Raw genomic sequence first — 116,867 nt, forward strand, 5'->3', positions numbered from 1 at the left:
AATAAGTCGATCTCTTAGGTAGGAAATCAGCAATATTTTTTTGTGATGTTAGGAATCCCGATACCTCCTCCATAATTTTTGTGAATATTCTGGGGGCTGAGCAAAGACCAAATGGTAGGACCCTTAGGCAGACTGCTGGTCGCAATTTTTTTTAATTTATATTCTGCGTGTATGGGTAGATGATAGTACGCATCTGTCAGATTTAGTTACCGTAAAGCAATTTTCTGAAAGAAGATTGAAAGTGGATTTTACCATCTCCGTTTTGCATTTTTGTACCGTATATACACTTACCTAAAGAATTATTAGGAACACCATACTAATACGGTGTTGGACCACCTTTTGCCTTCAGAACTGCCTTAATTCTACGTGGCATTGATTCAAACAAACAAGGTGATGATAGCATTCTTTAGAAATGTTGGCCCATATTGATAGGATAGCATCTTGCAGTTGATGGAGATTTGAGGGATGCACATCCAGGGCACGAAGCTCCCGTTCCACCACATCCCAAAGATGCTCTATTGGGTTGAGATCTGGTGAGTGTGGGGGCCATTTTAGTACAGTGAACTCATTGTCATGTTCAAGAAACCAATTTGAAATGATTCAAGCTTTGAGACATGGTGCATTATCCTCAACAGTCCAATTTTGGTGAGCTCGTGCAAATTGTAGCCTCTTTTTCCTATTTGTAGTGGAGATGAGTGGTACCCGGTGGGGTCTTCTGCTGTTGTAGCCCATCCGCCTGTCACGGCGGACGTGCACTCAGTATAACAGATAACGCACCAACCAGGCTCTGGACGAGAGACAGGGGAAGGGTCACCTCCTCGCTAATCCCTGACCTCTTTCCCTGCACTGCTCAGCCCACATGCAGACCTTGAAGGTAGGTGTGATGTGTCCTCCAGCCTGGGCTGACAAAACCCTGAATTCCCTGAGATGGTGAAGTGGGGAAATATGAGCAGCCTGCTCGCACAGAACCTGGATGGGATAGCTGACACAAACAACCAAACTAGAAATGACACTTATCTTCCAGAGCAGGAACAGACAGCCAACCTTCCCTCCAAGCTTCCCAGACCACAATGATTAGTATAATCCGCTCAGAACACTTGGCTGGAGGCCATTTAAACTAATGACTCCACCCAGTGCACCTGATGAGAGGCGGATCCAGCACGGCACCAACACAAACACTAAACTCGTGCTGCTATCCTGGCTGACCTCCACACATCATCAGAGTGGGGCATGACACCGCCTCAAGGTTGTGCGTCTTCTGGCTTCACAAATGCTTTGCTGCATACCTCGGTTGTATTGAGTGGTTATTTCAGTCAACGTTGCTCTTCTATCAGCTTGAATCAGTCGGCCCATTCTCCTCTGACCTCTAGCATTGACAAGGCATTTTCGCCCACAGGACTGCCACATACTGGATGTTTTTCCCTTTTCACACCATTCTTTGTAAACCCTAGAAATGGTTGTGCGTGAAAATCCCTTTAACTGAGCAGATTGTGAAATACTCAGACCGGCCCGCCTGGCACCAACAACCATGCCACGCTCAAAATTGCTTAAATCACCTTTCTTTCCCATTCTGACATTCAGTTTGGAGTTCAGGAGATTGTCTTGACCAGGACCACAACCCTACATGCATTGAAGCAACTGCCATGTGATTGGTTGACTAGATAATCGCATTAATGAAAAATAGAACAGGTGTTCCTAATAATTTTTTAGGTGAGTGTATTTGTTTAAGCCTTTTAGGTTGATGATGGCCCTGAAGAATCCATATTATTATTTTCTTGCTAAAAAGGTACTGAGATTATTGCTGCTTTTTGTAAGATTAGAGAAATTTGATCTTCCAAGGCATTCTGATCTACTCCTACCAATTTTTTGTTTCCAAGAAATCTTTTTTTTTGTAAATTCTAACTGGTATCCTAAGTTGATTACAGTCATTATCCAGGGAGATTTTTTTCCCAGGCTGGGGCAAAGTTTTTTAATCTCCCTCCCCAAGGGAAATCGGGCGTCATTGGGAACAATGACGGGAAGATTTTTCAGGGTTAAATATGTACCCTCTGCCTTTAGAAGACTGCCAGGAAGAGGAGGATCCTTTTTGCTTCTGGTCAAGCTTATTACAGAAAAAGTATGTGAACCCTTTGGAATTATATGGATTTCTGCACAAATTGGTCATAAAATGTGATATGATCTTCATCTAAGTCACAACAATAGACAATCACAGTGTCACAGACTAATGGCATCTCCAAGAGCTAATTGGAGTGAGGTGTCAGGCAACTGGAGTCCAACTAATGAGATGAGATAAGAGGTGTTTTTTACAGGGCAGGGCAGCTGTAACAAACACACACCAGTTCTGGGTTTGCTTTTCACAAGACGCATTGCATGATGTGAATGATGCCTCGCACAAAAAAAGCTCTCAGAAGACTTACGATTAAGAATTGTTTACTTGCATAAAGCTGAAAAGGGTTATAAAAGTATCTCCAAAAGCCTTGCTGTTCATCAGTCCACGGTAAGACAAATTGTCTATAAATGGAGAAAGTTCAGCACTGCTGCTACTTTCCCTAGGAGTGGCGGTCCTGTAAAGATGACTGCAAGAGCACAACGCAGACTGCTCAATGAGGTGAAGAAGAATCCTAGAGTATCAGGTAAAGACTTACAAAAGTCTCTGGCATATGCTAACATCCCTGTTAGCGAATCTACAATACGTAAAACACTAAACAAGAATGGATTTCATGGGAGGATACCACAGAGGAAGCCACTGCTATCCAAAAAAAAACATTGCTGCATGTTTACAGTTTGCACAAGAGCACTTAGATGTTCCACAGCAGTACTGGCAAAATATTCTGTGGACAGATGAAACCAAAGTTGAGTTGTTTGGAAGAAACACACAACACTATGTGTGGAGAAAAAGAGGCACAGCACACCAACATCAAAACCTCATCCCAACTGTGAAGTATGGTGGTGGGGGCATCATGTTTGGGGCTGGTTTGCTGCGTCAGAGCCTGGACGGATTGATATCATCGAAGGAAAAATGAATTCCCAAGTTTATCAAGACATTTTGCAGGAGAACTTAAGGCCATCTGTCCACCAGCTGAAGCTGAACAGAAGATGGGTGTTGCAACAGGACAACAACCCAAAGCAGTAAGAAGTAAATCAACAACAGAATGGCTTAAATAGAAGAAAACACGCCATCTGGAGTGACCCAGTCAGAGTCCTGACCTCAACCCGATTGAGATGCTGTGGCATGACCTCAAGAAAGTGATTCACACCAGACATCCCAAGAATATTGCTGAACTGAAACAGTTATGTAAAGAGGAATGGTCAAGAATTACTCCTGACCGTTGTGCACGTCTGATCTGCAACTACAGGAAACGTTTGGTTGAAGTTATTGCTGCCAAAGGAGGTTCAACCAGTTATTAAATCCAAGGGTTCACATACTTTTTCCACCTGCACTGTGAATGTTTACAAGGGTTCACATACTTTTTCTTGCAACTGTATCTCTTTGCGAACGAAAAGATCTTCTCTGATGACAATTTTTTTATTCTGTTGGAAAGCCTTTCTTTTTATCTGAAGCTTTCTCTCTGATGTCATCTAATAATGAACAAAAAACTCTGTCACCTTCACACTGGATTAAAGCTGCATGCCCTGACCAAAATCTAAGCCAGACTGCCCTACGGGAGGGCATTTGCTAAAGCAGAAGATCTTGCTGACAGTTTAACAATATCTGTTGAGGCATCTGCTAGGAAATTTGCTGCTTGTTTAAGAATGGGAATCAAAACCATCCCTGGGAGTACCTGAATCAATATGTTCCTCAAGCTGCGATAACCATAAGGATAGGGTTTGGGCTGTATTAGTGGCGGAGATACCGGGTCTGAATGTGGCTGTAGGACTCCCAAGTCTTTTTAAGAAGGGACTCACACTTTGCGCAGCCCCAAGTATTCAAAGGGTAGCAAAGATTTATTTCACTACAGGAGCATCAGCCTTAAAGGGGTATTACCATCTTAGACAATGGGGGCATGCCCATGCCCCCGTTAATTTCTATGGGGCAGACGGCAATAGCTGAGCCAGCGCTCGGCTATTTTCGGCAGCCCCATAGAAATGAATGGAGGGTGGCTGCGCATGCGCAGTGTGCTCTCCTTCACTTTCGGGGCTCCGCTCTCGATATAGGTGCAGGTCCCAGCGGTGGGACCCGCACCTATAAGACAATGGGGGCATATCCTAGCGATATGCCCCCATTGCCTGAGATGAGAAAACCTCCTCTTCTGTAAGTGGATATTTTCTTTTGAACATCCTAGACGTGACTTGTCTTTTTTCTGGGTCTCTCCATTCATTTTGTATTCTCTTTTTAATATTATTTTGTACTGGAAAAACTCATTTTTCCCATCACCCAATCCCAGAAACATTTGATCCTGGACTGAAAGTTTTTTTTTAATTCTCTTCCAAATTAATGGTTGCTCTATTGTTTTTCAACTGATTGTATTTCTTCAATAGAACATAACTGGCGACCAGAGGTATTATCAGAAGTAGGGATGAGTGAATCAACTTCGGATGCTTCATCCAAAGTGGATTTGCATAAAACTTAATTGTAATACTGTATGGAGCGGGAGCTCTGTACAGTATTAGAATGTATTGGCTCTGATGAGCTGAAGTTATTACTTCCTGAAGTCTCGCGAGACTTAGTGTAATAACCGTGAATTATTACTGTAAAAAACCTTGCTACCAAACTCGAGGGCCTGGGGGGATCTGAAAATTTCCAGTCAGCATCGCTTTCTGCGACTAGAGACATACCACAATCCAGATCGGAGGATTACTACGATATAACAGGCAGGGAACGCATCTTTCAGCTGTTCCCTTCCTGTTTTATGCGGGTATGTCGCTTACGTCCTGACGTCATCACTCTGCAATCTGCCTTCCAGCGTGATGACGTCCCAATGCCCCATCATTGCTGTACATGTGGTGCCAGAAATAACGTTCCCACAGTTCCCGGTTTTAGGAAATGCCCCCATCCAACAACACCATACTCTGCTCCCCTGAGTAGGGAATACAACAGCCCGGGGTTGCCGACACCCACCGGACTTATACCAAGAGGTAGGAGGAACAGCCGTAATCCCGAGCCCCTATCTCCTGCAACAGCCCTTCGGTTCTCAAACTAACAAACCCAAAGGCTGTGCAATCCTCTTCTGAACTGAATCGATCCTGCACTCCTAAAGGACGGGAAACAACTGGAGCAGGTGAAGGGGCTTTTATGCACTGATCTAATTGTTTCCTGTCCCTAAGGAGAAAGAGTAACCTCCAGGTGGTGCTGTTGGGGAGGCGAGGGGAAAAACTAACAGCTTGGAGAAGTCATAGACATTCTCCCATGATGGCCCTGCATGGCCTGGTTCCTGTTTCTGTGGACACTCATAAAGGACAGTTACTGGAGTCTGCCAGGTTGTTAAAGAAGCTCTGTCACCAGGATAAACTCATTTAAACCAGGTAGGGTTCATCATGCTGATTAAGACTATAGCTTTCTTTTTTCTGTACACTAAACAGCTGCAGAGAAATCTGTGTTTTATTCATATGCAAATAAGAAGTTGGAGAACAAGGAAGCTGGCCTGAATCCTTTGAGCACTACTTTGTAACATCCCCTATGCTATGCACACTCCCCACTCCCCTTGATTAACAGGGCTAGATCAGCACGTGGAGGGCAGAGTAGTGTCCTACCATCTACATATTATGTACTATAGCTTTACCACATTGAGATCTGCTCAGAAAGCTAATCTACATATTACTGCTTTATTCACAAGCAAAATATAATATGATTATAAAGACACCAGTAATATGTGTTATTTTATAAGCATGGAAAAAACATCTCTATGTGAAAATGCTATCGCTTCAGTGATAAGTGCATAGTTTTGCATGTAGAACAGGGCTCCAGATGGCGACCAAAATGGTCGCCAATGCGACTTAGAATTTACAAATGGCGACAAGACTTTTTAGTCTTGTCGCCATTTGCGACTAGATCCGCCGCCGCAGCTCTGCCATTAAATACAGCGGCGGGGCACAGGAAATCATAGTTCTCTGCCCCGCCGCCAAGGTTCTTCTCAGCAGCGCAGTGGAGAAGCCGCCAATAAGCAGAGAGACAGGAGGAGGGGGGGGGGGGGAGGGGCTGTGGCCACTGCGCCTCCAAAGAAGATAACTGACCTGTTAATACAAATACAGGAATCAAATAGCCGGCACCCGACCTCTATGACAGGGAGCTGCGATCCGCTGCAGTTAACCCGTCATAGAGGTCGGGTGACAACTATTTGATTCCGGCACCTGCCTCCTGTATTTGTATTAACAGGTCAGTTATCTTCATTGCGGCACAGTGCGCTCCCGGATTGCAGCCTCACCATCAAGTCTGCTGACAAAGGTGGTGGGGTTGTGGTCATGCACACAGACCGCTATGTGCAAGAAATTCTATCCCAGTTGGCAGATAGAAATGTGTATCTCTAATGACCCTAAGTTTGTATTATTGAGAGACCTCAGAGATATGTTACTGCAGGCTAAATCTGGTGGCATCATAGATGAGAAATTGTTCAATTATCAGCCTGTATTACACCGCTGGATCCCCCTAGTATGAATGAGTAACCAGGAAATGACCAGTGTAATCGGTCCGTTACTATGTATGACTGTCAGGTGACCAGTCACTTTTTTCTATGCCTGTCTGATCATGCCTGCCCTTTCCTGGAAACAAGCATGCCCAGTTCGTGTGTGGTGCCGAGTCGCCATCCTGACTGTGGGCCATTGGCTGCTGTACATTATGGGTAGTCTTGCGGGATGTAACATTCCCCGCGCCTGCGCAATATCGAGTTCCGGACGCCGACTGAATCCTGCAGTCTCCAGCAACATGTGAGAATTCCATATCAAATGAATTACTTTTTTAATTAACACAATCATGTACACCTGTAGGAGAATATTAATTGATGATGTTAGTGCACTATAATCGTATGTATTGATACGGTGTATTGTTATTGGTCAATATTTGTGGCACATAGCACTTTTTTTATATTTGATTCTGCCTTTTATAATATAATCAGGTACAATTGAGATTCACAGTTTTTATTAATGCTTTTTGTATTAATTGAGATATAATTATGCAATCACTTTTGTTAATTATGTATGCTTTATAAGCACTTGAATTTGCACTTTGTATTATGGCTTGACAAAGGCTCCATAGAGTGAGCGGAAACGTTGCGGTCTACACATGGGTGAATAAATACCCTTTTTTTCACGGATATCTGTGTGCTGCCTTGGACTCTTTTGTGTATATATATATATTTTTAATGTATTTATTTTTTTCATTCACACCAACACACTCCACCTATATGTGTATCTCTATATACATACATATACACTTTTTTGGGGGGTGGGAAATCCATGCCATCATGGAGGATTCATGAAAAGGGAATTTCCGGTAAGTAATTTGGTTTTTCCCTTTCATCCTCCGTGACGGCATACCATGAGATATAACAGATTAATACTCCTATTTAGGGAGGGACTATGGCCTGAAGCACCTTTCTGCCAAAAGCGAGCTCCTGACTAGCCCTAGTATCCACGCTATAATGTTTAATAAATGTATGAGGACTTGACCATGTTGCTGCCCTGCATATCTGTTCTAATGTGGCACTCGCCCTCTCAGCCCAGGATGCTGCAACAGCTCTTGTGGAATGTGCTGTAAAAGATTTTGGTGGAGGAATACCTAACGACTTATACGATTCTAAGATCGCCATTTTTATCCATCTGGATAATGAGTTTTTTTGTGGCTTTAGGCCCTTTATGTGCTCCACTGAACTGGACGAATAAATAGTCTGTCTTTCTGAACGTTCTTGTAGTTTCGAGATAGAGTAACACGGCCCTACGTACATCCAGCTTGTGAAAATTCTCTTCCCCTCTGTTTTTGGGTTCGAGCAAAACGATGGGACAATAATTTCTTCTTGTCTGTAGAAATTTGATACCACTTTGGCAAGAAAGGAATTGTCTAATCTGAACACAATTCTGTCTGAAAACACGATGCAGAAGGGTTTCACTATCTTTAGAGCTTGAATTTCACTTACTCTACGCGCTGACGTAATTGCCACCAAAAATAAAGTCTTTAGTGACATATCTCAAGGAGGTTTCTGACAGGGGTTTAAAGGGGGCATTTGTCAGACCTGATAGTACTAAATTGAGGGCCCAAGGGGAAACCGTAGTTCTTACAAATGGTCTTAACCTATCTGCCCCTCTCAAAAAACGGATAACCCATGGGTGCTCCGCAATTTTTTCTCCAAATACAGCACTTAATGCTGATATGTGCACCCTTCATGTATTTGGATGTAATCCCTTTTCAAAGACTGACTGCAGGAAGCCTAGAACTGCTTGTACCAAAAACTTCTGGGAAGAAGTATTTTCTTGAATACACCAACTGCAGAACTTTCTCCAAACTTTGCGGTAACTTTTTGAAGTTACATCTTTTCTGCTTGCTGACATGGTATCGATAATGCCTTCTGACCGACCCTTTGACCTCAATATCATCCTTTCAGGTCCCAGGCTGTCAGATGTAAGCTTTCTATTTTGGGATGGTAGATCGGACCTCAAGACAATAGATCTTGTTTCCAAGGAAGAATCAATGGGCTCTGGACTGACAAGGTATTCAGCAATGGAAACCAAGGTTTTTTTCTGCCATAGAGGGGCTATTAGAATCACATGGGCCCTGTCTAGCCAAATCTTTTTTTAAACCCTGGGGATTAGCTGAAAAGGCCAGTTCAAAATCCCATCCAGTCAACTCCCTTTGGTTTGAAGAAAGATTTCTGACTGTCGGACCATTTTCCTTGGGAATAGAGATGAGAACAGTGCGCTCCCCATCCCCAAAGGCTTGCATCTGTTGTGATAATAATCAGATGTTCGGGATTCCATGGAACTCCTTTTAACAGATGCTCTGACTATTTCAGTCCACTGCAAGGACTGAATTACTAGCAAAGGGATTTGAATTTTCCCCTCTAGTGATTCCTGACTTCTGTCCCAACACCCTAACATTCACTGTTGTAGGATCAGAGTGTGGAACTGTGCCCATTTTACAGCTGGGATGCATGAGGTCAGGGAACCCAGTAGCTTCATTGCTTCCCTGATTGTACATACAGATTGGTTTTGAAATCTTGTCACTATTTTGCTTATCCCCATTACTTTCTGGGTTGTAAGAACGGTCTCTTGACAAGGAGAATCTAGACGGACCACTAAAAGTTAAATTCTGAGATGCGCAAGGATTTGACTTTTTCCAGTTTATTAACCAACCTGTCTGATACAGTGTCTGACAAGTTAAAAACAGATTGTTTTCGAGTGCTTGTTTTGAGTTGCCTATGATCAACAGATCATCCAGGTAGGGTATAATTAGATGATGGCCTTCTTAAATGAGCCACTACCTCTAGCACAGGGGTAGGCAACCTCCGGCACTCCAGCTGTTGTGAAACTACAACTCCCAGCACGCCTACTTGCCCTTTTCTTCTTAAAACTCCCATATAAATGAATGGAGCATGCTGGGAATTGTAGTTTCACAACAGCTGGAGTGCCGAAGGTTGCTAATCCCTGCTCTAGCATTACTTTGGTAAACACTCTTGGGGCGGAGGTGATTCCAAAAGGGAAGTACTTGGAACTGGAAATTACAATTCCTGCATGTTTTTGTGGACCGGAAATACTCTCTTTTGTTCCAGTCCGCTATACATTTGGTCCTGGATGGACCTCTGCACTCTCATCCGAAAGCCCCATAGTTTCCCCGATAGGTTTTACTAACTCTTGTGTCCTCCGAGGAGAAGAGGAAATTTTCATATTCTGAATCAGACCCAGATGAATCCTCGGAGTCTGATTCCTGCTCTGAGTCAGAGGATGATGAGCCAGAGATGCTCATTTTTGTATCTCTATGTTTTGAGCTAGAAAAAAAAAAAAAAAAAAAGAGCCTGCGCCCTGCAAGATGCAACATAAGGCAAGGGAGAGCATCGGAGCATGAAATGCACTGATGGACATATCCCCTTCTTCACCCAGGCAGCCCCTCTGAGATGAGCGAGTTCAGAGCTCGGACAAAACTATTAGGTGGTGACCAAGAAGTCCAAAACAAATTTCCTTTCAACATACAAATCTGGAGGACAAAAAAAAAAAAAAAAAAAAAAAAAAAAAAATATCACGTAGGACCACACTGTTTACATGTTACGGGCAAGGAGAGCTAAAGCAGTTCTACAGTATGAGGAACCCAATTTAACAGTTCCCTGAGGGGAGTGGGATATCTGGCCTACCTTATATGTGACAACACAAACATAACCCTAATATTCCCATTAGAAAACAGAATATTTTAAAGATAACTTAGAGTTGTTAGGGTAATCTTGACCACGCATGCCCATTTTAATAATTTCTCTACTCAAGGGAAACGATCAGAGAGGCACCAGACATCATCAAATTTCCAGGAACTGACAGTAATCAGACTCATCATGCTCTTGCCATTTTCTCAATTTGGGGAAGACACATATACACACACAAAATGGAAGTCTGGCAAACTGTTAACTTGAAATTGGTAATATATTTGAATGATATTTTTCCATTTTAAAATATGGCATGAGGATTATAGCAAATTGATCACTTGTATTACAGAGTATTTCCAACATGGCATCATGTATACGTGGACATAAAATATGCCTGGAATATTCACTGTATATTGCCATAGAAAAAAAAACAAACAGTCACAAAAACAAAAAGTACAAACTACTGTCATCTAATCAGTCTCTTTCAATGGTTTTAACCATTATGGTTTCCAGAGTTTAAGAAGGCCATCTTCACTGTAGGTACCAATCAAATTCTGGTGAGGATGATGGGCAATTCCAATGACATCTTTCTCGTGCACCTAGACAAGTAAAGAAGAAGTTAAATGCCAAAATATACTTCTCATCTCAATGCTCCTCAGGTCCCCCCATCTGGTCTTTCATGACATGCAGAAAATGACTGTGCAGACCATTACTGGCCGAGGTGGATCACCTCTGCAGCCAGAGATTGGTAAATGGTCATTTCCTTTGTGCTGACAGGGACCAGGAAGGAGACCGAGTTGAGACCTGGGGAGCGCCTGTATCAATTCAGTGATTATTGCTTGCTTTATTTTATATCACTTAGAGCCTTTTTGTAAGGCATTTACATCTGCCGAGCAACCCCTTTAACTGTCACCCATGCATGTTTTAACGTCAGGCATTTAGAAGCTTCTATGCATCACATTTTAATGAAACATGCAGCTACATGTAAGGATCCCAACAACCACAGACTCTAGAGCGGGGGGAAGGGGGGGGGGGGGGGGGCCACAACCTTTTTTTATCTGGGGGCCGCATTCTCACGTCGCTGTATTTCAAGGGGCCTCAAATCAAAATGTCGATTGGCGCTCATTTGCATCAGCCTATTACACAAGCCAATGCAAAGTGACTGGGGAGGAATGATCAGTCATTCCGCCTTCATTGTTATATTGATTATCGGTAGCACATTCCTGATTACAACGCAAGACCCTGATAAAATATCAGCCGACAAACGAGCGATCCCTTGTTCATTGACTGACCAGCGGCACTATTATACCGGCCAGATATAATATATGAGCGCTCCTATGTGGAGCAGTAATTGTCCTGAATATTGTGCTGCAGCATAGCCCCTGAAACCGAAGACATACACTTACCTGCTCCCTGCCGCTCTGGTCCTCTGCACTGCCTCCATCTTCTGGGCCCCGGCAGTTTTCACCTGGCAGTGTATGACCATGGTCACATGCACCTCTCCAGCCAATGACTGGCTTCAGGGGTCATGTGGCCACAAGCAGCATGTCACTGCAGAAGCCAGTCATTGGCTGGAGAGGTGCATGTGACCATGGCTAGGCGTGCACAGGTGTAAACAGAGCGGGGACCAGAAGATGGAGGCAGTGGGGGCAGCGCAGAAGACCGGAGCATCGGGGAGCAGGTAAATATGAACCTTTTGTTTCAGGGCCATGCTGCAGGAACTGGTTAAAAATAATTTTTACCAGAAAGGTGGCGAGATTTCCTTCCATCCTGCCCCCTATTCATCAATCAGTGTTTTATTCACTGCAGAGGCCGGCGCTCACTGGTTATTACTGCCTCCTGCCCCCCAGTTATAGGGGCCCTGCAATAACCAGTAAGCACCTTCCTTCACTGCAGAGGCCAGCACTTACTGGTTATTACCACCCCCTACTATTATTACTTTAACTTACTAGTGGGGAAGGAGCTCATTGGTTAACACTTTAATGACCAGGCTTGAAAAGTCCTTAAAGGGGTTGTCTCAGTAAGTAGAGGAAGTTAATACAAGTCACTTACTAATGTATTGTTATTATCCATATTGCTTCCTTTGCTAGCTGGATTCATTTTTGCATCACATTATGTACTGCTCTTTTCCATGGTTAGAGACCACCCTGCAATCCATCAGTGGTGGTCGTGCTTACACACTATAGGAAAAAGCATTAGCCTCTCTGGTGGCCAGGACCATGGAGCGCACATAGGCTGGTGCTTTTTACTATATTGTGCAAGCCTGACCATCACTGATAGATTGCAGAGTGGTCTGTAACCATGGAAACGAGCAGTGTATAATGTGATGGAAAAATGAATCCAGCCAAAGGAGACAATATGGATAATAATACATTAGTAAGTGGCTTGTATTAATTTTCTCTTTGTGATAAATGCCACTTACTAAAGTAAGACAACCCCTTTAATAACCAGACACTTTGTTGTGATTTAGCACAAGTGGTTCAAACGGCTGTAACTATCTTATTTGTTGAACTACCAAATAACTTTTGCAACAATTTTTTACATGACACATAGGGCTTTATAATTAATTTTTTAGTATTTTTGAGGGAAACTGTACAAGGCATTTTTAAAAAGTATATTTTTTTCAAACTATAGCTCTTTATTCTTTAAATATTCTGACACCAAAATAAATTATTATAAAGTAGTTCCCTATATGTACAGACGTGGACAAAATTGTTGGTACCCTTTGGTCAATGAAAGAAAAAGTCACAATGGTCACAGAAATAACTTTAATCTGACAAAAGTAATAATAAATTAAAATTCTATAAATGTTAACCAATGAAAGTCAGACATTGTTTTTCAACCATGCTTCAACAGAATTATGTAAAAAAATAAACTCATGAAACAGGCATGGACAAAAATGATGGTACCCCTAACTTAATATTTTGTTGCGCAACCTTTTGAGGCAATCACTGCAATCAAACGCTTCCTGTAACTGTCAATGAGACATCTGCACCTCTCAGCAGGTATTTTGGCCCACTCCTCATGAGCAAACTGCTCCAGTTGTGTCCGGTTTGAAGGGTGCCTTTTCCAGACTGCATGTTTCAGCTCCTTCCAAAGATGCTCAATAGGATTGAGGTCAGGGCTCATAGAAGGCCACTTTAGAATAGTCCAATTTTTTCCTCTTAGCCATTCTTGGGTGTTTTTAGCGGTGTGTTTTGGGTCATTGTCCTGTTGCAAGACCCATGACCTGCGACTGAGACCAAGCTTTCTGACACTGGCTAGTACATTTCTCTCTAGAATTCCTTGATAGTCTTGAGATTTCATTGTACCCTGCACAGATTCAAGACACCCTGTGCCAGACGCAGCAAAGCAGCCCCAGAACATAACAGAGCCTCCTCCATGTTTCACAGTAGGGACAGTGTTCTTTTCTTGATATGCTTCATTTTTTCGTCTGTGAACATACAGCTGATGTGCCTTGGCAAAAACTTCGATTTTTGTCTCATCTGTCCACAGGACATTCTCCCAGAAGCTTTGTGGCTTGTCAACATGTAGTTTGGCATATTCCAGTCTTGCTTTTTTATGATTCGTTTTCAACAATGGTGTCCTCCTTGGTCGTCTCCCATGTAGTCCACTTTGGCTCAAACAACGACGGATGGTGCGATCTGACACTGATGTTCCTTGAGCATGAAGTTCACCTTGAATCTCTTTAGAAGTCTTTCTAGGCTCTTTTGTTACCATTCGGATTATCCGTCTCTTAGATTTGTCATCAATTTTCCTCCTGCGGCCACGTCCAGGGAGGTTGGCTACAGTCCCATGGATCTTAAACTTATGAATAATATGTGCAACTGTACTCACAGGAACATCTAGTTGCTTGGAGATGGTCTTATAGCCTTTACCTTTAACATGCTTGTCTATAATTTTCTTTCTGATCTCTTGAGACAGCTCTTTCCTTTGCTTCCTCTGGTCCATGTCGAGTGTGGTACACACCATATCACCAAACAACACAGTGATTACCTGGAGCCATATATATAGGCCCAATGGCTGATTACAAGGTTGTAGACACCTGTGATGCTAATTAGTGGACACACCTTGAATTAACATGTCCCTTTGGTCACATTATGTTCTGTGTTTTCTAGGGGTACCATCATTTTTGTCCATGCCTGTTTCATGAGTTTATTTTTTTACATAATTCTGTTGAAGCATGGTTGAAAAACAATGTCTGACTTTCATTGGTTAACATTTATAGAATTTTAATTTATTATTACTTTTGTCAGATTAAAGTTATTTCTGTGACCATTGTGACTTTTTCTTTCATTGACCAAAGGGTACCAACAATTTTGTCCACGTCTGTATATAGTTTCACATGAATGGGGCGTTAATGGTGACTGTTTTGGTTGGTGTGGGTGTTTTTTCTTTTATTAATTTTATTTTTTTTTATCTTTTTTTTAACTTAATTTTTAATATATTTCTGCTACATGATATATCCCCCAATAGGTCATAAAAAGTCTATTGGGGGACAATGAACACTATTTTGCACTTTTTCCTTTTAAGTTTTTTCTTTTATTTGTATTTTATTTAATTTTTTTAATTTATTTTTATATATTTGTTTTTTGTTTGTTTTTTAGAACTTTATTGTTTTTTTTAAAGGGAACCTGTAACCAGGATTTTGTGTACAGCGCTGAGGACATGGGCTGCTAGATGGCCGCTAGCACATCCGCAATACCCAGTCCCCATAGCTCTGTGTGCTTTTATTGTGTAAAAAAACCTGATTTGATACATATGAAAATTACCCTGAGATGAGTCCTGTCCCTGACTCATCTCACATACAGGACTCATCTCAGGGTAATTTGCATATGTATCAAATCTGTTTTTTTTTTTTACACAATAAAAGCACACACACACAGCTATGGGGACTGGGTATTGCGGATGTGCTAGCGGCCTCAGCTCTATACACAAAATCCTGATGACAAGTTCCCTTTAAATATACCGTACTTTTGCCACATGATATGTTCCCCAATTGTTCATAAAAAGACTGTTGGGGGACAGTGAACACTCTAATTTTGCACTATTTTTTATAATATTCATTTTTTTTGCCACATAATATTTAATTTTTTAATTGTATTTTATCATATATTTTTTTATTTAGTTTTAAAAAGGTTTTTGATTTTTTAAAATAATTTTTTTAAATATATTTTCTTTACCTAATTTGTCTCTGAGAGGCCACTGAAAGACCTTTGGAAGACAACAATGACGGCCTTTTTTTTTTTTTTTTTTCACTGCAACTGAGGGAATAGCAGCAAGGCCCCCTGCAGACGAGCATGTCCGGATGCATTGCGTCTGCAATCAGGGAAAATCGTGCGCGTAGTTACGCAATTGCAGTCAGTTTTGACTGAGATTGCATTCCGATGTTCAGTTTTTATTGCGCGGTTGCAATGCATTTTGTACGCGCGTGATAAAGAACTGATTGTGGTACCCAGACCCGAACTTCACTAAAGTTCAGGTTTGATATCAGTGTTCTGTATATTTTACTATTTTCCATTATAACATGGTTATGGAAAATAATAGCCTTCTTTAATTCAGAATGCTAAGTAAAAGGTCCATTGTGGGGTTAAAAGAATGAATAAATGTAACTCACCTCATCCACTTGATCGCGCAGCCGGGCTCGTCGTCTTTAATCTTCTTCTTGCAGGACCTGGCTGGAAAAAGGACCTGTGCTGACGTCGCCACAGGTCCTGCTGAATGAAAATATGAAGATAGAATAACCTATCTTCATTCAGCAGGAATTGTGCCGACGTCACCGCGCTCACCATGTCACCAAAGGTCGTTTTCCACCCAGGTCCTACAAGAAGAAAAAGCCTGGCTGCGCGATCAAGTGGATGAGGCGAGTCACATTTCATTTCTTTTATTTTTTTAACCCCACAATGGACCTTTTACTTAGCATTCTGAATTAAGAATGCTATTATTTTGCATTATAACCATGTTATAATGGAAAATAAGTAAATGGGGTCCCAGGTAACTCATCCCTCATCTCCTATAGCAACTATGCATGAAAATTGCATTGCATCCGCACTTGCTTGCATTCATTTCTATGGGGCCTGCGTTGCGTGAAAAACGCAGAATATAGAACATGCTGCGATTTTCATGCAACGCACAAGTAATGCGTGCAAATCACCGCTCATCTGAACAGCCCCACTGAAGTGAATGGGTCCAGATTCAGTGTGGATGCAATGCGTTCACCTCACGCATTGCACCTGCGTGGAATTCTCGTCCGTGTGGAAGGGGAAGTGTACAGTATCTACCTTCTCAATAATGTTCTACATACTGCGATAGTACTGCACCCAGAGAGCAAAATAGCTAAAATGTGCTTGGGTGGTGGCTCATGAGAATATTTGTGTCTATGAAGTCAGTGACACTTGACATAAAACACATTTTATCAGAATAACTCTGTTCTAAAACATTAGGGAGTTAAAGTGGCCGTAAGATGCAAATATAAATATATATATATATATATATATATATATATATATATATACACACACACACACATACACATACACACCGTACAGACCAAAAGTTTGGACACCTTCTCATTCAAAGAGTTTTCTTTATTTTCATGACTATGAAAATTGTAGATTCACACTGAAGGCATCAAAACTAAGAATTAACACATGTGGAATTATATACATAACAAAAAAGTGTGAAACAACTGAAAATATGTCATATTCTAGGTTCTTCAAAGAAGCCACCTTTTGCTTTGATTACTGCTTTGCACACTCTTGGCATTCTCTTGATGAGCAAGAGTGTGCAAAGCAGTAATCAAAGCAAAAAGGTGGCTACTTTGAAGAACCTAGAATATGACATTTTCTGTTGTTTCATACTTTTTTGATAAGTATATAATTCCACATGTGTTAATTCATAGTTTTGATGCCTTCAGTGTGAATCTACAATTTTCATAGTCATGAAAATAAAGATAGATATCTCTCTCTCTATATAATATATCTATCTATCTCTCTATCTCTCCAGAAAAAGGACGGCACTCCGGCAAAATTAAGGTGAAGTTAATCTTTAATCAACCATACGGTGCAACGTTTCGGCTCCAGAACTGAGCCTCTCTCAAGCGAAAGGCTCAGTTCTGGAGCCGAAACGTTGCACCGTATGGTTGATTAAAGATTAACTTCACCTTAATTTTGCCAGAGTGCCGTCCTTTTTCTGGCTATACTGGTTGGGGTAAGGAGTCCATTCCCCTGGAACGTGCACCCATTTTCTTCTATTTGTAGTCAGTGCCGCATATATATATATATATATATATATATATATATATATATATATATATATATATATATATATTCGCTCTGGTAGTTAGGATTAGTGGATGCAGCAGAGAGTACAAGTACAAGTTCTTGCTTCAAAACATCAGTGTTTATTCACACGTGAAAGCAAAACAAAAACGCCAGTTGCTTGGTGATTGTTCACACACATGAAAAGTTTATATACAAAAGAGTCACCTTTTCTCCTGGATGTTACTTCACACCCTGTTGGAAGTTCTGCTTTGTCAAGTCCACAAGCAGGCGTTAGGCGGCCTGTTCGCCCTCACAGGGTTTTAGCCCTCCAGACCAGCTCAAGCCACGGATCCCAACACAGCCCTCAGATCACAGCACACAGACCTCCTGAGCTCCACTGTCAGACGGAGGTAATCCTCCCCACCTGGCAATGCAGGCTGGTCTTTATGCTTGCCAAAACCCGGCCTGGAACATGGGGAGCAGTCACCCACCCAGCACTTTGACTACTCCCAGTAAGAGCCGTTCCGGATCAGCTATTACAGCCATACTAAGTATCAAGGTGTCAAACACATAAAAACTGGCTCTTACTCCACCGAGGCCAGAAACCTCAATAACACGTACCCATCATCCACGATGATTCCTTGTACCTTCTCACAATATATACAAAAAAAAGCTCCTAGATACAAGGTGATTACACCACAACTCAAAAGTAATTATTTAGGATTTTCCCTATCTTGCCCAGCTCTGTGCAGTTCAGCTTTCATGCTGCCAAGGCTTGCTGGCTTATGGGTGGCATTCCCAATGTAAAAGGCTTGCAATCCCCATAACGCCTTTTCCCTGTCAGACATTGCATGCATGCCACTCTACTACAAGGTACAGTGGTGCTGCAATTACTGTCTTTATGGACAACTTAGATCTACTAATGACTGACCCTACACAGCCAGTTATCTGCTGCTCAGCATGTGAAACACATCCCCAAAATAACGCAGCACATTTGCATTGTATGGCAAAAATGGCAGAAACCAGGAATATGGCATTACAATCAATGGGGTCCATCAAGCACTGTTGGTGTCTGTCAATGGTGGCACTACCACCATTTTTTTTCTGTTCCTATAACGGAACAGAAAACAGACTTTACAGTACAACTGTGAATGTAGTCAGGCTTACATTTCCTGCTTCTCAGTCAGAAAATTAGAGGGTTTCTCGCTCTAGTGAGCTCTTCTAAGCCAGTGATGTCACGACCATTAGTCACATGGCCTAGGTACAGCACATCCCTATTGAACTGAATGGGCCTGGGCTACAATACCAAGCACAACTGCTAAACAATAAACAGCATAGCGTTTGGCTGCTGCGCTCACTCATTGGTAAGAAATTGATGACCTGTCCTGAGTATAGGTCATCAACATCTTACTCCTGGAAAACCCCCTTTAAATAAAAGATTCAGGAGAGCAAGTCATTTCAAATTTGCGATAAACATATTATGGCAAAAGTGCACAGAATTAGTATAATTGCACAAGGTGTGAAATTCCCTGAATTTCGTGACAGGAACTGGAGACTTTGCTAAGAAAAAGATAAAAGTAAAAGAAATGCCCCGGGTTTAAATAAATGCTCAGTGTCAGACAGTACATATAAACAGGAAGGATTCCCTCTTAGGCGTTCACATAACCCATAAGGTATGGTCACGAAAGTTACTTACAGTTAGAGTTCTCTCCAGTTTGCCGGTGACTGTGCTGAAACAGTAGAGCACAAAATCCTCTCCAACACAGTAGATCCACTCTCCTCTGGGCGATAACGTGCAGCACACAAAGTCACCACCTTCTCTCTTACCAGAGCTGAAGCTTCTTACAATCTGGACAGTATTAATTATGCAAGTCAGTATTGAGATACACACAAGATTCACATTATAACATACATCCAGTATGACAACTTAGAGAACATAACTCGCTCTTCCCAGTGCTTAGCTGGTAGTCAAGTATCTTGGTTGCTCATACTTAACCTGAAGGCAACTCCCCAATGATACAAGTGCAATTTAGGGAAAACGCCATGTTTCAGCACATCGACTCTCCTTACCTGTCCTTGCATGTTCATAATGACCACTGTGTTCGATCTGTTACACACAACGAAGTGCTCTGGATTCTTTGGCAGCAGGTTAACACTGTTTACTGTGATGTCTGTTCCAGCACTGCTGCCGAGGGACTTGAACGTGTTGGCACATTCAGTGGTCTTTACATTCCAAACCTTGATGAACAAAACACAAGTCGTGAAACACTGAAAAAAATATGTCAGGCTGCAAAAGTAGCAGCATAAAAAGGTTTGAGTAGGCTACACTGACCTTCAAAGTGTATTAATAATCCACAAGTGGCTAATATTGTGCTACTAAATAACTGAATAAAAACAATCTACAGCGGTCCCTCAAGTTACAATATTCATTTGTTCTGGGATGACCATTGTAAGTTGAAACCATTGTAACCCAAGTCCATAACTCTATGGAAAACTAGTAATTGGTTCTAAAGCACAAAAACGTCATCTTAACCCCTTAAGGACACAGCCTTTTTACACCTTAGGACCAGGCCATTTTTTGCAAATCTGACCAGAGTCACTTTAAGTGCTGATAACTTTAAAACGCTTTGACTTATCCAGGCCATTCTGAGATTGAGATTGTTTTTTCGTCACATATTGTACTTCATGACACTGGTAAAATGAAGTTAAAAAAAATATTTTTTTTGCACCAAAAAATACCTAATTTAACAAAAATGTTGAAAAATTTGCAAATTTCAAAGTTTCAGTTTCTCTACTTCTGTAATACATAGTAATACCCCTAAAAATTGTGATGCCTTTACATTCCCCATATGTCTACTTCATGTTTGAATTATTTTGGGAATGATATTTTATTTTTTGGGGATGTTACAAGGCTTAGAAGTTTAGAAGCAAATCTAGAAATGTTTCAGAAATTTGAAAAAATCCACTTTTTAGGGACCAGTTCAGGTTTGAAGTCACTTTGTGAGGCTTACATAATAGAAACCACCCAAAAATGACCCCATTCTATAAACTACACCCCTCAAGGTATTCAAAACTGATTTTACAAACTTCGTTAACCCTTTAGGTGTTGCACAAGAGTTATTGGCAAATGGGGATGAAATTTGAGAATTTCATTTTTTTGGCTAATTTTCCATTTTAACCCATTTTTTCCACTAACAAAGCAAGGGTTAACAGCCAAACAAGACTATCTTTATTGCCCTGACTCTGCCGTTTACAGAAACACCCCATATGTGGCCGTAAACTACTGTACAGCCACACAGCGGGGCGTAGAGTGAAAGGTGCGCCATATGGTTTTTGAAAGGCAGGTTTTGCTGGACAGTTTTTTTTTGACACCATGTCCCATTTGAAGCCCCCCTGATGCAACCCTAGAGTAGAAACTCCATAAAAGTGACCCCATCTAAGAAACTACACCCCTCAAGGTATTCAAAACTGATTTTACAAAGTTTGTTAACCCTTTAGGTGTTGCACAAGATTTAATGGAAAAGAGATACAATTTCAAAATTTCACTTTTTTGGCAGATTTTCCATTTTAATATTTTTTTTCCAGTTACAAAGCAAGGGTTAACAGCCAAACAAAACTCATTATTTATGGCCCTGATTCTGTAGTTTACAGAAACACCCCATATGTGGTTGTAAACTGCTGTACGGGCACACGGCAGGGCGCAGAAGGAAAGGAATGCCATACGGTTTTTGGAAGGCAGATTTTGCTGGACTGGTTTTATTGACACCATGTCCCATTTGAAGCCCCCCTGATGCACCCCTAGAGTAGAAACTCCAAAAAAGTGACCCCATTTTAGAAACTACGGGATAAGGTGGCAGTTTTGTTGGTACTAGTTTAGGGTACATATGATTTTTGGTTGCTCTATATTACACTTTGTGCGGCAAGGTAACAAGAAATAGCTTTTTTGGCACCGTTTTTTTTTTGTTATTTACAACATTCATCTGACAGGTTAGATCATGTGGTAATTTTATAGAGCAGGTTGTCACGGACGCGGCGATACCTAATATGTATACAATTTCTTTTATTTATGTAAGTTTTACACAATGAATAAATTTTTAAAACAAAAAAAAGTTTTAGTGTCTCCATAGTCTAAGAGCCATCGTTTTTTCAGTTTTTGGGCGATTATCTCAAGTAGGGTCTCATTTTTTGCGGGATGAGATTACGGTTTTATTGGCACTATTTTGGGGTGCATATGACTTTTTGATCGCTTGCTGTTACACTTTTTGTGAAGTAAGATGACAAAAAATGGCTTTTTTTACACCGTTTCTTTTTTTTTTTTTACGGTGGTCACCTGAGGGGTTAGGTCATGTGATATTTTTATAGAGCCGGTCGATACGGACGCGGCGATACCTAATATGTATACTTTTTTTTATTTATGTAAGTTTTACACAATGATTTCATTTTTGAAACAAAAAAAAATCATGTTTTAGTGTTTCCATAGTCTAAGAGCCATAGTTTTTTCAGTTTTGAGGCGATTATCTTGGGTAGGGTATGATTTTTGCGGGATGAGATGACGGTTTGATTGTTACAATTTTGGAGTACATACAACTTTTTTGATCACTTTTATAAACTTTTTTGGGAAGTAAGGTGGGCAAAATTTCAATTTCATCATAGTTTTTAATTTTTAATTTTTATGGCGTTCACCGTTTGGGTAAAGTAACATGACCGTTTTATAGATCAGGTCGTTACGGACGCGGCGATACCAAATATGTGTAGGGAATTTCATTTTTTTTATTTTTAATCAGTGATAAATGTGTTTTTTGATTTTTACTTTATTTTCCCTTTTTTCACTTTCTTTTTGACCCAGACCCACTTGGTTCTTGAAGATCCAGTGGGTCTGATGTCTGTATAATACAGTACAGTACAATATATAGTACTGTACTGTATTTTACACTTTGTCTGAACAGATCTATGCCTTTCAGCACAGATCTGTTCAGCACCATGGACAGCAGGACGCCTGAGAAGGCGTCCTGTTGCCATGGGAACCTTCCCCGTCTGCTCAGTTATGGTCAGAACTGCGCAGACGGGGAAGGGTAAGGACGGGGCTTGGGGGGCTGCCTGGGAGCTCTCTCCCTCTCCATTCGGAGGGGCTGCAAAGGCACAGCAGCCCCCCGATGGGAGAGAGCTCCCTGCGCTGTTAACCTTTTCCATACAGCGGTCCGTACGGACCGCGGTATGGAAAGGGTTAAACGGCTGACATCGCAGCACAGATGTCAGCCGTTTTATACCAGGGTGCCAGCAATGTGCTGGCACCCTGGTATACCCACTAGACGCCAACGATTACGCAATGGGAGGCGGGCGGGGGATCGCGATCCCACCTGCCGCACCGCCCGCCTCCCGCAACCCTCCCCCTGCACCTCCCACCGGGCAAAAATCACTAAGGGGTGCAGGGGGAAGGGGGGGGGGGGATACAGATGCATTTTAGGAATACTAAAGTTTCTGATCCCCGCGGAATTGACCTGCGGTTTGCCGCGATCGCCGACATGGGGGGGTCACGGGACCCCCCCGCGCATTTAGCCTAGGTGCCTACTCAATGATTTGAGCAGGCACCGGGTTCCGATCACTGCCTGCCGCACGGCAGTGATCAGAAATACACAGGGCGTACAGGTACGCCCTATGTCCTTAAGAGGTTAAAATAAGTCCTGGGCCCATTCTTGGTTTAGCATTTTCATTTTTTTCTCCCCACATTCCAAGCCATAACTTTTTAAATGTCCTGTTCATTTAACCATATGAGGGCTTATTCTTTGCTCCATTTCATTTACCATACCTGTTATTGGGAAAAAAATAAATCAAAATTTTCTTTGTATCACCATTTTCTTATAACCATAACTTTTTTAGAATTCCATCCACAGAGCTAAATCAGGGCTTGTTTTTTTTGCGGGTCAAATTTTTTATCACTGTTATTTAACTTTTTTGGAGGGGGAAAAGGTGAGTAAAAAACAGCAAATCATGTGTATTCATTTTTCACCGCCCAGGATTTTTTTTTGTATTTCAATAGTTCTGACATTTTCAGATACATTCCGATATGTTTATTTTGTTTTATTGTTTAAGAATTTTTATATGTACCGTATTTTTCGCTCTATAAGATGCACCCCCCCCCCCCAAAGTGGGCAGAAAATAGCAGTGCGTCTTATAAAGCGAATGATGCAATTTTTACATTGCTGACACTTATACATCGTCGGCCGCTATGTTGCACAGTGTGGCCTGCGATGTATCAGTTACAATTTACTTCTATCACGCGGAGTAGGAGGAGGGGCTGGAGGCCAGCAACTGCTGTTGCACTCGCGGCGGAGCCCGATGCAGTCACTGTACTCCAATACACTGGGCTCCACTCACAGCAGTCTTCATATGTAAAGTCCATTCATGTAATCCTCAAGCAGTGGCTCTGGTTTGTTAAACTAGCGTAATCATCTGTAGTAGTACTCACTATCAAAGTGGCAGGCAGCGTAATGTCACTCACTCAGTCATGCACCTCCCACTTCATTAATGAAGCTGGCAGAGCAGGAGCGCAAATAAGTGAGTGACGTTACGCTGCTGGCCTGCCCACCGCTTTGATAGCGAGTACTACTACAGACAATTACGCTAGTTTAACAAACCAGAGCCACTGCTTGAGCATTAAATAAACAGACTTTACATGTAAAAACTGCTGTGAGCGCAGCCTGGTGTAATGGGGTCACTATTTACACAGGGACATGAGAAGACAAAGCATAACATGTTATATGTGTGTCCTCCACAGAGCCCCCATAATAGTGTCCTCCACAGAGCCCCCATAATAGTGTCCTCCACAGAGCCCCCATAATAGTGTCCTCCACAAATCCCCCATTAGTTCAAAACTCACCAAAAGCACACATTTTGTTTCGAAACATTTTTCTTCCTCAAAAACCTAGGGGCGTCTTATAAAGCGAAAAATGCGGTAAATTAGAGAAAAAAGGGGAGGGAATTAAACTTCCAATATTTTAATGTTTTTTGAGGTTTTTTTTTTTGTTAATTTTATAATAGTAACTTTTAAACCCCTTAGGGGGCTACAACCTGAGATCCTTTGATCCCTTGTCCCATTCACCCTAATAGAGATTCTATTAGGGTGAATGGGATTTTGACACGTTCCCTGTTGAGCTGTGATTCGTGCTTAGCAGGAAGCTTACCATGGCAGGCCTGGGAAGCTTCAGAAGGATGCCATAATAACCGATCGGAGCCCTGCAGGGGCTCAGATCGGAAGGCAGAGGGAGCCGCCTCCCTCTGCCTTACCTCACAGATGCCGCGACTGGAGTTGATTGTAGCACCTGAGGAGTTAAATGATGGCGATCGGCATGATTGCCATTCCCCATCATTGTGGCTGGGTGCTGTATGATACAGCCGGCACCCGCCACTTATAGAGTGGGCTCACTGCATCCATACATTACTTCAGCCAGTACCAGTATGTCACAGTGGCTGAAGGGGTTAAGAAAAATTGGCAGGATAACCAGGACAGATAAAGCATGTCCTTACATAAAAAGACAGGAATAGATGCTGGAAGCTGTAAATCATTTTCTACGGTGAGGGCAGGAGGCTCTTCGGGGTCTTGCATTGTACATATATACATATTTACCAGAAAAAAAGGATGCCACAGCGCACCTAGTGTCCAAAAGAGCTACTCATTTTGGCACAGATGAGGCAGTACAGAACATATAGTACAGCAGAGGAGCTACTAGACAACCAATAACCGTGTTTTACTACTGTAATGGCCAGGTTGACTTGTTTCTATACGAGTCTGGGGCATTGTGTTGCGTCTAGTTTCAAAATGTCCCAGGAAAGACCATCGTATGCTGGAAATATTGTATCCTAAGGCCAATGTATCTTGAGAGACTACTGTACATACATAACCAATAAACCCCACTATGTTTATCCACTCTTTTCAACTCTGTACCTTCCATTGATTTATTACTATACCTTCACAGTGCCATCAGAAGATGCACTAATAATGTAGTGACCATCTTGTGTGAAAGTGGCCTCATTCACGAATGAGGAATGCCCTCTGAATTCCTTCAGGGTTTTACCAGACTTCAATCCATGGATTCTAAAAAGAACGTTTCAAAATACACCAGCATTAAAATAATGGAGCAGTGCATAACCTGTGAATGAAGTCATTCAGATTGAAGAGATGACATTGCTAGCTCTGGCTATGATGGAAAAAATGTAAGTCAAGTAAATAAAAAACAAAAGAAAAAAGTAGACAGAAGCATGCGCTCTATCTCCATGTAGTACATTTATAAATGGTCTGGCAGTACAAGGGTACCTTTGATGTGAATTGTAAAGTTCCTATCTGTAGTTCTTTAAGGAGTTTTCTAGGACTTAACTATTGATGACTTTTTCTAAGGATCAGCGGGGACCTGTTTTCAGAGGCTCCTACAGATCAGTTGTGTTCACTAGCTACAACGCAGGAACCAGGCTAGGCACCAGAAATACACAGCTCTATTCGCTGTGTACTGAAGTGCACCTGGTTACTGCAGCGCTGCTCCCGTTCACCATGTATTTTTCTTCTTTTGAGTGAATTCACACAGTTTCTTGTACGGTTTCTCAGCACTTATATTTTTTGTAGCGGTTTTTGCAAAGGCAAAAAAAAAAAAAAAAAACACCAGCTCCAGACGTTAGTGGAAAATCTTTGGGAAATATGAAATGCAGGACTTACAAAGCTCCCCCCCTTACTGTCATTTTTTAAGAAAACAGCAAACGGAAGCAACTGTGTTTTTACGGCATTCTTTCCATTTGCCAAACCAAAATACTGTGCGAAGGAAGCATTTAAATGAATGTAATTATAATTACACTTGCTCACCACTGCGATTGCGTCGGCGAGCAGGTAAACAATGAAGCTTCAAACAGCTGATTGGCGAGGGTGTCAGCAGTTGCCCCTGTCGATCTGATATTGATCATCTATCCAGAGGATCAGTCATCAATATTAAAAATGCGAACAACTCCTTAAAATGCTTCTGATCCAGTCATGGGTTTGCCTGTCTGGTTCTGACCTCTTTCTGGTCGACCAATCTTTTACCCCACAAGGGTTAGGTCCCTGCACTTAGTCAAGTTAGGGACCATCGCCAAGTTGGTGGCCACCATTTAGGGCAGCTCATCCAAGTAGGTGCAGGTGGAGTAGAGAGCTGCATTGTTCCTTACACTACATGGACTTGCCTTGCTGTTACTCCAGTTTTTATAATGATCATCTTTTAATAGTGTGGTTGTGGAATAAAAGCTGGAAGACAGTAGCTCACCTGATAGTCTGGTCAAATGAAGCACTGAGGATTTGACTGCTGTCTTTTGAGAAGCTGAGGCATGTGACACCTTTACTGTGAGCACGTTCAAACCTCCTCAAACATTGTCCACTCTGAATTTTCCACACCTAAAGATGAAAAATAAAATTAAACCTCCACATACTATTTGTGTGAATATTTTAATATTGTAGGGGGAGGAGGGTGCAACCTTGATTAAATCATACCTTAATTTTCCCATCTTGTGCTCCTGTTGCTAGCATTTCTGTATCCCTACTAAAGCACATGCACAACACAGCATCATCCATCATCATAAAGTTATCTTGTGCTTGGTACTTCAAGTCCTAAAAAGAGACAACATAAAAAGTCTAAGGGTCCATTCACACGTCCACAAAATGGGTCCGCATCCGTTCCGCAATTTTGCGGAAGGGGTGCGGACCAATTCATTTTCAATGGGGCCGCAAAACAGTCGCGGACGTGTGAATGGACCCTAAGGGTTACATGATCACCTTTAACATTCTTGGAAGTCACAATTTAAAAACATTTATTCTCTGCAACACTGTATCCCATTAAAATTAAAGGGGTATTTCAGGAGAAAATGTTTAATTCAAAACTGGGTCCAGACAGTAATAAATAATCATTAGTCATCTTACTGATCAGTCGTCCCTGCACCAGTCCCCACTCCTCTCCACATCCTGATCTTGAGATGCTGGAAATGGCTTGGACTGTCCTGTCAGCCAATCAGTGGCAATTATATTTTTTTTTTAACACAAATTCCATTGGAATTCTGCCACAATTTGATTAGGTACTCTTCCCCACTGATTGTGGCGAGCAAAGTGCAGTCTCAATGCCTCCCCAACATGTTTCACTGAGATCTGGAGTGATCAGCCCCAACCCCTGATAATGCAGGATCTCTGCAAAACATGTAGGGTTATTCGGTACAATTAATGTGCCCCTGTAGTTTAATAAGCCACAATTTTCAATGCATGTACAAAGTGTCTGCTTGCTAGTAAGCCAGCACAACTAGAAGTCATTACATTCAGATGACATCAGTCTACAGTAAAGATACATTTTATAGACTGACACAACAATGATGTACATACAGGATAATTATTCACTGATATAGTTATTAAAACCAATTTACTCCAAGTTCCTATAGCATCTATAAGCAACTTATATGCAAATGAGCAAGTATGAGCACCAGGAGGCCGGACAGAGATCATGGAGCACTGCTTTTGTAATGCTCTTCTTGCAGTGCTTCAAGAGCTATCACCAGCCCCTGGTGCTCGAACTTGCACATTGGTATAGAACTAAAAACAAAAGATAATTCTACAGCAGTTCAACATACAGACAAAATAAAGGTCTCGTTTTAATCAGCAGGCTCAACCCTACCATGGTACCATATGCTGACAAATGCTCCATAAAGTGTGAAGCCTAACTCTTTTTTTAACATTGTTATGTTGAGACCTTTTGCAAAAATAAGATATTTCCCCATCTCTCTGTGCTGATTAAAAAGTAGCCTGCCTCCAATATCTCCAAATCAAACTGCCTAATAGTAAATCTGTCTTAGTTATCCATAGGAACCAATCAGCGCTCAGCTTTCATTTTTTTTCAAAGCCCTGTAGAAACTGAAAGCTAAGCTTCGATTGGTTGCTATGGGCAACTAAGACTGATTTATTATTTAATTTGACTTTGAGATATTGGAGGTGGGCTACTTTTTCGTGGCCCACCCTGTAGATTGTTTGAAATCTTTGCAAATTTATTGAAAAACCTAAATATTGACATAAGAATTCAGATTCTTTACTTAAGACTTAGTTGATGCACCTTTGGGACACATTACAACCTCTAGTCTTCTTGGGTATGCCATAAGGTTTGCACACCTGGATCGGGGGGGGGGGGTTCTGCAATTCTCCTCAGATCCTCTCAGGCTCTGTCAGGGTGGATAAGGACCATTGGTGGATAGCCATTTTCAGGTCTCTCTAGATGTTATAGAAGTCAGGGCTCTGGCTGGGCCACTAATGGATATTTACAGAGATGGCCATTAGCCACTCCTGTCTTGTCTGTGTGCTTAGGGTCATTGTCTTGTTAGAAGGTGAACCTTCAGCCCAGTCTGAAGTCCAGAGCACACTAGATCAGGTTTTGATAATATCTCCAATGAAAAACACCCTCATACCGTGATGCTGCCAAAACCATGCACCACAGTAAAGATTGTACTGGGCAAATATGACTCTTAGAATTGAAGTCAAAAAGTTCAATCTTGGTTTCATCAGACCAGAGAATCTTGTTTCTCACAGTTTAAGGGCTCATTCACACGACTGTAGGCAGTTTGCGCCATATTGCGGACCGCAAACCCATTGACTTGAATGAGTTCGCAATCCGCAAGATATGGCGACGTGCAGAGGAACAGATCAGAAGCCCATGGAAGCACATGACCTATTGTTTGCCATATATTACAGATCGAGGACCCATTCAAGTCAATGGGTCCACTCCGCAAATACGAGATTCACAGCCAGTGCATTGTGGGCCACAACATGGCCAGCCTACCTAGAGCCTTTAGGTGCTTTTTTTTCCCCTTCTTCTTTTACTGAGGAGAGGCTTCTTTCTGGCCACTCTGCCATAAAGCCCAGATTGGTGGAGTGCTGCAGTGATGATTGACCTTTGGAAGTTTCTCCCATCAGCACATAGGATCTTTGGAGCTCAACCAGAGTGACCATTGAGTTATTGGTCATCTCTCTAACCAAGGCACTTCTCCCCTGATCACATAAGTTTGGTGAGGTTGCAGTAAAATGTTTGTACCATTATCTAGATCTGTGCCTCCATACATACGTCTCTGAGCTCTACAGACAGTTCTTTCCTCCTCATGGCTTGATTTTTGCTCTGGTATGCATTGTCAGGTGAGACCTTATATAGACGGTTTTGTCTTTCCGAATCATGTCCAGAGGTGGACTCCAATCAAGGTGTAGAAACATCTCAAAGATGATCAAGAGAAATTGAAAGCACCCAGAAATTAATTTTAAGTGTCATAGGAAAGGGACTTCATACTTTAAATTTTAGTTTTTCCCCTTTTAATAAATTTGCAAACACAAGATTCTATCATATGAAGATCTTAAATCTTAATATACCAACATTCGTTTTAACTTCTTTCCCGATTTACAAGCCAACAGCTATCTCCAGAACTTACTGCCCAACTTAACCCCCCAAGAATGGAGCCAAGCTATACAGGCCTTCCTCAAACGATAGAGATTAGAGATAGAGATATAAAAAAAAAAAATACACAAATAGTGCAGCAGCACAGTCAGAGAGAGTGGACTGGGTGCAATTCCCCACAGAGGTCGGCCCTTCCTCCACGATTATATACTTAGCAAATGACGAGGCAGCACTTCCAGCTTTAAGTGAACGGGTGATGACCCCAAACTTTAATCCAAGCAACGTTTCGGCCTGCTCAATGAGGCCTTTACATATATAATCACACACATATACATATATATATATATATATATATATATATATATATATATATATATATATATAGAATACACCATTCACAATAGGTGATGTTAACAACACCCTGCACAGGTCACTCAGCATGTCTAGAGAACTCTTCCATAGATGGCAATGAGCAATCTTCTCTCCATTGTTCCTATTTAGCTGCTGAAAAGCATATCTGTAAAGGCTTTTAACACGGTGCCATGCACACATCTGGATTTTTTGTGGCCGTTTAACAAATTATAGAACATGCCCTATTCTGGTCTGCACTGGACAGGAATAGTCCTTTCTATTGACGAGAGTGAGAAAAATAAGGAACTCATATGGTATCCATGTTTTGCGGCCTAGTTTTAATGAAACAAGTTATTTTTATACACATAGTACTTGCCTTTCTTATTTTTCCTGTTGTGAAGTTCCACACCTCAATAAATCCATCCACTGACCCAGTCACCAAATACTGGCCATCAGGCGAAAATCGGGCACATTCTACGTGTGATTTTTGACCAAACTGTAAAAAAAATAAAAATAAAAAAGGAAGAAAATTTCAATATTAAAGCATAACCATTACCAAGCTTTTATGGATTTCACTTATGTATATAAATACTATGTATGCTTTTATTGGAGAAAAGTGTAGTTCATTTACTAGTAGGTGGAAATAATAAAACACTTGATTAGTAAATCGGCCAATAAGAATGTGTAGTGGTACACAGACAACTGACAATGATGTAATCTGCCCCCATTCCTGTCAGGCTGCTCAGCCATGATGGCATCACACACAGGATTATATCTGTGGAAGAGCAGAGTTACTGCCTGCTCTATAATTGATAGTAATGATGAGATCCTGTGTGCAATAAGCGGCCAGGCAATGAAACACTCAGTGCTATATGATGAAGGCAGGCACTAGAGCACACTGTGTAGGTTGGGATAGGGGTCCGATTGCTTGTATTCTATTGTTTTTCAAGAAAACAGTTTAAGAAAAATTATCAGATTCAAAAAAAAGAGAACAATGTGTAGTGAGGCCCACACAACAGCTCTACAGAGGGACGCAACTTGCCCTATTCACATTGAAAAACGAGATGCTGGTCTTTGGTTACAGGACTTCAATGCCAACATCACATCACAAGAGGTGATCACTGGCCTCAACGGTATACAGCAGTAGCCAAACACTGACACAAATTTTGGTTTTCAAAAAGTTTCCTGCTTTAGTTTTTACAAGGGGCAGTTTGCATTAGGCTACTTTCACACTCACGTTTCTGTGTGGATCCGTCGTGGACGGGTCTGTTCAGATAATACAACCGTCTGCATCCGTTCTGAACGGATCCGTTTGTATTATCTTTAACATGGCCAAAACGGATCCTTCTTGAACACCATTGAAAGTCAATGGAGGACGGAACTGTTTTCTATTGTGCCAGATTGTGTCATAGAAAACTGATCCTTTCCCATTGACTTACATTGTGTGCCAGGACGGATCCGTTTCAGACGACATCAAAACGCTGCAAGCAGTAGAATGGAGACTGAACTGATGCATTCTGAGCGGATCCTTTTCCCTTCAGAATGCAAACTGATCCGTTTTGGACCGCTTGTGAGAGCCCTGAACGGATGTCAAACGGAAAGCCAAAACGCCAGTGTGAAAGTAGCCTGAAAGGGATATTCTGGTAATGTTATCTGCTAGCCACAGGAAAAAAGAATATCAGATCAGTGGGAGTACCACCAATTTGTTATCCCCTATACTGTGGTTAGTGGATAGCTTAACACAGTCATGCTCAACCTGCGGCCCTCCAGCTGTTGCAAAACTACAACTCCCAGCATGCCCGAACAGCCTACAGCAGGGCATTGTGGGAGTTGTAGTTTTACAACAGCTGGAGGGCCGCAGGTTGAGCATGCCTGGCTTAACATAACCACAATACCCCTTTATCTCTAGATTGTTATGAAGGGTGATCAAATAAATAGTAATTAATTGCAGTAATTCCTTGTCATGAAAAGTAACAATCACAAAAACCCAAATTTTCACTTCATTTCAGCCCTGCCACAAAATGACCTAACTTTATTTCAGTGATCTTCTCATTAGCTCAGGAGACAGTGCTAACGAGGTAATGCTGATTGAATTAGAAGAGCAAACTGGTTGTTTTGAAAGGAGGGCTGGCGCTTCAAATCACTGTCTCCCTCTGCTAGGCCTCTTGCACACGACCGTTGCCGGACGTGGCCCGTATTGAGACCCACAAACAGCCCATTCACCTGAATAGGTCCGAAATCTGCAAGGTGAACTTGTTCTATTGTTTTTTGCGGACAGATCACGGACCCATTCAAGTTAAATGAGCCTGGAGCCGTCATGATTAGAAAATAATGGTTTGCCGTCAGTCAGGATTTGGCCCAGAAGCGGATATCAAGCATGCCAGAACGAATTGCAGAACTCTTGCGAAGGGTCAAAACTGGAATTATTTTGTCTTTGTACTTTAGTATATTATAGAAATTATAAAAAAAAAAAAAAAAAAAAAAAAAAAAATAATAATCTAAAATACTGAGGCAGCAAACTTTGTGAAAACCATTGGTTGCAGCAATTACAGACAACTGGTTTAACAGTACCAACTTGTCCTCTTATGTAGCTTTTACATGTATTTTCATTAGTGACTTTTGCTCTGTTGAATTGGGGTTAAAATGACAAACTGGGATAGAAGCAGCTGAAGCTGTGGCCTCTACAGATCTAAAGGAAATAATATATCTGGCTTACTGAGAAGAAATAACAATGATAACACATAGTGGGGGGAAAACCCCAACATAAATGCAAGGCATGAAAAGGGTTACATGAAAATATTGATTGGCGCTTTACCTTTATGTGTCTGCTCAGTTGTGTAGGGAACTTTTCTTCTTCCACATCTTTCACGGCTGCTTTACCACGGAACAAATCAATGGTCATTCCTGGAGGTAAAAGCCCCTGATGCTGCTGCCATTTCAAAGCCTGGAAAAGAGAAATCATTTGTGGAAAAACGGAGGGACATTTAGCAAGCCCTTAATGTCACTACTGTGGCGTAAAAAAGTCACAGCTTATGGCGCATGCTATGTGTGCACCATAATTTGCAACTTTTTGAGCTTCTCTGCACTTTTCTGAAATGCCGAATAAAGGGGACAGGACTTTGCACAGCCAGCCGCATATACTATAACTTTTGCCAGAAAGTGGCGGAAGTTATAGCTGAAGGTGATTAGGTGCATCTCACGCCAGTGCAGGGAGAGCAAGACTGGCGTATGGGTCTGGCTCCTGCCACCCCCACCATCAGCTGTGGGGCTCGTGCAAGTGCTGCAGCCTCTTCATTGTCTAACTGCACACCGTCTAACTTGTAGCAGCAGTGCAGCGTAATTACAACATTGCACTGTCGCAACTATCTAGTCGGCGTGCAAGTAAACAGTGAAGCAAGGATAGGTCATCAGTATACTAGCACAATCACTTATGCTTGTTTGCCTGGAGTAAAGCGTGCCAGCATTGAATCCTGGCGCGTTCCAGTGAAGGGAAATTTTAATAACTTAAAGGGGTTGGCCACTTTCTGGTTACTGCTGACTGGTGTGTTTGTAAGATGGCACCGACTAATATAGTCAGTCTTGAAATTCTACACCATTTCCAATATTTATTAAGATATGCCCCATTGTTTACAAAGTCTTTGGTGTTGTCCACACACAGAGGTCCTGTCCACAAAATGGAGATTGATGGAGGGTCATGTGACCAGGAAAATCACCTCCATGTAAGGTCTTCCCCATTCAAATACACAGTACCTGCTGTGGGGGGTCAGCTCAATAGTGGTAGGCACAGCAGTCAGAAACACAACAGGGATTTGCCTGTTTTCTTTTTTTTCATTCACAGGCAAAAATATAAGGCCTTTAAATTCAGGTAAAAACGCTAAATAAATTCCTGCTCGGCTGAGCACTAACTAAACACAAGATCACCCTTTCTATACTGGTGGCCTACTACAAGCCACACGACACAACTCAAAGTAAACTTAGCGTCCTTTTTGTCGTTTTAGCAGACTTCAGCGGTGAGGGTGAAAGACAGTCTGTTCAACCAGTCCCTCATAGTGCAGACCTTTACGCTGGGTTCAGACCCGAGCGTTCTGAAACGAGCGCTCTGTATGCGCGATTGTACGGGCGTTTACAATCGCGCATACAGAGACTGGCGTTCACACATTGTCGCGCGTTCCCGAATTTCTATGTGCGGGAACGCGCGACAAACGCCCAAAAAAAAGCTCAAGCACTTGTTTGAGCGTCGGGCGTTTTACAGCGCGATCGTACGCGCTGTAAAACGCCCAGGTGAGAACCATTCCCATAGGGAATCATTGGTTCTTGCCTGTTGTGCGTTTTACAGCGCGTAGGAACGCGCTGTAAAACGCTCAGGTGTGAACCCAGCCTTATAGCCTAGAAATGAGCCAAGATCCATCACCTGGCTGAGAGCTCTATAGGAAACCTGTTCTGGACAGGAAGGGAATGAGGAGCCCCACTACCAACCTGCTTATCATTCCATAAAAATCCAGGCCCGACAACAACATTAACCAAAGTCCTCATGTTTTACTAAGACAACCCATCTTTCCTGGATTTCTTATATCTCACCCAGCTTTCCTAGTTGAGATATCCACTTCCTGTAGCCTAGTACATTATATATGAAAGACACCTAGGCGAAATATAACGACTTTCTACTACTTTTCCAGTCACCGTCTCACACTGCCCATCTGCACTTGTTCTGTTGGCAGTTTAGTGCAGATGCAGGGTATTTGAATGGAAGAGACATCACATGGAGGTGTTTTGCCTGCTCACATGACCATCAGCAACCATTTTATGGACAGGACCTCTGTGTGGGCAGCACAAAAGACTTTGTAAACAATGGGGCATACCACATGAAATATAGAAAATGGCGCAGAATTTCAACAAAGACTATATTAGTAAGTGCCATATAGTTAACTTAGAGACACATTGGTCAACAATAACCAGAAAGTGGCCAAGCCCTTTTAACCACTTCAACCCCGCTAGCTGAAACCCCCTTCATGACCAGAGCACTTTTTACACTTCGGCACTACACTCCTTTCACCGTTTATCGCTCGGTCATGCAACTTACCACCCAAATGAATTTTACCTCCTTTTCTTCTCACTAATAGAGCTTTCATTTGGTGGTATTTTATTGCTGCTGACATTTTTAAATTTTTTGTTATTAATCGAAATGTAATGATTTTTTTGCAAAAAAAATGACATTTTTCACTTTCAGCTGTAAAATTTTGCAAAAAAAACTACATCCATATATAAATTTTTCGCTAAATTTATAGTTCTACTTGTCTTTGATAAAAAAAAAAAATGTTTGGGCAAAAAAAAAAAATGGTTTGGGTAAAAGTTATAGCGTTTACAAACTATGGTACAAAAATGTGAATTTCCGCTTTTTGAAGCAGCTCTGACTTTGAGCACCTGTCATGATTCCTGAGGTTCTACAATGCCCAGACAGTAGAAAAACCCCACAAATGACCCCATTTCGGAAAGTAGACACCCTAAGGTATTCGCTGATGGGCATAGTGAGTTCATAGAACTTTTTATTTTTTTTGTCACAAGTTAGCGGAAAATGATGATGATTTTTTATTTTTATTTTTTTCTTACAAAGTCTCATATTCCACTAACTTGCGACAAAGGAATACCTTGGGGTGTCTTCTTTCCAAAATGGGGTCACTTGTGGGGTAGTTATACTGCCCTGGCAATTTAGGGGCCCATATGTGTGAGAAGAACTTTGCAATCGAAATGTGTAAAAAATGACCGGTGAAATCCGAAAGGTGCACTTTGGAATATGTGCCCCTTTGCCCACCTTGGCTGCAAAAAAAGTGTCACACATCTGGTATCGCCGTACTCAGGAGAAGTTGGGGAATGTATTTTGGCGTGCCATTTTACATATAACCATGCTGGGTGAGAGAAATATCTTGGTGAGAGAAATATCTTGGCAAGAGACAACTTTTCCAATTTTTTTATACAAAGTTGGCATTTGACCAAGATATTTTTCTCACCCAGCATGGGTATATGTAAAATGACACCCCAAAACACCTTGCCCAACTTCTCCTGAGTACGGCAATACCACATGTGTGACACTTTTTTGCAGCCTAGATGCGCAAAGGGGCCCAAATTCCTTTTAGGAGGGCATTTTTAGACATTTGGATCCCAGACTTCTTCTCACACTTTCGGGCCCCTAAAAAGCCAGGGCAGTATAAATACCCCACATGTGACCCCACTTTGGAAAGAAGACACCCCAAGGTATTCAATGAGGGGCCTGGCGAGTTCCTAGAAAAAAATTTTTTTTTGCATAAGTTAGCGGATATTGATTTTTTTTGTTTTTTTCTCACAAAGTCTCACTTTCCGCTAACTTAGGACAAAAATGTCAATCTTTCATGGACTCAATATGCCCCTCACGGAATACCTTGGGGTGTCTTCTTTCCGAAATGGGGTCACATGTGGGGTATTTATACTGCCCTGGCTTTTTAGGGGCCCTAAAGCGTGAGAAGAAGTCTGGAATATAAATGTCTAAAAATGTTTACGCATTTGGATTCCGTGAGGGGTATGGTGAGATCATGTGAGATTTTATTTTTTGACACAAGTTAGTGGAATATGAGACTTCGTAACAAAAACAAACAAAAAATTTCCGCTAACTTGTGCCAAAAAAAATGTCTGAATGGAGCCTTACCAGGGGGGTGATCAATGACAGGGGGGTGATCACCCATATAGACTCCCTGATCACCCCCCTGTCATTGATCACCCCCCTGGTAAGGCTCCATTCAGAAGTCCGTATGATTTTTACGGATCCATGGATCGGATCCGCAAAACACATGCAGACGTCTGAATGGAGCCTTACAGGGGGGTTATCAATGACAGGGGGTGATCAGGGTGATCACCCCCCTGTCACTGATCACCCCCCCTGTCACTGATCACCCCCCCTGTAAGGCTCCATTCAGACGTCCGCATGATTTTTACAGATCCATGGATACATGGATCGGATCCACAAAACACATGCGGACGTCTGAATCGTCTGAATGGAGCCTTACAGGGGGGTGATCAGGGAGTGTATATGGGTGATCACCCGCCTGTCATTGATCACCCCCTGTAAGGCTCCATTCAGACGTCCGCATGATTTTTACGGATCCATGGATACATGGATCGGATCCACAAAACACATGCGGACGTCTGAATGGAGCCTTACAGGGGGGGGGGTGATCAATGACAGGCGGTGATCAGGGAGTGTATATGGGTTATCACCCGCCTGTCATTGATCACCCCCCTGTAAGGCTCCATTCAGACGTCTGCATGTGTTTTGCGGATCCGATCCATGTATCCGTGGATCCGTAAAAATCATACGGACGTCTGAACGGAGCCTGACAGGGGGGTGATCAATGACAGGGGGGTGATCAGGGAGTTTATATGGGGTGATCATGGGTGATCAGGGGTTCATAAAGGGTTAATAAGTGACGGGGGGGCGTAGTGTAGTGTAGAGTTTGGTGCGACTTTACTGACCTACCTGTGTCCTCTGGTGGTCGATCCTAACAAAAGGGACCACCAGAGGACCAGGTAGGAGGTATATTAGACGCTGTTATCAAAACAGCGTCTAATATACCTGTTAGGGGTTAAAAAATTTGGATCTCCAGCCTGCCAGCGAGCGATCGCCGCTGGCAGGCTGGAGATCCACTCGCTTACCTTCCGTTCCTGTGAGCGCGCGCGCCTGTGTGCGCGCGTTCACAGGAAATCCCGGCCCTCGCGAGATGACGCATATATGCGTGACTCTGCGCAGGGCTGCCACCTCCGGACCGCACATCTGCGTTAGGCGGTCCGGAGGTGGTTAAAGAGGACCTGCCACCATAAAACTGCAAAGTAATCTGCAGGCGGCATGTTATAGAGCAAGAGCAGCTTGATACATGGGTGTATGTTAAAAGATTCAGTAGAACTTGTAATTTATACATTGAAATTCCTGCTCATTCTGGGCTCTGAAGTGAAGGAGGTGGTCCTATCAGTGATTGACAGCTATCTCTATATACACAGTCATAGATGGAAGGCTGTCAGTCACTGATAGGATCGCCTCCTTGACTTCAAAGCCCAGAATGAGCAGGGATTTAAATGTATAAAACACACATTATATTAATCTGCTCAGCTCCTCCTGCTTTATAATATGCCGCCGTTAGCTCAAAAAACAGGTTCACTTTACGGGCCAAAGCAAATTCTACAGCATTTTCCTTTTTCATCCCTGCCTTTAGGGCAAGGCCACATGTTACACCACAGTCCAAAATATCGCATTGAAGGCACACTAGAAGATTGCACGCTGTTACAGCTATAAAAGTGCAACCAGCTTCATGCTAAGCCCACGGCTTTGGAATGGGATATCCAACACATACTTATATAGGAGTAAGAGTCAGGTGTTCATAAACTCAAGCCATATAGTGTACATCAAATTAAAGGAATTCAATATTTCTTTACCTGGCCCAGCAAAGCCATGAGACGAGATGGGGGTACCACACTCACTTCACCAGCAAGAGCTTGGGCTATGGCAGCTCTCCTTTTCTCTTTGCTGCTGCCATCTGGATACGCCTGTAAGAATCACCAAAATAATAATTAATAATTGTGTAGAATATTGGGTCGTGTAGAGCAGATTTCTGCTGTAATGTGTGCCAATTTTCTACCGCATGTTGTAAATTCAGTTGGGCCACGCAGGTCCTGCCTCCTCCAGCCCTCTTTTTGGAAAAGTGGCGAGGGTGTAGGAAAAAGAATTACAAATGTTGATGCAAACCAGGCCTTGTGACAGGTTTCTGGCGTAGAAGAAGCTTGATAAATGTCCCTAATTGTGTTAGGGAATGTAAGTCTCGAACACCTTGTCTAAATTTAAAGTCATTTTATGATAGAGAAAATTAGGAAACATACCTCACGGGGGTCAAAATAAGATCTAGCCAATAGGTTTTCAAGATGTATGTATCTTTCGGGCTGTGTCTGCTTTAACATGATCATGGGGTCAGTCTGTCTCAGAAGAGATCTGGCAGCTCCCAGCTCTCGGAGCTCAATCAATTCCAGAACAACCTACAAGGTAGAAAGATAAAACGCAGAAGAAGTCACAGACAGCACATACAGCATAAAGTGCTACTTATAAGGGCCCTAACAGACGGATTACCGTCCAGGTGAGTTTAAAACAGACAGCACCCAGACTGAATACCGACGCGTTTAACTAAATGGATATCATCATATTCATATACAGACTATCATGTAAAAACTCCTCCGTGTTCACTGTCTGGACAAGTTTTTGATCACCTCCCTAGAACAGTCCCTAACCCCTTAGTGACTAACCTGTTTTGGGCCTTGCCAACCAAGCGTTTTTTCTTCCTTTTTTCCATCATTGCGATCCAAGAGCTATAACTTTTTTTATTCTTCAGTCTATATAGCTTTCTGAGGGCTTGTTTTTTTGCGGGACAAGTTGTAATTTTTAATGTGACATTTTGGGGTACAAATAAAACTTTCTGATTAACTTTTATTAACTCTTTCTGGGAGGGAGATGGGAAAAACAGCAATAAGTTTTTAAGTTATAAACATTACTGCGTTTTTTTGGTATAAATAACAATCGCTTTATTCTCTGGGTCAGTATAATTACAGTGATACCAAATAATTTTTTTTTACATTTTACAACTTTTTGCAATAATTTTTTTTTTTCTTTGCCGCTTCCCAAGACCCATACCCTTTTTATTTTTCTTTCTATGGAGTCGTGCGAGGGGCTTGATTATTGCGGGATGACTTGTATTTTTCATTGGCATCATTTTGGAGTAAATGGCGCTTTTTGATCGCTTGTTATTAAATTTTTCGGTGGCAACTAAGACTAAATTAGCAATTCTGTATTTTATTTTTTTTAAGTGTTCACCGTAGGGGATAGTTTCTGAGATATTTATGAAGTCTGGGTCGTTAGGACACGGCAATAACAAACATAAGGGAAATATTATTTTATTTGCAATTTTTTTCATTGAAAAGCGTATTTTCAAAGAAAAAAAAAGCATAATTTTTTTTATTGAATAATTTAGTTTTGTATTTTACCACTTACCGTAATAGTCCCACAAGGGGACTATAACAGATTGCATTTTAAAAGCAATCAAAAAAAGCTATGCACAGTCTGCTGGAAATTACTGAAGGCTGGTCTGGGACCCCAGGCAGCCTTCACACACATCGGCACCCCGTGATCGCATTTGCGGGGTGCTGATGGGAGGCAGCGGGAGTCCACTCCCACTGTCAGCACAGTGCATGCAGCGGGCACCATTGCCCGCAGCATGTAAAGTGTTGAACAGCCCGGATAAGCACTCCTGCTGGTCCGGGCTGGTAGAGCAAGGCTGTGGCTCTCGTGCAGTATTTAGACTGGGCCGAGGTTAAAAAAAAAAAAAAAAAAGGCGGCAGCCCAGCCTAAGGCCCCTTAGTGACTGTATAAAAACATGTATGGGCGGTCACTTGGGGGTTAACATGACTTCTCCAGCCTCCTTCCCCATCCTTGCTAATGCTCATTATGTGGGGACAATTAGTTGGCAATCTTTTTCTTGTTGGTAGTTTAATCTCTTGTACGTTATAATTATTATACCCTTGTAATAGAAATCAACTCTGTGTATACTGGTGAGCCTGTGTTAGACCTGAACTTCTACAAATGTACAGACTTAATATATTTGACTGGCTGTACACTTTAATTATTCTTCATTTTAGACTAACAATAAAAAAATTGTGTAGAGATGGAACAAGTTGAGAGGCAGGCAACCAAAGTAGTACATTAATCTGTGGACTACAGCACCCAGAAAGATTATTAAAATTGGGGTTAGGCTACTTTCACACTAGCGTTCGGGTGTCCGCTCGTGAGCTCCGTTTGAAGGGGCTCACGAGCGGACCCGAACGCAGCCGTCCAGCCCTGATGCAGTCTGAATGGAGCGGATCCGCTCAGACTGCATCAGTCTGGCGGCGTTCAGCCTCCGCTCCGCTCGCCTCCGCACGGACAGGCGGACAGCTGAACGCTGCTTGCAGCGTTCGGGTGTCCGCCTGGCCGTGCGGATCCGTCCAGACTTACAATGTAAGTCAATGGGGACGGATCCGTTTGAAGATGCCACAATGTGGCTCAATCTTCAAGCGGATCCGTCCCCCATTGACTTTACATTGAAAGTCTGGACGGATCCGTCTGAGGCTATTTTCACACTTAGCTTTTTTTAAGCTAATATAATGCAGACGGATCCGTTCTGAACGGAGCCTCCGTCTGCATTATTATGAGCGGATCCGTTCAGAACGGATCTGCCCGAACGCTAGTGTGAAAGTAGCCTTACATAGTTTGGAAAACCAGGACATAATAATTTGATTATGAAAAAGATCACCGTATTGACCATTTATCTATTCATACCCAGGACTGTGACGAGGGGACATCCTCTGCGTCTGGAGGAAAGAAGGTTTGTACACAAACATAGAAGAGGATTCTTTACGGTAAGAGCAGGGAGACTATTGAACTCTCTGCCTGAGGAGGTGGTGACGGTGAGTTCACTAAAAGAGTTCAAGAGGGGCCTGGATATATTTCTGGAGTGTAATAATATTATAGGTTATAGTTACTAGACTTCTGGAGATATTGATCATGGGGCAGCACGGCGGCTCAGTGGTTAACACTGGTGCACTGGGGTCCTAAATTCACATCTGACATCATCTGCATGGAGTTTGTATGTTCTCCCCGCGTTTGTGTGGGTTTCCTCCGGGTTCTCCGGTTTCCTCGCACACTCCAAAGACATACTGATAAGAGAACTCCGACTCTGAGCCCCACTGGAGGCAAGCAATAATGTCTGTGAAGTGTGGCGGGATATGACACCACTATATAAGTGAGCAAAATAAATAATTTGGATCACCCGACTGGAGTCAGGATGGAATATTTTCCCTAAGATGAGAAAAACTGGCTTCTACCTTACAAGATCGGACCTGAACGGATGCATGTCTTTTCTCAGATGACGCTAACAATCAGTAAGTTCAACAATATATTCTTACCCTGTAGTAATAATAATAATCGGAGGAGGTAACTGAATCGCGTATAAATGGGGAAAACACTTCTTTACCTGTTCATACAGATCAATGAGGGTCTTGTCTGGCAGTTTCAGCGACTGGATAGCCTGCAGCACAGTATCCCAATGGCCGCTGTTAATGTCTGCCACGAAGCTCTCTATACTGTCCACTGTATTTAGAGACACGGTCGTCTCCTCCTGTAACGTTGCCAATGCGCGGTGCAAACTGTTCTCTTTCAGGTACTGCATGATGAGACGGATGACACTAAGGAAATAAAGAGATTGGTCACCCTGTAGCAGGACATGGCACAAGCAGTCAGAATAAAGAAGCACCCAGCTTTCCCAGGCTCCTAAATGACAGATCTACTAGTTATACACGGATGATGGCAGTAAGTAGCAGAGCTGCAGTTTAGGGGGTCCCAAGGAGTAGGTGACAACCCCCAGTAATGGTAGCTTTACAGGTTGTCACACAGGAAAGATCCCGTTTTAAGCGATAGTTTACACAGAGCTGCAGGATGAATGCAGTCAGCACTGCGTGTTGTGCGGGATTCTCTAGTATCAAGAAGCTGGTTACTGACTAGACTGATGCTGTGGGCAGTAGCAATGGCCGTCACCACATATGTGCACGCCCGGCACCTCATGCTGATCCTGGCACCGCTTAGGTGAGCACGACAGCAATATCACACTTACTCGGACGACTCGATTTCGATAGACATCTTGGAAGCTTCTTCGGTGCAACCGACTGATCTTACAGTCCTCCAACAGCAAGATAGGCCTGGGCGCACAACAATGACGTCACATCCAGAGAGCCGTCTCCGGCGTTATACATCACTTCCGGCTCTTTCCTGCAATTGTATCGCGACGACGCTAGGTGGCGCACAGAAACCTTCGGAAAGCAATATTGTTCATCAGACACATGTAATAGAAAGAGATACATAATAGCTGTGAGAATTAGGAAATACATAGATATTAGATACATGCGATAGATAGGAATGCAGCAAGACAAATAGATATTAGATAAAATGAGGTAAATGGATAGTAGATAGATATGGCACAGATAGACACTGAGATAATAGATACAGATGACACGGATAGACAATTAGATATAGAGAGAGAGAGAGAGAGAGAGAGAGAGATAGAGATAATAAAGGTAGACAAATAGATGATAGATACATATGACATGGATAGACAGATAGATATTAGATATATAGATAGATATGACACATATAGATATGACACTAATAGACAAATGATATGGATATAGTTATATAGATAGATATGACGCAGATAGATATGATATGGATAGACACAGATGATAGATACATATGATATGGATAGACAGATAGGACACAGATAGACACATAGATATTACATATGAGATAGAAATTTGGCAACACGCCAAGGTCAGTGTAAAATGTATTCACCTTGATAGCCTTTCCATATACAGGTCCTTCTAAAAAAATTAGCATATTGTGATAAAGTTCATTATTTTCTGTAATGTACTGATAAACATTAGACTTTCATATATTTTAGATTCATTACACACCAACTGAAGTAGTTCAAGCCTTTTATTGTTTTAATATTTATGATTTTGGCATACAGCTCATGAAAACCCCAAATTCCTATCTAAAAAAATTAGCATATCATGAAAAGGTTCTCTAAACGAGCTATTAACCTAATCATCTGAATCAACTAATTAACTCTAAACACCTGCAAAAGATTCCTGAGGCTTTTAAAAACTCCCAGCCTGGTTCATTACTCAAAACCGCAATCATGGGTAAGACTGTCGACCTGACTGCTGTCCAGAAGGCCATCATTGACACCCTCAAGCAAGAGGGTAAGACACAGAAAGAAATTTCTGAACGAATAGGCTGTTCCCAGAGTGCTGTATGAAGGCACCTCAGTGGGAAGTCTGTGGGAAGGAAAAAGTGTGGCAGAAAACGCTGCACAACGAGAAGAGGTGACCGGACCCTGAGGAAGATTGTGGAGAAGAACCGATTCCAGACCTTGGGGGACCTGCGGAAGCAGTGGACTGAGTCTGGAGTAGAAACATCCAGAGCCATCGTGTACAGGCGTGTGCAGGAAATGCGCTACAGGTGCCGCATTCCCCAGGTCAAGACACTTTTGAACCAGAAACAGCGGCAGAAGCGCCTGACCTGGGCTACAGAGAAGCAGCACTGGACTGTTGCATGTCATTCGGAAATCAAGGTGCCAGAGTCTGGAGGAAGACTGGGGAGAGGGAAATGCCAAAATGCCTGAAGTCCAGTGTCAAGTACCCACAGTCAGTGATGGTCTGGGGTGCCATGTCAGCTGCTGGTGTTGGTCCACTGTGTTTTATGAAGGGCAGGGTCAATGCAGCTAGCTATCAGGAGATTTTGGAGCACTTCATGCTTCCATCTGCTGAAAAGCTTTATGGAGATGAAGATTTCATTCTTCAGCATGACCTGGCACCTGCTCACAGTGCCCAAACCACTGGTAAATGGTTTACTGACCATGGTATTACTGTGCTCAATTGGCCTGCCAACTCTCCTGACCTGAACCCCATAGAGAATCTGTGGGATATTGGGAAGAGAAAGTTGAGAGATGCAAGACCCAACACTCTGGATGAGCTTAAGGCCGCTATCGAAGCATCCTGGGCCTCCATAACACCTCAGCAGTGCCACAGGCTGATTGCCTCCATGCCACACCGCATTGAAGCAGTCATTTCTGCAAAAGGATTCCCGACCAAGTATTGAGTGCAGAACTGAATATAATTATTTGAAGGTTGACTTTTTTTGTATTAAAAACACTTTTCGGATGAAATATGCTAATTTTTTGAGATAGGAATTTTGGGTTTTCATGAGCTGTATGCCAAAATCATCAATATTAAAACAATAAAAAACTTGAACTACTTCAGTTGTGTGTAATGAATCTAAAATATATGAAAGTCTAATGTTTATCAGTACATTACAAAAAATAATGAACTTTATCACGATATGCTAATTTTTTTGAGAAGGACCTGTATATGGCTGTGGCATATTAGCTCTCAGGAGTAACTTGATGGTACGTTCACAGGTTCAGAGTTTGCCTGTGGTACACCTGACATTAACAGGATGATTGTGCTGGCGGATCTGCACAAGGATTAGCCCCACTATCATTCAATAGGGTTAATCTGTGGCTATTTCATGTGGAATCTGTAGGTTTACAAGACGACTCGGGACCTCAGGAGTAGCACCGCTGGAAGGACACTCCACATATTTTACCAGAAATGGAGCCTTTATTGCACAACTACTAGTAGTCACACATGAAAGTCTCCATTTCTGGTAAAATACTTGGAGTGTCTTCTTCCAGCAGTGCTGCTCCTGAGGTCCTGAATTATCTTCTATAACTGTATTTAACCTGGCCGAGGCTCGAGTCTGATAAGGACAGCGTGCAGTAGCTGGAAACCAATTATCTGTCTGCCCTACAAGGTGTTATGCCCTTTGTATAAGGCAAGGATGAGCAGATATAACCTGACATTTTCTGTGCACATCGCATGTAGTCCTTTCTATGATGTGCTCTCCCATCTTTATCTTATGTGGAATCTGTAGGAAAAAAGAGCATGATAATTTTTCTTGTGGATGAACGCCATGGATAGGAATCTGTAGAATTTTTTTTCTGGAAAGTGAGCAGGCTATAAAATGCTTGAACTCAATGTGGAATGCTCAAACACTCAAACATGTAATAACATCCTTTGGATGCTTTTGCACAGTTTGTTAGTAGCCTTTTTTGCACTTTTGGATTTTTAGTGACTTTTTTGCTGCAAAACAGCCAGCTACAAATGTTAGCGGAAGGTCTTTGGGAAATATGAAACGCAGGACACAAGTGTATATTGCTACTGGCGCTTTTGTCAATTAGGTGGCTTTTCGTCTTTCTTGCTTATTTTTATAAATGGGATGATGTAGTGTTTGGTGTTTTTCAGGCATTATAACACCATCTCTATAGGGAAAACGCCATGAAGAAAATGCTAGTGGGCAAACCCAATTACCCAAATTTACTAATGTGTCTGCACCTAGGATCTGTCTAAAGCGTGACTTCACTCCACAGGAGCCATCAGGCCCCAACCTCTTGGAATAGGCTATGGGTAGGCAGTAGGCAGTGGAAGTCAGAGTCAGTAAACAGGCAGAGGTACCATACACAGGCAGACAAACAGGATAGCACACCGTCACTGGTATCTAACAAGCTAGGAAACCTAAAGCTCAGGCACCTTCCTCCTGGGGAAAGCGCCTTAAATACACATAGGTGGCCAGCTATAGTCTGGAACAAATCAGACCCCATGCACTACCCATCTGAGAGTCAGCAGGAGCGCACGTGTGCCCTAAGGACAGAGGAAGAAGGCTTGGCAGCAGGTGCAGCCCACAGGAGGGGCATATGTGACTCCAGGGGCTAGTATCAAGAGGATAAGTGGGTCTAGGCCACCAGGAAGAAGAGGAACTGGCCTGGTAAGTATGTGGTACATCTGCCAGCACGGAGGAGCAGGGCAGCAGCGGGTATATTCTGTCAGCATAACAATACTTCCCCCTTACACCCCCTCTTTGGAGTGGACTTTAGCAGAAACTTCTTCAGAGGAACTAGGGCATCAATCTTCTCCAAGTACTCTCCTCAAAACCAAAGCCTTTCCGTCTTGCTATTGATGCTCATGCTCAAAATATATTTTACTTAATTTCAGAACTGACTGGAGAGGCAACAGGAGTGGAACCTCTGGAATAGTGATTGAACATCACAGGTTTTAGAAGAGGGACATGAAACAAATTAGGTATGCTCAGAGAGGAACTTGTAGCAACTTGTAGCAGACTGGATTCAATTGTTTTATGACCTCGAAGGAACAGAGGAAGCAAGGTGCCAATGTATGAAGTTACCCTAAACATGATATTCTGAGAAGATAGCCATATCTTATTTCCAGTTGAGAATTGAGAGGGAGGCCTGCATTTTGGTCAGCAAACTTCTTCATCAGGTCAGCAGAAGAGCAACCCTAGTCTCCTGACAAATTTGGGAGCAAATTTCAGCAGAAAAGTCAGAATCTGGTACTCCAGACGAAACAGCGACAGGAAGAGGCACCCATAGTTGATGACCATGCACAATAAGGAATGGAGACTTACTGGTAGCCTCACTATAATGGTTAATATACCAAAACTGCTCAGCATTGGTGTAGTGGCGCAAATAGTTGGTTAAGACTTCATTAATGCTCTCCACTTATCCATTGGCCTGTGGATGGCATGCATATGAGAAATCTAATTTGACATCCAGAAGGTTGCAAACAGCTCTCCAGAACCTGGACATAATTGCACTCCTTGGTCACATATGATGTGTAAAAGGAACCCATGGAGACAGAAGATGTGCTGAATGACCAATTTAGCTATCTGGAAGGCAGATGGTAGACCAGACAAGGGCATAAAGTGACCCCTCTTCAAAACGTCGATCTGCTACCACCCAGATGACTGTGCAGCCAGTGGAAGAAAGCAAATCAGTAATGTAGTCCATGGTGATATGCTGCCATGGGACTTAGGGCAGCAGTAGAGCAAGGAGCAGTCCTGTAAGTCTTTGCTTCAGAGTACTGTTTTGGGCACAGGTGGTACAAGTTGAATCAGAATCCCAGATGTCTCTAGGCCACCAGTAGTGTTGGAATATGAGCTCAGAGGTTTAACTGAGGCCAGGATGACCTGCGACTCTTGAGCAATCACCCTAAACCAGCACCTGTATCATCTTAGCTGAAGGTACAAAGGTCTTGTCTGGCAGGATGTCCTTCAGCTGAACCAGAGCAACATAGATGATACAGGCTGGATCTATAATGTGCTGGGGTTCCTCCAATCAGTCGAGTCAAAAGATTGAGACAGAGCACCTGCTTTGATATTTGTATCTGCCAGATGAAAATACAACAGAAATTAAAGACAAATACCAGCAGGTTGAGTCACTGAGCAGATTGTAGATAAGTCAGATTTTTGTGATTAATATAGATGACAACCAGGTGACTGCCTCCCTTCAACAGATGATGCCACTGTTCAAGGGCCAATTTGATAGTGAGTAGCTTCCACTACCCCATAGAGTAATTGTATTCAATGTAGGAAAAGGTCATAAAGAAAAAGCCACAGGTGTGTATTCTTCCACAGTTACCTTTTTACAAGAGTACGGCTCCAGCTCCCACAGAGGATGTGTCCACCTCTACTGAGAATTGTTTGGCAGGATCTGGCTATGAGGAATTGATGCTGAAGAGAAGACCTGAAGGAGGAGAAGGAGTTCTCCGCTTTTCCTATATGTAGGTCATCAATATCAGATTGGCGGGGGGGCCAACTGTCGGCACCACCACTGATCAGTTGTATGAAGAAAACGTAGGGCTCATATGAGTGAATAGGACGGAGCGGATTGAAGTGAATGGGATGGAGGAGCTGTAATTACACTGCTTGCCTCTTCAATGTTAACAGTGAGCAGGTGGACAGAAAGCACTGCATTCTCTTCATACAGCTGATCAGCAGGGGTGCCGATGGTTGGGCCCACGACGATCTTATATTGACAACTAGGGATGAGCTGAAGCTCCGTACAGTATTAGAATGCATTGTCTCCGATGAGCAGAAGTTATTGCTTCCAAAAATCTTGCGAGACTTCGTGCAATAACTTCATAAATTAATTTGTACTGTAAAAAGCATTTCCTGAACTCGGGTTCGGTTAATAACTTCAGCTCATCAGAGCCAATACATTCTAATACTGTATGGAGCACTCACTCCATACAGTATTGAAACAAAGTTTTATGCAATTCGACTTCGGATGTTTCATCCGAAGTTGATTCGCTCATCCCTATTGACAACCTATCCTGAGTATAGGTCATCTATATAGGAAAAGCGGATAACTCCTTGGAACTTGAAGGCAGACTCCGCCTCAGGAGACCATACTTTAGGATTAGAGCTGAAATTGGAGCAGTCAGGAAAAGTGAAGAATAAACTATCTGTAATAGTTGGCAAATCCCAAAACCTGCTGACTAGCTGGTAGACCAGTAGGAGGCCAGTATGTAGTGTCCCACTAGGTATGGGTGGGCACTACACAAGGGTCAATTGGTGTGCGCGTTACTCCTACTCACAAGGAACAGAAATGTCATATTTAATTCTGCATTTAATGTATGTTTTAATGTGTTGTTATATGCAATGTACCCCTGTGTAATGCAGTAGCAGGCCTAGTTAGGTGTAGTTAGACATCCCAGACACTAGAGGGAGATAGGGAGCCCCTAGTATAAATGTCCAGGCCCAGACAGGGAGAGTTAGTGCAGAGTCAGGAGTCTGAGAAGACAGAGGCCAGTAAGCCTGCTCCTGACATGCAGCTGGATAGCCCTGGCTGCTAGTGATGTCCAGAAGGCTGTTGAGAAACTCCAGCCTGCCTGAGAACAAGAGAGCCTAAGTTAGCTCTGAAGAGATACCCCAGTTGCAGGATTCAAGGATTCAACCTCCTGGGAGAAACCAACAGTTATCCACCTGATAGGAGGAGGCGACCCAGGGTAAGCAAAGTGACCCTGATGGGCAGAGGATCTTAGGAATCATAGCAAGCAGTATAATACCTGAGGAAGAAAGTAACCAAGGATATAAGCCACCCTTTTAGGCATCCGGGCCTTGGGAGATATAAAGCCAGAGCAGGAGTTCTATAAAGGACAGAGTACAGTGATTCTGGGAAAGGTACAACCTGCTGCTGAGTGCTTGTGGAATTTACCCTCAGTGTAACTTGCATGACTATTGCCTGCCATACTTGTGAATAAGCCCCTTTTGTGGAACTGTAATATAGAGACTGTGCTACACCTGCTGTACAAAGTTGGATTGTCCAGTAAAGTTTACGTTTGGTTCACTGCATACTTGTGTACCTTCATCATTCCAACCACCAACCGGCGTGCCACCGTCCAAAGGCACTGGCGTCACGAATACCACAGGGACCTTGCCCCAGGCACACAAAATACCTGTAACATCCAGGGCACCTCAACTACCATCAGGCCTGGTCCCTCTCTACAGAGCGTGCCCCAGAGGAACCGTGTCTACCTCTCCTTCACTGCCACGCGCCTGCCCAGGGTTCTTCAAATATAGTGAGTACCCTCGATTGCCCATAACTGTGACCTCACTTCGTCATCCCCTGCAGGTCTGGCGTGTTGCAAGTTCAAAACTGCTGACAGTTTCTCAGGATTCATAGAAATACCTTTGTCAAAAATAATATAACTCAGGAAGGGTACAGATGTCTTTTCAAATAAACATTTTTCAAATTTAGGGTATAGCTAACATAAGAGCAGGAGGACAGTGCGGCATCAGAGGAGAAGATCAGAATGTTGTCCATCGGAGGAGAAGATCAGAAAGTAATGGGACAGAATAATAATCATAAATCGATCTTTCACTTTTTAATACTTGGTTGCAAATCCTTTGCAGTCAATTACAGCCTGAAGTCTGGAACGCAAAGACATCACTAGACGCTGGGTTTCATTCCTGGGTTTCTGCCAGGCCTCTAATGCATCTGTCTTCAGTTCCTGCTTCAGTTCCTGCTTCAGTTCCATTGGCAGCCATATATGCCCACGCCATGACACTACCACCACCATGCTTCACTGATGAGGTGGTATGCTTAGGATCATGAGCAGTTCCTTTCCTTCTCCATACTCTTCTCTTCCCATCACTCTGGTACAAGTTGATCTTGGTCTCATCTGCCCATAGGATGTTGTTCCAGAACTGTGAAGGCTTTTTTAGATGCCGTTTGGCAAACTCTAATCTGGCCTTCCTGTTTTTGAGACTGACCAATGGTTTACATCTTGTGGTGAACCCTCTGTATTCACTCTGGTGAAGTCTTCTCTTGATTGTTGACTTTGACACACATACACCTACCTCCTGGAGAGTGTTCTTGATCTGGCCAACTGTTGTGAAGGGTTTTTTCTTCACCAGGGAAATAATTCTTCAGTCATCCACCACAGTTGTTTTTCGTGCTTTCTAGTCTTTAGGTGTTGCTGAGCTCACCGGTGCGTTCCTTCTTTTTGAGAATGTTCCAAACAGTTGTTTTGGCCACTCCTAATGTTTTTGCTATCTTTCAGATGTTTTGTTTTTTTCAGCCTATGGCTTGCTTCACTGATAGTGACAGCTCTTTGGATCTCATCTTGAGAGTTGACAGCAGCAGATTCCAAATGCAAATAGCCCACTTCATATGAACTCTGGACCTTTTATCTGCTCATTGTAATTGGGATAATGAGGGAATAACACACACCTGGCCATGGAACAGCTGAGAAGCCAATTGTCCCATTACTTTTGCAGTTAAAGCACATCTTCATTTCATTTCAAATCCATTGTGGTGGTGTATAGAGCCAAAAATTTTAGAATTGTGTCGATATCCCAATATTTATGGACCTGACTGTATGTCCCGACGTATGGGCAATGCGGAAATTTCTGGAACACTTGGTACCGAATCTGTCATTAATACATCTCTATGAAAATGAATGCCGGATCTGGCAAGTGCGGTATTGTTCCGGGATTTTGGCCAGAAAAAAATGATTTTGTCCGGTCAAATACCATACAAGGGACGGAATGGAAGACATCCTGATGCATACTGAATGGATTGCTTTCCATTCAGAATGCATTAGGACAAAACTGATGCGTTTTTTCCGGTATTGAGACCCTTTACCGGATTTTAATACTGAAAAAAATAACGCTAGTGTGAAAGTACCCTGAGTTCTACAGCTGTGTTCTTGGGAATGTGGTGGTTGGGACGTGTGGGGAGGGGGTGGATGAGGGCACTGGCATCAGGACAGCTACTGCACATTCCAAGGGGAAGGTTGTGGACATAGTGGAGGCTACATTCACCTTATTTTGGATAGGGGGGGGGGGGAGAGTGATTCCTACAGGCAAATGTCATTTACTCCACCTTCCATCCAGACTAGATTGAAATGATCTTGGAATTACAGTATCTGGGACCAAAAAGAAGCCTTACATTATATTTCTATTAGGTCTAATAAGTAATGTAAAGCTGATTTGTGGTCCCCTATACTTCCAAGATCACTCCAATAAATTATGGAAGGGGCTTGAAGTACAAGCATACCCCCATAAAGATCCACCAGAAAGCCTATAGATGAAACACCTAAGACCCCAAATGACAGCCAACAGATCCTAGTCGTTAACCCCTTAAAAGCTATATGACGGAACGGTACATCATAAGCGTTAAGGGGTTGTATGTGAACACATTTGTGCAATTAAACAGAGGGAACGGGGCCCCATCAGTGCCCTGTGATGTGACCGTGGGCACATATCACTCAAGCCTTAATTAGCCATTTTATAAAATAAATGTCTTATTTATAATGCACAGTGAATGCCAGAAAGGGTCACAATACCATCTGTCCCCACCAAAAACACAGAAAAAGTGATCAAAAAGTTGTAAGTACCCCAGAATGAAAACAGCAGTTCACACAAAAAATAAGCCTAATACATTTTTTTACAAAAACAAAAATTAAAAACATTTAGAATCTCAAAATATAATAACACAAAACAGATTTTTTTTTTAAAGAAGCATCTACAAAGGTAGGAAGTGTGGTATGGTCATAGATTAGGCACTGGATTTATTTAATTGTTATCCACCAAAACCCCATGCACTCTCGGCTAGTATGTATGTGTATGGGGGAGTTGAAAGAGACAGCTATCTAAGGCTGGATTCACATCACCTTTCATTTTCCGTTCTGCTGATCCATCAGAAGAACAGAAAAAAAACAGATCCTGTGCATCCATTATGAACATTGTGCATCTGTTTTAGCTCCATCAGAGATCGGCTTTTTTTTAAGGTGGAATGCATGCAGCACTTTTTTCTGATAAAAAAAAACGTATCTCAAACAGAAATGGCTTAAAAGTATAATCTGTTTCTAGTGCTAAGGCCTGTGTATCTGGGGGGGAGGGGACAGGGTAGATATTTCAAGAATATTGCACATATGCATTGAGGCTTGAGCTCCGGATCTTTTGAGACCATATCAATGCCCCTGATGCCCCCAATGTCTGAGGTAAAACAACCCCTTTAAGACCCAAAACAGACAAGTGTTCAAGGGGTTAAACAGACAATACTTTTTAGGTTGTCAGCAGGGTTGATGGATAAGTTATTCATCACTTTATGCATCTTGCTTTATCATAAGTGAGACATATATATGCTTTATATGGTTCAGTAATATTATATACTTGCTAAGTCCTAGTAAACTAAGAAATCTAGCTTAACCCTTTCGCTACCAGCTCTGTACATGTACAGCGCTGGAGCGATGTGGGAAAATGGCCGGCAAGTCTCCTGCAGCTAATTACCGTGACCGGCAATAATGCCAATCGCGGTAGTTAAAGGCTTTAGATGCCGTGATCAAGTGAGATCACGGCATCTAAATGCGCAAAAACCTGGAAGCTCGTGCTTCTGGCTTCCTAGCAACACCCCCTGTGGCCAATGGGGGCATCCGTAGTTGCGCTGAACCCTATCAGCCTTGCTACAATTCTGTCACACTTCGGTGTGGGAGGGAAACACCACACCGAGCATAAGAGGGAAGGGGGAACAGGGAATCAGGCCTTCAGAACTAGGGAAGGAAGGTGGAGACCTCCTAGTAATACCCTAACCCAAATCCTGACTGACTACCAGTATGAACAGACCCCAGAGGTAGGTGTTTTCATACGCAGGAATACTTAGAGTCCTATCTAGCCCTATAGGACCCTGTTACTAATGGCAGGGACGAGACTACCTGTTCCTCCAAAGGGAAGGACAGACAGGAGTCTCCTTCAGGCCTAATACAAACAATAGGGAAATGCAACATACAGAACCCAAAAAAATACAAAAGGGAAAGGAAAGACTTAACTTCAAAGAGGCTATGGAAGCACCAGGAACGCTGCTGAGATCCACACACCAGCAATCCACAAATTAAACTGAAGCTATAAATCGCACAGCATAGTGGGAGAAGCAACTATAAATAAGGAAGGTTAAATGACCACATAAGCAACACCTGGAGGCCAGGTGGCCATTACCAGAAACAACACAGACACCTATTGATCCACAAGGAAAACCTGTCAGATCAAACTACATGTTGCCAGTCTCACCGATCTCCTGCCACCTGTCGCGGGAACGTCCGTGACAGTATCCCCCTTTCCATGGGTGACCTCCGGGCACCCAAGACCGACCTTATCCGATGAGACCTGTGAAAAGTGTTCACTAAATGACTGGCATTCACGTCAGATGCCAGTACCCACATCCTCTCCTCTGGTCCATAACCCTCCCAGTGACCAAGGAGCTGAAAAGATCTACGGAGAACTCGAGAGTCAGTTATCTTGGCGATCTGAAATTCCAAACTACCTTCCACCATGACAGGAGTGGGTGGCATTGAAGACGGCTCCAAAGGTTCAACATATCTCTTCAACAAAGATTTATGAAACACATTATGAATTTTCAGGGCCTGAGGGAGTTCAAGACGAAAAGCTATATGATTTATAATGGCAGTGATCTTATATGGACCAATAAACCTTGGACCCAACTTCCAAGAAAAACGTTCCTCCTCAGGGATACCAGAAGTATCAGAATTATAAAATGTGCCAAACTGCGGGTGAAACCCATATGCCCTAAAAAACTACGACAAAACTCTGCCAAAGACAAAAACGAAGACCACTCCTCCTGGTTCTCAGAGACAAAACATCTCAAGTAAGTCTTCATTGACTGATTAGTGTGTTCCATCTGTCCGTTCGACTGAGGATGAAAAGCCAAAGAAAAGGACAGTTGTACCCCCAGTCGAGTACAGAACGCCATCCAGAATCTGGAAACAAACTGAGTCCCATGATCCAAGACCACGTCAAAGGGAATGCCATAGAGTTAACAAACATTGGTGCAAGTGTTTTAGCATTAGGTAGGCCCAGCAACGCTATAAAGTGCACCATTTTACTAAAGCGATCAACTACCACCAGAATAACTGTCTTTCCTGAAGAATTAGGTAGATCAGTAATAAAATCCATGGATAAGTGAGTCCATGGGCAACAAAGTAGAGATCCGGAAGACCGAGTATGTGTCACCTTAGCACGTGCAAAGGTACTACAGGCTGACACATAGTCCTCAACACACTTACACCACACCGGCCACCAGAATCTACCAGAGATGAGGTCGGCAGTGGATCTACTCCCAGGGTGTCCTGTAAGAACCATACAGTGATGTTCCTCAAACACCTTGTGACGCAATTCCGATGGCACAAACAGAATGACCCAGAGGGACAAGAATCCGGTGCGTCTCCCTGGGCATCTAACACCTTCACCTCTAGGTCAGGGTAAAGTGAGGAGATCACCACCCCTTCCGACAGTATAGGACTCGGATTTTCAAAATCACTATCTCCAGGTAAACAACATGACATGGAATCTGCCTTGACGTTCTTAACCCCAGGACTATAGGTGACAATGAAATTGAATCTGGTGAAAAACAAAGACCATCTGGTTTGTCTCGGGTTCAGTCATTTAGCCGACTCCAGGTAAGGTAGGTTTTTGTGATCTGTGAACACCGTGATCGGATGAATCACCATTCCTCAAAAGCCAACTTAATGGCCAGTAACTCTCTGTTACCCACATCATAATTTCTCTGAGTTTTTTAGAGAAAAAGGGGCATGAACGCCATTTACCAGGTTTAGGGCCCTGCAATAAAACTGCTACTATCCCCACCTCGGACGTGTGCTCTTCCACAATGAAAGGTTATGATACATCCAGCTGCACCAATATATGGGCAGAAGAGAAGCATTACTTAAGTGTAGAAAAGGCTCGCAACGCCGAATCAGACCACACTGAGACATCTGTCCCTTTCTTAGTCATGTCAGTTTTACTATTCTCAAATAATTCTGAATATATTTTCGGTAATATTTGGTGAACCCCAAAAACCGCATAAGAGCCTTCAGATTTTCGGGTCGATCCCAGTCCAATACAGCACAGACTTTCTCTGGATCCATTTGAAAACTTGAAGATGACAGGAGGTAACCCAAAAACTGCACCTCGTGTATAGCAAAAATACACTTCTCTAATTTTGCGTGCAATTTATTGTCCTTTAGGACATCGCGGGCTGGCAAAAGTTTCAGGACAATTTCGTCATCAGCCTGTCATCCAATGATCGTCGCTGGCAGGCTGATAATTTAAAAAAAATCGAACCAGAAGCCATCTAACACATTATATTTATAAATATAATGTGTTAAATGGCTGCTGTGCTCCTCTGCTGGTTCTTTTCATCGGTTGGTTCCAGCAGAGGAGCACAGTTCACAATGAGTACACACCAACAGTACACTTAGCCCCAGATCAACCCCCATCACCCCAATTAACCCCTTGATCACCCCTGTCAATCACCTAGTGAAAGGGAAAAAAGTGATCAGTGTAAACTGTCACTTTATTTTTTCACTGGTATTGACTGATAGTTTTAGGATAGTTTAGGCCCCTTGGTTAGGTAGTTAGGGATCGTTTAGCGCCCAGCCCACCTCACCGCAGTCACTGATTCGCTGATTAGCGTATCGCTAATCAGCATTTGTACTGTTATAGTATCTGTAAGTGATCAGAGCTGATCACAGTCATAGTACATAACATAGTACATAAGGCTGAAAAAAGACATTTGTCCATCCAGTTCGGCCTGTAATAGTATTAGTGTCACCTTAGCTCGCCCTCCACCCAAAACGCAGTGTTTGCCTGATCAGGCCTGATCGGTCGCCCACACGTGCGTTCACCCACGCCCGCCCAGCCGCAGTGACAAAAAATTATATATTTTTTGATCACTGCACAATCACTTTACAAGCGCTGCGGCGATAAAAAAATCAGTTTTGATATTTTTTTATCAATCGCAGCGGCCTCTGGTACTTCGCTAGCCTCCTATTTGTAAGACAGGCTTGCTTTTTTTCTTGGGTAGTCTCAGGGAATACCCCCTAAATTTAGTAGTCCAAATGGCAAATAAGGGGTATTCTTCTGAAGAGGCCTACAGGCTTCTGACCCAGTCGGATGAGGAATGGGAACCCTCATCTGACGAATCCAGCGGGTCAGATTATGAACCTGTAGAAAGCAGTGGCAGTCTGACCCAAAGTTCAGACGAGGAGGTTGAGGTCCCTGATACCACCAGGCGTACCCGGCCCCGTGTTTACTAGACCACAGGTTGCGCAGGATCCGCTTCAAGGGCAGCAGAGTGGGGCTGGCGCTGTCGGATTACGTGGTGAGGCATACACCAGCAGCGCAGCCCATCCTGGACCTAGTACCAGCACTGCCGTAGAACATGGTGAAGTGGCGAGCACCAGAAGGGCAGTTGAAGCTGGTACAGTGGCACGTGCAGTATTTCCCCCGTCGCAGCCACTGCACAGACAGGCCCGTAGAGCCCCTAGAGTCCCTGAGGTGCTGGCAAACCCTGATTGGCAGCCCCCAACTTCAGCCGCACCAGTAGTTCCCCCTTTCACCGCCAAGTCTGGAGTTCGGGTTGAGACAGCTCAGATCGGTTCGGCACTGGGATTTTTTGAGCTGTTCTTGACTGCGGAGCTCTTGGACTTAGTTGTGGCAGAAACAAATCGATATGCCACTCAATTTATAGCCGCCAACCCGGGAAGCTTTTATGCCCAGTCTTTCCGGTGGAAACCCGTCCAAGTTTCCGAAATGTTATACTTTTCTGGGCCTTCTCCTCAACATGGGCCTAACAATATAGCATGAATTACGGTCATATTGGTCCACAAACCCAATTCATCACATGCCCATGTTCTCTGCTGCCATGTCCAGGGCACGATTTGAGGCCATCCTGCGTTTCCTGCACTTTAGCGACAACAGCACCTCCCGTCCCAGAGGCCACCCAGCTTTTGACCGGCTCCACAAAATTCGGCCCCTCATAGACCACCTTAACACCAACTTTGCAGATTTGTATACCCCTGAGCAAAACATCTGTGTAGACGAGTCCCTTATACATTTTAACGGGCGTCTTGGCTTCAAACAATACATCCCAAGCAAGCGCGCCCGGTATGGGGTCAAATTGTATAAAGCTCTGTGAAAGGGCCACAGGCTATACCCACAAATTTCGGATCTATGGTAAAGATCAGACCCTGGAGCCGGCCGGTTGCCCTGACTACCTGGGGAGCAGTGGGAAGACAGTCTGGGACTTGGTGTCACCCTTATTTGGCAAGGGGTACCATCTTTATGTGGACAATTTTTACACAAATGTGCCTCTTTTCAGGCATTTGTTCCTAGAACAGATTGGCTGCTGTGGCACCGCGCGACCTAGTCGCCGGGGCTTCCCCCAACGGCTCGTTACCACCCGTCTTGCAAGGGGGGAGAGGGCTGCCTTGTGTAACAAAGAACTGCTTGCGGTGAAATGGAGAGACAAGCGTGACGTTTACATGCTCTCCTCCATTCACACAGACACGACAATACAAATTGAACGAGCAACCAGTGTCATTGAAAAGCCCCTCTCGGTCCACGACTATAATTTGCTCATGGAAGGGGTGGACTTCAATGACCAGATGTTGGCTCCTTATTTAGTGTCCCGCCGCACCAGACGCTGGTATAAGAATGTGTCTGTATATTTGATTCAATTGGCTGTATATAATAGTTTTGTTCTCTACAGTAAGGCTGGGAGAACAGGATCCTTCCTCAAATTTCAGGAAGAGATCATCGAGAACCTCCTGTATCCAGGAGGTTCCGTGGCCCCATCCACCAGTGTAGTGAGCCGTCTACACGAGCGACATTTCCCCAATGTCGTTTCTGGTACCTCAACCCAAGCGTCACCCCGAAAAAAAATCTGTGTCTGTAGCAGGAGTGGAATAAGGCGTGACACCCGCTATTTTTGTCCTGACTGCCCTGACCACTCTGCCCTATGCTTAGGGGAGTGTTTCCGGAAGTACCACTCACAGGTACACTATTAGCATAGGGATTGCATCTCACAGGACAGGTACACAGGGCTATTAGGGCCCTTTCTGCTGCAAACCTCTCCTTTCACCTGGGACAAAGTGCATAATGTACTTTGCCACATCTCTGGGCGATTTGCGCTTTGCACATTGTCCCATGGGGAAGGAGAGGTTTGTCCTATAAAAAGGTAAAAAAAACAAAAGCAAAAAAAAAAATCACCGGTAAGCAAAAAAGTTAATGTTCCGTTCAAATGTTATTATAATGTTAATAAATGTATTGCGTTGCGGCCTTTTTTTTTTTTACCTTCTAGGTGGACCAACCGATGAACCAGCTGCAGCACTGATGTGCATTCTGACAGAAGCATTGCGCTGCTGTCAGATTACACAAAAGTCGGTGTATGCGGCGCTGCAAGACGAGATTTCTCCTCTGCAGTAAAAGACACGTTTGCCGAGGCTTATGAGCTGAGGGGGCGGTGGTGTTCATATGCTTTGGCAAACACTTTGTATATAAAAAAATCAAAAAATCCCGGCAATGATTTATTCATCCACATCGATTGATGTGAATGGAGAAATCGGGTTTGCCAGGGCATACGAGCTAAGTGGGTATGGATGTTGGGCGGAGCTCCTTTGTCCTGGCAGACGCCTTTCCCCTCCTTTTTTTTGGGGGGGGGGCAGAGATTTTTTCATCCACATTGATTGAAGAAATCTGTGCCGTTCATTTTTTCTTTAAGCCCAGAGGCTGAACGGAAAAAAAAAATCTCATTACCCGTATGCTCAATATAAGGAGAATAGCAGAAACTCCTAATGCTGGCCATACATGTAATGATTGCGGAGACCCTCAAATGCCAGGGCAGTACAAACACCCCACAAATGACCCCATTTTGGAAAGAAGACACCCCACGGTATTCGCTGAGGGGCATATTGAGTCCATGAAAGATTGAAATTTCTGTCCCAAGTTAGCGGAAAGGGAGACTTTGTGAGAAAAAACAAAAAAAATCAATTTCCGCTAACTTGTGCAAAAAAAAATAATCTTCTATGAACTCGCCATGCCCCTCATGGAATACCTTGGGGTGTCTTCTTTCCAAAATGGGGTCACATGTGGGGTATTTATACTGCCCTGGCATTTTAGGGGCCCTAAAGCGTGAGAAGAAGTCTGGAATCCAAATGCCTAAAAATGTCCTCCTAAAAGGAATTTGTGCCCCTTGGCTGCAAAAAAGTGTCACACGTGTGGTATCGCCGTACTCAGGAGAAGTTGGGCAATGTGTTTTGGGGTGTCTTTTTACATATACCCATGCTGGGTGAGATAAATATCTCTGTCAAATGCCAACTTTGTATAAAAAAATGGGAAAAGTTGTCTTTTAGAGAGATATTTCTCTCACCCAGCATGGGAATATGTAAAAAGACACCCCAAAACACATTGCCCAACTTCTCCTGAGTACGGCGATACCACATGTGTGACACTTTTTTGCAGCCTAGGTGGGCAAAGGGGAACAAATTCCAAAGAGCACCTTTAGGATTTCACAGGGCATTTTGTACACATTTTGATTTCAAACTACTTCTCATGCATTAGGGCCAGGGCAGTATAACTACCCCACAAGTTACCCCATTTTGGAAAGAAGACACCCCAAGGTATTTTGTGATGGGCATAGTGAGTTCATGGAAGTTTTTATTTTTTGTCACGCCTTGTTTGCACACCTTCCTAAGCAAAATTAAATTATCAGATGCCCCAGAAAATCTGTCCGGGGGAGCAACTTTAGGTTCAAGACAGATCTGGTAACCACCAGCACCACTAGGACCAGCAGCCTGTGGTCTCTGCATCTGCGAGACGGTCGTGCGGAGGTCAGCTACCTCCAAAGATAGCCCCTGCAGCTGACCTTTCAGTGCAGCAATGGGATCCATGGCTGCACACAAACAAAAAATGATGGTTTTGGCGGTTTATAATGTCACACTTGGGTGTGGGAGGGATATACCACACCAAGCATAAGAGAGAAGGGGGGGAACAGGGAATCAGGCCTGAGAACTAGGGAAGGAAGATGGACACCTCCTAGTAAAACCCTAACCAAATTACAAAAGGGAAAGGAAAGACTTAACTTCAAAGGGGCTATGGAAGCACCTGGAACTCTGCCGAGATCCACACACCAGCAATCCACAACTGAAACTGAATCTATAATAAGCACAGCATTGTGGAAGAAGCAACAATAAATAAGGAAGGTTAAATGACCACATTAGCAACACTTGAGGCAAGGGGTGTGGCCAGAAACAACACAGACGCCTATTGATCCACAAGTAAAACCTGTCAGATCAAACAACGTGTTGCCAGTCTCACCGATCTCCTGCCACCGCGGGAACGTCCATGACATTTTGTCTTTCAGGGGGGGCACTAAAAATGATTGTTCCTATGCAGCAGATTGTGCTGTCTAAACAGGGATCTGCTGTCAGGAACAATGATTTTCTATGGGGACAAGTGATTGCTGAATGCATCATTTGTCCACATACAGTGTAGTTGACTGCAATCAGCTAACTTATAAAGAACATTTATTTTTCTGCCGATAATTGCCTGACACATTGGTCCGGGTAAGGATACTTTCATACTTGTACTAGCAAGGTCCAGCAGGCCGTTCCCCTGTCATATCTGTACTAATGCTAGCCCATGAGTGCTGCCGGAAGTCCACTCCAGCCCCATTCACTATAATGGGGATGGGCCAGAGGTCCAGCCGCAGCACGGAAAACATGCCGAGCGGGGGCTGGACGAAAACTACAGCATGCTGCAGTTTTTGTCCGGCCATCTCTTGGCATGTTTGCCGTGCTGCGGCCGGACCTCCGTACCATCCCCATTATAGGGAATGGGGCCAGAGTTGGCTTTTGGCGGCACACATGGGCAAGCGTTAGTACGGATCCAGCAGACTGTTTTCCTGACGGTGTTCCGTCAGAAAACCTTAAATCGTCAGATTCCCTTACCCCACGTGACTTCCGGGGGTGTGTGCCTCTTCGCAAGCACAGTAACACGGCACAGCGCCTCTGCGCAAGCGCTGTACCAGGGCATGGGTAAGTTAAAATTACACTGAGCGTTGACTCATGAACGCGCGCACGGACACTGTGCATGCACCCAACCGCATGTGCGCTCTCAGGGGTATAGAGATCTGACGGTCTTTTGTCTTGTTAAATCTTCTTACCCTCACACTGCACACGCGTGGATTGAAGCCAGCCAGCAATGAATATGAAGCGCGCAGTGTAGTGAGGGTAAGAAGATTTTACAATCCGCACGTGCGCAGTGTGAGGGTAAGAAGATTTACCAAGACAAAAGACCGTCAGATCTCCTTACCCCTGAGAGCGCACACGCGATGTAATCTTAACTTACCCTTGCCCTGGCACTACGCTTGCGTGGAGGCGCCGTGCAGCGGTACTGCGCTTGCGCGGAGGAGCTCACCCCCGGAAGTCACGTGGGGTAAGGGAATCTGACGATTTAAAGGGAGTCTGTCACCTCCATATGGCCATATACAGTGCTTACATTGCCCTATAGCACACCTATACATGAATGTAATGGTACATTTGTCTTTGTCTTTACACTTGCAGAAGCTGGAAAAACAAACTTTTGATTGATATGCAAATGAGCACTCGCAAGTGCCCAGGAGTGACGTTCACTGTGTTGGTGCACAGGCTGCCCTGCCTTTTTTCATTGTTCCCCCGCTCCAGCCTCTGCATATGCCCGCCCTCCTATTCCCTTGCGTCATCCTAAGGTCCGGCCGAGATCCCGCGACTGTGCACTGCATCGCCGGAGCATGCGCAGTAGTTAAAGCACATGCTCCAGCCCAGCGAGGCAGTGCACAGTCGCGGGATCTCGGCCGGACCTTAGGATAACGCAAGGGAATCAATCAAAGTTCGTTTTTCCAGCTTCTGCAAGTCTAAAGACAAAGACAAAGGTACCATTACAATGCTGTATTGGTGTGCTACAGAGCCATGTAAGCACTGTACAGGTCCTTCTAAAAAAATTAGCATATTGTGATAAAGTTCATTATTTTCTGTAATGTACTGATAAACATTAGACTTTCATATATTTTAGACTTATTACACACAACTGAAGTAGTTCAAGCCTTTTATTGTTTTATTATTGATGATTTTGGCATACAGCTCATGAAAACCCAAAATTCCTATCTCAAAAAATTTGCGTATCATGAAAAGGTTCTCTAAACGAGCTATTAACCTAATCATCTGAATTAACGAATTAACTCTAAACACCTGCAAAAGATTCCTGAGGCTTTTAAAAACTCCCAGCCTGGTTCATTACTCAAAACCGCAATCATGGGTAAGACTGCCTACCTGACTGCTGTCCAGAAGGCCATCATTGACACCCTCAAGCAAGAGGGTAAGACACAGAAAGACATTTCTGAACGAATAGGCTGTTCCCAGAGTGCTGTATCAAGGCACCTCAGTGGGAAGTCTGTGGGAAGGAAAAAGTGTGGCAGAAAACGCTGCACAACAAGAAGAGGTGACCGGACCCTGAGGAAGATTGTGGAGAAGGACCGATTCCAGACCTTGGGGGACCTGCAGAAGCAGTGGACTGAGTCTGGAGTAGAAACATCCAGAGCCACCGTGTACAGGCGTGTGCAGGAAATGGGCTACAGGCAGGGGCGTAGCTAAAGGCTCATGGGCCCTGGTGCAAGAGTTAGGCTTGGGCCCCCCTTCCCTCAGTGCTTTGTGTGTCTTCTTATGCAGCACAAGGGTCTTTGGGCCCCCTCAGGCTCCTGGGCCCGGTAGCGACTGCTACCTCTGCACCCCCTATAGCTACGCCCCTGGCTACAGGTGCCGCATTCCCCAGGTCAAGCCACTTTTGAACCAGAAACAGCGGCAGAAGCGCCTGACCTGGGCTACAGAGAAGCAGCACTGGACTGTTGCATGTCATTCGGAAATCAAGGTGCCAGAGTCTGGAGGAAGACTGGGGAGAGGGAAATGCCAAAATGCCTGAAGTCCAGTGTCAAGTACCCACAGTCAGTGATGGTCTGGGGTGCCATGTCAGCTGCTGGTGTTGGTCCACTGTGTTTTATCAAGGGCAGGGTCAATGCAGCTAGCTATCAGGAGATTTTGGAGCACTTCATGCTTCCATCTGCTGAAAAGCTTTATGGAGATGAAGATTTCATTTTTCAGCACGACCTGGCACCTGCTCACAGTGCCAAAACCACTGGTAAATGGTTTACTGACCATGGTATTACTGTGCTCAATTGGCCTGCCAACTCTCCTGACCTGAACCCCATAGAGAATCTGTGGGATATTGGGAAGAGAAAGTTGAGAGACGCAAGACCCAACACTCTGGATGAGCTTAAGGCCGCTATCGAAGCATCCTGGGCCTCCATAACACCTCAGCAGTGCCACAGGCTGATTGCCTCCATGCCACGCCACATTGAAGCAGTCATTTCTGCAAAATGATTCCCGACCAAGTATTGAGTGCATAACTGAACATAATTATTTGAAGGTTGACTTTTTTGTATTAAAAACACTTTTCTTTTATTGGTCGGGTGAAATATGCTAATTTTTTTAGATAGGAAATTTGGGTTTTCATGAGCTGTATGCCAAAATCATCAATATTAAAACAATAAAAGGCTTGAACTACTTCAGTTGTGTGTAATGAATCTAAAATATATGAAAGTCTGATGTTTATCAGTACATTACAGAAAATAATAAACTTTATCACAATATGCACATTTTTTTAGAAGGACCTGTATATTGCTATGACGACTGGACGTCTCATCATGTGATGTCAGATCTACGTAGTCAGTACACATGACCATTGTATATGCGTTGCCTTGACTACCTTAAGTCACGTCCTGTGACGTCAGAATCAGCGGGCTATTTAAATCTCTGTTTGTTTTATACTTATTTGTTTGACACTTATGTCCTCCATGTGACAATAAAAAAGAAGTTCTTTTCATCTTATCCAGCGAGTGCTGGTCTTTTTCTCGATTTAAGGTTTTCTGACAGAACACCGGAACAGCCTGCCGGACCCTGCTGGCGCAAGTGTGAAAGTAGCCTAAAAAGACCTTTACAAAGGACACTGGACAAGTGCAGCCTGCATATCATTCTGTAATTAATACATGTTTATCTTTCCATAATAATCACCAGCAGACATTGTGTAAACTGCATAAAATGTTAAGTACTGGAAACAAGCCACAGCCTTTGGAGAACTAGTTTACGTTGGCAGTGGATATTCTACAACCATTTCTCACATTTCCATGTTTAACACAGACTATTCCTCCTTTTTTCACTGAAAAGTTGCACATAAAACCTGTAGAGCTTTTAGCTATAACAGATGCTTTCTATTGTGTGTAGTCATTTTAATTTGGGTTATGTTTTATCCGCTTCTTCAGCCATGAGCCATCACTTTCCACTTAGCTGTCACAGCCAAATAGTAATATTTAGAGAGAATTCTTGGAAGTGGCTTTGCATTTTTAATTTGTACATATAAATGCTGGGGAAAGTAAATTAAAGAGGTTTACAACACTTATTGCCTAAACCATTTCATATTTTTCAAGCCAGATATATAATGATGGAAAAAAGCCATCTCTCGGGAAAATTATGTGTTGGCAAAATTTCAATGCCTGATCCATGTTCTCATGGGAGATAAGCTGATGCCAGAGGCGTCTAGCTGTGGCTTTCTCCTCTATCCCCATTGAAAGCGCATACATGCTTGGCTGAACTGAGCGTGTATGTGTATGAGGGGGTCATCAACACGACCAATGTTAGTTCTCCCTACATCATACCCATCACCCACTATAGTGCACCCTTCCACTCATCCATTCCAACCCCCACAGCCACACTATGATCATCAGAATGATAGTGTGACAGAGGTTGCCAACCAGTACATTTACATTTGTTTCTAACACCAGCATAATAAAGTTATTGCAGCACTTTTAGACTGAGGCTACAGGGGCATCTTGGCCGTGAAACTCGCTGTATGACCAAAGATCACTGTGTAGCAGTACAGCCATTGCACTGAATGAGGTTGCAGCACGACTCGCAAGTAGCCGCAACCCCTGAATTGCAAAAAACTCCAACATTGCCTGAAATTCTGGGCTGCGGTCCTGGGTGAAGTTATGAATCATACTGCAACCTCATTCAGTTCAATGACTACACTGCTACACAGTGATCTTTTGTCAAGCATTGGGTGTTGTGGCCACGATCACATGTAGCTCAAGCCTAACTTCTACTAACGAACCTGAAACAATTATCAACAGTGACACACAGGGAACAGTTTATAGAATCACCAGTATGAATCAGGCTCTGAAGCTGGCCATGCACATTAGTCTTTTGTCGGCTAAACCGATACTCTAATGTGTGTGGGGAGTTCCCGACTCTCCCCGACAAATGATGGTACAATCCTTTTGTCAGAATTCTCTGGCAGTGGCTTTCCCTGCTCTCACCATAGAATACACATACATGTTCGGCCAAGCCAAATGCGTATGGGGTAGCCAGGATGCAGCTGTCAGAGATAGCTGCCAGTCGAACGATTGTTCAGCCTACAGCTATCGTTCGTTATCTTCCAGCTAAAACCAGATCCTTTTTTTCTAAGCTGATTTTATTTTCTGATTACTGATTTTTTAATTCTGTTTTCTGAATATAATTTTGGGGGCTGCCATCTTGCCTGAACTGTTCTTAACTGCGTTTACAAAGCATTAAAAAAAATAGATTTTTCGGCAGCCCATGGTCCATAGACAAAATGATCATGAGGGGACCTCATTGACTTCTATGGGAGAGTTTTGTAGGCATGCTCTGTGACCTGTGTAGAGGTCATTGTACAAGGGAATAATAGATAAGCTTTGATAATCCCCTGTTATTAAAAAGGACGCGTCACCACTGCGGACATGCCTGTTATAATAGCTTCATGCATTCCCCATGTAATAACAATTCTGGAGCATCTATTCTTATGGCTCTGTGTTCTGCCATCCCTTTATTATTCCTACCAGAAGTTATGAATGAATTGCTAGCAGTCTGCAGTAAGGGTACAGAGGGGTGGTAACGAGTTGGAGGAGGGGGGGTGCACCTGCTCAGACTCACTCTATCTAATCAGTGCTGCCATTTTCAGACTGTGAAGGTACACACCCCCAACTGGCAACACACCCCTGTCCCCTTACTGCAGATTGCTAGCAATTCAAAATAACATCACCAAAAAATCTTTAAAAATATGTTAAACAAAAATGTGATTTAAAAGATAGGTCAATTTCTGATAACACATTTCCTTTAAGCCTGTGCAGAATCCCTCCATCTGCAAGCCAACAAGGGTGACTCAGAGACATTGCAGCTGCTGCAGTAAGAGTCGGTGATTTGTTTGGCAGTGATTTAGACCATAAAAAAAATAGCATTTTGTAATTTAAACATAGTTCCCTGTAGAGTATCCAAAGTATAATGGAACTGTAAATATATATATATAGTAGTTACAGTGGGGGATATGTATCATCTGCAGCTTGCCAGTCTTGCCTTAAGTAGCGATCCTGTGCAGGAGGCAGAAGGATGGGAGTGATAGTACAGGCCAGATGGTCGTGGTAGTCAGTGGGCTTCAAGGACAGAGGTAAGGCTCGTAGTTTTATTCCAAGCAACCGTGCCTCTGCCGGGACTCCGCCCCGGCCCCATTACAGTTAATGGGAACAGAGCGGCAATCCGGGGGCACACGGTCACTAGCAGCAGGACGGATCTGGCAGGCTGTTCACCCGACGGAACAGCCTGCCGGAGGTCCGTGCCGCTAGTGTCGAAGTAGCCTAAGATGCAATGATCAGGCCAATTTTGGCGAAACAGCTGTCTTGACTGAAATTTTTTGGCAAAGTACAAATGCACATACTCTTCCATACAGGCACAGTTCACAGTTCTTATTATGTACAGTCTTGCAACGGTTGAACGGTTGTGGTGAACAGTTTATCCTGAGACCATGAATATAGGTGATCAGGCCAGGGATTCTCTCTCTCTCTGAGTCACTCTTCAATAAACCAATCCTTCTTTTCCAGCCAAAGGGGTGCGATATGTCTCTCAATACACAGGGAGTGCAGAATTATTAGGCAAGTTGTATTTTTGAGGATTAATTTTATTATTGAACAACAACCATGTTCTCAATGAACCCCAAAAACTCATTAATATCAAAGCTGAATATTTTTGGAAGTAGTTTTTAGTTTGTTTTTAGTTTTAGCTATTTTAGGGGGATATCTGTGTGGGCAGGTGACTATTACTGTGCATAATTAGTAGGCAACTTAACAAAAAACAAATATATACCCATTTCAATTATTTATTTTTACCAGTGAAACCAATATAACATCTCAACATTCACAAATATACATTTCTGACATTCAAAAACAAAACAAAAACAAATCAGTGACCAATATAGCCACCTTTCTTTGCAAGGACACTCAAAAGCCTGCCATCCATGGATTCTGTCAGTGTTTTGATCTGTTCACCATCAACATTGCGTGCAGCAGCAACCACAGCCTCCCAGACACTGTTCAGAGAGGTGTACTGTTTTCCCTCCTTGTAAATCTCACATTTGATGATGGACCACAGGTTCTCAATGGGGTTCAGATCAGGTGAACAAGGAGGCCATGTCATTAGATTTTCTTCTTTTATACCCTTTCTTGCCAGCCACGCTGTGGAGTACTTGGACGCGTGTGATGGAGCATTGTCCTGCATGAAAATCATGTTTTTCTTGAAGGATGCAGACTTCTTCCTGTACCACTGCTTGAAGAAGGTGTCTTCCAGAAACTGGCAGTAGGACTGGGAGTTGAGCTTGACTCCATCCTCAACCCGAAAAGGCCCCACAAGCTCATCTTTGATGATACCAGCCCAAACCAGTACTCCACCTCCACCTTGCTGGCGTCTGAGTCGGACTGGAGCTCTCTGCCCTTTACCAATCCAGCCACGGGCCCATCCATCTGGCCCATCAAGACTCACTCTCATTTCATCAGTCCATAAAACCTTAGAAAAATCAGTCTTGAGATATTTCTTGGCCCAGTCTTGACGTTTCAGCTTGTGTGTCTTGTTCAGTGGTGGTCGTCTTTCAGCCTTTCTTACCTTGGCCATGTCTCTGAGTATTGCACACCTTGTGCTTTTGGGCACTCCAGTGATGTTGCAGCTCTGAAATATGGCCAAACTGGTGGCAAGTGGCATCTTGGCAGCTGCACGCTTGACTTTTCTCAGTTCATGGGCAGTTATTTTGCGCCTTGGTTTTTCCACACGCTTCTTGCGACCCTGTTGACTATTTTGAATGAAACGCTTGATTGTTCGAAGATCACGCTTCAGAAGCTTTGCAATTTTAAGAGTGCTGCATCCCTCTGCAAGATATCTCACTATTTTTGACTTTTCTGATCCTGTCAAGTCCTTCTTTTGACCCATTTTGCCAAAGGAAAGGAAGTTGCCTAATAATTATGCACACCTGATATAGGGTGTTGATGTCATTAGACCACACCCCTTCTCATTACAGAGATGCACATCACCTAATATGCTTAATTGATAGTAGGCTTTCGAGCCTATACAGCTTGGAGTAAGACAACATGCATAAAGAGGATGATGTGGTCAAAATACTCATTTGCCTAATAATTCTGCACTCCCTGTATATTTGCTGGTTGTGACATGATTGGGGGTACAGTTGGGGGAATTTTTCTTCAACATTTTACAGCAATATTATCTATTTTTTTTAAATATATATATTTGTGATTTTCATAATAAAGTTATGCAATACTTTGATTTTTGGGCTCGCTCGTTTCTTTTTTTGTGGTTTGTGATAATTTGTAGAGCTACGGCCACTGTTATACTCATGTGGGCATTTGTGGGTATTACTTCATACACATTAGGGCTGTGGGCTGTGCAAGCTCATTCAGTTTGGTAACCCCATTCTAGAGAGAGATGCTGGTCCCTATCTGACATTGGTGCCAAATCCTAACGATATGCCACCAATATATATTTTAACGTATTTGTTGCCTGCCTTCTGTTTCAGTGCATTTGAGAGCTCAGGGTCCTGTTGATGTATACACGTATGGTATATATGAACTTTACATACCTTGGTATTATTTAAACCCTTTGTGTATAAAGCTCTGCTTGTATGCATTTCTGCTTGTCACAAACTTGTTTTGTTGTCTTATATACCTACAGAATTATAAGGATATCACAGACTACAACACAGGCATCGAGAGGAATATTTTTAATCAAGTTGTTTGGGGCACATATCTATTCTATTTTAATTATAATGTTAAAAGCTAAGTTTTATATAAACAAGTCACAAACAGGGTTTTTTGTAGCTTTCAGCAATTTTTCTTTTGTTTCTGCTTGTCACAAAGTTACATGAAGGTGGACATGCTACGGTAAACAGCATGCCAGGACAACTGCAATTGTCAGGTGTTCTGGACCCAGGAAATACATAGGGTGTGTGGGTTAGTATAATTTTTTTCATTTTAGGTTTTATTTGAACATAAAAGCAGGGGTGTTGCTAAAGCCCCCAATGCATGTGTTACATTTTCAATTTAACATCTTAGGTTCTTCACTTTTCTCATCATCCTCCTCATCCTGTTGTCTCAACAGAGTTATTCTGCTCCAACCCCCAATACTATTCCCACTGTGTTCCCCAGTACCTCCAAAATACTATACTTAAAGGTAACCTGTCACCGATTTGATACATATGCAAATTAACCTGAGATGTGTGATGTACGTGAGATGAGTCAGGGACAGAACTCATCTCAGGTTAATTTGCATATGTGTCAAATTGTTTTTTTTTACGCAATAAAAGCACACAGAGCTATGGGGACTGGTTATTGCGGATGTGCTAGCAGCCATCTAGCAGCCCATGTCCTCAGCTCTATACTCAAAATCCAGGTGACAGGTTCCCTTTAAGAAATAATAGTGCAATACAGATAGTCTCCAGTGTTTCTAAAAATCCCACCAATAATACTTTTTACCCCAGAGTGCCCACAATATGGTAATATTGTCCTTTGCAGTGATAATGCTCCCCAAGCGTGCCTGTTAGAAGTAATGCCCTCCATATTAATGCCCCTACAGAACCCCCCTGTAATAATAATGTCCCATAATGCCCTCAGTAGTGATATAGCTCCCCAAAGTATCCCTGTGGTAATAAGGCCCCTCCATAAGGCTCCCGGTAGAGCCCCCGTAGTTATAACGGCCCCTATAGTGCCTCCAGTAGTTATAATTAGGGATGAGCCAATCGAGCTTCAGATCCAAGATCCGAAGTCGACTAGCTCACATTTTCATTTTAATGCTGTACAGAGATCCGCCTCCATACAGCATTAAAATGTATGGGCTCGGGTGAGGAAAATTCATTATCACTGAAGTCTCGTCTGAGTTCGGTGAATAACTTTGGGATTTGATTTTTCAACTTGAAAACCATTTAAAACGTGGTCCCGAAGTCAGCTTTGGTATCGAGGTACCAGAAGATACTGAAGCCAACTTCGGATTCCTGTTTTAAAATGGCTTTTAATTTTTAAAATCAAATGCCAAAGTTATTCACTAAAGTCTCCCGAAACTTCAGTGACTCGCCGGAGCCCATACATTTGAATACTGTATGGAGGTGAATCTCCATACAGTATTCAAACAGAGTTTTGAACGAAGGGACATCAGATCTAGGATCCGAAGCTCACATCGCTCATCACTAGTTATAATGCCCCCCTAGTACCACCAGTAGGTATAATGGCCTTTATAGTGCCTCAGTAATTATAGAGACCTCCTATAGTACTCCAGTAGTTATAATGGGCCCTTGTAGTGCCTAAAGTAGTTGTAATGCATCCTATTCTGCCCCCTATAGTGCTTCCAGTAGATATAATACCCATATAGTACTCCAAGTACACATATAGTGCCTCTAATTATAATAGCACCCTGGAGTTTCCTCCTAGTAGTTATAATGCCTCTGTAGTTCTCATAGATATAACCCCAACCTGTAGTCCTCCATTAGGTATAATGTCCAATAGTGCTCCTAGTAGTAATAATTTCCTATACAGTGCCCAAGTTGTAGTGGCCCTAGTAAGTATAATGCCCCTTTTAGTGCCTACAGTGTCGGGTATTTAATTGAATTATTACAACCCGACAACAGTAGGTATAACTTCCCTTGCAATGCATTTTTTTGCAAAATTTGGTGAAGCAGCCAAATAGAATGAATAATGAAGATAGTGATGGGGCAGTATGTGGGGGTACATTATAACTACAGGGGGTAGTTATAATTTACCCCCACATACTGCCCCATCACTATCTTCATTATTCATTCTATTTGGCTGCTTCACCAAATTTTGCAAAAAAATGCATTTGTTTGGAAGTAGCGGGTGCAATCACGGGGAACAGTGATTGAGCAGCACCTGATCATTGAACCCCTCAGTTACCACATTTATCGCTGATCGCGGCATCTGAGATGAATATTAAGACCTTTAAATTGTACTTACTTTATACTTCTCGGCGCAAAGAGGCCACCATGGTCATCTTGCTTGAGGATCCAGCACGCAATGTCATGTGGTGCATAGTAGACCATTTACAGGGGCTGCCTCAGTTTTTATTAAGCTTGGACCTGATTTGCAACAGTTAGATTTATAACTTAATTCGACCATAGACATTAGGTTAATGTTGGCTGAACCAGCAGATCATCTAATGTATATGGAGGGCTAATTTCAATGATAACTACTGCCTGCTCATTCTTTTACATCTCTCTGCAGCTTTTGACACTGTATACCACCATCTCCTACTCACCATGCTCTAATGCTTAAGAACACCCCTCTCTTAGTTATCTTACTATCTCTCTGGCCGCTCTTTAATTGCATCATTTGCTGGTTCTAATTCCCCTTCTCTCCCTCTTGCTGTTGGGGTTTCTCAGGATTTAGTCCTAGGTCCTCTACTTTTCTCGCTACAATCCCCAATCGGACAGAGTACCAGTAGATTTGGTTTTCAGTACCATCTCTATGCTGATGACACCCAACTATACACTTCAACTAGAGATGAGCGAATTTCCGCTTATGAAATTTGTTCATACTTCGTTTGGTGGTAAAATGTGAATTGCGTTATAACAGAACAAATAACAAAATTCACTCATCTCTAACTTCAACCCGTGACATCACCCCTGCTGTTATACAGAACACCAGTGACTGTCTGCTGCTTCTAACCCCATGTCATCTATCTGAAACTGAATCTGTAAAAAACTACAGTTTTCTCCATCTACTAACCTACATAAACCTGATATTGCCCTCTCAGTGTGTGGCACTAGTATAATATCTCCCCTACGGTGCTGCTCCCCCCTACATCTCCTCCCTCATTTCTGTCTACGATCCTACCCATGGTCTACATTCTGCAAATGACTTACGACATCCACCATAATCCAAACCTCTCCATTCCGTCTCCAAGACTTCTCCCGAGCTGCACCAGTTCTCTGTAATGTCATACCCCAAGCAATTAGGTTAATTCACAACATTCACAATGTAAGCTCTCCCTAAAAACACATCTTTTTAGGGTGGTATATCTTATCCCCTAATCTTGTTCTTCTCCATTCACTTCCACCCCTTCAACATCTTTCTTCTGAACCTGATCTATCATCAATCACTATCCACCACACCCCATGCACTTGACACTACAGATACTGGCTCATGCAGATTTTTATCTACTACACTATTGTGTTAAGATGGTAAAAAGCACATTTTACCTTTTGTGTTACTCCTATCTCCTTATAAATTGTAAGCTCTTGTGAGCAGGGCCCTCACTCCTCTTGTTTTTATTTGTTGACTTGATTGTTGCCATGTTATTTATAACTGTTTGAACACAAACCTCCTGATTGTAAAGAGCTGAAGAATATGTTGGCGCTATATAAATAAACATTATTAAACCACATATTTTGTATCTGTACCTTGCTCCATGCCTTAACAGGATGACATGGAAGTGATGGTTATCAGGAGTAGCAAAGTGATATATAATATGTAGTCTATTTCATAGTTGTTGCTAATACCTTAACTAACAGGTCTTCTTTTGTTAACTTTAAAAAGGACAGTTAAAGGCTGCCAGTGAAAAGGCTGAGGATTAACAAAATACCCACCCAGCAAATCTTTCTGCGTGAAAATAGGCATGAAGTGACTGACTGGAAACTTTTACTGCTATTGCATAATTCAACAGTTCAGAGGAATAAATACTTCACACATTTTATGCTGCGTGCAGAAAATGTCAAATAAAACCAGATGACTACAAATCTATACACCCTGGGCAGATTTTCTAATCCTGTACAGTGAGGAACAGAAGTATTTGAACACCCAGCGATTTTGCAAGTTCTCTCACTTAGAAATCATGGAGGGGTCTGAAATTCACATTGTAGGTGCATTCCCACTCTGAGACAGAATAAAATAAAAAATTCAGGAAATCACATTGTATGATTTTTAAAGATTTTTTTTGTCTTGCACTGCTGAACATATGTATTTGAACACCTGAGAAACAGTAAGAATTCTGGCTCTCAAATACTTGTTACTGTGCCTTTAAAAGGTCCACCTCGACTACACTCATTAATCTAACTTAGTAGCACCTGTCTGAGCTCTTTAAAGACCCCTGTCCACCCCACAGTCAGTCAGACGCCAACTACTACCATAGGCAAGACCAAAGAGCTGTCAAAAGACACCAGAGACAAAATTGTGGACCTCCACAAAGCTGGAAAGTGCTACGGGGCAATTGCCAAGCAGCTTGGTGAAAATAGATCAACTGTTGGAGCAATGGTTAGAAAATGGAAGAGGCTAAAGATGACTGTCAGTCTCCCTCAGATTGGGGCTCCATGCAAGATCTCACCTCGTGGGGTATTACTGATGATAAGAAAGGTGAGGAATCAGCCCAGAACTACAAGGGAGGAGCTGGTCAATGACATGAAGAGAGCTGGGACCACAGTTTCAAAGGTCACTACGCCGTCATGGTTTCAAATCATGCATTGCGCGGAACGTTCCCCTGCTCAAGTAATCACAAGTCCAGGCCCGTCTGAAGTTTGCCAATGACCATCTGGATGATCCAGAGTAGGTATGGGAGAAAGTCATGTGGTCAGATGAGGCCAAAGTAGAACTATTTGGTCTAAACTTCACTCGTCGTGTTTGGAGGAAAAAGAAGGATGAGTTGCATCCCAAGAACACCATTGTGACGGTAGTTGAAAATATCCCCGTCAAGCATTCCCTTCTTCCCATGAAAGAAAGTCACCCAATATTCCACGAGTAGGAATATCCCTGGAATCGCCGAGTAATCCACACATGAGTCAAAACTTAATGCTGGAAACACGAGACTGACTTTACTGGCGCACAGAACTCACAATTTATGCAGCATAAAACCCCTCCTCTGGGCCCGGCTAGATAATTGAGTTTTAACAATACACACAGCTCAATTGTCTGCTGGCCAGAACATTTACAACTTTTAACACTTTCAGAATACACACAGCTCAATTGTCTGCTGGCCAGAACATTTACAACTTTTAACACTTTCAGAAAAGTACTTTCCATCCCACATACAAACATAATTTCAGCCTCCCTGTTCGGTACACGAATACATTCATTCTTGACATTTGGAACCGAACAATATAGACCTTAAAATAGCAGGGAGAGAATTAAACTGAAGCATATAGGCAATTGCATCAAAGTCCTTCACAATGGCCCCCCTTTTTCTCCCTGCTCCGGCAACTCGGTTGGACCTTTCCTGGTCCAGTAGGGTTGACGGGTTCAGAGCTTTTAGTCCGAGGTTAAATCCGTTTGGCGTGACAATCCATCGGCATTCCCGTTTTGCTTGCCTGGGCGATAATGAATCGTAAAGTCATAGGGCTGTAAGGCCAAGCTCCAGCGTAGCAAACGGGCGTTGTCCCCTGAAACCCGGTTAAGCCACACCAAGGGGTTGTGATCGGTGATGAGAGTGAACGCCCGGCCATAAAGGTAAGGTGTGAGCTTTTTGAGTGCCCACACCAAGGCCAAACACTCTTTTTCAATGGTGGCATAGCTGACCTCCCTTGGCAACAGCTTCCGACTCAGGTATGCCACCGGGTGCTCACCTCCATCCTCCCCGATCTGGCTCAGTACTGCCCCCAGTCCAAACATTGAAGCGTCTGTGTGGACAATAAATCTTTTGTTAGGATCTGGGGTAACCAACACCGGAGCATTAACCAGAGCAGTCTTTAGTGCTTGGAAAGCCACCTCGCATTCCGGGGACCACAGGACTTGTCGGGGTAGCTTCTTTTTGGTCAAGTCGGTCAGGGGTTTGGCCAGGGCGCTATAGTCGGGTACAAAGCGTCTGTAATAGCCGGCTGTGCCTAAGAAAGCCATGACTTGTGTCTTGGTGTGGGGAGTGGGCCAATTGGCAACAGCCTCGATCTTAGCCGGCTCCGGCCGTTGCTTACCACATCCTACTCGGTGGCCCAAATATTGTACCTCCGCCATACCCAAGTGACATTTGTCGGGTTTCAGGGTCAGCCCGGCCCCCCTGATCCTATCTAATACTACCCCTATGTGCTCTAGGTGCGCTTCCCAGGTATCGCTGTGGATGGCGATGTCATCCAGGTAAGCGCATGCAAAGCTCTGGAGACCCCCAAGTAACTGATCCACCATCCGTTGGAAGGTGGCCGGGGCGTTCTTCATCCCGAACGGCATAACCCGGAATTGGTATAGGCCGAACGGGGTGATAAAGGCCGACTTGGGTATGGCATCTTCTGCTAGGGGAATCTGCCAATATCCCTTGCATAGGTCTATTGTGGTCAGATACTTCCCTGCAGAGATACGGTCAAGCAGCTCGTCCATCCGTGGCATCGGATAGGCGTCCGTAACTGTCTTGTCGTTGAGGCGCCGGTAATCTACACAGAAGCGGGTTGTCCCATCCTTCTTTGGCACTAAGACTACCGGCGAGGCCCAAGGACTTTCTGAGGGCTCGATTACGCCTAGCCGAAGCATCTCATCTATTTCCTTCCGCATCCCTTCCCGGACTGCTTCGGGGATACGGTAAGGGGGCTGTCTCAGGGGTGCCTGTCCTGGAGTCTCTACCTTGTGTATGGCTAGGAGTGTGTATCCAGGCTCCTGAGAGAATGTGGCCTGTTTTGTTTCTAGTAAGCGGACAGCTTGAGCCCGCTCTTGCGGCTCCAGCTGTTCACCTAGCTGGACTTTCTTTATCTGGGTCATCCCGTCGTTACTGCCCAATAGGTCGGGAAGGGGTAGGGTCTCTGTGTCTTCTCCTGCTGGTGCACAGATAGCGGCTACCTCCTCTGCCCGTTCCTGATAGGCCTTGAGCATGTTGATGTGAAAGGTTCGTTTCACATCTTCATCCTCGCAGCTGGCTATCGTGTAGGTCGTGTCGCATATCTGTCCTATAACTTTATAGGGGCCCTGCCAGGCGGCCTGGAGCTTGTCTGTTCGGACCGGTCTTAATACCATGACCTTTTGGCCTATCTGAAAGCTCCGGTGCCTAGCCCGTCGGTCATACCATACCTTCTGGCGCTGCTGGGCCGCCCGGAGGTTCTCTCGCACTGTCTGGGCTAATTCCTCCATGCGGTCCCTCAGCTCCAGGACATAAGGTACAACCGGGGTCCCCTCAATCTCTGTCTGCCCCTCCCAGTGATCCTTGATGAGATCTAAGGGCCCCCTCACCCGCCTCCCATAGAGAAGTTCGAAGGGTGAGAATCCGGTCGATTCCTGCGGCACCTCTCGGTAGGCAAAGAGAAGGTGTGGCAGGAATCGCTCCCAATCCTTGTATGCCCCCGTGAACGACTTCAACATTTGCTTTAGCGTTCCGTTGAAGCGCTCGCACAGGCCGTTAGTTTGGGGATGGTATGGGGAGCTAGTCAGGGATTTAACTCCACAGGTTTTCCATATCTGCTGGGTTACCTCGGCCGTGAATTGGGTACCTTGGTCGGACAGAACCTCCTTGGGAAAGCCTACTCGGGAAAATACTTTAACTAGGGCCTCTGCTACGGTCTCAGCCTGTATGTTAGAGAGAGCTACCGCTTCGGGGTAACGGGTGGCGTAGTCTACTATGGTGAGTATATATCGCTTGCCGGAACGGCTAGGTTGGGCCAGGGGCCCTATAATGTCCACGGCTACCCTTGTGAACGGTTCTTCAATAATGGGCATGGAAACTAGTTTAGCCTTTGGGTGGTCTCCTTTTTTACCTATACGTTGGCATACCTCGCACGTTTGACAATACGCCCTGACGTCGTCGGATACCCCAGGCCAGAAGAAGTTCTGGGTTACCCGATACCCTGTCTTGCGTATTCCCAAATGGCCTGCCAAGGGTACGTCGTGCCCAATCCTCAATAACTCCTGACGGTATTTCCGGGGAACTACCAGCTGGCGTTTTTGCTTAGGCCCTGGTGCATTACCCCGGGTCTCGGTGAGTCTGTACAAGCGGCCGTTCTCCCAGATAAATTGCTCCTTCTCTAATCCCCCTTGGCCCCTGAGGGAAGGGTCTCCGGTCACCTCCCGCCCAAAGTCCTCTGGGGTGTCCCAGGGTAGGGGTTCTACAGTCAAGGGTAGGTTGGGTTGGCTTACCTGGGTCTCAGTAGGAAGTGGATGGCTCTCGGCAGCGCGACTTTGTGCTCTGGTGGTTACTGCGTGGGCCTCCTGAGCGGGGGTAGAGGCGAACGCCGAAGTCAGGGGGCCAATGTCGTTGCCCAAGATGACTTCAGAAGGTAAGTCTTTCATGACGCCCACATGAACATTGCCAGCTCCCGCCCCCCAGTCTAGGTGTACCTGTGCAGTAGGGATACGGTATACTGCCCCCCCTGCCACTCTCACAGCAATTGATTTCCCCGGTTTCTCTGATGCCTTAATAAGGTGTCTTTGTACCAACGTGATGGTTGCCCCACTGTCTCTCAATCCCCGGGCGGTTTTTCCATTAACCATGACCAGCTGACAATGGTGTTTCCTGTTGTCGGTAATAACAGATTGTACTATGAGGGCTTCGTAGAGGGTGCCCAATGGTTCTTCCTGACCCAGTTCCTGGGGATCCCAAGCCGAGTCTACACAATGGGCTGCTGCTGGGGGGCGGTACCCAGGTCGAGACCAATTTGACCTGGTGTTGTTGTCCATGGGGCAATTCTGCTTGTAGTGACCCAGCTGTTTGCACCGGAAGCAGCGTTGTTCATTGCCCTCCTGGCGTGGATAGCGAGGGCTAGATGTCACCGGTCTGTTAGGAGGTTGGTATCTAGCGGCGGGTGGGTATGAGGGCACCGTTGGTCGTGGAGGTTGTACCCGTGGTGTGACCGGGTTCGTCTTGCGAGTATCCGCATATTCATCTGCCAACTTAGCGGCCTCTGGTAGAGTCATGGGCCGGCGATCTCTCACCCAGTCTTTGACATCCGTCTGGATGTGATCGTAAAATTGTTCCAGGAGCATTAGTTGCAAAATGTCCTCTGCGGTGGTGGCCTGGCTGCTGTTGACCCAGTTAGAGGCCGACAGGGATAACTGGCATGCCCATTCCACGTAAGAGTCTTTCGTGGTTTTGCGTGAGTCCCTGAATTTTTGTCGGTAGGACTCCGGGGTTACCGCATAACGAGCCAGGAGCACTTCTTTAACCCTGGCGTAGCTATGGATCTCCTGCTCTGGCACGGTCCGGAAAGCATCAGAAGCTTTGCCTGACAGTTTGCCTGACAATATTGCGACCCACTCTCCTCTATCTATTCGGTGCAGGTTACATTGTCGCTCAAAATCTGCCAGGTAATTATCAATTTCACAGTCTTTTTCATCAAAAGCTTTAAAAGCGCTAAACTGAATCTTCCTTGTGTCTGCTGTACTGTACTCACTGTTTGGAGAATGTGCGGCTGCTTGGTGGACTGCTGCCAGTTTTAGCTGTAGCTCTGCGTCTCTTATTTGTTTAGCCTCCTCCGCTAACAGGTTCATCACTTTCAGCACCACATCTGCCGTTGGGTTCGGACCGAACCATGCTAGCTTCTCTCTCATTGCCTTGTTGGCTGGTGATTCCTCCTCCTGAATCATTGGTGTCCCCATCTCTTGTACTGCTGGCGTTGCTGCAACCAAGTTCTCCTGGTCTAGCTCCATTAATTCTGCTATAATGACCCGCTTGGTTTTGTTGCTAGCAATCCTTCCACGGACTTCCAGTAGTTCTTTCAGTGTATTTCTTTCTAGCAGGGTGTACCAGCCTTCCATTCACTGTTCCCAGTGTCTGCTTGGAATCCTGGTGTAAAGGAAAGTAGAAGGGAAAATCCCGCTGCTGCCAACCAGTTGTGACGGTAGTTGAAAATATCCCCGTCAAGCATTCCCTTCTTCCCATGAAAGAAAGTCACCCAATATTCCACGAGTAGGAATATCCCTGGAATCGCCGAGTAATCCACACATGAGTCAAAACTTAATGCTGGAAACACGAGACTGACTTTACTGGCGCACAGAACTCACAATTTATGCAGCATAAAACCCCTCCTCTGGGCCCGGCTAGATAATTGAGTTTTAACAATACACACAGCTCAATTGTCTGCTGGCCAGAACATTTACAACTTTTAACACTTTCAGAATACACACAGCTCAATTGTCTGCTGGCCAGAACATTTACAACTTTTAACACTTTCAGAAAAGTACTTTCCATCCCACATACAAACATAATTTCAGCCTCCCTGTTCGGTACACGAATACATTCATTCTTGACATTTGGAACCGAAGAATATAGACCTTAAAATAGCAGGGAGAGAATTAAACTGAAGCATATAGGCAATTGCATCAAAGTCCTTCACAACCATCCCTACTGTGAAGCATGGGGGTGGTAACACCATGCTTTGGGGGTGCTTTTCTGCAAAGGGGACAGGACGACTGCACTGTATTAAGGAGAGGATGAATGGGGCCATTTATTGTGAGATTTTGATCAACAACTTCCTTCCCTCAGTCAGAGCATTGAAGATGGGTCATGGCTGGGCCTCCAACATGACAACGACCCGAAGCACACAGCCAGGATAACCAAGGAGTGGCTCCGTAAGAAGCATATCAAGGTTCTGGAGTGGCCTAGCCAGTCTCCAGACCTAAATCCAATAGAACATCTTTGGAGGGAGCTGAAACTCTGTGTTGCTCAGCGACATCCCCAAAACCTGACAGATCTAGAGGAGATCTGTGTGGAGGAGTGGGCAAAAAACCCTGTTGCAGTGTGTGCAAACATGGTCAAGAACTACAGGAAACATTTGACCTCTGTAATTGCAAACAAAGGCTTCTGTACCAAATAACACTGAATTTCTCAGGTGTTCAAATACTTATGTTCAGCAGTGCAAGACAAATAAATTCTTTAAAAATCATACAATGTGATTTCCTGATTTTCTTTTTGAAATTCTGTCTCTCAGAGTGGGAATGCACCAAAATGTGAGTTTCAGACCCCTCCATGATTTCTAAGTGGGAGAACTTGCAAAATTTCAAGTTCCTCAATGTATATGATGTAAATTTAGATGGGCTGTCTAGACTTGCACCAGATTTATCACAGTAGCTCTGGCTGGATAGTACATGTAGTGCAGGGATAGACACTTTTCTCTGATTCTGTATCAACTATTGGTTAGCTTTTAGTCAGAACTTCAAGGCAAAATAGTGGTGCAACTTTGGTGCTAAATTTTGCACATTAGTCCACTCCCCAAGTCAAGGTGCAGATAGTTTATCTAAACCTAAATGCGCCACATTACACCACATTTTGGCACAATTTGCGCCATAATCTAGGTGCACTCACATTAGTAAATGTGGGCCACTGTTGCCATCAAATATATGGACTGTCAGTAAGCTAGTGAATACTGTAGGAATCAAGGAAACATTTATGTAATGAGGACAGAGTGGCTCAATATCAAATGACTATCTCACCTCCATCTCGCAGTTACTTTACTGACTGAGAAAAATGTCATTCAGAGTGGAAGAGGGAAGCTGGTTCCCACTCACTCATCAAATTTTTCTGTATAGACAGAGGTGCAAGATGAGAGCTGTTATAAGCCCACTAGAGCGGTGGCCCTGGCGGTACAGCCCCATCACCCCTAAAGCTCAACAGCGAAATCTGCCATAGAAGCTGTTCTAGAACATTTTAAAGATACATGACCGTCTAGTTGCACACATAACTAGTGCACTTCTCAGTAATCCATTACAATCAAATAGTACTGGGCCCGAGAATTGGTTTAGTGCAGAGCAACCTATTATAGGAGTGTGATATGCAGCCAATTATGGTTTGTAACTGTAAGTCTTTAAAGGGGTACTAATAAAGAAATGCTTTGATATGTAGGTAGGGCTAGTCCGTGAAATCAGGCAGTTCTCACCAATAATGACTTTTTTGTTCTATTTGCAATATCCTGCCACACTACTAGTCTTTGGGTCCATTCTGTATTTTTGATGTTTAGTCACATACATCTGGGACTCAATCATTGGTGCCATTGAAAAGTACAACTTGTTCTGCAAAAAAACAAAAAGCTCTCATATGCCTATGTGAATGAAAAAATTTACTCCAGTCCATCAAACATTTTTCGAGATGCAAAGTGACAATTTAGTTATAAGTGACTACAAACATGAGGTTTTGGTCAATTAAGCCCTTATTCCAACAACTGGAGAGAAAGGATTTGTAGGAAAAGCACTGGAGTTAGAGTATATGACACTAAGATTTGTGCAATTGATCGAAAATCTTAGTGTGATACACTAATTCTGGCAAAAAAATTAAAGAGTTATGGCTCTGGGATGGCAAGGAATAAGAAACTAAAATGAAAAAACAGTATATCACCTGAGGATGATTGGGTTAAGGATGAAACCCAATTTTTCAAATTTACAATTTTTACTTTTAAAGAGGACCTTTCACCACTGCGGACATGCCTGTTTTAATAGCTTCCTGCATCCCCATGTAATAAACAATTCTGGGGCATCTATTCTTATGGCTCTATTTTGTGCCATTCCTTTGTTATTTTTACTAGAAGTTATGAATGAATTGCTAGCAGTCTGCAGTAAGGGTGCAGATAAGTATTATGAGTTGGGAGTGTGACCCTGCCCAGTCTGACTTTATACAATCAGTGCTGGTCAACTGGTTACCAGCACTGATTGTTACCACCCCTCTGTACCTTTACTGCAGACTACTAGCAAATCATTCATAACTTCTAGTAGTAATAATAAAGAAATGGCACAACATAGAGCCATAAGGATAGATGCTCCAGAATTATTATTACATGGGGGATGCATGAAGCTATTAAACCAGGCATGTCAGGAGAAGTGAGCGTTCTTTAAAGACATACATTTTTTAAGACACCATTTCAGGTTTGCAGTGGTCTTAAAGGGTGAAAGCATAAGAAACACCCCCAAATGCCCCATTTTGGAACTACAACTCTCAAGGCATTAATATAGGTGTGCAGACGCCCACAGGTGTTTCATACAATTTTTTTAGACCTGGTGCATGAAAATAAAACATTATATGTTAACAATAATAAGTAGTTTTAACTCACACTTCCTTTTTACATGGGTTAACAAGAAAAAAAAAAGTACCTCTAAAACAGTTACATAATTTCTTCCAAGTATGGCAATACCCGATATGTGGGCCTAACCTGCTGTTTTGGCACATGGGCTCAGAAGCACCATTTGGCTTTTGAAACCCTGATTTTATTGGATTAGGTTTGGGCACCAACTTGCAGCACCCCAGAGGTTCCAGTACAGAGGAAACCCCAAGCAAGAACCCAATTTATTTTTTTAAGTAAACCCCAAGGATTTCAGCTAGGGTTGTAGTAATTTTGAACCCACAGATGTTTCATAGGCTTTTTTTTTTTTACACCATTCATTGCAAAAGGATAAGTAACATAATACTCGGGTTGTTACGGATGCAGCGATATCAATCATGTGTAGTTTATTTTTTAACCAATTAAAATGTTTGGTTATAGGTAGGTTTGAGTGAATAGAATATAGTCTCTGTCCTACTGTAAAATGTATGGCCTCCGGAGGACTTTCTGAAGTTTCAGCAAGTATCGTGAGACTTACTTCGTCTTGCCTCTATCATGTGTGACTTCATTCATTCACAAATTACTGTATCAAAATATGAAGCTGAACTCTGCTTCATTAATGAGGCACGAAGCAGAGTTTGGCTTTGTATTTTGACATGAAGTGACGCGTAATAGAGGCGAGACGAAGTAAGTCTTGCTGCGGAGGCCGTATATTTTACAGTAGGAGGGAGCAGATATTATTACGTTTTTAAAAGAATCGGGTTGGGACAATCGGAACGCGATTCACTTACATTTTATTTTTAAATAAAGTCTCCGCTTGAAGATCCAGTAGTCTGATGGCTGGTACAATGCCCTGCAATAGTTATCTACTGCAGTGCATTGATCATGTCATTTTACACTGATACTTGCCTATTAGACCCTGCCCCCGACAAAGACTGTTAGACTTCGGTACATAGCAGGCCCAGAGGCCTTTGTAAAGCCTCCAGACGTCTTAGCAACCATGGGACCCTGCGATTGTGATGTAGAAGCCTGATAAGGGAGGGAGATCGCTCCCTCTGTAAACTACTGACAGCAGCATCTAAGGGAGTTGCAGCAGGTTGTCAGCTATATGTTACAGCTAACACATGCTGCATCTCAGTGCCATTGCAGCTGCCATCTTCATATATACAGTACAGACCAAAAGTTTGGACACACCTTCTTATTCAAAGAGTTTTCTTTATTTTCATGACTATGAAAATTGTAGATTCACACTGAAGGCATTGTGTGAAACAACTGAAAATATGTCATATTCTAGGGTCTTCAAAGTAGCCACCTTTTGCTTTGATTACTGCTTTGCACACTCTTGGCATTCTCTTGATGAGCTTCAAGAGGTAGTCACCTGAAATGGTCTTCCAACAGTCTTGAAGGAGTTCCCAGAGATGCTTAGCACTTGTTGGCCCTTTTGCCTTCACTCTGCGGTCCAGCTCACCCCAAACCATCTCGATTGGGTTCAGGTCCGGTGACTGTGGAGGCCAGGTCATCTGGCGCAGCACCCCATCACTCTCCTTTATGGTCAAATAGCCCTTACACAGCCTGGAGGTGTGTTTGGGGTCATTGTCCTGTTGAAAAATAAATGATGGTCCAACTAAACGCAAACCGGATGGAATAGCATGCCACTGCAAGATGCTGTGGTAGCCATGCTAGTGTAGTATGCCTTTAATTTTGAATAAATCCCCAACAGTGTCACCAGCAAAGCACCCCCACACCATCACACCTCCTCCTCCATGCTTCACGGTGGGAACCAGGCATGTAGAGTCCATCCGTTCAACTTTTCTGCATCGCACAAAGACACGGTGGTTGGAACCAAAGATCTCAAATTTGGACTCATCAGACCAAAGCACAGATTTCCACTGGTCTAATGTCCATTCCTTGTGTTCTTTAGCCCAAACAAGTCTCTTCTGCTTGTTGCCTGTCCTTAGCAGTGGTTTCCTAGCAGATATTCTACCATGAAGGCCTGATTCACACAGTCTCCTCTTAACAGTTGTTCTAGAGATGTGTCTGCTGCTAGAACTCTGTGTGGCATTGACCTGGTCTCTAATCTGAGCTGCTGTTAACCTGCGATTTCTGAGGCTGGTGACTCGGATGAACTTATCCTCCGCAGCAGAGGTAACTCTTGGTCTTCCTTTCCTGGGGCGGTCCGCAAGTGAGCCAGTTTCTTTGTAGCACTTGATGGTTTTTGTGACTGCACTTGGGCACACTTTCAAAGTTTTCCCAATTTTTCGGACTGACTGACCTTCATTTCTTAAAGTAATGATGGCCACTTGTTTTTCTTTACTTAGCTGCTTTTTTCTTGCCATAATACAAATTCTAACAGTCTATTCAGTAGGACTATCAGCTGGGTATCCATCTGACTTCTCCACAAGGCAACTGATGGTCCCAACCCCATTTATAAGGCAAGAAATCCCACTTATTAAACCTGACAGGGCACACCTGTGAAGTGAAAACCATTTCAGGTGACTAGTACCTACCTCTTGAAGCTCAACAAGAGAATGCCAAGAGTGTGCAAAGCAGTAATCAAAGCAAAAGGTGGCTACTTTGAAGAACCTAGAATATGACATATTTTCAGTTGTTTCACAGTTTTTGTTTTGTATATAATTCCACATGTGTTAATTCATAGTTTTGATGCCTTCAGTGTGAATCTACAATTTTCATAGTCATGAAAATAAAAAAACTCTTTGAATGAGAAGGTGTATCCAAACTTTTGGTCTGTACTGTATATATATATATATACATATATATGCGCATGGTGCGCAAATGTAATGATTGCCAAATATACGGCATGGTGCAGGAAGGGGTTAAACAGGTGGAATCAGTTTTCACATACATGCCTTCTCCAGCACTGTGCCTGTCCAACACTAAGTTGCTCTCCTACTTGGCGGAGCTCACACAGGATGCGCCGACCTCTTCTTTGAAACTATCCTTACTGTTAGAGAGATACAACACACGTGTCAAAGAAATCCAGCTTCTCTAGATTAGGCACAGCTGGATAGTGCTGCGTGTCCACCAGACCCCATATAATGAGAAATGGCAGGGATACAGCCAAAAACTGTTGCGCGCAGCAATTTTTGTCTGATATGCCAGGGAACCCTTGGAGACAATGCTTCACTATTGGTGCAGTTTTTGATGTTCCACAGAGTTGTCCAGTGCGGGAAAAGAGGATACATGTGGAGATCGATGTTTTCCTATGCTCACATACGTGAATGGCTCTGAATTAGGAGTATTACTTCCTGGATAATTGAAGCAGCGCGGTCCAATGATTAACGCATTGATATGCCAGGGAGCAGCTGGATTCTTGCTGCATCCCATTATAGTCGATGGAGCTGTAGGGCATGTGGCACTATCCGACTATGCCGGATCCGGAGACCTTCAGATGGCTGTTTTCTGCCAGAACAGCATGATGGATTCTTTTTTTGACACGTGTGAAAGGTGCCCAATTACATGGGTACAGATCTGACACACTTACATGTGATAATAGTAACATAGTATCAGTACTATCAGGCTGAAAAAAGACATCGGTCGATCCAGTTCAGTCCGTTATCCTTCAAGTTGATCCAGAGGAAGGCAAAAAAAACAATTTTCCTTATTTTAGGAGAAAAAAAATTCCTTCTCGTCTCCAATCAGGCAGTCAGAATACGACCCTTCTTCAGAAATCTAATAACTATAACCTATAATATTAATATAAATAAAAAAGGGACCCAATAGGGTGGTATGGATATGCATAGGCTTATACGGTAATTACTATTCCTCAAACGAAGGGGTTAAACTGAAATATTAACACCCTATTTTATTGAAACTAACCTTTATTATTTTAACCCCTTAAGGATTTTTTGCAAATCTGACCAGTGTCACTTTATGTAGTGATAACTTTAAAACACTTTTACTTATCCAGGCCAATCTCAGACTGTTTTTTCATCACATATTGTACTTCATAACACTGGTAAAATGGAGTCAAAAAAAATCTTTTTTATTTATAAAACAATACCAAATTTACCAAAATTTTTGAAAAATTTCCAAGTTTCAAATTCTCTACTTCTATAATACATAGTAATACCTCCAAAAATAGCTATTAGTTTACATTCCCCATATGTCTACTTCATGTTTGGATAATTTTGGGAATGCCATTTTATTTTTTGGGGACGTTACAAGGCTTAGAAGTTTAAATGCAAATCTTGAACATTTTCAGAAATGTTCAAAAACCCACTTTTAGGGACCAGTTCAGGTGTGAAGTCACTTTGTGAGGCTTACATAATAGAAAGCACCCAAAAGTGACCCCATTATAGAAACTACACCCCTCAAGGTATTCAAAACTGATTTTAAAAATATTATTAACCCTTTAGGTGTTCCCCAAGAGTTGATGGCAATCGGAGATGAAATTTCAGAATTTAAATTTTTTGCCAAATTTTCCATTTTAATCCATTTTTCCCACTAACAAAGCAAGGGTTAACAGCCAAACAAAACTCTAAATTTATTGCCCTGACTGCGGTTTACAGAAACACCCGATATATGGTCGTACACCACTCTACGGCTCCACGGCCGGGGCGTAGAGGGAAAGGAACGCTGTGTGGTTTTTGGAAGGCAGATTTCGCTGGACTGGTTTATTTACACCATGTCTCCCATTTGAAGCCCCCTGATGCACCCCTAGAGTAGAAACTCCAAAAACGTGACCCCATTTTGGAAACTACAAGATAAGGTGGCAGTTGTTTTGGTACTATTTTAGGGTACATATGATTTTTAGTTGTTCTATATTATACTTTTTGTGAAGCAAAGTAACAAAAAAATTGAAATTCTGAAATTTCATCTCCATTTGCCATTGACTCTTGTGGAACACTTAAAGGGTTAACAAAGTTTGTAAAATCAGTTTTGAATACCTTGAGGGGTGTAGTTTCTTAAATGGGGTCACTTTTTGGAGTTTCTACTCTAGGGGTGCATCAGGGGGGCTTCAAATGGGACATGGTGTCAAAAAACAAGTCCAGCAAAAAACTGCCTTCCAAAATCCATATGGCATTCCTTTCCTTCTGCGCCCTGCTGTGTGCCCGTACAGATGTTTACGACCACATATGGGGTGTTTCTGTAAACCAGGCATGCTCAACCTGTTGCCCTCCAGCTGTTGTAAAACTACAACTCCCACAATGCCCTTCTGTAGGATGATAGCTGTAGGCTGTCAGGGAATGATGGGAGTTGAAGTTTTGCAACAGCTGGAGGGCAGCATGTTGAGCATGCCTGCTGTAAACTAAAGAATCAGGGCAATAAATATTGAGTTTTGTTTGGCTGTTAAAGGATAACTGTCACATTTAGACCCTAATTTCAATTTTCATATATGTAGTTACTAATAACATAATATTCCAGAATCAGTTACTATTAGACTGACTTACCCCATATTTAATAAAATTTAGCCCTTAGCAACCAGTCTGCATAAAACTACAATCTCACTATTCAGTTAAGATGGCCGCCACTGCCCTCATCCTGAGGCTAATCCCGCCTGCCCTCACTAGCCAGTAACAAACAATAGCCCCCCAAAAGTGCCAGTAACCAGAGCCCTCCCCCCTAAAGGGTTAATCTCCTGCAGCACAAAGGGGTCCTCTTACCACATGTTGCTTTCATTTATACACTGAGCAGATGGCAGATCTCCCTTCCCTGTTGTGCACTGCTTCCACTCTGCATTCTCCAGCTCTACTGAGTGAGGGAGCGTCTGCCAAGCGCAGGGACAGGGAGAAGTGCACACAGTGCAGGCACTGTTATCAGCTGCTGGGGAGGACCTGGCTTTAATTATTTACTTACAGTCCCTAGCCGTCAGTAATGTGACCTTGCACGCTGCGTGCTTCTGCGTGCTCCTTCCTTCAACAGATAGACGGACCATGCCTAGCAACCCTATTTTAAGCACAGGTAAAAGTAGGCAGTACAGGGAACAAAACTGTGGAATTAAGGGGTAATTGAATACACAGTGAAAAGTTTAAATAGGGCCACCAAGGTGATATTAATCACCACAATCCAATACTCCCCAAAAAAATATGACAGTTATCCTTTAACCCTTGCTTTGTTACGGGAAGAAAATGGATTAAAATGGAAAATTTGCCCAAAAATACCTGTTTTGGCACTGTTTTAATTTTTTATTATTTACAACGTTCATCTGACAGATTAAATCATGTACTATTTTTACAGAGCAGGTTGTTACGGACGCAGGGATACCTAATATGTTTACTTTTTTAAATGTATTCAAGTTTTACACAATAATATTTTTGAAACAAAAAAAATCATATTAGTGTCTCCATAGTCTGAGAGCCGTAGTTTTTTTTTTTTTGCGATTGTCTTAGTTAGGGTCTCACTTTTTGCAGGATGAGATGACTGTTTTAATGGTATTTTGGGGTGCATATACCTTTTTGATCGCTTGCTATTACACTTTTTGTGATGTAAGGTGACAAAATTATGGCTTTTTTTACACCATTTTTTTTACGTTGTTCACCTGAGGGGTTAGATCATGTGATATATTTATAGAACAGGTTCTTACGGACCTGGCAATGCCTAATATGTGTACCTTTTTTTATGTATTAAGGTTTTACACAATAATATTTTTTAAACCCAAAAAACTTGTTTTAGTGTCCCGATAGCCTGAGAGCCATATATATTTTTTTTTTTTTTTGGGCCATTGTTTTATGTAGGGGCTAATTTTTTGCGGGATGAGATGACGGTTTGAATGGTACTATTTTGGCGTACGTACGACTTTTTTGATCACTTTTATTACCTTTTTTTGAGCAAAATTGAGCAAAATTTCAATTTCATGATAGTTTTTATTTTTTATGGCGTTCACCGTGCGGGGAATGTAACATGACCATTTTATAGATCGGGTCGTTACGGACGCAGTGATATATAACATGTGTAGGGAATTTTTTTTTTTACCAGGAATAAATGTGTTTTTTTAATTTTTACTTTTTTTCACTTTTTATTAATTTTTTTTTACCCATACCCACTTGGTTCTTGAGGATCCAGTGGGTCTGAGGTCTGTATAATACAGTACAATATACTATATAGTATACTGCACTGTATTTCACTCACACTTTGTCTGAACAGATCTCTGCCTTTAGCACAGATCTGTTCAGCACCATGGACAGCAGGATGCCTGAGAAGGCGTCCTGTTGCCATGTGAACCTTCCCTGTCTGCCACAACTGAGCAGACGGGGAAGGAGGGGGGCTCGCGGCATGGAAGGGGTTAAAACGGCGGACATCTGCACAGATGTCCGCCGTTTTGAATCGGAGTGTCAGTAATGAGCTGACACTCTGATTCAACCGCTCGGCCAGCCTGAAAATAAACGGGCGCCAGGTGGAGGATCGCGCACCCGCCCCCCACACTGCCCGCAATCCTCCCCCCGACTGCACCCGCAGGCACAAAAACACAGAGGGCTGCAGGGGGGGGGTGTTAACTTTCAAAAATACGGGCACTTTGAGGTTTCTGATCCGTGCGGTCACGGACCGCAGGGATCAGAAACTTGCATAAGCGCTAAAAACAGCAGGTCTGAATTGACCTGCGATTTGTAGCGATCGGCAATGCGGTGGGGGGGTCACAGGACCCTCCTATGCATTGTCACAGGATGCCTGCTGAATGATTTCAACAGGCACCCTGTTCCGATCACTGCCGGCCGTGCGGCAGTGATCAAAACTACACAGGACGTACAGGTACGCCATGGGTCCTTAAGGACTCGGGAAACAGGGCGTACCGGTACGTCCTAAGTCCTTAAGGGGTTAATATATTTAAACAGAAAAAAATCTTCTTATTACTAGAAGTAAAAAAACACATCTGTACCAGTACAATATATTTTTTATGAATTAGTATTGATAACTAATATGTATAGTGTTCTGGTTTAAATATGTAAAGTTTTCAAGCTGCTACAATGACCTATATACAATGTTGAATTCCCACTGCTTTAGTATTATATAAATGGATGTACGGGGGGCATGGTCTGACCGAGCTCGATAGCGGCTGCTTGTTAGCAGAGCTCTCGCCACCAGAACCTATCTTAGCCTCTATCACAGCACTATCCTGCGTCCGGCATGAAGATTCAGCCGAAGGATTGCGCACAGACCACTTCAGGGCACAAGGAAGGCCCGAGCCCGAGGTCAGACATGGAGAAATACCTCAGTAAATCGGCCTCTCAGCGTCCAGCACGGACCTCTAAGATGGCGCTGAAACATCATGGCGCGGCCTCATAAGACTCTGCAGCACAGCAGGCGTCCCAGTCACTGAGAGAGGAAGAAGCTGCAGGAGATAGCAGCTCACAACATGGCGAGGAGAGGTCCGACCTCACCAGGGAGTTTCTGGAAGGAGCCCTGCAGAGAGCGCTGGCTCCGTTAGCTGCAGACCTGGTGTCTATAAAAACGGACATTCATCACATCGGAGACCATGTGGAAACTCTTGAGCACTCCCAAGATGCCATACTCACATTCAACTCGGCAGTGAAAGAGTCCCTGCACTCCCATACCAGGGCGATGAACACACTCCTGCTACAAATGGAGGATCAGGAGAACAGAAACAGGCGTAGGAATATTAGGCTCAGAGGCCTACCTGAGGCTAATGATAAAGAGGACCTATTCCAAGTTATGGACTCCCTCTTCCACATGTTGCTAGGTCCAGACCAAGCGGTCCATGTTACTGTTGAGAGAGTGCACCGGGCCCCGTCCTGTGATAATTCAAGGGACATAATGTGGTATTCCCTTACGTCCTAACCAGTGGCACAGATGGGGTATTCTGGCCCTGTGGACTGGTTAGGACAGGTGGAAGTTTTAATGAAATAAATACACGCCCTCCCTGCCCCCAATAAAGAGGGGCGTGACCCCAGGACCACAGGACGGGTGGTCCACTCCTCCACCCCTTGTGGTGGAGAGAGTGTCTTTTATTTTTCTGTTTGGAGCGGGTTTTTTTACACTCCTCCTAGTGTCGCCTATAATCTAGGGCTCCCTTAGCCCTCTGGAGGTTCGGTCTTACCGCTTCCGGGGACCGATGTGGCGGTAGCGGCGTCCCGCCGGCTATGCTGGGCGCCGCCATCTTGCGGAAGTGACGTCAGGTGACGTCACTTCCGCTTTTCCTCCGGCCGATCTCAGCAGCGTCGGCCGGAGTGTATTTTCTTGGTATTTTCTTGGTTAGGGCTTTTGGGTGCCTTTAGCTTATCCTGGGGCCCCCTGTTTTTTGTATTGAAGAACGCCCTGGTTTATAAACGCCGTGGTCCCTCCTCCCCCCATTGGGCGATGGAGGTATCAGGGGTTCAGGAGACGAGAGACGGTTCAGCCTCTTCCTCCTCGGATGAGGAGGACGGGTTTTCGTATTTTTTTCCTTTGGAAAAAGCTCAGCGGCTACTAAGATCCATCCGGTCGGGGGACCAGGACGTTGATCCGGGGGAAGCCTCATCTGCCTCTAAGGGGCCTAGGGCCTTTAAAGCAGATAGCTCTCTCCTATCTCTGATGAAAACGGAATGGAGAAAGCCGGAGAAGGGTCCAGTGTTGACCAAAAGATTCAAGGCAGGTTTTCCGGTCAAAGAAGATCAAGTGTCTTCCTAGGGGCCAGTCCCCAAAGTGGACATGGCGATTGCAAAGCTATCGAGAAGGACCCTAATCACATCAGACGACGGGTCAAGTTTGCAAGACCCAATGGATCGGAAGGCGGATTACGCCCTTAGGCGCGCTTATTCCTCAGCCTCGGCCTCTGCCTCGGTCATGATTTCTTCGTCCGAAGTGGCGAATTTTCTGAGGACAAGATTTAACCAAATTCAGTCTGACCTAGACCAGGGGGTCTCTAGGGACGACATTCTGGCCTCATGTAAGACGGCCAGCCTTGCCATAGACTTCCTGTGTGACGCAGCTCCACAACAGTTGAAGCTGGCATCTAAGTCCATGGCGCTCTCAACCGCGGGCAGGCGTCCGCTTTGGTTGAAACCTTGGAAGGCCGATACGACCTCAAAGCACAATCTTTATGCCATGGCATATGAGCCAGGCAAACTTTTTGGTGCAGAGCTTCCAGGTCGGAACCTCAACCCAGAGCCCAGAGGGATTGGGGCTCCCGTAGAGGAGGAAAGTCCTCTCGGGGTTCTAGACCCCCCAAGAAGACCTTGACGCTCTGACAGCGGGCCTCCTCGAGGCTCTTGGTATTTAGCCGGTCTGACTGGAAGTCCCAGGCTCCCTTCTCCCCACATTCCTGTAGGCGGTCGCCTACAGCATTTTCTACCTTGTTGGCAGGACCATATCCAGGACAGTTGGGTCCTGCGCATAATTTCTCAGGGCTACCTAGTGGACCTGAGCAGTCCGCCTCCGGACAAGTTCGTCCAAACAAGGCTTCTTCCCAGCAACAAGCAGGAGATTCTAGAGAACTACCTGCTAGAATACTTTAAGAAGGGGGCCTTAGAAGAGGTTCCTCTCCAAGAGAGGGGAACAGGTATCTACTCCCCAGTTTGTCTGGTACCCAAGAATACCGGAGGTTGGAGGATGATCATAGATTTAAGGTTCTTCAACCGTTTCATAAAACAAAAGAAGTTCCGTATGGAGACTATCCAGTCGGTGACCAATCTTCTTTTGCCGGGAGATTTCTTGGCAACCTTAGACCTCAAGGATGCTTATCTCCATATTCCCATCCATCCTGGGTCCAGAAGATTCTTAAGGATTGCGGTAAACATCGGATTGAGGCTAAACATTTTCAGTTTGTGGCCCTCCCGCTTGGGATTTCTTCAGCCCCACACACTTTCACCAAAGTGCTGGTCTCTGTGGTGGCCGCGCTAAGGCTTCAGGGCCTGAGTATAGTTCCATACCTGGACGACTGGCTCCTCAGAGCTCCTTCCCAAGCGATCCAGTCCCAACACATCCAACAGGCTGTTACATTCCTACATCAGTTAGGATGGATAATCAATTGGGACAAATCCCAACTTCAACCAGCCACCTCGGTAAGGTTCCTGGGGTTCATGGTGGATTCAGTCAGGATGACGACTCATCTCACTCCTGAAAGAAGACAATCCGTGCAACAGACAGCCCGTTCTCTCTCTGAACGTGGATGAGGATATTGGGACTAATGTCTTCTACCGCAGAGGCGGTACCTTGGGCATTATGGCATCTACGTCCGCTCCAGTTGGAAGGATTATCCAAGTGGAATCACAGTCCAGGGGGGCTCAATTCCGTGCTCTCCCTGCCTTACAAAGTCTGATCCTCTCTAAGGTGGTGGTCCCACCTCACGAACGGCAAGTCCCTGATCCAGCCCTCTTGGATCATACTTACTTCAGACGCATCACTAGTAGGCTAGGGTGCGCATCTTCAGGACAAGACAGTCCAGGGAACTTGGACACCTCAGAAGAGGTTATTGTCATCGAATCTTCTGGAGATCAGAGCAATCAGACTAGCTCTTTTTCATTTTGCCCCCGTCATTCGAGGGAAGGCAGGTACAGTCAGACAGCATGACCGCTGTGCTGTATATCAACAAGCAGGGAGGCACGAGGTCACAAAGTCTCCTGAGAGAGATAGGGGTGATATTGGATTGGGCAGAACTGAACCTCACCCACTTATCAGCCGTTCACATTCGTGGAGTTCACAATGTGATTGCGGATCGCCTGAGCCGAGGTCTTCCAACCGGAGAATGGTCACTTCATCCAGAGCTCTTCAAGGAGATAACGCTCAGGTGGGGCATGCCAGAGATCGATCTCATGGCAACGAGGTTTAACACCAAGGTGGAGAGGTATTGCTCCCTTTACAGGGAGGACAACCCGGTGGCAATAGATGCACTGTCAATCCCATGGAGGTTCAGGCTGGCCTACATCTTCCCTCCAATTTCCTTGATACCAAGGGTCTTGATGAAAATCAGGCAGGACCAAGCGTCAGTTATCGCCATTATCCCATAATGGCTGAAAAGAGCTTGGTTTACCCAACTCTTACAGATGAGTCGGGGTCAATTTCTGAGGCTTCCCCCAGAGAGAGTACTGGTGTCAGGGGGCACCCAGGTCTCCTCAAATCTTCAAATGTTCAACCTGACGGCCTGGAGGTTGATCAGTCCCTTCCAAGGATAGAAGGGCTATCAGGGTCTGTCTTGAGAACCTTAGAGCACTCCAGAGCAGAAGCTACCAATAAGGCCTACTCCAGAATCTGGAAGATTTTTTCATCCTGGTGTACTAGGCATCAGCAAACATCCGCTGAAGCTTCCATCCCGATAATTCTCCAATTTCTACAAGACGGTCTGGACAAGGGGCTATGACCTGCTACCATTAAAGTGCAGATTTCAGCAATCTCTGCTTGTCTCAACAGAGCTGTTTCTCAAGACCCCCTTATCAAGAGATTCCTGATGGGAGCCTCAAGATTAAAGCCTACAGTAATCAGACCTATCCCTGTTTGGGATTTATTGGTCGTGCTCAGGGGGTTATCACCTCCCCCCTTTGAGCCCCTAGAGGAGGCGGGATTCAAGTTCCTGACCTGGAAGATCACCTTCTTGTTGGCTGTTACCTCTGCAAAGCGAGTTGGGGACCTTTTCTGCCTTTGAGCCTTATACAAAGTTCCTGCAGGATCGGGTACTTCTCAGATTTCTGCCTACTTTAGTTCCAAAGGTTCCTTCCTTTGACAATAGCAACCAAGTGATCTCTCTGCCTACTTTGGCTCCACCCCCCTCCTCTGAGGAAAGAGGGCTCCATACCCTCGACATTTCGAGATGTCTTAGGATTTACCTGGAACGCTCCAAGGTATTTAGGAAGGATGAAAACCTCCTTGTCCTTTTTTCCAGTACCCATAAGGGGAGGAAAGCCTCTAAGCCCTCCATCAGTCGTTGGATCAAAGAGGCAATTTGGGAGTCTTATATGTCTCAGGGCTCGGAGCCCCCTGAGTTTGTAAGGGCCCACTCTACTCGAGCAGTGGCCACTTCTTTTGCAGATAGAAGCTCGATCCCATTGGACGTGATCTGTAAGTCAGCTTCTTGGAGTTCTCACGGACAGTGTTATCTTCCGCCAGGCATGAGGACCCTCCCATGGGGGTTTCTACTTGCTAAATCCCCATCTGTGCCACTGGTTAGGACCTAATGGAATCGTTAATTTCTAACGATAATTTGTTTTCCCTTAGTCCTAACAGTGGCACACAAATTTCCCCCCCTCTTTTTTATCGTAATTGTGGTTATGTTTTTTCTACTTGTTATCACACAAATGCCATGAGGGTCACGCCCCTCTTTATTGGGGGCAGGGAGGGCGTGTATAGGCTCAGTTTTTTTATTTCATTAAAACTTCCACCTGTCCTAACCAGTCGACAGGGGCAGAATACCCCATCTGTGCCACTGTTAGGACTAAGGGAAAACAAATTATCGTTAGAAATTAACGATTCTGAGCTACAGAGATACCGAATTAATTCTACAAGCTGCAAGAAGAAAGGTGAAATGAAGTTAAGGCGGTCAATGTTCAGATTTACCAGGACTTGGCAGCCTCCACGCTACAAAAAAGGAGGCTACTAAAACCTCTCACTGATCTTCTACGCTCCTCCAAGTTCCCGTACAGGTGGCTTTTTCCCATTGGAATCCTGATTACAGCAGGGAACCGTCGCATGACTGTTCGCACGACTGAAGACCTTCCACCGGTTTGGGAAGCACTACAACAGTTGCCAATGGAGATTCCTTCCTGGCTGCCTATCCCACCTATGGAGGACTTACCACCGCTACCATCAGTGTCAAAATGGTTGAAGCCGAAACCCCAGAGATACGGGAAGAACAAGAGGGGTTGGTCCCAAGGAGCACCCGAATGAGGGTTTGCCACAAGTGTTATTTTTCTTTTCTCTCTTCACTATGGTGCCACCATTATACTTGGACTGCTTCACTGAAGTCATTGACCCACCTATGATAGCAGTTTCTCAGTCTTTCATGATTTACCTTTTTTTTCTCTCTTAAAAAAATTGTAATATGCTAACTTCACATTTCAGTTTAACGTGCCTATAATGCTGTAGTATGTCAGAATGTCTCCTCTTACCTAGCAAAGAGGTCGCAAGGATGGTATAGCTGTAGCTTGTATTATGGTAATTCAGGCTAGGAGTAGGGGTTCTGGGTTGGTCGGGATACACATGGTATCAGCATGTTTATTTATTTTCCTTCCCCCAGCACAAAATTCCAAATATATCTGGAATTGCCTTTTAGTTATGTTTATTGTTATAAGGTTATAACAGATTTGATATGTACACCCTTGTTATCTGGTCAGATGTATGGCCTCAGTTTGTGGTTATGTATCCAGCTCCAATGGCTCCATTAACACTATGTTTTTCCACCTTTAATGTGCACGGATGTAATAACCCCATGAAACGTAGCAGAATCTTCCTTAAGAAAATTGCGGTTGATATAGTACTCCTTCAAGAGACCCATTTTTCCAACTCACATGTGCCTAACCTTAACAACTCCCCTTTTAATATTTGGTATCATGCCACCTCTGGCAGTTCTGCGGCTAGAGGAGTCAGCATTGGCTTCAAACGAGGTGTCCCCTTTACACTGCACTCAGAAGTAAAAGATCCGGAAGGTAGATATGTTCTCTTGAGAGGAGAGCTAGGCCATCTCAAAGTCACGATTTGCAATGTGTACGCGCCTAATGTAAAATCGGTTAGCTGGTTCAAAGATGTATTGGGCAAAATTAGTGCATTCGCTACAGGTATCCTTTTGGTGGGGGGAGACCTCAATCTCACCCTGAACCCCTTGTTCGACTCCTCTACCCAGAAATCAGCCATCTCGTTTCGTGCTCTCAAATCAGCCCAATCACACCTTAGAACTCTCCACCAGTGATGTTTGGAGGTCAATGCATGGTGACAGGCGTGATTACATGTTCTATTCTCACCTACATAGGTCATATCAGAGGTTAGACTACTTCTTTATATCTGATAGATACTTACCAGCGGTACAATCTTCCACAGTTCATAACATTATGGTCTCTGACCATGAACCGGTCTCCTTTGTTATCAGTTTCCCTGAACTATGTGGTAGAGAATGGACCTGGAGACTGAACCATACCCTTCTAGACTCACAGAATCAGGTAGAGTCTATTTCACAAAAATTGCAAGAGTATTTCACCATTAATGTAGGGCCCAATACAGCTAGTGCCATAGTTTGGGAGGCGCACAAAGCAGTAATCAGGGGGGAATTCATTGCGCTTGGCTCTTATATTAAAAATGGTAGAATGTGTAAAATTTCAGACCTGCTATCCCGCATTGCCATACTTGAAATATCACATAAACGCTCACTTGCATTAAAGGACTTGGAGGAACTAAAAGTCTTGAGACAGGAACTTAAGGGGCTGCTAAACATAAAAGCGTCTAGGGCCTACTTGAAAGTCAAGCACAAACAGTATGTTCATGGAAATAGAGGGGGTAAGATTATGTCAGCGCTCATCAAAAAACGAGATGATCAAGTTTTTATCAAGCACATGAGATCACAAGAAGGGTCTATTACATCAGACACTCAGCAGATTTCTAAAATATTTAGAGATTATTACCATGCTCTGTATAACCTTAGTCTTGAGGAACAGGTGGAAGTAAAGTTGGCTAGAGATGAAGAAATAGGGAATTTCTTGCAGAAACTGAATCTGCCGATCCTTGATGATTCCTCCAGATTATTCCTGTTAGCCCCTATAACTCTAGAGGAAGTGAAAAAAAAAAGTCCTTAGATCTACGCCGTCTGGCAAAAGCCCAGGCCCAGACGGGCTTACGGTGGCTTATTATAAAAGGTTTCTCCCTGTCTTAGGCCCACAACTGGTACCCTTTTTCAATTCTCTGCTGAATGGGGTTCCTCTGACTAAACAGGCATTAGAGGCACATATTATTGTTTTGCCAAAACCGGGCAAAGACTTAGAAGTCCCATCTAGCTTCAGACCGATTTCACTGCTAAACGCAGACGTGAAACTATGGGCGAAACTCCTAGCCAATACACTCTCCCCTCTGTTGCCGGGGATTGTCTCTCCTGAACAGTCTGGCTTTGTGGGGGGCAGGGACAGTACCTTTCGAGTCTTACAGGCCCAGTAATTCACCTTAAAAAGGGGAAGAAGCTTGTGTTCCTCAGCACCGATGCTGAAAAGGCATTCGATAGAGTGGATTGGAATTATATGAAAGCCACACTGCTAAAATTTGGCCTCCCCTCTCAGTTTGTGGACGCCGTGCTGTCCCTGTACTTTAACCCTTCCGCAAAGGTCCAGGTCAATGGTATACTGTCACCTACCTTTAAGATATCTAACGGGACTCGACAGGGTTGCCCACTCTCGCCCACATTGTTTATATTGTGCTTGGAGACATTCAGGCTTTAAGACAAGATTCCGCAATTAAGGGTCTAACAGTAGGTAAAGAGGTTCACACTGTGGCTGCTTTCGCGGATCATCTGGTTTTGTTAAAAAAAGAAGCATAAGAGGCGTTGCCAGCCCTCCTAAAACAGTTAGACATCTATGGCTCATTGTCCAATTTTAAAATCAACCTCTCTAAATGCACAGCCTTAGGCATCAACATTCCCCGCTCGTCAATAGAGAAATTTAAGAAAGATTTTCCATTTCAATGGCATGACACTCAGATAAAATATTTAGGTATCAAAGTAACAAAAGACCCTAACCAATTATTTCCCCAGAATTATCCACCATTACTATCCGGTATCAAAACAATTTGCAGATATCAAAATCCCCTTTCTGTCTTGGATAGGGAGGAAAACTCTGCTAAAAACTTATATCTTGCCCAAATTATTATACACTATGCAGACATTGCCTATACCTCTCCCTCAATCTTTCCTAGCGCGGGTTCGTAACCTTTTCTCCTTCATATGGGGTAGCAGTAGAGCCAGATTGACATACAGCGTCTTAGCTAAACCCATATTTAGAGGGGGTTTTGGACTCCCAGAAGCGGCCACCTACTATAAGGCAATTCAGCTTAGATATTACACTGAAATTAGCAACCCTAAGTCAAATAAGTTAGGATGTAAAATAGCCAGGTATTTACTGGGCCATCAAGTGGCTTGGCGGGCTTATGGGATCCCAAATTAGCAGTGAAAAGTAACAATGGTAGGGATGGACTCAAGCCTCTTAAAGGAGTTTTGACCAAATGGTCTAAGATATCAATACTTATACGCCCCTCCTCATGTTTGTCACAGTTTACACCTATATGTTATGTACCATACTTAATAATAAAGGATTTCCAAGACGACCTGGGACTGTGGCGGCACTAGGCACTGACACGATAGGAGACATTCTGAAACAACGAATAGTCCCTTCCATCCACAGCCTTAAATCAAGTTTCCCACATATTCCATGGATACCTCTACACTACTCACAATTCCTGAGGATATGCAATTAATACATAGCTTGCACCCCTGATCGACTTGATCCTTCTTGGTATGACACGATCTTGTTACAACACACGAACAAAAAAAGAGACCGTCTCTAGGATCTATAATAAGATATTAGATAATGAAGATCTCTCTAGACCCCTATTTGTCTCCCATTGGGAAAGGGATTTGAATGTCACTTTTGATAATGACACGGTAGACAGAATTTTATGTCATTCGCATGGGTACTCCAGATGTATCAGGATTCAGGAAAATGCCTACAAATTGGTTACCAGGTGGTACAACACGCCGGTCAAACTTCATGCCATGGACTCCTCACATTCAGATCAGTGTTGGAGGTGCAAAGATGCTAAAGGAACCTTATTACACATTTGGTGGAATTGCCCCTTCATCTCCCCATTCTGGGATATGATCTCCAGACATATTCAGGAAATAACCCCTCCTCCTCTCCATATACCCCTTTAGTGGTCTTGCTTAATTTGCCTGATGTCAAGTTTGTTCTAACAAAACATTCCCTGTTGGCCTCACTAGTCGCTGCGGCGAAACTTTTAATTCCCATGTTTTGGCTCACCAACAAAATACCACAATTAACAGACTGGGTTGATAAGGTACAGGAGATACGCCAATTGGAAGAGATGTCTAGTTGGGAATCCTTGTCCCATGACAAATATCTGATGGTGTGGACTCCATGGCTGAAGTGGCATGTTAAACATTATATTAATCATAGTGGCATTGGTACCGCCTCTACATAATTGATGGACTTAACAAAAGCTGTATTTAAATGTGCTGCTCCATTCATAACATGGTGGTGTTGTGTTTGTTTTTGTTATACATATACATATGGAGTCAGCAGTCTTGCAAGTAATAACTGTGACTTGTTAACTTTGGCCCAAATCCTAACTAATAATGTGGGGGTGTAATTGATAATTTTTGCTTATCTAACAACCACGAATAACACTCTGACACTCAACGATATTCATTATTATTTTTGCGAACTCATGCATATATTTTTTGTATACTCTGTATCAGACCAAGGATGTACCTTTATGTTGACACTTTAATGTTCTTGATGTACATTTGTACAATGTTTTTTTTCTAAAGATCTATCTATGAAAGAAAATCTGAAAATAAAGATTTGTTAAAAAAAAAAAAAAAAAATGGATGTACGGTACTTTCCACTTGCACGGTGAGGCAGAGCAGGTACTTGGTGAGATACAATGTAATTACAAGTATGCCGCCTCAATTACGAATGGGACGAGCACTTGTATTTACTCTGCACTGCCAATGCAAAAGAGACGATGCTCAGGTAATATTGAAAAGGAAGTAATGCTCACACAAGTGCCGCTACCCCTTCAAACAGCTGATCGGTGGGAAACCGGGAGTCTGACTCCTGCTGATCTGATATTAAAGGGGTTTTCTGGGATTTTACTATTGATGGCCTATCCTCAGGATAGGTCATCAATATCAGATCGGCGGGGGTCCGACACCTTGCACCCCTGCTGATCAGCTGGTTGAAGAGAAAGCCATGATCGATGTGAGTGCAGCCTTCCCTTCATCGTTTACCTGTGGCGAGCAGATGTAATGACAAGAAGACATTCACTTCAATGGGACGACTCGTTCCTATACACTTAAATAGGAAGGAGCCATCCCGTAGATGGACCCCTGCTGATCTGATGTTGATAACCTATCCTGAGGATAGGTTATCAATATTAAAATCCCAGAAAACCACTTTAATAATCTGTCCTGAGGATAGGTCAACAATATTAACTGACTGCACAATCCCTTTAACACAAAGGCATTTCATAGGCTATACATTTTCATTGGCTGTTCAGCCTGTAGAAGAAAGAAGGCAAACCTACATTGAGCGAGTTCAAGTTTATTATACATTGTCATATAAAAATATGCTTCTGAAAATACAGTTTACAAATACATTACCGACAGCAAACATTTGTGTGCAAGTTGTATGGACTGGAACAAGAAAATAACATTACTTTACACAACCTGATTTTGTCGTTCCCACAGGACAACTGTCATCCATACACAGATGAGGCTTCTAGTTGTTTTCACTATGCTACTTAACACAAAATGGATCTCCCACACTGCTTTACTGTGTAAAGTCCCACTAAATCCATTGCATCCAATCAACCACCACATCTTTCTTTAGTGCAAGATATACCATGTAAGCAAATGGATTGTGGACTACAGCTTTTGTACACAATTGCGTCCGTGAGCAATTCTCATTGCATTCCTCCTAAACTAACTTACTTTCAATCAAGTTGGTCACGCTTACAAATCTGCCTACAACAGCATACATCCCAGAGATACAGCAATGCATCAGTAATGGAGAAAACAGACCTGCAGACTGAATATGAACCTGAAATAGGAATGGAAGCAAATTTGAAATAGGGGAGGAGGAATATATATATATAAAAAAAAAAAAAAAGCGCTAGATGACATGAACTGTCATGGGCATTTTGTTGCCCTTACTACATACAATGTATATATATGGATTGTTTCCCCCCAAACAAATCAATTCAGTATACAAATCTTTTTACAAAATGTTCAAGACACAAATGATTCGGTTTACACGTAAATCTTTGGAAAGCAGATGGCTGCCCTTCTGTAAGGAAGTTCACCATACACCTTTTTGATAAAAAGGGTGTAGGGCCCTAATGAGATCAGCCACATAGTTGTGCGCTTAAAGGGAATTTATATATATATATATATATATATATATATATATATATATATATATATATATATATATATATATATATATATATTATTTTTTTTTATAAAACTATATATGGCAGTCTCAAACATTCTTGTTCACACGCAGAAATCTGAAAACTATTCATGGCCAGCTGACAAAGGTGTATGCAGCTCAATGAGAGGAGCCCTGATAACTTTTCCATTAAATAAAACAATTTCTAGATAGAACTGGAAATCATACAGTTCTGTAATACACATGTATTTATATGAGAAAACTGTATGATTTACCCATGCCATAAATAATTGAAACCTGGAACGCCCATTTAAATGGGTCAACTGTGCTAGCTGGACAGGACCAAGATATATTTTCAGTGTCTGTATGGAAACAAGACTGTTCCAATTCACAGAGAGCAAGCAGAAGTTGGACAACTTCACTACACTGCAAATATACTTTACTTCTAGAAAGCTGGAATTTCCCTTTAATGCAGATCTTTCGCTGTAATTTTTGTCATATAACATGTACCAGTAACTATTAGACAGCACATTGTCAGATGGTTCTCTACTTAAGACATGAAAAAAATACATATACACACACAAATATATATATATATATATATATATATATATATATACACACATACACACACACACACACACACACACACACACACACATATCTCTATCTGTAATAAATGCTGAACAACCTAGAAACATGATTAGTAACTTTCTATATGGATTCCTTCAAAAGTGCTTAAAGATTCTTTGGCTCACAGGGCTCGTCCTGGAAGATAAGGCATCAAAGGTCGTAAACAGAGATGACATAGCAGCGGGGTACAGCAATATATTCAAGTTCCACTTCAATAAAGTATTAATGTAGCCTGCAGTAATTTTTTTCCTGAAGCAGTCACATAAAATAACCTGCATGTGCCAAATATAGTGAATATGCAAATCTGTCCATAAAAAAAAAAAAAGTTTTTATCATAATACACTTGAATGTCAGAGTTGCCACCATACCAGCATGGTGAGACCAGTCAGTAAGAGTCTGTTGGCCAAATGCAAAATGTATTAGCTGGGTGAAGACCCAACATCCACAGTTATTTCGGTGAATAAAGGAAACTTTTCAGTCTTGACGACCCTGTAGTTCAGAGAATTTATGCCATCAGAATTCATGGTTTTTCTTGTATGGGCAATCAGATCAAACCTACAAGAGAAACAATTTTGTGTTAATAATACACATACAAATACTCTTAGGACTCTTTACACGGGCCAAGAATCCGCCACATAATTGCCAACAAGAGTACATAGGAATGCTTGTTAGCGATCTTCTGGTGGTGTAAATGTGCCGATGAACGGGTTGTTTGTGTAGGCACATAATTTATTGTTTGCCAGCAGCAGTTTGTGTCGTTTAAACAGCCTCCGCTGCCAGCAAACACCGATTCAGTATGGGGACGGGTGATGGAATTAGCGATCGTTCCTCCTCATACTGTGGAAAGGATCTGTGCATGTGAAAACAACAGTCTCCTTTACTGACGAGCAGGTCCTTCCTTCCCGAGAAATCGCCTGCTATATCGACTAATGTAAATTTTAGGGTATGGCCACATGTGTCACAAATACTCCAGCCTTTCTGCGGCAGAACTGTTAGAGGTGAATCTGCAGCGTTGTTCTCTACCAGCAAAGTGGCTGAGCCATTCACAAATGTCAAACTCAATTTACGCTGCAGGTTTTACTTCCGGCTTTCAAGCTTTGCCGCAAAAAAACACCCAAAGTGTCCTGGATCGCCCATTCTGGACAGATCCACTGCAGAATAGCCGCGTGTAGCCATAAGCTTAGGGTAAGGCCACACATGGAAAGGCCAAAAACTGCGCAGATATGCTATATGCCATGTAGGGCTGAAACGATTACTCGATTAAATCGAGTAATTAGACACAAAAAATCCTCGATGCAAAAGATTTGTTTGTGTCATGTGACCACGGAGCGGGAGTGAAGCGCTTGCTATTACTCCCGCTCCGTGGTCTCCCACTTGCCTGCAATACTCACCTTTCCAGCAGGCGGCCTCCGGACACTCCACAGTACGTCCATGGTCCTGCGCTGCTCTGACCTGTTCCAGTTGGAGTGTCGGCAGCACCCCTGCTGGAAAGGTAAGTTGGTGAAACCGAGGGGGTGGGGCGCAACTAAGGCCAGGCGCCTGGAGTGCACAGCGTCATAGAAACCAGTGACGCTGTACAATCCGGGTGTCAGGAGGAGCGTGGGGGCAGAGCTGATGGCACTGTGTGGGGGCAGAGCTGATGGCACTGTGTGGGGGCAGAGCTGATGGCACTGTGTGGGGGCAGAGCTGATGGCACTGTGTGGGGGCAGAGCTGATGGCACTGTGTGGGGGCAGAGCTGATGGCACTGTGTGGGGGCAGAGCTGATGGCACTGTGTGGGGGCAGAGCTGATGGCACTGTGTGGGGGCAGAGCTGATGGCACTGTGTGGGGGCAGAGCTGATGGCACTGTGTGGGGGCAGAGCTGATGCACTTGGGCTGATCGCACAGTGGGGAACAAAGGGTGTTGGGGACTGATGGCAGGGGATCTGTTTTTATAAAGGAAATTTTTTTTTTTCTTATTAGATTACTCTATTAATTGTAAAAAATAATCGATAGAATACTCGATTACTAAAATAATCGTTTACTGCAGCCCTAATGCCATGGTTTGCAAGTTGCTTGTTAACTGTGACGTGGTTCGGAAAGTAGAACTGCTGTTTACCTGCAGAATTGTACGGCTGTTAATGAATAGACTTAGAATTACTGCATTATTTTGCAGATAAACAGCAATTTTACATGAGGAAAAAAAAAAAAACTGGCAGCCATCAACAATCCATTTGGAAATCACACTGAACAGTATATTGCCAAAGTTTCAGTGTGGTCAGCACAAATGAGAAGTATACAGGTGAAACTCGAAAAATTTGAATATCGTGCAAAGTTCATTTATTTCAGTAATGCAACTTAAAAGGTAAAACTAATATATGAGACTGATTACATGCAAAGCGAGATATTTCAAGCCTTTATTTGTTAGAATTTGGATGATTACAGCTTATGAAACCCCAAAGTCTCGATCTCAGGTCCCCTTTGCTCAGGGGGTATGGAGTAATTGGCTGACTAGAGTGTAACACTTTGAGCCTAGAATATTGAACCATTTCACAAAATTCTAATTTTAAGCTGCATTAATGCAATTCCTTTTTAAATGAGTTTCACCTGTAATTTGTACCCTCAGTATTGAACATGTATGCAGCCATGTCATATCAACATGAAGCGACTACTGAACTACCTTCTAGGGTTTGGATCATTCTTCGCATCTCTCTCGTGACGTATCATTCTGCACTTTCCAGTAATAGCATCTGGTCGTGATATTGACATGCCCCTGGAGACAATCCTGTATGGAACAAACAAGACAGGGCAAAAACAACAATTAATTGCTTCATACGCCATGTTCCCACCTGTTTCACCCTTCTGTGCAATCCTTACTGCACACTGCCAGCTCACATGAAGCACATGGAAATTGACATGTAGTAACAGTTATACAACAAGTACAATTAGAAGAATTGGGCTGTGCCTACATCAAATTAGAAAACGCTGGCATCTTAATAAGGAAACCTCTCCTTCCTTGAGCACATTTTTCATTCTTACATTAGATTACAATTCTATCGCCCTACCCCCTGTCAGTGGCACATGGCTTAAAAGGGTTGTTGTCTCCTTTCAGCAAATGGCATTTATCATGTAGAGGAAGTTACAATCCACTTACTAATGTATTGTGGTTGTCCATATTGTCTCCTTTGCTGGCTAGATTCATTTTTCCATCAAATTATACACTGCTTGTTTCCATGGTTATGACCACCCTACAATCCAGCAGCGGTAGCCATGCTTGCGTACTATAGGAAAAAGTGCTGGACTATGTGCACTCCCATGGTCCCAGGCAACAGGGAGTCCAGCACTTTTTCCTATAGTGTGCAAGCACGACAACTGCTGCTGGATTGCTGGGTGGTCGTAACTCCTGGAAACGAGCAGTGTATAATGTGATGGAAAAATTAATAAAGCCAGCAAAGGAGGCAATATGGATAACAACAAATACATGATAAATGCCATTAGCTGAAGTGAGACAACCTCTTTACCCCTTGGCGACCTTGGCACTTTAAAGATGGCGCCCGCTCTTAGAGGATACCTGGGGAAGATGTATGTGATAGGCCAAGTGTAGCCACAGCATCTGAGCGGTGGAGAAGCCACATGCTCCAGCGCCCTTGACAGCATTCCCTGGCTGAGAACGGGAAAGCTATAATATCCCAGTGATGGATCAGAGCCTCAAGCAGGCTCCGCTACCAATCACTGGTATATACCAATACAGGCCAGCAGGTGGCAGAACTGAATTAGTATATAGTAAATGGTGTGTTCCGTGATGGATATATACCCATCACAGAACACAATTGACAATCTAATGATTCCCACTTATAGTCAGGGACGATAAAAATAAAACATGTATTTTTTTTCAACTACACAAGGGTGGTATCGTTGTAATCGTACTGACCTGGAAAATAAAGGTAACAGGTCAATTTTAGTGCAAATGGAACAGTGTAAACCCCCAATAAAACTAAGGCAGAATTGCATATTTTTTTCCAATTCCATCCAGTTTGGAATTTTTTTCTAGCTCTCCACTACATCATATCCAATATTACATGTACACCTTTGGGGGCAATTGTACTTATTATGAGCTAAAAATCATGTTTTCAATTGGTCCTTTTCTCTGTACAAAGCTGAGATGACCTATTAACAGGATCTTAATTTTCTCTCGTCAAGACAGCTAAATATATGAAAGCTATAATAAAACAAAAAGGAGTCGGGTGAACAGGGAGGTAGGACGGAAAAGGAGGGAATAGGATATGAGGCGCCAATGGATATTTGCAATGAATGGTAGTGATAGGTCTAGATGTGATGACTCAAAGGGAATAAAGGCAGCTCCCCAAACCATGAAAAATCGGTGCACACCAGTGAACTGCTGGAATGATAATAGATAAGAAAGAAAGGCGGTTATACAGTGCTGTTCCAGCTTTATCCTGGGATCACAGTGGGGGCGCCAGAGGGCCAGACACCGGCCTGCAGTATTCAGTTATCGTCCAATGCCAGAGTGGTGAATGAAAAACTCTTAATAGAGTAGTAAGGTAAAAGTGTGCCAGGAAGTGAATACAAAGTCTCTAAGTGACAAACAAATAGACAGTATAAAATTGTGGTATAAAATCATATATAAAAATCCATTATAGGATACATGGATTGTATTTAAATATACTCAACTTAGTGTATATCAACAAATCTCAGTGTATCACCTTTATGAGCATAAAATAAAATAAGCACTGGCAAAGGACTTACTTTACCAAGTAGGGAAGTATAGGATAAGCACATAACACCTATACTTGTACCTCCCCCGCAGAGATTGCCTTGTAATGGTGGATGTGACTTCTACATCCCTCAAAGGATGACACCAGGGCTCCAAGTTCCAAAGTAGAGGTCTTTAATACATAAAAAGCTTGACGCGTTTCAGGACAGTACCCCTATATCAAGAGCATCCTTTGGGGGACGTAAAAGTCACATCCACCATTACAAGGCGATCTCGGCGGGGGAGGTACAAGTATAAAATTCTCAGTAAAAGACAACTTTTCCCATTTTTTTTATACAAAGTTGTCATTTTACAGAGATTTTTATCTCACCCAGCATGGGTATATGTAAAAATACACCCCAAAACACATTGCCCTACTTCTCCTGAGTACGGCGATACCACATGTGTGACACTTTTTTGCAGCCTAGGTGCGCAAAGGGGCCCAAATTCCAATGAGTACCTTTTAGGAGGGCATTTTTAGGCATTTGGATTCAAGACTTCTTCTCACGCTTTAGGGCCCCTAAAATACCAGGGCAGTATAAATACCCCACATGTGACCCCATTTTGGAAAGAAGACACCCCAAGGTATTCCGTGAGGGGCATGGCGAGTTCCTAGAATATTATTATTTTTTTGCCCAAGTTAGCGGAAAATGATTTTGTAAGAGAAAAAAAAAAAAAAATCATTTTCCGCTAACTTGTGCCAAAATAATTTTTTTCTAGGAACTCGCCATGCCGTGAGGGGTATGACGAGTTCATGTGAGATTTTATTTTTCGTCACAAGTCCGCTAACTTGTGCCAAAAAAAGTGATCTTTATAGTGCCGCAGCGATTTTACAGTGTTTTCGCAGTGATCAGAAAAAAATTAATTCTGTCACTGCGGTGGTGCGAACTGAACGCAACTGTGCGCACAAGAACAGGCCTGATCGGGCAAACACTGCGTTTTTTGTAGAGCCTATAGAACATGTCCTATTCTTATCCGCAATTGCGGACAAGAAAAGGCATTTTCTATATAGTTCTGGCAATGTGCAGATCTGCAAAATGCAGAAAGCACATTGCCGGTGTCCATGTTTTGCAGATCCGCAAAACACATACGGACGTCTGAATGGAGCCTTACAGGGGGGTGATACAATGACAGGGCGGTAATCAGGGGTTAATAAGTGACAGGGGAGGGTGGGTGTAGTGTGGTGCTACTTATAACAGAGCTGCCTGTGTCCTCTGGTAGTCGATTCAAGCAAAAGGGACCATCAGAGGACCAGGTATATCAGACGCTGTTAACAAAACAGCGTCCGATATACCTTTCAAGGGTTAAAAAATAAATAAATTGAATCTACAGCCTGCCAGCGAATGATTGCCGCTGGCATGCTGTAGATCCACTGGTTTACCTTGCGATCCTGCAAACGCGCGCTCCTGTGTGTGCGCACGTTCACAGGAAATCTCGCCTCTCGAGACATGACGCGCCGGCAGGTCCAAGAGGAACAACAGGGCCGCCGCCAGGACGCAATCCTGCGTGCGGCGGTCCTGAGAAGGTTAAGGCCCCTTTCAAACGAGCGAGTATTCCGCACGGGTGCAATGCGTGAAGTGAACGCATTGCACCCGCACTGAATCCTGACCCATTCATTTCTATGGGGCTGTTCACATAAGCGGTGATTTTCATGCATCACTTATGCCCCATAGAAGTGAATGGGGTTGCGTGAAAATCGCAAGCATCCGCAAGCAAGTGCGGATGTGGTGCGATTTTCACGCACGGTTGCTAGGAGATGATCGGGATGGAGACCTGATCATTATTATTTTCCCTTATAACATGGTTATAAGGGAAAATAATAGCATTCTGAATACAGAATGCATAGTAAAATAGCACCGGAAGGGTTAAAAAAATAAATAAAAAATAAAATATTTAACTCACCTTAATCCACTTGCTTGCGTAGCCCGGCATCTCCTTCTGTCTTGATCTTAGCTTTTTGTAGCAAAAAGGACCTTGGCAAAAAGGACTTCTGTGAAGAAGTTCGGGTTTGGGTACCAAACACGCCCAATTTTTCTCACGCGAGTGCAAAACGCATTACAATGTGTTCCCGCATTACAATGTGTTCCCGCAACGCCTGTGTGAAAGGGGCCTAAGTGGTGGTGACTTTAAAACACTGACTTATCCAGGCCATTCTGAAATAGTTTTTTCGTCCATATTGTACTTCATGACACTGGTAAAATGAAGTAAAAAAATAAATACATATTTTTTTTATTTATTAAAAAAAAATACCAAATTTACCCAATTTTTTTTTTAAATTTCTAATTTCCAAGTTTCAATTTCTCTACTTCTATAATACATAGTAATACCTACAAAAATAGTTATTACTTTACATTCCCCATATGTCTACTTCATGTTTGGATCAATTTGGGAATGATATTTTATTTTTGGGGGATGTTACAAGGCTTAGAAGTTTAGAAGCAAATCTAGAAATGTTTCAGAAATTTTAAAAAACCCACTTTTTAGGGACCAGTTCAGGTTTGAAGTCACTTTGTGAGGCTTACATAATAGAAACCACCCAAAAATGACCCCATTCTAGAAACTACACCCCTCAAGGTATTCAAAACTGATTTTACAAACGTCGTTAACCCTTTAGGTGTTCCACAAGAGTTAATGGCAAATGGTGATAAAATTTCAGAATTTAGATTTTTTGGCAAATTTTCCATTTTAATCCATTTTTTCCAGTAACAAAGCAAGGGTTAACAGCCAAATAAAATGCTATATTTATTGCCCCAATTCTGTAGTTTGCAGAAACACCCCATATGTGGCCGTAAACTACTGTACGGGCACACAGCAGGGCGTAGAGGGAAAGGAATGCCATACGGTTTTGGAAGGCATATTTTGCTGGACCGTTTTTTTTTTACACCATGTCCCATTTGAAGCCCCCCTGATGCACCCCTACAGTAGAAACTCAAAAAAAGTGACCCCAACTACGGGATAGGGTGGCAGAATTGTTGGTACTAGTTTAGGGTACATATGATTTTTGGTTGCTCTATATTACACTTTTTGTGAGGCAAGGTAACAAGAAATAGCTGTTTTGGCACTGTTTTTTTTGTTATTTTTAACATTCATCTGACAGGTTAGATCATGTAATATTTTTATAGAGCAGGTTGTCACGGACGCGGTGATACCTAATATGTATACTTTTTTTATTTATTTTTTATGTAAGTTTTACACAATGATTTCATTTTTGAAACAAACAAACAAAAAAAATCATGTGTCAGTGTCTCCATAGTCTGAGAGCCATGGTTTTTTCAGTTTTTAGGCAAATATCTTGGGTAGGGTATGATTTTTGCGGGATGAGATGACTGTTTGATTGGCCCTATTTTGGGGTGCGCATGACTTTTTGATTGCTGGCTATTACATTTTTTGTGATGTAAGGTGACAAAAAAAAAGCAGCTTTTTTTTTTACACCGTTTTCTTTTTTACGGTATTCACCTGAGGGGTTAGGTCATGTGATATTTTTATTCGCAGGTTATTTCTGTGGCCTCTTTTTTCTTGGTCTTCGATCGCGTTAAAGGCAGCATTAAAGGACTTCTACCACCAGAAATACTGTTATGTAGCACTACATAACAGTATGTTTCTAACATTTGTCCCTGCAGCCGTTTTTGTAGGACTTTTCATGGGTTTGGACTTTCTTAAGTAGCAGGCTACACAGAGCGGCGCCCAGCGATGTCCTAGCACCTACTAGTGGGCGTTCCTTCTCCCTGGCTGTAGCACTGTCCAATTGCAGCGCAGGGAGAAGGAACGCCCACTAGAGAAGCTGCTGTCTCGTCCCCATTGCTCCGATAGTAATTAGCATATGGAACAGGAGAGACAGTAATGGGGCACAGCTGGCGCACATCCCTGGGCGTCGCTGTATGTAGCTTGCTGCTTAACAAAGTCTGAACCCATATAAGGTAGTCTTTAACTTTTAATACAGAAGGCAGGCGCCGGCAGCAGAATCGCATAGCCGACATCCTGCCTCTGACAGGGAGCTGTGATCATGCGGTACCTGAGGGGTTAACTACAGCGGATCGCAGCTCCCTGTCAGAGGTCGGGTGCCTGCTATTTGATTCCGGCACCAGCCTCCTGTATTTGTATTAACAGATCAGTTATCTTCATTGGTGGCGCAGTGTGCCCCCCAATATAATAAACACCCCCCAACACCCCAGTATAATAAACAATGGTGGCGCAGTGCGCCCCCCTCCCAACACCCCAGTATAATAAACATTGGTGCCGCAGTTCGCCCCCCCCCCAACATCCCCAGTATAATAAACATTGGTGGCGCAGTGCCAATGAGGGTTAAAAAATAAAAAATTAACTCACCTCCTCCAATTGATCGGTCTCCTGTTCTTTCTCCAGGACCTGTCAAAGGACCTGTGGTGATGTCACTGAGCTCATCACATAGTCCATTACCATGGTGATTGATAATGTGATGGACCATGTGATGAGCGCAGTGACGTCACCACAGGTCCTTTTCCTCACAGATGAAGACAGAAGAGAAGCCGGGCTGCGCGAACAAGTGGATTAAAGGAGAGTTATTGTGAATTATTATAATGATTTTTTTTAACCCCTCCAGCCCTATTTTACTCTACATTCTGTTTTAAGAATGCTACTATTTTCCCTTATAACCATGTTATAAGGGAAAATAATTACATCTACACAACCTTGAACCCAAACCTGAACTTCAGTGAAGAAGTTCGGGTCTGGGTACCACAGTGTTTTTTTCACGCGCGTGCAAAACACATTGCACCCACGCGATAAAAACTGAACAACGGAACGCAATTGCTGTCAAAACTGATTGCAATTGCGTACTTACCCGCGCAGGTTTGTCGCAATGCACCCGGGACGCATCCGGAGCGAAAACGTGACGCCCGTCTGAAAGAGGCCTAAGGCTACTTTCACACTTGCGGCAGTGTGATCCGGCAAGCAGTTCAGTCGTCGGAACTGCCTGCTGGATCTGCCGATCTGGATGTGACAAAGCATTTGTGAGACACATCCGGTTGCGGATCCATCTCACAAATGCATTGCAAGAACGGATCCGTCTCTCCGCTTGTCATGCGGACAGACGGATCAGTCTAGTATCTTTTTACACATTTTTACCTCCGGCATTTCGGTATTTTGAATGCCGAATCCGGCACTAATACATTCCTATGGGGAAAAATGCCGGCATTCCGGCAAGTCTTCAGTTTTTTTCGGAGATAAAACTGTAGCATGCTGCGGTTTTATCTTTTGCTGGATCAGTCAAAACGACTGAACTGAAGATATCTTGATGCATCCTGAATGGATTAGGGTACTTTCACACTTGCGGCAGGACGGATCCGACAGGCTGTTCACCATGTCACTATGTCGGCGTCACAGCGAAATAGCCGCAGGACGGATCCGACATGGTGAACAGCCTGTCGGATCCGTCCTGCCGCCAGTGTGAAAGTAGCCTTACTCTCCATTCAGAATGCATGGGGATATGCCTGATCGGTTCTTTTCCGGTACAGAGCCCCTGTGACGGAACTTTATGCCAGAAAAGAAAAACGCAAGTGTGAAAGTACCCTAAAATATAACGTTTAAATCCCCTCTTTCCAAATTTTACATATAAAATATATAAACAATAAACATATTACATCTGATCAGTGGGGGTCCCGGGTGTCGGACCCCCGCCGATCAGATGCTGATGATCTAGCCACAGGATAGATCATCAGTTTAAACAAACTGCATAACCCCTTTAAAGCCTCACTAGCGGCCTTTCGAGTCCTGCACATATTCATAGACGCTATCTACACAATGTAGACAGACCCCACCGCTAGAGTAATGGTCAATGATACGCTGTCACCTGTGTTTCCCATCTCAAATGGTACCCGCCAAGGATGTCCTCTATCCACTATTTTTCGTGCTCACAATGGAAACATTGTTACAAATAATTCAACTAGATAAATGTATACTGTGGCGAAAGGGAACACAAGGCTGAGGCTTATGCAGGTGACCTTCTGTTGATGCTGACCAATCCTTCTGTCTCTCTCCCCATCATAGGAAAACTTTTTCAAGAATTCGGACAGATCTCAAACTTCAAAGTGAATATGAGTAAGGCCTCGTTTACACTTTAGTGTTTAGTCAGTGATTTCCATCAGTGATTTGTGAGCCAAAACCAGGTGCAACTCTAAACACAGAACAGGAGCAGATCTTTCCCTTCTACCTCATGTCTGTGGAGGCTCCACTTCTGGTTTTGGCTCACAAATCACTGATGGAAATCACTGACTAAACACTGAAGTGTGAACGAGGCCTAAATCACAAGTTCTTAACATCTCCCTACCCAAACATATTAGCACTACCCTTTCTTCTACGTCCCCCTTTGACTGGTCGCAACCCACAATAAAATTCTTAGGGATAAAAATCTCCTCGGACCCTGTGTGTCTCTCTCTCTCTCTATATCTATCTATATCTATATCTATATCTATAGTCTGGATGGTGAGAAACCATCGACTCCTATGTCTAATGTATGCAAGACTGCAGCCAAGGACAAAAAAGAAAGTGAAGTCTCAAAGAAAGCAGCTGTTGCTGGGAGATTCAATCATAAGAAGTGTGGAGCTTAAAGAAAATGGTTTTGTGAGATGTCTCCCTGGGGCTACTGCTAGAAGAGATAGAAGACGTATTATTAATATTGTTAAGCAAGCAAAGCAGGAAGGGGACGTGGATGTTCTTGTCCATCTAGGGACAAATGACCTGGCTTGCAATGAAGTGTCAGAGGTGAAAAAAAATCTTTTATCACACTTGGTAATGACGTACAGGATTTTGCATCCACCATTTCATTTTCTGAAGTTCTGCCTGTGCATAATGTTCAGAATGATAGGCAGAGGCGCATAAAGGAGTTCAACATATGGCTTGGTAAATGGTGTCAAGAGCAAGGATTTGGCTTTGTTTCTCATGATAGCTCTACTTGGAATAGAAAGGAACTGTACAAAAAAGATAGTTTGAATCTTTCTCTCAAAGGAACAAATGTACTTAGTGAACAACTCCAAGAATTTGCGAAAGAGTATTTAAACTAGGAAGGGGGGGCAAAAGAGTGAAAATAAAAGTCCAATTGCCCCCCGAAACAATGCCAGAACAGGTCAGAAGCACAGAGGTTAAGAAATGATAAGCTCAGAGTCCTGTCTACAAATGCTCGCAGTTTAGGTAAAAAAAATCAATGAACTTGGGTCAATAATGGCATCTTGAGAAAAACAGACTTTTCAAAAATGAAATTAGTCATAAATGAGTCCTTATCAGACTGGAACGGATTACATGGAGTCCAGGAGAAATGGGACTACTTAAAAGGTGCATTATTGAAGGCAACAGAAAATTGCATTAGACTTTTCAGTTCCACTGTGGTACTCAGCAGAAGTGGCCCAAATCATTAAAAATAAAAAGCTAGCATTTTGTAATTATAAAAAAAACCAGAGCAATGAAGATAAGGACATCTACAAGATTAGGCAGAAAGAGGCCAAGCAAGTTATAAGAACTTCTAAAGCTCAGGCAGAAGAAAAACTAGCTCAGTCTATGAAAAAAGGGGATAAGACATTCTTCAGATATATAAATGAAAAAAGGAAATTAAAACAAGGAATAACTAAATTAAAAACAAAGGACGGAAGGTATGTAGAAGAGAATAAAGGGCTAGCCGACTGCGTTAATGAATACTTCAGTTCAGTTTTTACAAAAGAAAAAGAAGGAGAAGGACCTCCACTAGAAAGGATGACTAATAAATCGTTTGATGCATGTGTCTTTACAGAGGAAGATGTTCTAAGTTTGCTGTCTAAAGTGGAGACAAATAAGTCACAGGGGCCTGATGAGATACACCCAAAATTATTAAAAGAGCTTAGTGGTGAGCTGGCAAAACCGTTAACAGATTTATTTAACCAATCATTAGTAA

The 116,867-nt window shown here is 43.3% G+C and overlaps 2 protein-coding genes across 2 annotated transcripts in view; both read right to left on the reverse strand.

Moving 5' to 3' along the window:
* Window positions 1–10,532: 10,532 nt before the first annotated feature.
* On the reverse strand, window positions 10,533–43,153 carry SMU1 (SMU1 DNA replication regulator and spliceosomal factor). The gene is made up of 12 exons (XM_044305453.1): window positions 43,020–43,153; window positions 42,384–42,594; window positions 39,208–39,360; window positions 38,767–38,877; window positions 33,128–33,256; window positions 30,689–30,808; window positions 27,042–27,158; window positions 26,818–26,945; window positions 25,502–25,628; window positions 19,607–19,774; window positions 19,233–19,385; window positions 10,533–10,873 (listed from the first exon to the last, which is right to left on the reverse strand). The coding sequence occupies exons 1-12, from the start codon at window positions 43,043–43,045 to the stop codon at window positions 10,775–10,777; spliced, it is 1,542 nt and encodes a 513-aa protein (XP_044161388.1). The 5' UTR covers window positions 43,046–43,153; the 3' UTR covers window positions 10,533–10,774.
* A 59,562-nt stretch (window positions 43,154–102,715) lies between these two features.
* B4GALT1 (beta-1,4-galactosyltransferase 1) overlaps window positions 102,716–116,867 on the reverse strand; it is an 83,630-nt gene continuing 69,478 nt past the window's right edge. Inside the window, exons 5-6 of the mRNA XM_044280233.1 lie at window positions 106,877–106,981; window positions 102,716–104,772 (exon numbers count right to left, since the gene is read on the reverse strand). Of these exons, the coding sequence (XP_044136168.1) occupies window positions 104,637–104,772; window positions 106,877–106,981 (241 nt within the window). The 3' untranslated portion in view covers window positions 102,716–104,636. The remainder of the gene's footprint in view (window positions 104,773–106,876; window positions 106,982–116,867) is intronic.

This window comes from Bufo gargarizans, chromosome 1 (genome assembly GCF_014858855.1).
Source record: "Bufo gargarizans isolate SCDJY-AF-19 chromosome 1, ASM1485885v1, whole genome shotgun sequence".
NCBI classification, from domain to species: domain Eukaryota; kingdom Metazoa; phylum Chordata; class Amphibia; order Anura; family Bufonidae; genus Bufo; species Bufo gargarizans.

Bases quoted from the DNA above. Each gene is read 5' to 3' on its own strand.
- SMU1 (XM_044305453.1), bottom strand. From the start codon at position 43,045: ATGTCTATCGAAATCGAGTCGTCCGA. The intron at 39,361-42,383 runs GTAAAGAAGTGT...TCTACCTTGTAG, and splicing joins TCATTGATCTGTATGAACAG to GTTGTTCTGGAATTGATTGA. The intron at 27,159-30,688 runs GCAAGTACTATG...GTCTCTTTTTAG, and splicing joins CAACAGGAAAAATAAGAAAG to GACTTGAAGTACCAAGCACA.